General features: G+C 39.8%; 5 protein-coding genes across 8 annotated transcripts; 3 read left to right on the forward strand and 2 right to left on the reverse strand.

The window, feature by feature from the left end:
• Positions 1–1,680: 1,680 nt before the first annotated feature.
• Positions 1,681–8,957, reverse strand: rgra (retinal G protein coupled receptor a). Its single transcript, XM_026191105.2, has 7 exons — positions 8,563–8,957; positions 8,149–8,305; positions 7,667–7,788; positions 6,998–7,151; positions 6,782–6,899; positions 2,132–2,245; positions 1,681–1,843 (listed from the first exon to the last, which is right to left on the reverse strand). The coding sequence occupies exons 1-7, from the start codon at positions 8,639–8,641 to the stop codon at positions 1,700–1,702; spliced, it is 888 nt and encodes a 295-aa protein (XP_026046890.1). The 5' UTR covers positions 8,642–8,957; the 3' UTR covers positions 1,681–1,699.
• A 2,206-nt stretch (positions 8,958–11,163) lies between these two features.
• On the forward strand, positions 11,164–15,970 carry lrit1a (leucine-rich repeat, immunoglobulin-like and transmembrane domains 1a). Its single transcript, XM_026190245.2, has 4 exons — positions 11,164–11,538; positions 11,971–12,431; positions 13,291–13,596; positions 13,892–15,970. The coding sequence occupies exons 1-4, from the start codon at positions 11,417–11,419 to the stop codon at positions 14,956–14,958; spliced, it is 1,956 nt and encodes a 651-aa protein (XP_026046030.1). The 5' UTR covers positions 11,164–11,416; the 3' UTR covers positions 14,959–15,970.
• Positions 15,971–16,110: 140 nt separating this feature from the next.
• Positions 16,111–23,773, forward strand: lrit2 (leucine-rich repeat, immunoglobulin-like and transmembrane domains 2). 2 transcript variants are annotated; one of them, XM_080288217.1, is made up of 4 exons: positions 16,111–16,491; positions 16,715–17,505; positions 18,409–19,159; positions 20,149–23,773. In XM_080288217.1, the coding sequence occupies exons 1-4, from the start codon at positions 16,382–16,384 to the stop codon at positions 20,210–20,212; spliced, it is 1,716 nt and encodes a 571-aa protein (XP_080144343.1). In that variant the 5' UTR covers positions 16,111–16,381; the 3' UTR covers positions 20,213–23,773. The 2 variants fall into 2 exon arrangements, with proteins under 2 accessions (XP_080144343.1, XP_026044791.2); XM_026189006.2 differs by having other exon boundaries at positions 18,409–19,148.
• A 1,396-nt stretch (positions 23,774–25,169) lies between these two features.
• cdhr1a (cadherin-related family member 1a) lies at positions 25,170–40,477 on the reverse strand. Of its 2 annotated transcripts, none has more exons than XM_026191016.2 (17): positions 39,761–40,477; positions 39,019–39,114; positions 38,447–38,592; positions 38,307–38,357; positions 38,124–38,213; positions 37,944–38,030; positions 37,199–37,315; positions 36,913–37,056; positions 35,963–36,041; positions 35,770–35,870; positions 35,197–35,400; positions 34,387–34,539; positions 34,119–34,283; positions 32,736–32,803; positions 27,533–27,761; positions 27,204–27,461; positions 25,170–26,906 (listed from the first exon to the last, which is right to left on the reverse strand). In XM_026191016.2, the coding sequence occupies exons 1-17, from the start codon at positions 39,837–39,839 to the stop codon at positions 26,706–26,708; spliced, it is 2,268 nt and encodes a 755-aa protein (XP_026046801.1). In that variant the 5' UTR covers positions 39,840–40,477; the 3' UTR covers positions 25,170–26,705. The 2 variants fall into 2 exon arrangements, with proteins under 2 accessions (XP_026046801.1, XP_026046799.1); XM_026191014.2 differs by having other exon boundaries at positions 25,170–26,052; positions 39,761–39,930.
• Positions 40,478–45,730: 5,253 nt separating this feature from the next.
• On the forward strand, positions 45,731–52,453 carry chst3a (carbohydrate (chondroitin 6) sulfotransferase 3a). Of its 2 annotated transcripts, XM_080288218.1 has the most exons (4): positions 45,731–46,177; positions 48,121–48,277; positions 49,953–50,489; positions 50,757–52,453. In XM_080288218.1, exons 2-4 carry the CDS (start codon positions 48,135–48,137, stop codon positions 51,451–51,453), a joined length of 1,377 nt encoding a protein of 458 aa, XP_080144344.1. In that variant the 5' UTR covers positions 45,731–46,177; positions 48,121–48,134; the 3' UTR covers positions 51,454–52,453. The 2 variants fall into 2 exon arrangements, with proteins under 2 accessions (XP_080144344.1, XP_080144345.1); XM_080288219.1 differs by lacking the exon at positions 45,731–46,177 and having other exon boundaries at positions 48,002–48,277.
• Positions 52,454–144,179: the final 91,726 nt, after the last annotated feature.

Below are 144,179 nucleotides of genomic sequence, written 5' to 3' on the forward strand. Positions count from 1 at the left end.
ACATTTGTGGACTGTGCATAAAATCCATTCGTGCCAGGAACCCAACTAATTAAAATGAACTCTACCAATTCTGCCAAGAAGAGTGATCAAATATTAAACCACAATTATACAGAAGCTTGTTTATGGCTGCTAAAAGCATCTGGTTGAGGTGCAACTTGCTAAAGGACCAAATAGTAGTCGGGGTGTGTGTATGCGGATTGGAGAAAAATAAAAGTACTTTGAAACGTGGGCACCAAATTCTTGTTTTCTGACTCCAATGACTCCATCTGGGAAAATGAACAGTTCTAAGAAATAATTAAAAGCCCAGAATTATCATGGCATTCATGTCCATGATGAGTGTGAATGATTTGTGACCACAAATGTATTTTATGTTGTAACATAAAACAGAAAAATGATTTGTTAAAGTAGTCCTCATCTTTAAAAACATATCCTTTTTAAAACAACTTTTATATTAAATTCTGAAGCACTCTGCTGTTTTCCAAAAGTTTACGTGTGTTATACATTTTAGCATTTCATATTACGAGTATCAACAGTTGGTAAAAGAAAACCATAAGAATGTGGTACGTGGTTTCTGAAACCTACTTAAAAAAAATAGTCATTTTATAATAACCAGTATGGTACTGTGTATTGTTCAATGTTGTGCTTAAACAATGGTGTATTTTACATAAACATCAAAGTAAAAACAAATTTCATGATATGCAGAAGTCAAATGGATGAAGTGAAATGTTCCTTGAACATTAATTCATAGAGCACTCTGGACCAGACATGAATTCGCCTCAGTAAATAACACTGATTTATTCAGTTCTTGGTGATATTGTATTGTTATAGCAAACTTTAGATGCTGGCGTGGAGGAAAGAAGCATGTTTAGTCGATCTACAGGCAGAGTGTTGTGGGGGCTGTGAATTCAAGAATGGTCCTCTTTTTTTAGAGGATTAATGCACTTCCATCCTGGTGAGAGAGATCACTCACAACCCTGCAACACATGATGGGATATCAGTGGCCTGAATGCGCTTTCATATTTCATTAACAGGCACCATAAAGATTAAGAAACTGAATGTCAGACTGTGATGTCTCTTTTTTAGCTGAATTAATCTATTTAAGAGCCTTTCATCTTCAACCAGATAGCAAAATAGGCAACTAGTAAGGAGAAAATGCTCTGATTGCTGTCTGCAAGGACATTTGCACTATAAGCAAAGTGAAAAATGATTAAAATATCCCAGGCTGCTGTAGCAGAGTCTGTAAAAGAATAAATAGTCATATTTGCTCTGTGCATCACTTGCTCTGCAGGAGTGTTTGCATTAAAACTAACTGGATTAACATGAATGGATGGATATGTTTAATTCTGAACTCAAAATTAAAACAAATCACATTTGAATTGAGTGACAGAGAAATTCATGTGGTTACAGAAGTAGCCAAGCCCAAAGTTTCTGCTGTTGTGTATGGAACTGTATATTATTAAACAGCACAATAAACTAATGCTGATCTCCCAAAGTCCATTAGGAGGTACTTGTTATTTCATATGTTTATTTTGTAATGTGACAATCATTTTAGAAATACAACTGCAGACACAACGGGGAGCAGAACAGGTGCAATGGCTACCACTGCTCAAGACACACAAAATGCACAGACACTCACAAACATCTATGTACCTGCGAGAAACCACAAGGACAGAATGCATGTAATTATTGCATGCTCAGTTTATTTGGACTTGTTCTCAATTTGAGGCACATCAATCTTTTCCCCGGTGATTAACTGCCAAATGCCGCCTCTGTAGTTCTCATTTCCCAGTGCGTACAGGAGGGCATTGAAGGTGGGAGTAGTCTTAGCCAGGATAGGCGCGATCTGCAGAGACAGGACCCAAATATTATGGTCAATTAGATTTTTCTTAGCAGAAATATTAGGAAATAATTTGTGTTGTTTATTCATGTTTTGGACTCTACATGGCGCTTTGCATGTCTTCTGTAACAAAGGGCAGAATTCTTTAAATTCAAGGAACAAATGTTTTATATTAAATATGTACATTTGAACTACATGCAAAAACAAGCAGCTAAGCTAAGCTGTATTTCTTTAATGCATTACTAAGTGGAGTCAGAAAAACTTTGTGCCAAAGTATGTAATGATAGTTGTTACCATTCTGAGCTTAGGTGAGACAAGGTTTGCATTCTCCACAGCAGCATAGAAAGCCAGGATCCCATAGGGCCCCCAGCAGAACAGCATAGTCTTCAGAGGAGTGTTGGGGTTGAACTGTGGAGGGGAAACAATAGGTAGTGGAGGGAGGATTAATGTGCAAAGGAATGAAAAGTGGGAAAAAGAGAGGATAAGAACAAAAATGATTAGCAAACCACAAAGAGTGAAGGTGAGAAAAAGGCTTTGTGTCATGAGGTTGTCTGCTTGGAGGCAAGTCACATGCCCTGGTGAAAACGAGTTTGTGCTAAGATCATCAATGCTAAGCTACAAAACAAAAACACTGAGTGGGTGAATGAGAGGGCAGGTCTGTGTAATCCAAGGCTGAAAGCAGACATTATTCAGTTCACACATACAAAGCAGCACTGACAAATTTACATATAGTTTTCACAATTCCTACCTATAAGTAGCTTTAGTTTTCTTAACATCGTTTCACTGACACTATATTACCTTAAAAAAAAAAGATTTTTGACCTCACAGAACTGAACACTTTTGCTTACTGTGCATACAAATGTCTATTTGTCACTTTTTGGTCATTTAATTGTATAGTAACTTTTTGGGTTACTGTGTGCACAGATTGAGTTTAGATTTACTCTGTTCACAGAGCTCCACAAATGTATGCTACACATAAGAAATGATGAAAAACCGGGGTTTATGTTTGATTTAAAAGTGGGATGAAAAACATATGATTTCATTGTGAAGCACTTTGTGATATTTATCTTGAAGGATGTTTTATAAATAAATATTTACTTACTTATTTAATAGGCTATTATTACACACTCAGTTTGTACTGCCTGGGAAACAGACCGTCCATAGGGAAACCAGACAGTGAGTCCTTAAAGACCCATTGTAAAAGGAAAGTCCGAACACTTTTTTTCTAAAAAATTTAATTTGATAGCTGGGGTCGAGATAAAAAAAAAGTGTTAAATTTCAGTAAAACACATTTCTGTATGCACCAAAGCAGCTTTAAAAAATTCTCCATAATGATTTCACACATTTCAAGCAGCACCCAACTAACTGGGCTACCATCACAACCAGCTGCCTCTTATAAAGACATATAAGTTCTTGTTTTGCTCCTGATTTGTGATATAGTAATCTTTTGAAAACAGGTGCCAAGCAATCAGAGTACATTAGTGATTTTCAAATATTTTGTGGGCTTTCATTTTTTGTATGAAAGCAGGTTTAAACTTTAGGCTCTATGAGGACGATGTTGGCAGTGCAATCTAGGTGAACTGCTACCAATTTGGTAGAATTGAATGAACTGACTTTCAAATGGGAACATTACATTAGCTAAACCTCTATAAACAATTTGTTTTTGAGGCCATTTTATCAAATGTGTGTTTGTGAAAGACCGTCCTACACTGAGTGTTAATGTTATCTCAGTAAAATGAGCTTGCTTCTAGGTTCATGAGGTAAATAAAATAGTTTTGTTTATAGAGGATTGTTTAATTTATCCCCAGAGAAAGATGAAGACTCCAAAATGCTCGAAATAAAGAAGTGATAACAATCAGACCAAGTCAGACAAGAATAGACAAAATTCTCTGTGTTTAATGATACTTTATCAAAATAAAGCCATATGCACTGTAGTGCTTTTGCTGGACATTAGCCTGATTTAAGCTTATAAAAATCCCATCCGTCCATCTATTTTCTGTATCACCCCTGACAGTGGGTGAGCCGGTGAGACACACAATACACACTAGGCAGGCTGCCAGACAAATTACAGGGCTAACACAGAGCCAGCCATTCATGCTCACATCCACACCTACATCAAATTTAGACTCACCAATTAACTTAACATTCGTCTCTTTGGCCCATGGGAGGGAATCAGAGTACCCAGAGAGAACCCACAAAAGCACAGGGAGAACATGTAAACACTGCACAGTACCACAAAGTCTCTATTATTAAAGCTAAAAAGACGGAAAAAATATTGCTGACTTAAACAGGCTGTACTTTAAATAACAGCAAATATACTAAGCTTACAAAAAACTAAATAAAATTGTCCCAACAGCTATAATGGAACTATAGCTAAGAAACTGTGATCTGTCTGAGCTGTGGAAGAGTACACAAAGTCACTGTCTGTTAAATCCTGATCAGGCACTTACTGCTGTTGTGCCTGGCAGATAAATCTGTGGCTCACAAACTACTGTTTTCTGTGTTTTTCTAATACAAACAAACCAAAAGAAAAAAAACCCCTCAATGACATACGAGTCCACTTAAAGTCAAAATGTCCAAGTGTTCTAGCACAGAGCGTTGTCTAGCACCATGGTGAATCTGTGTGGTGCTGAGACTGTGAAAAGAATCTCCGAACTCCATCCACATATATCGGGGATTCCCTACATACTTATATTTAATCATCTGTAAGTAGCTGAAAAGAAACACTGACATTTGCTTATGCTTGAACCTTTCCAGAAGGGATAATGATCAGCTCTGTAAAACTGATTACACATTTACAAGATGGAGTTTTCTTTTAGATAACCCCAAATTATTTGTGACCATTTTCTCTCCTTAATTTAGGTTGTGTCACATTCCTAGGCGTTGTTCTGCTTCCAAGTTTTAATGCAGACTTTCCCCCTTTTCTAATAATTTGACTGTAAACTGTTTGATTATTACATAATTACTGTTCTCTGGTAGAAATGGACCGATCCAAATATTAGTATCGGTATTGGTCAGATACTGACGTAAATTGGATCGGATATCGGAGAGAAATAAAAAATGTAATCGATCCATTAAATATAAAAAAAAGCACCTCACAAAACTTGCGACAAGGCATAACTTGGATCATTAACCGTGGCAGCAGTATGCCTCAGGTGATAGAGCGGCTGTGTGTATAGCCTACCAATCTGGCATTTCATCTCCGAGGAAGTTATCCCAGAGAGAAGTAAAGCAAGTGTGTAAGTTCATCTCTGAATGTTTGTAAAGCATTCCCGCGTTAAGCTTTACAGCCGATATATGGAGCGACTGTCTCTTCTCTCTCCCTCCCTCTCCTGCTGCTACTTCAATCATGAAATCATGAAACTGATCAATGATCAGCTGATCGGCTTTTCTGTCGCGAGTCCATCTCTCTTGCTTGTCTATCGCTCACTTCGCGCCAGAAAGAGGAAACCAGCGGCTGAACAACAGCAGCACGTTTAAGCTTGATAAGCTGTTGTTAGAATTTATTTAATATTACTTTCTACACCAGGATCCTTTTCTACGCAGCTGACGGCTGGTAACTGTGCAGGGGCGGATCTAGCAAAGTTTAGCCAGGGGGGCCGATAGGGCATGAACAGGGAAAGGGGGCACAAAGACATACTTTTCTTTCTTATTCTCATTTAAAATGTCCAGCTTTTAATAAATAATTATCTGAATCTTACAACCAAAGTTTTAATCTGATGTAAAATTTATAGAAGTCCATTACTGTACATAGTAACTATTAAGTCTAATATACCCTAGTAAGCTATAGTACTTTTTCCTTTGGGAAGGTACCATCTGTGCAGTCTGCAGTTCTGTTGAAGAAAGATGTTGAATCTATTTAATTATTCTTGAAAAATAATTGATTTCTGTGCATTTTTCCCCCACATTGCATCAAATTAAAGTTGATTACATCAATTAAGGATCATGAGGTGGAGGGTGGGTGGTTCCCTATTTTTTTTTTTTTTTTGCTGGGAGTTTTAGAGCCCTATTAGTTAGGTTGCTTACTCTTTAAAATACCAGAATAGCAAGGATGGAGTAGGTTTAAGTTTATTAGATTGATCAGTATTGCTGAACTATGAAATATTTTGGGTGTAGTGTATTTTTTGCATACAGGTATAACAGAATAGCTTTAGTTTTTGTTTGTTTTTAAACTTGAGTATGAACTTATACAAAAAGCAGCAAGATATTTAAAAAAACAGTTTTATTGATTAAAAAACACACTATATCAGATTCATATCGGTATCAGCAGATATCCAAATTTATGATATCGGTATTGGACATGAAAAAGTGGTATCGTGCCATCTCTATTCTCTGGTGGAGTACTGGGTGTATCTACTGGGCAGTTTGTGTTTGTAATCAAAGTGTCCCTCCAGCCAGCTCGGATGACTGTAAGTAATGAGCTTATGCAACACAAAGCGGGTCACCTGATTCAACCCCTCCAGAACTCCCCTAATGAACATTGTTCTTCTCACTGCACACCAGTACCCACATTCCCAGCTAAAGCCACTGATCTTCACCCTGTGGTAATGACCTACATATATCCCAGCGTAAATGCTCTTCATTCACACACTGTTTTGTGTCTCTGAATAAAGGCCACATGAGGCTATTGTGCTTATGCTAGGTTGAGGAGAATCCCTCTGATTTCTTTCAGTGGGCAACTTCAAAGCATAGAGAGCCTTTACAAGGACTACATATTTTAGAGGATTTATGCATCTGTTCTTATAAATGTCAGATTCTTTGATTTTGGAGTAATTCCCAAAATTCAGTTAAACTTGTTTGGATTTGTTCTGTATGCGTTTCTTGCTACTCCAAAGTGAATCTGGATATCAGTGCAATCTACAACACCTTTTTCCCCAGCAAAAGACATCTTCTTCTAATCTTATGTTGCTAAAGTTTGTGCATAATTTAATTTACTGAACTTACTCTGGGGTTTCCTGTCTTCTTGAATTTCTGTGCAATGGATTGGTAAGAAGACATGACGACAAACACCTGGATACCCATGTTGAAGATGCTCATTGGAACCAAGTAGGACACGTAGTTTCTATGGACAGAGACACACACAGCAGGTTAAAAAAAAAGTGAAAATAACATATATTTATCTTGCAAGCACTGTGCAGAAATTATGTTTGTATATGGTACCTGTCTCCCTTGCTGTAGTCCAGTGTGCAGCAAGTCCTGAGGGGCTCGTAGTCGTACTCTCCCCAGCCAATGAGGGGCATGGCGGACCAGAAGGCAGTGAACAGCCACACAAACACAGCCAGAGTGATGGCACTGCTCCACTGCAGCTTTGTCCCTGGGAAGAACAATATTCTTTATGACTAGTCTAAACACCAGCAACACAATGAATGCATACTCAAGTAGGCTACTGATTTTGTTTCTGTTTTAAATGTCACACTGCTGCTAAGAAACAAATGTGCATTCTTAGCTAAACTAATATCTTAACTAGAGCTGCTTGTTTGCAACAGTTATAACAGAGTTAACAACAGTGTAATAAACCCTGCACTAACCAAGGGACATTTGAGTTGAGTCATTTCCTCTTGCCCATGTACCCTGGTAATGATGTTTAAAAATAAGGTGTAGGACTTATTGTTAACACTCAAGCCTTCCAGGTTGCAGTTTTAGTACAGAGGTGTCAGCCTGTGTTATAGCAACTGTTCAGGTTGCTATTTATTTGCATATTGTCTCATTATTTTGTCTGTAGAAAATTTAAAGACAGCAGTGTACTTGGCTGATTTATGTGCACATTTGTGCAACATAGGAGAGGAAAAGTTGACTGCATTTGGTATCATCAGCCAGATATTGACTTACTGGTGCAGTACTGGTGATATCTGTCCCAGGCAACAGCAGCTACAAAGTGGATGCTGGCAAGAGCTGTCATGAAGCCCTGGAAACCATGAGTCTGGCATCCATCAGAGCCATAAGGCCAATACCTAAAGACAGAGGATGTATTCAAAGTTGACTGACACAAGAAACCCCTTAAGCACCAATTTTAGTAAAATACATAAACAAATCACTAGTATAACATTTAATCCATGAACTGGTGAACACTGAGAGCAACGTGTCTCATTTCCTGATTGCAGTTTGAATATGCTCTGTACTGACCCTCTTCACTGTACAGCCTTAATTGGACCACTCTACATCGATTATACAGCTCTGTACAGATGATTCGTCACAACAGGTGGCCAGCAGTAGCCTATTGTCACCGGCATTATTTTCTCATTACATTTCATCCCACCCACATGCGGATGGACCTCGATGTCCATTATGAAAGGGGTGGTTACATCACTCACCTCAGAAAGCTGGAGAAAGCGGCGATCGTGGCGTTCATGGAGATGCCAATATCAGCCATTGCTAAACTGAATACTAGGAAATTGCTGGGAGTCCTCAGTTCTCTCACTTTGAGGAAAGCAAGCATTGTGACCGCATTTAGAAAGAAGCCCAGCAGACCTTTGGGGAAGGGGAACAAAAAACGCACACAATGCAAATCAGTGCGAAATAGCTCACACCTCAGGCGAAATTCGTCGCATTCATTTTTATTTTATTTTATTTTATTTTTAGACCATAAGTAAGCATTATTTTGCAAGTTTACAGAGAAACGGGTCCGTGTCAGTGACCGGGAGGAGACATGTCCTGGCGTAGGTTAATGGCAAACACAGCAGGCAAAGTCCTCGTAGTATTTGGCTGAATTCCAAGACATAACTTACCCTCCACAAGCAGACAAGATCCCAGGGAAAACACATCAAACTCGGAGAAGCCCTCCGGTAAAGGGTACGAAGAAACCATCCTGAAGCCTGGTTTGACACACCAAAGTGCAGCTGTCACAGACTCCTCTCGTTCCGCTTGTTTACGATGCCCCTCGGTGTGACCGAAGAGAGCCGGCTTTTAAAGGGGCATTTCACGTGAATGCTTGCAGTTTATTATGTAAAGCCTCTCTGTCGCCCCAATCCGCGCAGGAATGTCTTAATGAACGCGGAACATAACCCTTAATGCGCATTTACGCGCCGCAACAATAAAGCCTTCTATTAATTGCACAACAAGCCTTTGTGTTGTGGTGTCCCGGTGAGGATGCAGCGGCTGCTGAAGTTAAACGACGAGACTCGGGTTTGACCGAGTCCACAGCCGTGTATATACACAGGTTTGCTTCATGGAGGCACAACAAGTGTTTGCAAAACAATGCCCCTGCCAATCAGAACCACACCTGCATTCCCCATGCATCAGTGTTTAGATTTAAAACTGAAAAGCCTAAAAAGTACAACTGAAGCCATAATACTAAAAATACACAGTGATAAATGTCTGTGGGCATTTGCTATTATCTGCATTCATACACATTATTCAAAATTAAGATTAAGATTAAGACTACCGTTTTCACACCAGTGCTTTGCAGCCTGTGTGTGCAATGTGTTGCAATTCAGTAAAGCTATCTTAACCAATTATTTATTGGAAGCACTCTACAGCGGAGCCATGCCAGTGCTGCTGTTCTGTATCTCTGTTTATAATTTTTTGTTCTTGTGTGCAAAGAATCAAAGATTTTGATCAACAGACTGACATCAAGTGGTTAAATCAGCTGCGCAAGGTGCCTAAAATGATAGAGGATAAAAACAAAAACTGGACCAGCATAAAAAACAAACAAACAATATAGCACACAGTGGGTTTGTGTGCTTCAAGACAAAAACTTGTGAACACTAACAGTCAAGTTCAGATTTTTCTTTATTGATCAACATTTGTGGAAATTACATGAAATCATGCTATTGTCCCTAGACTTCTGTGGATTCCTCAGGTTTCAATATAGGGAGAGGGGACAGAGATCTCTCCAAGTCTCATAAGGATCAAGAATCTGGATAAATTCAGATGGTAATGTAAAAAAAACGTGCTACTTACTGAAAAAACTCATAATGAAGTCCAAATGTGCAAGAGGTGTTATTTGCAAATGACACTTTCTGTGTAGCTATATAATGTATTAGATATATAGATTCCTTTTTAATCCTTTCACAATTGAGGGTGTTTATACATTACTTCTTTTGACGTTGATAATAGTGTATAATAAAGCAAATGCTTTTTGCACACTAAGTATGAGATTGCATCTTAAAGAATGTCTCTGGTTCATACATGTAAAGACGGCTTTACTGGCTTCTGGAAATGAGATTACTTGCCTGCCATACAATATGGAATATTTCTCCTTTCAGCACAGGGGAACGTGATCACTCTGGTTGCTTAACAACTTTCACAGCCACAGAACAGACCTCTGCAATTCTTAAACCATAACCTGCGAATTGAAGAGATTTTAATTCAAAAGGTCTCAGAGGACAATGAACAAAGAAAAACACTATAGTAATGGATGGATTCACAAATACTCTAAATTCTCACCCATATGCTTTTGCCCTGATTTGTGTGCATCCATTTAGAGTGTATTTATGTATTTTGTGTGTCCCATAATGAAAAATTATTTTTTATTTGATCTTATGCACACACTCTTTGTCTATCTATTTTCAATCTATAGGGTTTGTTGCTCTATCAAACCTTTAAAATCTAACTGCTCTGACCTGGCTATGACATAAAATGTGGATTAAATTTGAAAAGGATGGTTGCCAAACACTCTAAAGACTTGTAATGCTTAGTTTCCAGTGTGATGAAAGCTTAGGGAATGCAGGGCAGGTGCCAACCAATGTGTAGTATTTACCTACAATGGAAAACAATTGGAGGTATTTACCTACTAGTGTGGGAATGAGTCCAAATAGGTCACTGAGGTGAAATCTAAAGGCCAGGAGGAGTCTCTTTCACTCAAACTTCCTTGGAAACACAGTATTTTTCTTCTATTCTTTTATTATGTCAAATATGTTGATACTACTTGGATCCATGTTGATAGTTAGTTTATATATATATAAAAGTAGCTACATTGATGACATCACTGATGTGAGGGAAGTGATATATTCTGATGCGAATTTGTAGGAATTTATTTACCTAAACATGCATTTGAAAACCCCCGTTATTGCTTCAATTTGCTTGTAAATAGAAGCAATAAAAGATCTTTGTGCTAATTTTAATTCTCCAGGTGAAAAAGATGCATAAATAATAGAACTTTGAATGAGGACTTTCCCTGCGCACAGGTCCCGACGTAGGAGCAATAGGGTATGATATAGGGGCCACCTTGTGGCAAAACACGGTCCACTCCACTCCCAGATTAACAGTCACGGCAGGGCTCAAATAAACATGCTACATTTGAGGCAAAGAAAAAAAAGCAAACATCACAGTGGATTATGACCATTTCGGAAGTGTTTTTCTGTGGTAATAAATAGGGACGTCTCTGCGCAGCCTATCCGATTCCGGGAGGCAATACGCATCCAGATGAAACGAACGCCAGCCTTTTCACTAATCCTTGTCTATCCTTTTTTATCTCGGGACTCATAGTAGTCTGATCACTATGGGGCAGCGAAGCGGTGGGACAGCGCCGTACGGATGACATTCCTGTAAATGAAAGAGAAAAAAAATAGTCTGATTGACTTCAGTGGGCGCAAAGTGGGCGCATGTAGGCAAATTGCGTATGCATAAAAGTTGGCCAAAATGTTCCTCGTCCTGCTGCTGGGGCTCTACGTGGCCACGGGTCAACTTTTTTCCCCAGTGAGCGCCTGCCCTTCGCAGTGCAGCTGCTTTTACCACAACCTGAGTGATGGATCAAAGGCGAGGTAAGTTGGATGCCCAAAGTGAAATGAATGTATCTTGTGTGGTATTTTTTGTGTGTTTGTTTCTTTGTTTTGTTTTATTTGTTTTTTTGCACAGTGATGCATTTTGTCATCATATGAGGACAGATGTTTGCACAGAGGTGAACACGTGTACAAAAAATAATTCAGGGAGTGCATGCCGCTCCAATTTTATTTAATGCGGGATTATCTTTCAAAGGCACTTTCAGGCTTTCATCTATGCTTTTTTGTGTTTTGGTAGGACGGGGAATAAGTTTTTTAAAAAAAAATCATTATCCACATAACTTTTGCTGCTTGTGAACTTTTGAATACACATTTGTTGTCATTAATTGTCGATTTAGTTTAAAGTTTTAGTGATTCGTAAACTATGCACAAATGCAATTTGTGAAGTTAACTCAAATATTTTCCGACTTTTAGGAGCGTGATTTGCAATGATCCCGATATATCTCTCGTGCCTGTCGGGTTTCCTATTGACACCTCCAAGCTGCGGATTGAGAAGACATCCATCCAGCAGATACCCAGCGAAGCCTTCAACTACCTCTCCAGTTTGGAATTCTTGTGGATGTCTTTTAACACGCTGTCCGCCTTGAACCCGGACAGTTTCCGGGGGCTTTATAACCTGGAAGAGCTTCGGCTGGACGGGAATGCCCTTACCGCCTTTCCTTGGGAATCTCTCATGGATATGCCCAGCCTCAGACTTCTCGATTTGCACAACAACCAGCTCACTTCCCTGCCCGCGGAGGCCACCACGTACATCAAGAACCTCACCTACTTGGATCTGTCCAGCAACAGTCTGGTGACCCTACCTGCAGAAGTGCTGTCCAATTGGCTGGCTGCAAAGCCTGCACAAGGGCCAGACAGCTCCAAGATGATACTCGGTGAGAGGCAGTGCTCATCCTAACATCAAGTCTCCATTTAAATCCTTTAAAGTGCATTTTAGGTGCATTGTTTTCTTCTGAGCTTAATGAAAGTGTGCTAACTTTTTGCAAAGCAACTTTTTTTTTAATTTTTTTAAAAAGCATCTTAAGCTTACATAAGCAATATATAATTTGACAACAACAGCTGTTTCTGGTGAGTAAAAACATATTGTATAAAAAGTAACATTGGAAAAAAGTAACATCTTGTCTTTAATATGAAGGTAACAATTTCAATAATAATTTCTGAAGCTCTTATAATATTTGATATTTCATCTTTAGATTCCATATTTAATAACTAATATTAACAGGCTGTATATTGACATCTATTACATGCTTTTAGAGTGTAACATAGCAGATTTAAGATGCTTTTGTTTAAAACATTATCTCTTATAATGGGTGGATTTAAGTTACATTTTATTAAAGAAAAGAAAAAAGAAAAACACAGTTCAAATTGTATATATATAAAAATACACACAACTCTATGCACTCTGTTGGTGGAGGTGTTGTGATCAACAACGAGTCTTCTTATAATCTTCTTGTAGGGAGTGTGAAATGACAGCAAAGTTTGATCTTGATCTCTAGTCAATTTTCACCATCATCATCATCATCATCATCATCATCATCATCATCATCATCATCATCATCATCATCATCATTGCCATAGTCATGGCCATGATGTAGTTTATGAATTAAATATTAATCCTCTTACAGGATTAACATCCCTACATCCACACCAACCATCTGTAGGCTGGTCTATCACTTCGTCCACAGCTGGACACTTGTCTTCCTCCTGTAGCCTCACTTGTACCCTTGCCCTTAGGTCTCCATGACAACCCCTGGGTGTGTGACTGCCGGCTCTATGACCTGGTCCAGTTCCAGAAGTCTCCGACTCTTTCAGTGGCTTTCATCGACACGAGACTTCGATGTTCAGCTCCGGAGAGCGTGTCGGGGGTCCTGTTCAGCGACGCAGAGCTTCGCCGCTGTCAGCTTCCACGTATCCACACAGCTGTGGCACGAGTAAGGAGCGCTGTTGGAAACAATGTGCTGCTCCGGTGTGGGACCATTGGCGTCCCCATCCCAGACTTGACATGGCGCAGGGCAGATGGACGAGCCCTCAATGGAACAGGTGAGTCAGCAGCTATTTGGATAGATGAGATAAGATGACTTTGTGTGCTCTGTATTGCTGCTGTTAATTAAATAGAGAGCCACGAGTGGAGTTAGTAAGTCTGAGTGACATCTATTGCCAACACAGTGAGTTACGCAACACTGATCATCAATGCAACATTGTGTAATCACCAGCTTGTTGTCTCTTTTCACATTTGTCAAAGGGGACGTCTCCGGTGTCAAATTACTTTATTTTTTTTAAAATCGTTCTTCTGTTGTTATTTTATAACTGTGTTATTCCATCTCTGCCACTACAGTCCAGCAGGAAACCTCAAAGGAAGGAATCACCTGGTCAATCCTCAGTGTACCAGCAGTGTCCTACCGTGATTCAGGTAAATTCATCTGCAAGGCCACTAACTACGCAGGGAATGCAGAGGCTGTCATTTCCCTTGTTGTCTCCAACTCGCCAAAACCAGAGGGGAACCAAACCAACAATGACAAGAAGCCCAAAATCAAAAAACCAAACCAAATGGGCAAAGCTGCCTACCAGGAGAAACTGGTGGCCAGATATGTGGCTCCAACCTCTGCTCCTTCATCCTTGCCGGCCCTGGATCCTGGCCTCCTGCCTGGTGTTGGGCCTGATCCTGGACTATCCAGTTACAGCCTGACTGAAGGAGCCACCCCAGGGCCTGCCACCTCCCCCAACTCAGATGCACTGCTGGATCTGGAAAAGACTAATCTAAGTAACTTGGCAGCTAACGCCTCATCGTTACAGCAGGACCCGGACAGAGTGGTCCGCTCAGTAAAAGTTGTAGGGGACACAGACAATACAATTTCTCTAAACTGGAGAGCCCCTAAAGCCAAAAACACAACAGCATTTAGTGTGCTCTATGCAGTGTTTGGAGAGAGGGACATGAGAAAGATCAATGTTGGAGCTGGGCAGAACCGTGTAACCATCGATGGTTTGGTGCCCAGGACCAAGTACATTGCTTGTGTGTGTGTGAAGGGTCTGATCCCCAAGAAGGAGCAGTGTGTCATATTCTCCACTGATGAAGCAGCTAGTGCTACTGGTACCCAGAAGCTGATTAATGTTATTGTGATCACAGTGGCCTGTATCATTGCAGTCCCGCTCACTGTTATTGTATGCTGCGGGGCGCTGAAGAGACGCATTCAGAAGTACTGGGGAAAGAAATCAAAAGACATCCAAGATTCATATGTTACATTTGAAACACTCTCACCCGGCACAAAGGCCAAAGGGCTCGAGGGTGAGTATTTGAACAGACTGAATCCCGAGGAGTCCAACCGGCTGCTGTCAGCCCGCTCCAGCCTGGACTCCGAGGCCACAGCTAAAATAGAGGGACAGCCTAATGAGTACTTCTGCTGACGTCATGCTCCAGCTCCGGCTCCTGCTCCACGTCATCTTCCCCGCACTCACCCACACTCACGTCACAGTCCAAACCCCAAAACTCGTTCACATGCCCACCGGCACCCTCATCCCCATCTCAACCCACATCCGTATCCCCAGCATTACCCATATTCTTCCCCTCAGCAGCATCCTGACGTCAGTCCCCCTGTAACGCGCTCCCATACACCCCCTCCCATCCCTCCTCGCTGGATAATGCCACCAACTCCACCGCCACAGAGAGCCAACTTCTATCAACGGACTTTTGCACGCTGCACAATAATGGAAATATCAGTTTAAAGAATTTGGGAAACTGCGTAGATCTGGAAAATTTCATGTTTCTTGCAGATGTAGTGAAACTCACTGGACTGTTACACGCATATTCATCCATTAATATTAAACTGCAAGCGCGCTCATGCTTTTATGTCTAAAAGAATGTTTTTTATCACTAAGCCTGTAAGAAGAAAACATGATGCATGAAGTGAAAGAGCACAGCAAACACTAAAGTTTTATTCCACCTCACGTGCACGGCCCAGCGAAGAAACCTCTCCAATCCAATTTAATTTAAAGGGAAGTCAATGGTAGACAATCCATTGTTTATATCATATATGTATGTGTATGATTTGTAAATACTTTATCAGATTATGTACACATATACATATGCAGTTAATTCTGTGCCTCTGTATATATCTGTCATATGTTCTGAGAGAAGATATACACATAGGCATGGTTCATTTCTCTGGTGAATGGAGAGAAGCTGGAGCTGGAGAGAAGTACTGAAGGACTGAACTATGACACAATGTAAATAGGGTGGAGATGGTGCAAAAAGGAAATGTTAAATCATTTATATTCCCCCAATGAGGCACATACTTAAAATCTTTCCATGTGACTATTTTGTGCCACCTAGAGGCATCATTACCCCATTAAAAGTGGATCTGTTCGTTCCAATGATACTTACCTATTTGAATATAGTTAAATAAACTTTTATACTGCATGTACTTGAGTGATATTGTGTGTTCTTATAACTCTACTTCACCTCACAATAATAATCAGTCTCCATACTTTGGTTCTGAGATACTATGGGTCTCTGTAATCTTCACTTACAAAGTTCATTAAAAAATATTTTGTTTATATATCTGCATATTTAATCTCTTGGACAATATCAAACTTTGAACTATTTATAGTTTACTAATCAGAATATAGAGCTATCTAAAAGGCACAGTGGGTCAGACCTAGTGACACTAAGTGTTAATCGTGCGTGTCTTGCCCAAGATTTAAATGTCACTTCTTCCTGCACTGTACGTCAGGGATTAAGCTTAATAGGCTTCTCTGGTCTGCCGCACTCGGCATGTCTGGAGCACGAATGTAGCCCTCAAATTCAGGATCTTTTTTTTTTTTGTGGACTATGGACATAATTTGTTACCTGCTTGTTATAGCTTTAATAAACATTCAGGCTTGTGAAACTTTTTCTCAGTGTTTACGCGGGTGCAGCTGTGTAGAAGACAGACATGGAAGGTAAGAACTGGTTTCAAGTAGTTCAGTCCTCCTGGCGATTTCTGTTTTATTTATATGTCTGTGGGTGTATACGAGTCAGTGATACAGAATATAGTTATAATACATAGTTATATAGTTATTTGCCTCCAGAAGGTAACATTTGTTTTTTGACGGATCCTAGCAGTCAGTCAGATATTACAATAAATAATAACATCATCATATAAACTCTTTCTTTTAATCTTAGGTCATTAATATGTATGGAGGAGAGAGCATTTGGGGCTATACCACAAGACCTTCCACATGAGTTGACAAAAATACGAATTGAAAAGTCTCAGTTTACTGAAATACCCAGAGGGGCTTTCTCAAAAACGTTGACATTGGAGAACTTGTGGTTGAACTTTAATGAAATCACACTGATAAACTCAAAGGGTCTGGAGGGTTTGAGGAACTTAACCGAGCTCCGTTTGCAAGGCAATAAGCTACGTTCAGTACCATGGACAGCATTCGAGGACACGCCGGCTCTCAAGATCCTGGATCTGAAGCACAACCAGCTGGACGTCCTACCGGAGCATGCGTTAAGGTTTTTGCCAGGTCTGACTTACTTAGACTTATCCTTCAATCGTCTTACGGTGATATCGAAGGAGGTCTTCCAAAACTGGCCTCTCTACCAAAAATTACAGAACATGGAGGAGCGGGAGGCGACAACATCTGGGCCAAACGTCGTCCTGGCACTCCACGACAATGCCTGGCTCTGCGATTGTCGCCTAAAGGGCTTCGTGGAGTTCATAAGGTCTCTGAGCCCTCCGATTATATTGATGAACTCCTACTTGACTTGCTCAGGGCCGGACTTTAGGGCGGGCAAGTTCTTCCATGAGATAGAGCTACAGGCATGCATGAAGCCCGAAGTCAGCACCCAATCAGCCAACATCAGCCTGCCACAGGGCGCCAACGTCACCCTGCAATGTATCGCCAAAGCAAGGCCTGACCCTTCAGTGTGGTGGACATATGGTCTGAAGATAATCAGAGGATTTCATGGTAAGAGTGTGGTGACCATAGTGTGTAATAAACTACTGCACATCTGATACTTAAACACACATTTCAATGGTGGTGCAGCAAACCTTTATTAAGATCAAGAGGATTAAAACTCAATGTATGCACATGGTGATGTAAGCACCACCAATCTCCCAATCTGCACAACACTGTCAGTGTTGATTAAGAGTCTACACTGCTGTCCATCTTGTTTGGCCACCTTGTAATTAAATAAACCGGCATGTCATTAGACTTAACTTGCTGAGAGGAGTGCTTACTGCAGATCAATCAAACAACATGCAAACTCATAATAATCACACTACTGCCCCCATTGCTATTCCACCACTATTTCTGCTGCTGACATTCATCTGTCTTAGCTCATAAGAAATATTCTCAAACATTATAACAATATTGAGCCATGCAAGTATAATAACTACAGTCTACAATGTGAGATCACAGGAGAATAATTATTATTTTAAACCTTCGATTTTGTGGATGAAGCAAAACAAACCATCCTCTATTTTGACTTGAGAACAACAAAATTGTTCAAGTTGCAAAATTCTTGGGATTTGTTATAGATGGAAATATAGTGCAGGTTACAGTAAATTGAACTTTTTAGCTCCTATCAGGGTAATGATCACTTCAGCTTAGGTTTGCACAATATATAATGAACATTAGTTGTTATTTTACTGTTTAACTGTTTAAAACAAAAAACAGACAATGTGTATCTATGACTGTCTAATAAAGTACAGGACTCTTTAATTCTATGTATGTTTGTGGAAGATCAGTTGCAGGACACTTTTGTTTAGTCTTTTTATTTAATTTTATTTAATGTTCTTTAATTTTTAAAAATATTTTACTCTGTAAGCTTGTTGTTCCCATAAAATAACAGCCCTAATGTCATCCCAGAATCTCAAGAAAGAGTGGATGATGACACCATCAGATCCCTCCTGGTGATCCCCTCTGTCCATGCAGCTGATCATGGTGTCTACACTTGCATCGCTGTCAACTTCATTGGAAACTCCTCCGTCAGCATCTTTCTAGAGGTGCGCTCTGCAGGAAGCTCCCAGTCTTCACTCCTCCCAGCTGTACCGCGGGCTGGTGATGAAAATGTCTACATCGACATCCGCATCGCCAAGCAAACAATACGGGGTATCTCCATTGAGTGGTTCGCTGCCCTAGAACGTCCCACTGAAACCTGGTTCACGATCCACTTTGGTCGTGCAGATGCTGATAAAAAAGAAATAATCTACATTGGACCTGGGATTAATTCTTACTCCATCTCGGACCTGATGCCTGCAACTAAATATGAAATTTGTGTAACCCTCAAGAATCACGCACCACGCCCAGAACAGTGCATCATCTTTGTAACAGGAAGTGACATCACTGAGATGGAACAGAGGGAGAAGCTGATACATATAGTAGTGATAGTTTTAGCCATGGTGCTGGCAGTGCCTGTAGGCATGTATGCATGCACCACTGACACCAGGTTGGCCTGTTTGGATGGTATAATGGAGAGCTGGAAGAACCGAAGGAGAGACAGAGGCTCAGCAGGAGGCATGGAAAGGGAGAGGCAGGGTACCTTCGACAGTCTGCAGGCCGCCAGTGATGAGGGCCTGGTTAATAAAGGTTCCAGTGAAGACAGGAAGGTGAGGAGGAGGTCAGAGGACAGACTGAATAAGGCCAAAGCTGACCACAGCAGACTCACAGCTGAACTATATTAAAAAACCCTCAGTTAAAACAACAACAGAAAACATGGCAGTGACATTGTTATAGAACAATGTCTTACTTTCTATTTTTGGAATAAATAATAGAAATACTAGCTCTACTATACTGTGAAAAAGTCTTGAGCCACCCGTTATTTCTCGATATTTGGCTTGTTTTTTCAATGTTTTTTTTTGTGTGTTAAGCCACCTAACACTGACCTGAATCAGACATACATAATAAAGACACTTGTGCCTACACATAACAAACAACTTAGTAACAAACCTATTTTAAATTCTATCTTTAGGCACTTTGTTTCGAACAGCCTGTTGCAAAAACAGATCATTTCCCCCCATTTCTTTAGTCTATGAAAAAAGCCAAAGCTAACACAGTTGGATAGACATAAAAAATATGTTTGCTTCAACAAGGTGAGTTTCAAAGTGCTATTAGTTGAAAACGTCTAGGCATGCTGTGCAGTATATGCTTTAAAAGAAAAGAAAAGACCTGACACATGCCCTGAGTGAGGCATTGGGCCCTTCAGTCGATCATTCGATGGATCAGCAGATCTAGAGCCCAGACCTCAAATTTTTGAAGAGAACAGAGAACAGAACAAAAGGCAGCCAACATCCAAAGAAGACTGCTAAATTAAATTACAAGAAAGCTTGTCTCATAGAGTTAAAGATGCGTTGAAAAGTATAGGTTTTTATTGACTTTAAAGCTTGTTAGAACTCTACAAACTCTGTTTTTGTCTTATATACTATAATTCTAAAAATTTGGGCACGTTTTAAAAGAATTGTTGCACTTTTTTCCCTTTATCCTAGCAAAACATGCAGAAATGAGGAGTGGCTCAAGATCCAGTGCTGTTAGGCTTATATTACTACAATATTCAGGGGAATGATCATATTTTCTGCCTTGCTTTAAATCTCATCTCTTCCTCTGTTCTAGGCCGAGGAGGTTGTTGCAAAGATGTGAACGATGGCCGTTATGTCAAGGATTTGCACCAGGGTAGAGGCTGTGCTGAAGTTGATTTTTTTCAGACTGAAGTATAATGCATCTCTCTTGTTATCACAATGCAGCATTTTTAACTATCAGTAATAATTCATTTTATAAATATTTGAAACAGAAAAGAAAAAGCCTTTGCCATTGATTTCAATCAGAACGATATCAAATGACTTTCTAAAGAAGACTTTTTTCCAGCTTCTCCAATGATGGATATTAGCTTCTTTATCAACTATTATGTGTTAGCACTTAAGCATTATTCTATGGATTTACATGCGTGTTAATTTTACCTCATTTTCTTCTTGTCATGTCAAAAGTGTAAGTTAGGATGGATTTTTAATTAGAAAAACAGATGGTTATTATATGAAAAAACCTCACACCTTGTAAATCGAAAATGTTCTAGTTACATTTTTTGTGTGGTAGTGCATATATACCTCAACATGTTTCATGTGTGCAGACTAAAGTGGTTGTTTTACTACATTTTCTATAAATTCTACAAAGGTTTTACATAAAGCAAGCACATATGCAGAATTAGTGTCAGTTACTATAGATTCTTACAAATACCCAGCAGAAAATATATTTTGCTTTAAAACACACTGTCTGTTGTCAGTGTCTGTTTAGCCCTTTTTATAGCTCTGCTAAAGCAGGATTATAAGGGGAAAATCTCAAAGTAGGGAGAAAACCTTTGAGTCTGGTTTTATGTAGTTTGCGGCTACCAGAAAACACAAGTTTATTTGAATCTCATTGTTTTATTATTTAAGTTGTGTGTTCCATATTTGAAGATAGGCATAGCCTTAAAGATCAAATTGCAAAAATTGCGCTTGATTGCATCTGAGTGAAATTCATTCATAGGATTAGGTTATGCAGAGAGGAAGTTTCCTTTTTGTGGATAATGTGCTGAAAGGCATTCAGTTTAGTTTTATTCATTGATTTCTTTAAATCCTATCTCAGTCACTGTACATGTACGTCACAGTTCCCGTTTTTTTTCTGTGTACACACGCAACACAGCAGCGATGTATCACACATGATCTGCACTGACCAACCCGCACAGATGGCACATCAGATATCCTTTGGCCAATGGCATTGTTCATTTGACATAATACCCAAACACTGGCATCCTCTCCAATATCCCCTCCTGCCGTCACTTTATGATCAGATCACACAAACCCTCTCCTCCAACTCCATGTGTTGTCCCCTGTGACGCAAGAAGATCAGTTCATCTCTGACGGGGTTTGCATGTATTCACTTAAGATCAGGGTTTTAAATGACTGGCTGAGATTGGCAGCTCTCATTTTCTGGAGCACAGATACATCTGCTTTCTTTCTTGTTCTGATGTCTTTATATGATTTGTGGGTGGGGGATTGATGCTGCTTTTTGTTGTAATCCTTTTCCACTGCCCATGACACAATGCAATGTAGAATTCTATAAACACACAATTTCAGCTACTTCAGCACAGAACAGCACAAGATTTTATCTTATTTTTTCCCCACTTGCCCTAATGTTGCCTAAAGCAGTGCATTATTATTACTGACCTCCGCAGTAGCAACATAAATAAAAGAAACGTTAACCCTCTACACAAAAGCCTTTTTTTCTTTTTAGTAAGGAAAACTCACATTTCATTTACCTTTTAAAACTTTTGTTGCTGCAAACATATTGTGGGTGCTTTGAACCTTTCATGCTTTCTTTCACTCTAAAGCATCAATGCTCTTTGCAACTTTCCACTCTGTAATCCTCTGTCAAATAGCCCAGTAATCCTGGCTGCCTCTTACATGTCATAATGCATGATCATTTGGGCTTTTCCTCATATTCCCCCATTTCACTCCAGAGCATTAACAGCTTGCAACACTGGAAAAAAAAACGGGGGAAAAAATGTGAGTTTGGATCCTCAAAAAACTTTAAACTTTAAGTGTCCTGACCTGCAACAAAAGTGAAACCGTTTTTGTATGTGGATTTTCTTTTATTATAGTTTTGTCTCCATCGTACTGGAGGCATAAGCACGTCAAATGTGTCAGGTGAGGCTGCAAAATGTTCAGTTTCAGTCACACACATCTTGCCGGTTCAAACTAGATCAGGGCAGATGGACTTTGCGTTTTAGGCCACTATGCAATATTGTGCAAAGATGAACAAGTTGTTTTTTTGGATTAGAGAGGGTAATCTGCAAATTTCATGTTTTATGTAACTCTGAAATAGTGTGCATGTTTGCCTGATGTCTACACAAATACCCAGAGATTGGTTTAGTGTAACTTCATAATTAGTAGTGCTGACATTGACATTGAATCTGAGCAGAGCAAAAGGGCTTGTATCAGCATAATAAAGTATATTACATATTTGCAGAGTACAAATACTTTGTTACTGCACTTAAGTAGAATTTATCTGAGTAGTTTTTTAATGGAAACGTTTTTACTTTCAGCCCTACGTTTTAAACAAATATCTGCACTTTCTACTTCTAACATTTTAACTTGTTACTTTTGATTTAACATTTGAGGGGACTTATAATTTCATGTCATTGTGGGCCTTCAAACATCAAACTCATTTGAGCCTAAGCAGTAACACATTAAAGGCAATCCTGTGTATTAATCACCAGGAGATGCTGGGTAAAAAGAGATGAAAGATGCAAAAAAAACTGTGTGCCACAGTTTGGGGTTAAAGTGAGTCAGTGATTTTTTTAAAAAATTGTTTGTTTTCTGGGCGTTTTGGTGTCGGAACGACTGCAGGTGTCCACAGGTAAGCTGTGGTAGCGGTACTTCAGCATCTAGCTAGCCCTACAGAAGAAGAGTGACCATAAAGGGAGTTATATTTCGTGGCAGGTAATTTCAAATGCAGCATTTCCACCAGCTTAACAAACATCAGCAAACATACAAACTGTTTGTGTGTGACATTATTAATTTTTATATTATGCAAAATAAAATGAGGTGGGCTGACGGTGTTACTTAAAGGTTGCATGAAAATAGTCTGCAGTTTAGTCCAGGATAAACTGGTTAGTTTCCTGTACTGTGATGGATTTAAAGTGTGTGTGACTGGTGCACAGTGAGTGTGGTGCTCATGGTCAAGTTAAGTTACATAAAGAGTACTAGAGATTAATATGAACTTTAGCTGATAATGCCTAGATTCATTCATCAAATTCTATCTGCATACCAGCTGCATAGGGTGTAATATAAAGACAGCATAAACAGTGTACTGTCAGTGTAGACGATGGAAATGAGCCAGGACAACTCATGAAACACCTGCTCACATCTGGTTGAATTCAGTTGTGTACATCCTCAAAGAGCAGCAGGTCAGCTAATCACAGCCTGTACATTGAGAAAATCTACTGAAGCACTCAGAAATTATTGTGAGTTGTGATTCTTTTTCCTCATACTGAGCCGTTACAGCTGATTTTAGGGTTCCCCCACCTGCTGAATCCCACTTTAAACCCTGACTGTGTTCATTTGATCATCATGTGATTAACAGAAAATAGAGCTATTTTTTATTATTTTCCTTTTTTTTTCCTGCTCATGTTCAGCTTAACGGATTCAAGCAGAGTATGTTTATTAGAATTAATATTTAGACTGAAATAAAGTTTGTATTCATATCTACTAATTTAATTTAATTATTACATGAATAAGGCACGAGGTCCAGTTAGCTTTCCATAAAAACAGGTCTAGGAGTTACTTTCTAACTTTGAGTATATTTCTGAGGCAGTACTTTTTTTTTTTACTTTTAATTGAGTATAGAAGTTGAATCAGTACTTCAACTTTTACTGGAGTATTTTTCAACACTAGTGTCTGTACTAGTGTCTGCACAGGATGTCTGTGCTTTTGCCACCTCTGCATATTTGCAGAACATCTGGTTTAATAAAAAAAAACAAAAAAAAAAAACAGCGCATGTGTAATATTGTTGTGTAAGGCCTTCTTCAAGCATCTCATTTTAATTCCTGTTGTTCATATTTTCATCGTGCTCCAAGACTATTAGTGCTCGAACTATGGCAATATCACAACAAATGCTGCAACATGAACATTTGCAAAGTTGAGAATAGCATTTTGAAGTATTTTTAAACACCTTCTTTGTGTTTCACCTCAGGGACAGTAGTTTAAGCAGCTTCTACTGTTACCAGAAAGTGGCAGTAGAGTACGGTTTGCAAGCTCATTAAGACGGCATTTGTCTTAAATTAATGACATCAAAGCTGTGTTTAAGTTTGTGTCAGTGCCTTCAAGGCTACTTTGGACAGGCACACCCGGTAGTGATGATACATGTCACATTAACTATGTTGCAGTCTGGATGCCTGAACAGTTAAATCAGCACGTTTATAAATACTTCAATAAGTGCCTTTTCAAATTTTACAGTTCATTGAAAAGTTAAATTTGCTGGTGAAGAAGGGGAAATACTCTACTCTAAAGTAACTCTAAATAATTGTAACCTAAATAAAGTAATCTCATCTTGCAAACTAACAAGTTAATAGAGCTGTATCTATAACATACAGCTTATAATTTGATAATATAGTTTAGGGAGAACTTTAATGTTGCTACGTGTGTTATTACTTTATTTAACTAACACTGCCTTTATTTGGAAAAACAATGTGCTTTTATTAGTAGAAAATTCCCCAAATCTGCCACATAGAAAACAGAAGAACCCAGAAAATAAACATATGGCAGCTGCTACAAAACAGTGATCCAAACAGTACAGCACACCTGCAGAGTCGGATTAAAGGCCCTTCTTATGTGATCACTTGGTCTCCTTCACCTGGGCTGATCTTGTCATAGAGTTCAAGTGTCATGAAATCTCTTGTAAGGAGCTTGGATAGATCCTAAACAAACAGTCTCATTTGTTGAATTCTGAATGACTTCATTTCCAAAACCAGGTTTGCGTTCAGGAATTTTAAATTTGGTGTGTCACCACATAAATAAGGGGGATCTAATTGTTTCAGAGTCATACAAAAGCCAAAGGGTGTGAACTGAAAACATGGTTTGAATAATGACAAACATGCCAGGAATGTTTTTCTGTTTTAATAAAAATTGTGTTGTTGATTTACAAGGAGTGAAGCTCTTTTTTGTTTCAGTATATTTCAACACACACACACACACACACACACACACACACACACACACACACACACACACACACACACACACACAAAGCACTGTTCATGTAGGTTATGAAAGCATCAGTCTACCGAACAATCCCACCTTCAGGTTCATTTGCTGGCTGCTCTGGAGCTTTTTATCATCACACAGGACTTAACGAAACTCTGTCTGATTGTCTGTCCTTTCTAAGTTCTTGAGATGGCCTCAGGTCTGAGAGTAAAAATAGAACCTTGATTAAATAGTGTTAATGATCTGGCTTTCTCTTCTGCTCCAGCCTCATCTTGAGCTCTGAAACCAGCGCTTTGCTCACAGAGTCCTGCCTGGTCACCACTGCCTTCTTTAGAGGTTTGGGTGCCACGGTTGCTGAGACTGTGGGAATGACCCACTGCCTCTCCACCGGGAGGCAAAAAGCTGGTGGAGGTGCACAGGGTGGCGGTGGCGGTGGCCACTGTCTCAAAATCCTGCCAGCATTGTTGTTGTGGTTGACATTCTCCACGATTACCTCTGGTTCCCGCTCTTCCTCTTTAACCTTAAATTTCTGTTCGTTCCTTTCGGGTCTCTTTAAGGGGTTTTTAAAAAGCCAGGTGTGCTGTGTCTTCGGCCTTCTCTTCACACGGCGATTGGGCAGGATCCGGTTGGACTTTTTGTTGCGCATGAATGTTGCGGTGGAGATGAGGACTGTCACTATGATCATGAGACTAATGATACCAGCAAGCATACCTAGGATTTGCAAAGGCTTGTTTCTATTCTGCATTAAAAATGATCCCAAAGGCCCCCCTTTGAGTTGAGTCTGTAAAAGAGCACAGGGAGAATTCACATCCATGGGAGTGAAGTCATACTCTGTCACACAAAAATATGTCCTGTGTATGTTTTGTTGCACTTTGTGCGTTCATCATTTGGTAAAAGATGTGTTAAATAAGTCTTTAGTGCCATTATAATTTACACAGACATAAAGAAAAACAAAGTCGCTTATTTATTAAATGTAGTTTCCTTGATGGACGATTGATTTTGTTGCCTGCTTCACTAATTTTTTATTAAATTAGTATTCTGCTCTTCTTATATTTTGTCAAGACAAGATCAGAGAGGTTGTCTGGGAAACTAGCGGAGACCATTCAGCATCAGAATCATAATCAGCTTTATTGACCAAGTATGTGCACACATACAACGAACTGGGCTCCGGCTATTTCTCTGAAAATGAGAATTTATGTGTGACCCAAACACAAACGTAAATAATTTGTTTAATTTGGTCGTAGCGTCATATTAAACCAGAAATACAGGTAAAACAAATTGTATAGGATCATTTATATTGTGCTCCTGTACTCTTTTACAGACACAGCCTTGTTCTGAAATAAAATCCTCTGGACACGGATTGCTACAAATTCTTGGTACCACATACTAATAACAATAGTATTGCTGTGTTGATGAGCTCAAGGCGAGCTTCCTTTATGGCACAGGCCTCCTTATAATCTTTCTGATCTTGCCCTGAGGTTGCACACGTGTCTTTTTCAAAGAGCTGCAGTACATAACAGTTGAAATGAAGACTGTCAGTGAAATGGCAAAGCTGACAATGGTCAAACAAATCCCAAACACTGTCCCTGGACGTTTCCTTAGGCCCATGAAGTATGAGAAAAATCTGGATTTGATCTGTAAACATGACAATTGCATTTGTGTGAGATTCAGTTTTGTATTTCACTATACATTCTCAAATTAAAATATTATGGTATAGTACTTTGTATAGTGTTTCAAATTTGATGAATGTGCATAAAAATAATAATAAACTGTGGATCTTCTGTTTGATATCATGCTGTTAACATCGCAACTGTGCAGGATGATTTATACAATGTCGATGCATAAAAAACTGGTATCTTAGTGGGTTTATCGTGAAGGCCTCACATAGATTTCATTGTCATATTGCTGGTCTTTTGCTTTGTTTCAACTTACAGCTTCAGTGATGTCAATCTTGACGACGGCGGTGGTGGTGAGGGATGGATGGCCTCGGTCACGGGCCTGCACCACCAGCGACCAGGTGCAGTCTCTCTTCTTGGTGATGTTCTGAATGATGGCCATTGACTTGATGTAGGACTTCAGCATTATCTCGCCTGTGTCAGCGTTAATGTCAAAGATATTGTTTTCTGGCTCAGCTTTCATGATGGCATACTCGATAACGTTGTTGGGGACCTCTGCATCATCATCCACAGCCTGCAGACAGTAAGGGTACTGAAAATATTCACTTTTACCAAGTTTCATTTTGTTTAAAGAGAGCTGCATACCTCTATTTTCACTGGAGCTCCAATCACCATGGTCTTCTCAAGGAAGTTATCATAGAAAGCAGGAGAGTGGTCATTCAAGTCCAACACAGTCACAAAGACTTCAGCCAGGTTGTATTTCCCCTCTGTGTCCTCTGCCTTCACATAGAAGTTATACTTGGACCTGACCTCAGCATCCAGGCTTGCCCACGGCTGTGTGTAGATGATCCCAGAGTCAGGTTTGATCAGGAACCTGTGTACAGTGATGAGTCTTCTGTAAACTGACTTCTTTGGACAATGAATATCAAGACACCATGCACCATGAACATTTTATACGTATTTGTTATTGTAGATTATATGATACTTTTCCCCCCTAAACAATTAGTCATCTGTTTTAAGCACTTGGATTGCACTTCTTGCTAAATCTTGGCACTGATTTTGTCACACAGACTGTGAGTTTTGGAGCTTTGAAATATAATTGTGATGTAGGCTGCTAATACCCCAACCCCAAATCTTTAGAGTGTCATTTAGGTCCAGAAAAAACCTACCTCATTTTTAAATGAGCTAACACAAAATCAATCTTATTACTTCTAGAAGCCAGATTGTTTTTGTCAGCTGGTCCTGTGACCTTATAAACACATACATTTGGTGCATTATGAAGTGATTGTTATTCAATGGAATGATTTTGTGATTAAGAGTATAGAGTAGGGGATATTAGGTGGGTATCCTAATATCCCCTCGGCTTGCTGCCGGTACGTTGGGGTTTTTCCCGGTGGACGAGAGGGTTTGTTCCCTGCGCCTTAGGGTCGGGGAACGGGTCCTGACTGTCATCTGCGCTTATGCGCCGAGTGGCAGTTCAGAGTACCCAGCCTTCTTAGAGTCCCTGGGGGGGGGGGGGGGGGGGGGGGGTGCTGGAGGGTGCTCCACCTGGAGACTCTGTTGTCCTGCTGGGAGACTTCAATGCTCACGTGGGTAACGACAGCGAGACCTGGAGGGGCGTGATTGGGAGGAACGGCCTCCCTGATCTGAACCCGAGCGGTGCTCTGTTATTGGACTTCTGTGCTAATCACAGTTTGGCCATAACGAACACCCTGTTCGAACATAAGAGTGTCCATAAGTGCACGTGGCACCAGGACGCTCTAGGCCGTAGGTCGATGATCGATTTTGTAATCGTATCAGCAGACCTGCGACCATATGTTCTGGACACTCGGGTAAAGAGAGGGGCTGAGCTGTCAACTGATCACCACCTGGTGGTGAGTTGGATCAGGTGGCGGGGGAAGACGCTGGACAGACCTGGTGCACCTAAACGCGTAGTGAGGGTGTGCTGGGAACGTCTAGCAGAAGCCCCAGTCCGCGAGATCTTCAACGCACACCTCCGGCAGAGCTTCAACAGCATTCCGAGGGAGACTGGGGACATTGAGTCCAAATGGACCATGTTCAGCGTCTCCATTGCCGAAGCTGCTGCATTGAGCTGCGGCCGCAAGGTGGTTGGTGCCTGCCGTGGTGGTAATCCCCGAACCAAATGGTGGACACCAGAGGTGAAAGGAGCCACTAGGCTGAAGAAGGAGTCCTATCGGGCTTGGTTAGCCTGTGGGACTCCGGAGGCAGCCGACAGGTATCGACAGGCCAAGCGGAATGCGGCTCGGGCAGTGGCTGAAGCAAAAACTCGGGTGTGGGAGGAGTTCGGAGAGGCCATGGAAAAAGACTTTCGGACTGCCTCGAAGAGATTCTGGCAAACCGTCAGACGTCTCAGGAGGGGAAAGCGGTGCTCTACCTGCACTGTGTATAGTGCTGGCGGAGCGCTGCTGACGTCGACTGAGAAAATTGTCAGGCGGTGGAAGGAATACTTCGAGGACCTCCTTAATCCCACTGACACGTCTTCCGAGGAGGAAGCAGAGTCTGGGGATGAGGGGAATGACCCGCCAATTTCCGGGGGCGAGGTCACTGAGGCAGTTAAACAACTCCTTGGTGGCAGAGCCCCTGGTGTTGATGAGGTCCGCCCCGAGTTCCTGAAGGCTCTGGACGTTGTAGGGCTGTCCTGGTTGACACGCCTCTGCAATGTTGCGTGGAGATCAGGGGCAGTACCTGTGGACTGGCAGACCGGGGTGGTGGTCCCCATCTTTAAGAAAGGGGACCGGAGGGTGTGTTCCAACTACAGGGGGATCACACTCCTCAGCCTCCCTGGGAAAGTCTATGCCAGGGTGCTGGAAAGGAGAGTTCGTCCGTTAGTCGAACCTCGGATACAGGAGGAACAATGCGGTTTTCGTCCTGGTCGCGGAACACTGGACCAGCTCTTTATCCTCTCCAGGATACTTGAGGGTGCATGGGAGTTTGCCCAACCAGTCTACATGTGTTTTGTGGACTTGGAGAAGGCATTCGACCGTGTCCCTCGGGGTGTCCTGTGGGAGGTGTTGCGGGAATATGGGGTGTCTGGCCCATTGCTACGGGCCATTCGATCCCTATACAACTGTTGCAAGAGCTTGGTTCGCATTGCCGGCAATAAGTCGGACTCGTTCCCGGTGGGTGATGGGCTCCGCCAGGGCTGCCCTTTGTCTCCGGTTCTGTTCATAATTTTTATGGACAGGATTTCTAGGCACAGCCAAGTGGCGGAGGGCTTTCGCTTTGGTGGCCTCAGAATCTCATCTCTGATTTTTGCAGATGATGTGGTTCTGTTGGCTTCATCGGGTGAGGCCCTCCAGCTCGCACTGGAACGGTTCGCAGCCGAGTGTGAAGCAGCGGGAATGAGGATCAGCACCTCCAAATCTGAGGCCATGGTTCTCAGCCGGAAAAGGGTGGAGTGCCCACTCCGGGTCGGGGATGAGTTCCTGCCCCAAGTGGAGGAGTTCAAGTATCTCGGGGTCTTGTTCGCGAGTGATGGGAGAAGGGAGCCGGAGATCGACAGACGGATTGGGGCTGCAGCTGCAGTAATGCGGACGCTGCACCGGTCCGTCGTGGTGAAGAGGGAGCTGAGTGTAAAAGTGAAGCTCTCAATTTACCGGTCAATCTACGTCCCTACCCTCACCTATGGCCACGAGCTGTGGGTAGTGACCGAAAGAACGAGATCGCGGATACAAGCGGGAGAAATGAGCTTCCTCCGAAGGGTGGCTGGCCTCTCCCTTAGAGATAGGGTGAGAAGTTCGGCCATCCGGGAGGGGCTCAGAGTAGAGCAGCTGCTGCTCCACATCGAAAGGAGCCAGCTGAGGTGGTTCGGGCATCTGACAAGGATGCCCCCTGGGCGCCTCCTGGGTGAGGTGTTCCAGGCATGTCCCACCGGGAGGAGGCCCCGGGGCAGACCCAGGACACGCTGGAGAGATTATATCTCTCGGCTGGCCTGGGAATGCCTTGGTATTCCCCCGGATAAGCTGGAGGAGGTGGCTGGGGAGAGGGAGGTCTGGGCCTCTTTGCTTAGGCTGCTGCCCCCGCGACCCGGCCCCGGACAAAGCGGATGAGGATGGATGGAGTGGAGTATAGAGTATGCAGCAACAGCAAGTCTTAGCATGGCTAGCTTAACGTTGTATAAAGACTGGAACTAGTTGAAGTCGTGCAGATGCTTTTCGGAGTCTTGTCTCACTGAAAGGTTGCCCTAACTTCTCGTAAAGCCAAAAATTTTCATTAAATTGAACGGACAAGATAAAACAAGTTTGAAAGGTGACTTCAGAGGTGTTAGTGAGCGAGGTCAAACTCTGGTTCTCAAACTCTCGGGGTAGGCTCAACTGATGGAGCACAGAACCACTCCTGATGAGGTGAGGACAACCAGGAGAAAAATATGAAATTGAAATAAGAAGAATACTTTTTGGGGGAAACAAACAAGCAGGATGCTGTTATGGAGACCTCATATTACTAAACTTCAACCTATAGTGCCAGATTTTCTTTAATTATGCGATGCTGGAGAGATAAGATACAGTAAAAGATACAGATTGTTTCACAAACTGACTTGTTTAGCTGTCCTACAAGGTTCCAGCACAAGTTAGTCAGAAGCAAAGAGCAGTCTATTTTCTCCTCCAATCCCATTAAAGGATTATCGCAGACCGAGGGCGGGCAGGCAAAAGGACTGTCTACTCTTGTGTACACTTAAGCGCTCAACCACAAAGTGTAAAACAGTGTAAAGTCTGCAATATGAACTGCTTTATTCTTTCAGATGCAGAGCCCAAGCATGTGGTCATGCATTGCTTCATAACCATTTTAAAATCAAAGCAGCAATTTCGAGAATAATCTGAGGTGACACAGTTTCAAAATCAGTTTGACTAAACAAGCACACACTAAGCTAAATCTCTCTCCTCTGCTTATTTTGGAAATCCTTGTCCTTGATGCCTTGATGTGACATCACATATCTCTTCTAATTTATTGCTACAGAGGGGTGTAAAAATACTTTCCCCTTGCATTTGAACAACCAAAGTAGATGGTAACCTCATTCCTACCAGCATGTGCCTGTGGGTTTGTGTTGCAGCTGAACAGACAGTGAACATAAATATAAACCCAAAAAATAAAGGATCCCAATGGCAAGATGTGTCTGCATTTTAAGTGTGAGTAAATGCACGCTGTGGATATACAGTACTCTGTAATATCAGAAAGAACTGTGTAGTCTTGGATCTGGAGAATGGATTTCTGCTGGGAAACTAATAAAAAGTGAAAAACACTAGTAAATCCTCTGGGCTACGGTGCTTAGGGGAAATAAAAAGAATCAAGTCGTGATATGAAAAACTAGTGTGCTCTTACATATCTGTCCAGCTTTCAGGCAGATGTGTTTTTGCTACAGTGTATGCTTACAGTGTAGTGCATTATTTGAAGAGATATACTTTATTTGAGCTTCTTGACACAGTTGTACATTAGATATAATGTTTATTCTATAAAATTTGGTTTCACTACTGGAAAAAAACCCACATGTCAGGTGTTGATTACTATATTTTACTATAGTATAGTAAAATATATTCTTTTTTCTTTGTACTATAAACATTAAAAATATTCTTCTGTGATCACTATCCAAAGACTGATGAATAGACACAGTGAAGGCGACAAAGTTATTTAGTTATTCTCTGAACATTTAAAAGATATATTCTAAAATCAAATTAATGCTTTTTCTACACCAATGCATGTGAATATGTGGAGGTCTTGTGGAGATGTTGCAGAGATGTTACATCTGAATATGTGAATGGAACAACAGCATTTAAAAGGACTCATTTTTACTGTGTCCTACTGGCAAAACATAAAGCTCATTTATTGCACTTACAGCTCAGCCCCTGATCCATAGATAGAGTACTTAACTTCACCCCAAGGTCCTGAGTCTGGGTCAAATGCCTGTAGACAGGTATCAATGAATCAATCAGTCAATAAAATCTTTATTTTGAACATAAAGTAAAGACAAAATCAGCAAAAGCCATCATATTCACATGGGAAAAACAAAAACAAAATTCACGTTCACACAGATTCATGTTAGTGTAATATGTTTATGCACTGAGTAATTATACTTTCATTAATTATTTGTAATTATTTAATAATTATTTAACTACTCTAGTATTGTAACAGTATTATTTTTAATATGTCATTAGATACAAATATCCATCCATCCATCTATCCGAGCAACCACAGGCGAGAAGGAGGGTCCATGCAATTATCAATATTTAATGCACAACCTAATAGACATTTAGCACCCTGTCTCATCCATATAGTGCCGTGTAAGTGAATGACAGAGCTATGATAGATCATAGAGAATAAAATGTCATGTTTGGCTGTAGATTAAACACCTGAGTTCAACGCAAGTTTTACAGCAGTGAGTTTAATATGTTGCAGCACCTATCCTACACTAAACTGTCATTCAAGCACAGCCAATGACCAGTACTGTGTTGACTTGCCTTTTCTCTTTCCTCTTTCTTTTTAGTTTGCATCTGTTTTCGTCATGAATGAAGAAAAATCTGCACTTTCGTGTTGTCTGCCAGCATGGACTCAGTAAACTGAATGAAAATGTGCTCAACTGGAACATGATGTTTCAGGGGTCAGCTATAAAAAGACAGATTTTTGATGTCATAGGAACATCATCATCATCATCGGCTAATCTTTGTGTCTGTAGCTGCTGGGATGCCTGTTCACTGTCTCTATGCGTCCAAGGTCAGTTGTTGGCTGCTCTTCTATCTGATTGAAATTGCCTGGGATCAAGGCAACAAACCCCTGTGGTGTTCACGCAAGGTCAGGATTTAATAATGAGCCTCCCTGTTGCTTTGAGCCCCTGTGGGGCTGACAGGAACAGACAAGGGCAAAAGACGATGTGAGCCAAGTATCAATCAAATCGTCATGTCCTTAAGTGTTCCTTTTACTTCAGTACATATTTTGATGCTGTAGAGGCATGTGCTGCTAAGCATCAGAGAAAAAAAACATGTCTGTGAATTTGGTGTTACACAACAAAATGAAAGTGATAGCCATCTGGCAGCTTACGTCGCCTAGCTTTTATCTACATGTTTTCACATATTATCCCAACCCTCCCCGCTCAAAAAGTCTACATTTAGGGGATTAATAGCCCTGTTGGGCATTTTGTTAAAATCAGCATTCCTCTTTAGCTCTGAGTGACGTACATTGGTGATGGCATGTATTTTTAGACAGGATGAAGAGACTGGCTCACCGTGACTGTGACCACATTGGAGCCACCGGGTGAATTTTCTGGAATTCTGGCAATGTAGTAATCTGAAGAGAATTTGGGAGCGTTGTCATTGGTGTCCAGGAGATGAATGACGATGTCCGCTGTAGCGCTGAATTTCTCTGGTGTGTCGATCTCAACCGCAAGGAGCTGAGGAAGAAAAAAATATTAGAAATATACATGCATTTTTCAAACCTAATTTTAATCTACTGTAGTGCATGTATATTTTGGCATGCTAGTGTAAATAATTTACCTTGTATGTTAGAAAGTGGTATTTCTCATAGTCCATGGCAGCAGAGTCTTCTACTAAGATTGTGACTTGGGCCTCATTGAGTACAGTCTGAGGGACAACTCGCAGCATTCTTCCTGGTCCAATCAGTCTCAGGTTGAATTTAGCATTTGCACCCTGCAAAAGCAAAAACACATAATTATCATATCAGATCTATGCTTCATATGCATAGATCTGTAATACATAATAATCTGCATTATTTTCAGAGCTAAAAAAAAGCAGGCATGTAGTAAAGTCTCTTATAAAAGTGATGAGTAGCAGCAATAATATTCTGGCTCACACAGAAAGATACTGTCTGACGCTGCAACATTATTATCAGAAAATATATTTAGTGAAAATCAGTCATATGGCTCGTAAAGTACACAGAGCTGAAAACACAAAGACACTTGCGTAAGCTGGCAAATGGCACAGAAAGCACCTTTTAATTGTGTTGGATTCCTTTCAAACTCATGCAATTTTAGAAGGATTGACTGTGATAATGGCAGGATTAAAGTCATTATGAGGACAGAAACACAGACTCTGTCCTGAACACTATGCTGTGCTATGATGCTATGATTGATGTTGACTAAACCAGTTACTCATTAGATAACATTATAATTATTACAGAAAACAAATGCTATTACATAAAAACCAGTCATTGTTACTCTTGGCTGGCTAAGGCACCTTTGAAAGACAACCATGAGTGGTACGAGTGTTGAAAAATACCTGCAAAAAAGGAAAACTTGAAGCTTGTCATAGTCAGTGTAGAGAAAATAAGACAACAAAGGTGTTCACCTGATCAGAGTCATTGACGGTGATTTTCAGCCCCCGGAGGATCTCTCCCTCGGGTGGATGCTCATACATGGTCAACTCAAACGTGCTCTGTGGGCCGTTCTCTCCGTAGAAAGTAGGCGGATTGTTATTTAGGTCCACAACACGGATCACCACTGTGGTGACCTCATAGTCCATGAGTCTGCCTTCGGGACTTACTTCTGAAGCCTGAACAGATGGAGTAAAAGTCAAGGTATATTTATCACTCTTAGAATCAGAGACATGGGCCGATTGGGTATTTTATCTACCAATTTTACTATCGTGTTTTTCCCCCTAATTTTCCTTGTAGATTCATTGAGCCACTGTTCAGCTAATCAATGCACTTTGATTAGGTCTATAAACATTTTTGTGTGGACACAAGCACTTGTAAATAAAATCAGAAGTACAAAAAAATCCCAAAGTGTTTGTTTACATGCAAGTCTTTAGAAAATAGCTGTCTGAGAAGATCAGGCTTTGATTTATAAAGCAGTTATTATATTAAAATAATATAGGAGAGAATGTATGCAAAACAGAGTTGGTGACTGAACAGCAACTTACCCTGACTTTAATGTTGAAGATTTCTCTCTTCAGATAAATGGGGAGAGTCAACAGGGTGATGCAACCGCTTGTTTTATTGATACTAAAAACACCGTCATCACCTGGTGAAAAATATTAGATGGATGAACCTTTATATAAATATTTCTCCCTTCATTTTAAGATGATTGTAGCTTCCTTTGACAAAATGGCTCACCATCATCGAATGAATAACGGACTGGATTTGGGTTCCCCACATCACCATCTCGGGCCTCAACAGTGAATATTTCAGATCCCTAGAGAGAGTAAAGTAGAAAGATTTTGCATTTAATAAATTGGTGGTGGCATGCATCTATAAAAAATAGATCTTCAAAAGCCTCTTTTTGAACCACCATGTGTCTGGTGCAGTTAGTCACAACAAATCGCCAAAATCTAACCTTCTCTCTGTTTTCAAAGGCTCATTTAAATGTCACACTCCTAATTATTCTCATTTGGATGAAAGTCAGACTGTGTAAACTTGCTGTGATGAGCTACTGCTGTGACATTTTGCAATAGTGATAAAGCAGTGAAATGCCAGTAATTAAAGCTATGTGATGTGATGTGCCTTGGGTTTTGGGCTCTTTTGTTAGTTATTATTTATACTGCCAATATAAAACCTAATCATTCCACATGATGCCGCTTTATGACAGCAGTGTAACTAAGTTGTCCTAAACGAAAAAGAAAATGACAAAAATGTAGCCATTGTGCTAACTGTGGGGTGGCTGTAGCTCAGGTGGCAGAGCAGGTCAGCCACTAATCAGAAGGTCGGTGGTTCAATCCCAGGCTGCCTCCTGGCTGCATGCCAAATATCCTTGGGCAAGATACTAACCCCATGTTTGCCTACTGGTGGTGGTCAGAGGGCCCGGTGGCGCCTGTGTCCGGCAGCCTCGCCTCTGTCAGTGCGCCCCAGGGCAGCTGTGGCTACAATGTAGCTTGTCATCGCCAGTGTGTGAATGTGTGTGTGAATGGGTGAATGACTGAATGTAGTGTAAAGCGCTTTGGGGTCCTATGGACTAGAAAAGCGCTATACAAATGCAGGCCATTTACCATTTACCATAACTGCCACGTATTTCAACTCTAGACTAAAATCAGTGCATAAAATCACCGGGGGAGCGTTTTCATACTCACTGGCACTGAGATTTCGTAAACATAGCCAAAGTAGGGAGTCCCAATGAAAGATGGCAGAGTGTCTTGAGCATCAATCACATTAATTGTCAGGGTAGCAGAGGAGGACATAAACTGCTCCTTCCCATTAAAGCTACCACCACCATCCTAGAACAAAAGTAATAACAGTTTAAATCTGCATTTTTAAATGTAAGTCTCCTAGATCAAGAAATTGCTAATTTACATGTTCCTCTGCTATAATCATGTTTCATGATTTTATGTTCATCTTTGAGTATAATACACCAAGCACCTTTGCAATAACAATGACAAAGTGTGTCTTTGCTTTCTCATAGTCCAGCATTTCTCCAGATTTGACACGAAGGACTCCACTGTGTCTGTCGATGGCAAACAGAGTGGACTGAGCACTCTGCAAAGAAAATGGAACAAATGCATGATTTTAAAAGCACACGCAGAAACACAAATAAGGGGTTACATGAGCAAAAGCCTGTCACTGGCACTCTTAAAACCCTTTAACAAACACTCACATGAAAAGTGGTCAGGTGGCAGAATAAAACCATACAAAAGCTCCTTGAAATAAGCCAATTCCAATATCCAGTCTTTGCCCATCTGGATGTAAAGTACCCATATGCTCAAGGACATAGCAGGCAGGTGAAAGCTGTTGTGTCCAGATGTGGACTGCCTGTCTCCTACTTCCAAGCCAGCTGTTCTTTGTTCTTAATAGTCCAAAGTGCAAACTAACATTGTGTCGCTGAGCCACCCCTCGCCGACACAAATGTAACTGCCATTTAATCCCCATCTTCATAACTACACCAACATATTCAGGCACAAATACACAGTAACACAGGAAAATATATGTAACCCCTGCTTAGTACAACTATACGTCATCAGTGTTGAAAGCAGATTATTGAAAAAACTTAGCGGTTTACAATTTTACCTAACAAGTAAAAGAGCCCCGGGAGGTGACACAAATCCCTTTGGGGTTGTGCAAGGAAGGGCGTGTGAGTGGGCAATATTTTCCCACTGCAAAGTGATACCTGTAGGTAGTAGGTGACCGAGCCCCCTGAGCCTGTGTCTCTGTCCACTGCCTCAACTTTGTAGATACTGATTCCAGACTCTGTTGTCTACAATGTACAAGAAAGAAAAGGTAACATTTAGAGCTTAACAAGACCTTTTTCACTTGGAGAAACAGATACTGTTGTCTCGGCTTAACTTACTTCCAGTACATCAATGATCGCAGGCATGTTTTGGAATTCAGGCTTTTCATCATTTGCATCCATTACAAATATTGTCACTCTTTCCACAACCTAAAAGCAAGAACCGACAGTAGGATAAAACCACAAAGCATGTTGAAGTTTAGTATTTTGACTTTTTTTTTAAAAGGAGCTAAAAGTTGATACCTTGCTTTGCCCATCAGTGATGCTGACAAGAACATCAATAGAGTCTTGTTTCTAAGTAAATAATAGTAGTAGGTTAATACAGCAACCAAGTTGTTATAAAAACACTGAATTGTCGATCTGTACATCTTTGTAAAGTTTACCTCTCTGTCCAGCTTTTCTACTAATGTAATGTTTCCAGATTTGGAGTCGACGCTGAAGTACTCTTTGGACCCTGGATCAAAGGAAAGGCCGTACCTCACCTCTTGGCCTTCAGGATCTGTGCCATTAAGACGATAAATTTGTGTACCTATAGAGAGATATCATTATTAAGAGTAAATATCCCCTCACAGAAACAAATTGTGGAAAGGTACACAGTTTCTAACCATTTACTATGAGGTGTACGTTTCTTTTGGTAACAACTGCTGTGGAACAAACCAGGCTGAAACACTAAGTACCATTTGGAGTATCCAGACTGATGCAAGGTGTAGAGGGACAGCTGCACTGCATTCGCAGCCAGCAAACTGTCCCTGACATCAACAGGTGGCAGCAGCAGATGAGCATGTTAGTGTGAGTGCATACACGCCACACAACATCTGTTCATCTATCAAAGACTACTTAACATCCTGGACTCTCACATATTGGCCACCACAACACACCATTTTGATGATTGGTTGTTCTACAGTCCTATTAGCTGTTCACACTAAATGTTCCCCAGTACAGAGGTCAATCTCACCAACAGCAGTGTCCTCTGAGAGGCTGAACAAGGCCAGGTTTCCATTGTAACTGTAGGGTCCATTGTCGTAGAAATATGGAGCAAAATCTGCTTGTGCTGCCGGCAGACACATAAATCAGAGAAAAGAATATTTAAATGTCACAGGTTTACTTGGCATAATCTTTGAAAGAAGAAATTGTGCTCCCTGAACTATCGGTGAGTGGAGGCAATAAAGCACAACCTTAATCTATGACTGAATCAGTCTGAGTGTTTTGTACACATACTACTGATATGAATTTGTAATTTTAACTGGTTCTGTCTCTATAGATGCTAAAATGGCAGAAGAAATGCTATGTAAACTGTATACACAACCTCCTCTTTCTTTGCACTTTGTCTGGGATTAAAGGTGCATTACATCAACCTCCTAAAATACTCTTTCTATACATAGACCTGCGATCTCTGCTGCTTTTACCTGTAATACGATTCCCGTTATTTAAAACAGTTTTAACCTACTATTGCATATCAGCTTTAAAACTCATTTCATAAAACAAGCAAATAATTTTGTGTATCTTAAAAAAATACTTATATTTCCATTTGGAAAACCCAGGACATAAATAAACTGAAAACTGAGCGGAGGTTCTTTATAACAGTGACAGAATTACAAAATTAATACATAAAATAGCCCAGAGTCTGAATATCATTCACAATCTGATCGCATCAGGATTAGTAAACAGTAAACAGACAAACAATAAGGTAAACTTACCAAAGCAGGCATGCACAAACACAAACAGTAGTAGCAAATGTGGTATCCTTACATGCTTCATCCTAAAGAATAAAGTCATGAAATCGCACCATGAAGACGGCTTCGTCAAGAGACCTCTACATGAGCTACACTTCTCAAGGTGTTCTCTGGCAACTGGAGAAGGCTAAACGCAGATGCTCACATACTAATCCAATGACACATCTTAAGAGCTGATTCAGGGCCCCCGTAGTCTCCAACTGGGCCTTAGCAACCAAAAGGCCAAAGGAGATGACTCTGTCTGCAAAAGCTGTACATCTACAACTTTGCAGTAGATGTACAGCTATATTCTTCACATTTTCAACTTTTAATGTAAATTGTGTTATTACTAGCCAGAAATATACAGAAATCTGTTTTATTCTGATGTTGTCTAAATGATAATTCATAAAAGTTAAGCTATTATCGCACTTTTTACAATCACTGGTCACAGTGAAACATAACGATCAGGATGTTAATTTTGTTTTTTAGTTTTAAAGCTTTGATTTATGATCTGCTCTGAATGACCGCAGTCTCAGCTATGTAACCACCCCGTACTAAATATAATGACCATTTTACATAAAATATTGTGACCAACTATGTTTGATGTAAATTCTATACTGTAACTGTAGTCAGTGATTTGTTTATATTGGACAAGGGTACCATCTGCCATGCAGACTTTACAACCATATGTTTCAGTAACATAAAAAACCCTCACTACCTATGCAAGTAGCTTTTATGTTGAACTTTTATAACTAAAAACATCACATGTAGTACTAAAGCGGGCTAATCTTCTTGATTGATAATCTCATTTTCCAGCAGGTGGAAATCTCCTGTAAACAAATGTTATATAATACTTAGCCAGAGGTCCTCTTTTTACCAAGGTAGTTATTTTTTTTTTTTTTTACAAATATTTACAAACAAAACATAAATGTTTCCAAATTTGATAGTTTTAAATTCATTTTTTCACTAATCCAAATAGTCAGTCATCATCACTTAAAGTGACTCAAATAATCTAATAATTCTTTCTCAGTTCTCTAGAGTGCAGTAATGTTTAAAAATCCAAGTAAAGACCTCAAACTCGCTGTCTCTATCCTGCTGAAAGAGGCCTAATATAATGTACGAGGGTGTACATGGTCTGCAATGGGGCTTAAGTAGGTGGTACATGTGAATGTAATGTCAACATGGATGGCAGGAGCCCAAATCATCACACTGTCTACTAGTTTACCTTATTCCTGGTGCCAGGTGTTCTCCAGGTAAGTGATTTACACACAGTGGGCAATCCACGTGATGTAAAGGAAAACATGATTTCTCAAACCAGGCCACCTTCTTCCATTATCGTGGCAAGTTCTCATGGTGAAGTGTCCATCGTTGATGCTTTTGGTGGTGGACAGGGGCCACTACAGGGGCCTCACTAGTCTGCAGGTATATATACACAAAAAACCGTATTGCACTGTGTATTCTGACACTTTTCTATCAGAACCAGCATGAAAGTTTTTTGCATTTTGAACTACAGTAGCTCATCTGTTGGATCGGACCACACAGCCCAGCCTTCACATGGCTGCCCATGACCCTGTTGCTCTTTCACCACTGCAATAGATATTGACCACTGCAGACTAGGAACACCCTGCAAGAGATGTAGTTTTCAACATGCTCGGACCCAATCATCCAGCCATCAAACTCAAATCCTTACACTTGCCCATTTTTCCTGCTTGTAGCACATCAACTTTTAGGACAAAATGTTCTGTTGCTCCTTAATATGGGATGGAACAGTATCCCTAACAAGCGAAGAGATAGTCAGTGTTATGCCTGATGTATGTTTATAGATAGCCTTTTATATCCACATTTCTATTGCATAGCTATCTACCATCTACTTTATAAGCTCAAATTGCAGACCAAAAAACAAGAAGGAAAAAAAATCCCATTTGTTTTTCATTGGCAGATGTTATATGTTTCTTCCCCACTTGGAAAAATAGGTCAAGTATACAAATGCATTGTTTAATTTCTATGCATACCATTAAAACACTTTGCATGAAAGAGGATTTACACACGTGAATAAAGCATTTCAGCATCCAGTCTCGTGCTGATATTAAATCTACTATATATAATCTGAGCTTTTGTCCTAGAACTTATAGTGGATAACATGTTCTAAGTGTGTGCGTAATTCACGAATGTTTTCACTCAGAAAAACACAACACACAGATGCAGAACATCAGGAGCATCAGTACAGTTTAATATCACTGACCTCTGACAGCAGTTAAATTCTCAGCATATATGATGAAAGCTTTCAGACTGGGCATGTAAATATCCAGCATTCAAAGAGATCAATCATTTTCATGCCTTTTGAAACTCTTACACAATATACTTACTGAAAATGGTCACATGTCAAGTTACTTCTGTGTTGGTACTTAGGGTCATGCCTCCAGCTTTAATTTTTGTAATACTGACGGATGGCATGCATTAAACCACTGTTCTCTAATCTGTACACATGTGATGCATGGAGCCTAACTCTGGTAATATAAACTACATCAGATGTAAATATGAAGCACAGTTAGCACTTACATTGTGGTTGTAAAAAAGCCCAACTGAGTTATGGCACGTAACATTATGTAGGTTCAAAAACAAGTACTTTATATGTGTGCTTATATTTAATAATAGTCATATGAATGCTATGAAGGTTTTTATATCTTCCCAATGATGAGTGTAAAAAGTATGGCTAAAAGTTCACTCTTTTATAGTTTCTAGTATTGTGATTTCAATTATTGTGACATATGTGATAAGCTTCTGATTGTTGGTGACAGACCATAAGGATGCCCAAAGGAATTTAGGGCCATGCCTAATCACTAAGACTAAACCTGCCTCAGTGTAACCTGAACCATTTGTACTAGCTGCCAACAAATGACAATGATAAGCTTCCAGATGGGTCACATTTGTCATACCACATTTTTGAATGGGTTTGTGTTAACATAAAAGATTTAGCATCAAGATGAAACCATAAAAAAGATACATTTAAGGAATAAAGAGCAGCAGAAGACGAACATGTTGTATCACAAAACAATCAGGGAAGCAAACACAGCAAGAGAGTTCTTTCCAAAATAAAGGTCAAACATGGATTCAATCACTTATAGCTTCTGAATATGTGAAAAACACCTGCATGAAGAATCGTTCAAACCAAGTATTAAAAAGGGGAAGCTCTTTAAGTTTCATTATTTCTCCATAAAGTGTTACAGTTACACTGGATTTTTCTTTTCACATAGTGCAGCTACTGTCTAGTGACAAAAAATAAACCCTAAATTATAAAATGCCAAATGAAAACACTGATTATTTATTTACACAAAAGAAAGTAAGCAAACTAAAACTATAGCCGACTATTTTACAAAATTAAAATGATAGCTGAAGCATTTAAATACATTTTATTTCAGATTCCATGTAATGATGATCATATGACTGAATGTTTCTGCCATGAACATTTCAGCTTGTTGTACAGGATTAGAGTACATAGCTCATATTTAGAACACGTTTTTGGCCATTTATCAAGATGCGATGTTGACAGAGAGAGCTACATGTAGAACTAGTTTGGCTCTGTTTCTGTACATGTCTCTGAAACGTGAGAGTCTGGAAAAAGGACTAGTGAACATGTAGATATGTTTATCACTAAGACGAAGAATATTTTGGATTAATCTTGTTGGGTTTGAAAGAATCTCAAGCATACCAAAGATACACTCAAATCATATATTTTTATTCCCTGAAAACAAACTTGTGGGTTTATACGGTATCTGGAGAGCTTGATATGTTTAACATAAATTGATAAAATTCCAGTTAAAACAAGCTGCCCTTTCCCCCCTGCTTAAAAAAAATAAATGAAAGGAAAGTCATGTATTTACCTGGGCGGAAAAGGAGATTTACCAAAAATAGAAAGGGAAACTTTGAATAAACTGAACAGTACTTGTATCACTACAAGAGCACCTGTTCTCAAGCTCCCCACTTCAGCTTTGGCCCTTTGGATTATTATTGATAATCTCTAGTGTGGTTTGCCAAGGCCAAAGGTTTGCTTTCAGTCCTGGTCCACTCTAAAACTGGGTCATGCCTTTAATCTCTCCATCTACAGTATACTGTAGGTTAGCAGCCTTTCATTTTCATAAACTGCAGAATGAATACACGGCACATTTTTTTCTGCTGGAGTAACTGTGGACTAAAATGATCATTAGCATCTGCACAATAAGCAGTTTATATATAATCTATTAACATTTTATTTCCATATTATGGATGAGTCCTGACTACATTAAAAATAAATAAATAAAAGAATTTTTAAATTAAAATGAGGGTTTAGCAGTGAAAAAATATCTAGGAAAACAGCATCAGTAAAAAAAAAAAAAGTAGTATTCACAACAGTATTAAACTAAAACCTAAAGTAATGTTAATATATGCAGAAAAATGCACAAAATATGGGTATGGTGTGCTTACCTAGTTTGTTGTTTTCAGGGAATGAAAATATATGATTCTTTGGTATGCTTGAGATCCTTTTAAACCCAAAATGTTTAATGAGGATAACAATGCAATCTGACAAAAAAAAAAAATCACAATGAATTAAACACTTTAAGCCCTGACAGGAGCCTACGGAGGAGTTCAAACTAAGCATTTGCTCTCTGATGCACTGCTCCATACTCTGCTTTTACTTTGCTGCCCCCAAGTGGTACAAATCAGATGGTAAACACTACATGTAAAAATAAACAGGTCTGTTTATTTGGCGTGCGTTTGCTTGGATACAGTTTAGAGACAAGACAAAACAAAAACAAAACAAAACACAAGCATCTATCTCAAACAGTGGGTCAACTGTAGTAGTGAGTATCCAGCTGTTATATACTTATACAACCACATCTGTAGATGTGTTCTGGACCTTTTTGCCAGCATACACGTAACAATAATAAGAATAGCAATGTTTACCAGCACCCCACAGACAATGTGAAAGTACATTGTACACAGTACTGCATTATGATTCCATGCAAGTTCTTTGAAAATCGACCGGCTCTGTGAAATTGAGGCAATACTAACTAAATACACACACCTGCTTTTGTGACATGCTTGAATAACAGGAAATAAATAGCTTATGAAAGCTACAGCATCTGCAAAAAGCCTTTTTTGCTGTGCTCTGTTGTTTCTTGCAGTGTAAAGGTCAGCACTGCTCTTCAAAGTAGCAAGATAGGATGCTAATAAAACGAGCTGCTTAACCTACCCCTACCAAATATAGCTATACAGTAATCAAACCAGTGCAGCAGGATATACACAGGAGTACATCTGCAAAGTCTCACCTGTAAGAAATGAATTATTTTACACTGCAACAATCGAAAGCAAAGAGTGCTTTCTCGTTTTTCTTTGTTTGAATTATTTTCTTGTGGTCTACAGCAGAAGAATAGGCTCAGCTCATTCATTGGGAGTGACTGGGACAAGGACAAGATTAGAAATGAATATATCACAGGGACAGTTCAGGTTGAGTGGTATGAAGACAAAGAGAAGGGATGCTGTGATGGTTTGGACATGTACAGAGAAGGGATAAAGGATACGTTGGACAAAGGATGTTAAAAATGGAGCTGTCAGGCAGGAGGAAATGAGGAAGACCACAGAGAAGATTCATGCATACTGAAGGAGGACATGAAGGAGACTGGTGTCACAGAGGAGGATAAGATAGGGTGAAATGGTGGCAGATGATCCGGTGTGGTGAGCAGCTTAGTCATGTCATGACCACATTGACTGCAACTTAAAGACAAACATCAACAAAGTACATTTATTTATACATTAAATTTTTTAGGAGCTATTTCAGTACACAATAAGTTTTACTATAGCCCACTTTAGCATGAATGATTCGCGCAGCGCCACGAGGCTTTACCTCTGACAGGAGGTTATGTTAATAGGAAAGGTTCGTTGGAATCACGTGACCTTGCCAACCAACACAGGCTGTCCGGGCGAGAGTTAGGGGTGCTGTGAAGCGTGGCCAGCTCGCTCTTCGTGTCGTGGTGTCCAGCACGAGAGAAAAGTTGGAGAAAAAGTTTTGTAAGAGGAAATACTACGCTTTAACTATATTTAGGCAACACCGTGCTTAATTACTTTTATGCGGTTTATCGTTTCCTCTCTTTTTGCTTTACTTTTTTAAATCAGTCAGATTTCATTTAAAAAAGGATATATATACATATGCTTTCGCACTGGTCACTCTTTTTAGTCTTCGTATATCAATGTTTCTGTACGAAGCCTCTGTGCTACATCTGGTGGAGGAGAGCAGCCCGAAACCGGGGATAGTACAATGAAGCCGTGCGTCCATCTCCGAGACAAAGCAGCAGGATGCTACGAAAGGACGGTATTTCTCACAAATCAGGGACATTTCACTTGAACTCACCAAGAGGCCAAACAAAGGTTTGTAAGACACACCATCTGAACATCCCCGCTTCTCATTTTAGTGGCTGCAAATCGCGAAATGGTTAAACAGCGCATATGCAGAGCCGTCGAATCGCACGGGCTTGTAAACATCCTCTTCCTTTTGCTAAAAAGGATGTTGAATTGAGTTTGCTAACCTATTGTTTCAACCTCAAATGCGCGGTTTGTTTTCTGTGATGACAGCAGAAATATGCTGCAATAAGCTGCATTTCCGTTTAGCCCACTTTCCATTACACATATCAATTTCTTATTTAAATAAATCGAATATATGAAGGAATAATGCTTTGATTCCTGCTCATTATATACTGTATTAATACTGTGCAGAAGTATGCAGTAGTCTGTATTTATTCTGGATCAGTAGATGGTACAAATTACACTGAATTAAAATCCCCCTCCCCCATGAACGACTGCCAGTGCCATAGTGTTGAGCACACCACACATAGAGGGGTGCAAGTGTGAAACAGTGGTAAACAGTGAAATTAAAGTCAGTCAGTTACATAGAAATAATAACACCTGTGCAAACTATAATGGCTCTCAGTATTTGCCTATAGCACCTTATTGTTTACACTTGCACTCCTGCAGGAACAGCAAATCTTTCAGTGAGACTTTTTGGCTTTTAACATCTCCATGAGATGCTGCTCGGAGGCTTTGAAGGCAGCCATTAATGTAATTTGTAGTGAGATGATAAACAGAGTGATGTGTGTTTCTGCCTGAGCAGATAGTCAGATTTGCCAAACGCTCCAGTGACTCTTGAATATGTAAAAGTGCTCATCTCAAGCGCTTCAGCCTGACAGTTTGACGGCTTTGCCGTATTAAACTAAGATAATTGGGGGATATTTACTCACGGAGCACACAATCATTTCACAAACTACTTGAAAATTGTATTTTTTCCTTTAATTATATGCTTTGTAGAAATTATTCACTCTCCTGACAGGACCAAATGGCATGTGCGTGCGTGTCTACATTTCTTTCTCAGCAACACGGAAACGGCATTATTCAGAGTTAAGAAATTTGTTGTGCTGAATGATTTCAATTAAAATTCATTGTCAATATGGTTAACTTGTTTTCAGAGGAGCACTATGACACCAGTGTGGTATGTCTTCCTAACTGGTTTTCCTTGTTATCCATGCCAGCACAGCTCAATATTCCCAAAGCATGGAAGGATTACTACTTTAGCTAATGACACTGAATAGAATTGGAAAATATCATGCTCCGACTTACCCAGCTGTCTATGCTGATAAATTAAAAAAAAAATTGAGAGTTAGAATTGAAGATTACTGAACTGAAAACCTGCTGAGGCTTGTGTCTTAAAGGTTACTCCACGGCATGGGAAAGCTTTTGGTTTCTAAGAATGACATGCTGGTGATAAGATGATGATAAGATGACCCAATTCATCAACAGAGACAGTTATAATATGTGTAAAGCTCTACTCAGTTTCCCACGATGTCTTGTATTTGGCTTAATGCTGAATTAAGTGTTAAAGGACTACTTTGCAGTCAGACTGTTTTAGCCCCTGTACCTCCTGTTTTTGTCCCCCCCCCCCCCCTTTTTTTTTAGCCTTTATTTGACACATGCAGAGTGAGACAGATTTGAACCCAGGCCTCGGCTGTAGGTCTCTGTTGCCTGTTCCAACATTTGTCTTTGAACTTATGCCATTCTCCAATCCTGGTGAAAACCAATAGTGTCATTTTCTGTTGCTCTAAGAAATAAGACAAACAAATTTGTAAAAGCTGTTGCTGTTGCACAAGCACCTCAATATAGTTGAAATGTCAGAGCAGCACAAATGCAACCACATATTGGTTAGAGATTAAAAATAGACTGGTTATGTTTCGGTTTGTCTTTAAGCACTAAGGAAGCTCTGTGACAAATAGCACAAGAACTAAGATCCTATTTTTATTTGTCTTTTTTTTTTCTTTCTTTAGAATGAAGCCTCTGCATGACAAGCTATGACCCAAAGAACAGCACTGTAGAGCTCACATTGCAAAGGGAAGACTTAAGAATGAAGACCAAGTATGCAATCGTCTTTATCTGTATTGTGGCCCTGGTCATCATTGAAAAGGAAAGCAACATCCTCTCTAGGTAAGAGTATGGAGAAGAGTGTGTAATAATCTGCTAAATTTTATATTATATTTGTGCAAATCTGAGGAAAGCTAAAGGGATCTTGTACTTTTTGGGAGGTGTGTTTCCTTTCTTACCAATAAAAATACATATTAAGACCCAGCAGTCTACCTTAGCTTAGCTTGCCTTGATGTAAAGACTTCAGATGTGGTGTTGCCCTGCCCAGATGTGCTTTCCAAGATGTTTCTGTGCTTCAGATGAATGCACCTTCTTGATTTAACAATCATAAGAACAATAATCTTAACCCTAAAGCAGCATAAAGCCGGGGAGGATATAATTCTCAGGTGTGAGTTGTCTCACAGGGAGAGTTTCAAGCCTTTATCATATTAAGCTTTTGTTTCCATGCTGAAGGTTTTTTTGAGAAAACTGTGTTAAGATAATTATGAAAAGATAGATAAGATAGATAAGAAACCCTATCTAAAAAAGATAAAATGGTACAGTGTCAAGATGTGTAGAGAGTAAGGAGCCAAAAGCAGGACTCAAGGTTGTCAAAATAAAAAAAATGAAACATTTTTTAGGTCAAAGGGAAGAAAACTGAATTCAAACAGGGATCACGCCAGAGTAGATGCAGGGACACTTTCAGCTGGAATCAAACCAGTGATCTGAGGCTTGCCAAGAAAATGTATTAGCCACTTCACTGTGAAGGCACACACACAAAAGAAGGACAAATAGACAGAAATATAAAAATATACACTGTAAGCGCTGGTAGGCCAGAGGAGGCAGACTTGAGGACAAGACACTGCTGAACATAATTAACTCAGATTGAATGTCGTGATGCATGCTCAATCATCCAGGTAAGTAAATTCCAAAAGGTTGAGTCTGTTCATCTGGACGTAGCGTTTTCAGTGGGAGAAACGTTTTGGCACTCATCCAAGTGACTTCTTTAGTCTCAGCGGACTGCAGGTGTCCCCAACCTTATAAACAATACATTTGCACAATGACTGAAACCAGCACCACTGACGAACAGTGGGCTGTGAGGTTAGTTCATTGATCATTAATATGCAAACTGTCATGACCATTGATCAACAACCCCATTGATCAGCGGCCATTGATCAATGGCCATGAGTACCATTCACAGATAGTTGGGGAATGGCTGCAATCACAGCATTGTAAGATGGTGAAAGATCTATCCTTAGGCCGCCTCCTCGATTCAGAGATGGTCTTCTCTGAATCGGTCATCTATGAATCAAGTTGGGGGCCAAAGGGTAGATCTTTAGGTAGGTTTGCTTGGATTAGCAGTTGTAAATATTTTGTGTTATTGTACTGTTGTGTGTTTTAGTCATGTTTTTGTGAAGGAAATTTATAATTTCTTTTGTTTTAATTTGTTATGTACTTTTATTTTGAAAGGACTGGGTTGTAGTTGTACCATGCTTTGGAAGGTGGCCTCATGTGTCAGTGTCACTGATAACTGATCGGGGTTCTGCCTTCCTGTAGGCTATATACAGATATATATCTTTTTACCTTATAAAAATCCTCTGTGCCTCAAAAGTGCTTTCACCCTTGCTGGTTGTTTTAGTTATAACTCAGACATAAATGCAACTATCAGCTAAATAAAATATATAAAAAAAAGAATAAAATGTAACACCTTATGGTTTGCCAATGGATATTTTATAATGAAGTCTATTTATCTTGTCAGGGTCTCTGACAGATTGATCCAGAGGCAGATTCCGCAGCAGCAGGATTTCAGCAACATAACACAAAAGGGCTCCCTGATGGCACTCAAAATGCTGCTGTCGCGACTCTCTGGTACAAAGAGGGATAACTCAAATTTCTCAGAGGAAGAAGAGGAGGAAGAACTAGATGATTTGGGGACATACAGCTACGCCGGTGGCCGTAAGCACGTATTACTCTTGGCCACCACACGGACAGGTTCCTCATTTGTGGGGGAATTTTTTAACCAGCACGGGGAGAACATGTTCTATCTGTTTGAGCCACTGTGGCATGTCGAGCGCATGCTGACCCCGGCTGCAGAGGCAAACAATGGGACAGTGTTGTCGGGAATTTACCGAGATGTACTCCAGGGGCTTTTCCTGTGTGATTTCTCACCTCTTGAGAAGTTCATCTCTCCCCCACCTCAGGACCATGTCACCCCATCTCTTTTCCGCAGAGAGTCTAGTTTATCACTCTGTGAAGAACGGGTCTGCAGTCCTGTAATCAGAGATGTTTTTGAGAGGTATTGTATAAGTTACAAATCCCTGTGCTGCTAATCAAGCCTGTAATCTTTATTTATGCAGCTGCAAAAGGAAGGCCTGATGGTCATGACACTACTTTAACACTAAGCTATCGTCTGTGTGCCTTATTAATAATATTCCCAATGTTCTTCTGCATGACAACAGAGAAAAAAATATTAATTTAGTATATGCATGAAATATTAATATTCCCACTATTCAGTTTTGTAAAATGCTTTTTATCATTTAAAAACGTTATGGTCTTGTTTTAGGTATCACTGTAAGAGTCGTCGCTGTGGGCCACTGAACCTAACTCTTGCATCTGAATCCTGCCTTTCCAAACAACACCATGCCATTAAGACTGTTCGTGTGCATCAGCTGGACACACTGCAGCCTTTGGTAGAGGACCCTCGCTTGGATATCAAAGTTATCCAGCTAGTTCGAGATCCAAGAGCTATCTTAGCATCGCGCATGGTGGCGTTCTCTTCAAAATATCACACGTGGAAGGCCTGGGCGCAGAACGGCCAGGTGCCCGAAGATGATGAGGAGGTGAAGAGGCTCAAAGGAAACTGTGATCACATTAGGATGTCTGCAGAGGTTGGACTGAGCCAACCTCACTGGCTCAGGAACCGCTACATGCTGGTCCGCTATGAGGATATCGCCCTCTACCCTATGCAAAAGGCAGAGGAGATGTACAAGTTTGCAGGGATACCATTTAGTTCCCTGGCCAGGGAGTGGATACTGAGGAACACCCAGACCACACAGAAAGCCAGCGGGATTTACTCCACTCAGAAGAACTCATCACAGCAGGCAGAGAAATGGAGATTTACAATTCCCTTTACATTGGCTCAGGTAGTTCAGAGAGTGTGTGGACCCACCATGAAGCTGTTCGGGTACAGATTTGTGAATGATGAAACGACACTGACCAACAAGTCCATTAGTTTGCTTGAGGATAGATTATTTAATTAATCAGGAGGTCAACATACAGCTGTGAAACTGCACAATACTGCATGGCATGCAGTGCATGTGAGCCAGCAGAAGCAATTACTGTTCAGATCAAAACTGTTAAACAAAGGTGCCATAAAAATACAAACAAAGGTGCCTCACATGTAGGCCATACAGTAAGATGCTCGCCAATGATGTGCCTCATTGAAATAATGAAAAACTACTTGATAAAGGGAAGTATTTATTTGCATACTGTGTTCACTGAGTAGCCTGAAGATTAAACTTTGTTTCATTCTCTTTATTTCATTTAGAAATGAAACAAGCATTGATATCAAGGCCAAATGTGACAGATTATTGTGTAGGATTTTTGTTAAATCTTCATGGTTGAATTTCATGTTACAAACTTAAAGTGAAAGTTATGTGCATATGTTATCTAAGGGAAATTTTGTCTTAGAGGATCCTAAGACCTTTTCTTAATAACACCCAGTTTGGCTGGTTTCATGTTTTTATACATCAGCATTAGTCTAGGCATTTGCTAGAGTTATGTTCGAGTAGACATGATGTGCTGTGATAGAGTTTTACAAATCTTACTCAGGAAAAGTATGTTGTGTCTCGATGACAAGCATTGATATTTTCTCAACAGTGTGCCGTGTAAGAGAATAGGTTCTTCTTTTGAAAACTCTGAGATTAGAGAAGATAAATTAAGATTTATTTATCAATTTAAAGATGATATATGAGAAGTAGTAACACTCATATATCTATATGAAATATCTACTCAACTATTTTTTATTTTATTTTTTTTATTTCTAGCCAGCAGCCTTAACTGCATCTGTATTAAAGTATTTCTCACTTCTCTAAATGTCCAAGTAGGTTTTGTTTAATTTTGTTGCTTGCGTGAGAGCTGATCTGTTCTTATGTTGGTCATTAAATGTAAGGTTTTTTTTGTTTTCTTTTAAATCACACAACAACTCAAAGTAATAAAATCACCCAAAAATATTAAGACCTGCAGAATCCACCCTGTAAAGATGTGTTGTGTTTTGATATGACCTGTGTAGGTTCACTCACTGGCCAATTCATTTGGCACACTTGTTCAGCTGCTTGTTAACACAAATATCTAATCGACCATTCACATGGCAGCAACTTGATGCATTTAGTTATGTATGCTGAAGTTCAAATTGAGCATCTGAATGGGGAAGAACGGTGATTTAAGTGACTTTCATGCTGTTGGTGCTGATATGCTGGTCTAAGTATTTCAGAAACTGATCTGGGATTTTTCCAATAACCATCTCTAGGATTGAGGGGAAATGATCTGAAAAAGAGAAAATATCCAGTAAGCTGCAGTTCTCTGGAAGAAAATTCCTTGTTGATGCCAGAGGCCAGAGGGGAATGGCTGACAGGCAGATAGGAAAGCAGTAGTAACTCAAACACTCATTGAAGCCAAGCTATGCAGAAGAGCATGTGGAAAACCCATCGAATCTTTAAGCAGATGGGTCAAAACAGTGGAAAACCACATCTGATGCCAATCCTGTCAGCTACAAACAGGAAACTCAGGCTATGGGGCAAAAAATATTTTAATCTTATGAATCTAAATTTGTGCTGTGACATTTGGGTGGTAGGGTCAGAATTTGGCATAAACAACCTGAAAGCATAAATTCATTCTGCCTCATGTCAGTGGGTCAGCCTGGTGGTGGCAGTTTAATGGTGTGGGGGATAGTGTTTTAGCATGCTTTAGACCTGTTAGTACCAGCTGAGTATTGTTTAAACACCACAGGCTTCCTTGAATATTGTTGCTGATCACGAGCATTATTGATAACCATCTTCCATGTGTCCATCCTCTGATGGCTGTTTCCAGCACAGAAGGACCATGTAATAAAGTTCAAATCATCTTAAAACTGGTTTCTTTAACATGTCACTGTCCTCAAATGGCTTCTAAAGCCACCAGATTTCAATCCACTGCTTTTGGTATGCTGTGGAATGTGAGAGTCACATCACAGATGTGAAATCTGCAACAACTATGAGATGCTATCAGTGCAATATGAATCATAATTTCTGAGGAATGCTTTCAGCATCCGGTTGAATCTATAACACATTGAACTAAAGCAGTTTCAAGTAGGGCTGTGCGATATGACCAAAATCTCATATCCCAATATAAGAATTCTATCGTCCCAATAACGATATAAATCACAAAAATGTAACATTTTCTGTAAATTCTGTGACTCTCGGGCAGCTGGACTTGCGTGAAGTGTTTCCAGCTGCGCGTCGCGTACCTGGAGTCGAGTGTTTTAACTGATGCATGAAACGATACATTTTTAGACATAAGTTGTAACGGCCGCCGTTTTCTTTGTGAGTATTTATTACACAACGTGCTGCGGGGAAAAGCCTGTTCTAACGTTTGAGTCTAAGGTTTGTTTTTTTTTTTAGCACCTGGCGGCTCTTTCTTACTTCTCATCCGTAAATAATCTGCTCTTTCACGTGATTCAGTTTTGAAAAGTCTTAACAGGATCTTGAGCTCTATTGTGAAAGGTTTATGTGGAACATAAACAAGCGGACACGCGATGGCGTTACCGTCGTTGTTGCTAACGACAGGCGCTTGTCCGTCTGTAGTGTGGTTATAGTAAATATAAGAAAAAGAGAGAACTTTAAGAAATGAATATAGCCACTACAGTGACCATCAAAACGATGAAAAAATATTGCCGTAAACAGTTTATTTTGTGACACCACGAAACAAACGATAGCATAAATTGAAACGATAGACGTTTTTATATCGTCATCCGATATATATCGTTATATCGAACAGCCCTAGTTTCAAGTAATAGCAAGATATACCTAATGAAGTGGCTGATGAGTGTATACAGCCTATGACTTTAAGTGAAACCCAGGTGGTGCTGGCTTAACTGTCAGTCTTGATAAAATATGAAGTTAAGCACTGTGACTTCAGATAAATGGCAATATTGTGCTCAGTTTCACTGTGGCTTCATTGAAGCAGCTGTGAAAGGCATATGTTTCAGAATTTCACGGAGCTTCACTTACCTTCATTTTAAAAACATATGAATTCATATATATGTGTGACATACTGAAGCCAGAACAACCAATTTTGTAGCTCAAACAGTGGGTGTAGTCACAGTGCAACATAGTATGCATTTAACTAATGCAGCTATTCGGAGTGGGAATACATGCAGTTCCTTTTTTTTGGTGGGGAGGAATACAGATGTGCAGTTTCTCCCTGTTTATGGATGATTGCAAAAAGGTTAATAAGGAACAGAGGCTATTGCCAACATAACTTCAAAGTTTTTGTTGTGGCAAAAAAAAAAACAAAGAAAATCAGAAAAAGTTTGAGTCTAAGTCAATTCACCAAAGGAAATCTGTTCTTAAGCCTTACTTTGGCTAATTTAGTTAGTTGCACATTTTAGTTCTTTGAATACTGAAATACTAAAATTGTTCTTTTTTACAGCTCAGATGTAGTTCTTTCAAATGCACAGTCTGCCATTGAAGTGCTAATTTAAGGGGGCATATAAATATTTGAATTTCAAGAAATGATTTGGTGCTCAGGGGAATCAGGTATTAAGTTGGCATTTTTGTAAATTAAATCTGACTTAAGCACAAACCTCTGGTTATCAGCAATGTAACAAAGTAAAATAACGTCTGCGTTCTATTTAGATACATTTTACTGAATTAACCAAACAGTGGAAAACTTGACAAACCTTGACTTGACAGAACGATAGAGCAGTAAGTTGTACAGAATGCAATTGGTAAGCAAACACTGGCACTATGTTTACTATAGTCATTGCTTTGATATCCAACTATCCGATCAGCTTATTTTGCTTGGAATGGAAGCAGTTTGAGAATGAAATGGCCAAAATGCAAATTTCTGTGGAATTGTTGATGTAGTTCAGCTGCATATTAAAATACACACTGCTGCTGCCTGTGATCCTCTAAAGGCTTAGTGTGAGTAAAGCAGAAACAGGGAACCCATTCAGGCCTGCATTCCGTCTATCTGCCTCACATCTCAACTGAGAGAGAGCACTTTAGAGTGCACAGCTGTTGGTCAAGCTGATTTTCTCCCAGATCATTTCCCTGATGTTATTTCCACAGCAGAGCAGCAGCTGTTTCTTCCCTGCAAATGAGAAAAGGTTTCCACAATGGGTCATTGAAGAGTTGAACCTGGCAATGTGTCAGGTTTTCTCAAGGTATCCAGTGTTTTTGACCAGAACTCAGACCAACTTAGTTACACTCACTGAGCTGAAATACAACCTTGTCTTTTCACTTTGCCATGTGTTTATAATTGCTAATATTTTGAAAGTTTTCCTGACTTTGGTTTCAAGTGTTTTTAACTGACACACTCGACTTGTTGGGCCTGGTTTAAGCCCCTGGCTATCACTCAGGTCTTAGATTCACTATTATGTTCAGAGGATGAATCACTGAACATGCACCATTCCCTCACAAGATGTGAGACGGTTTTCAGCCACCCATTTTTCATCTCGCAGATTTCACCATGAATCACCCACTCGAATCATGTTCATTCACATGGTTGCACTCACTCACTCACTCACTCACTCACTCACTCACTCACTCACTCACTCACTCACTCACTCACTCACTCGGTGAAATGACCAAAATAATAAATAATTGAGTGATTTAAGTTATTGACTATAACTGAGTGCAAGTTCTGAAAATAAATGGATTGTTTCCAAAAGCAATTTGTTTGCTTGGTTTTGTCCACCTACCCTGGAAAGTTTACTCGTGGTTGTTGGTGCGACAACTGGAGACTAACACAGATTTGAGGAGGAGCAAGTAACTCATACTATAAGGCTGTATTTTGGGTTATTATTATTTTTATTATTATTTGGGTTATTATTGTTGATGATCTGGGATCTGAACTTCTGTTTGTAAAATTACACAATTAGGTTCTCTTAACTGTAATTTGCAATGCATTCAATCACATTGCTCAAAGTGAGCACAGAAAAGAAATTCTTTGGATTTCTTCAGCATTTGCATGTGGGGAAATGTTGAGATAGCAGGCCACATGCATTAATGGCATTAAATAAAATCATAAATATAATGTTTTGAATGTAAAAATATAAGCATTTTCTGTTGTGTAATCGATACTGTTGACTATAATATTCTATAAGGAAAAATTAGAGCATGCTGCAGGTATTACAGGTACTGAACTGCAATGGTTTGTTCCATATCTATTTATTAGACTCCAATTTGTTCATATAAATGGCAAGTCCTTTTCACACACTAAGGTTATTTATGGACGTCGACAGGCTCTGTGCTATGACCAGTTCTGTTTGCATTATAGGTGTATCATTAGAAGGCATAGCATACATATTCACTGTTATTTATCTATCCATGAAGCCAGATAACAAACACAAATTAGTTAAACTGCAGGAATGTCTTAAAGATACAAAGACCTGGAGGACATCTAACGTCCTGCTTCTAAATTCAGATAAAACTGAAGTTATTGGCCCTAGAAATCTTGGAAATATGTTATCTAACCAGATACTTACTGTAGATGGCATTACCTTGGCCTCCAGTAACACTGTGAGGAACCTTGGAGTCATTTTTGATCAGGATATGTCATTCAATGCACATATTAAACAAATATGTAGGACTGCGTTCTTCCATTTGCGCAACACCTTTAAAATTAGAAATATCCTGTCTAAGAATGACGCTGAAAAACTAGCTCATGCATTTATTACTTCTAGTGTGGACTACTGTAATTCATTATTATCAAGATGTCCTAAAAACTTCCTGAAAGGCCTTCAGTTAATCCAAAATGCTGCAGCAAGAGTCCTGACAGGGACTAGAAAGAGAGCCTTTCTCTCCTATATTGGCTTCCCTTCATTGGCTGTTAAATCCAGAGTTGATTTCAAAATGCTCCTCACATACAAGGTCTTGAATAATCAGGCCCCATCTTATCTTAATGACCTGACTCCTTTCCACAGCATGTCTTTTGTCTTGTCTTCCTCCCCTCCCCTCAACCGGTCATCGAGGTTGAGCCCTGAGCTCGGTTCAGCCGGAGGTTTCTTCCTGTTAAAAGGGAGTTTTCCCTTCCCACTATTGCCACTACTTCCTCATAGGGGGGCCATATGATTATTGGGGTTTTCTCTATATGGATTATTGTACGGTCTACCTTACAATATAACATGCAATTGTGATAATGATATTATTATTATTACTGAGTTTCTGTTTTGGTAGCTTGTAAAGATGCACTTATTTTTATTTTTTAGATATTTGTAATTCATAACAACCTTAATGTTCACCTTATTACTACCACACTTAATTGCTAACATTTGAAATTTCAAGCGTGACACTTGCTTCAGACTGTCATGCCATTACTGTACCAGCATTTCACACAGTGGCTTTTATTCACACACAGATTCAATGAGTCAGCTTGTGCTCGAGAACGAAGGGGTGGAGAGCGAGCTAATGCAACAGGAAACACACCCCCACCTTATCAACTTTTTCGAACTCTTATCCATGTTCCTCCTCTTTCAGACATCTCCTTTGAGAATTGTTCTTCTTTCAGCAGATAGGGGAGTTTACTTGACTCATATCGCAATTGAAATCACATGGTTTTGTTTCTGTTCCTATGTTGAGTTTTCTTTTTCTTAAGGATTATGACACATAGTTTTTTAGCGTTTTAATTCTGTGTCACACAATCCTTATGCTTCCTCCCAGCCCCTCCACCCCTCATGCACACACTTTCTTCACCCCTACTTTTCTTTAAGCACACTCAGGCTCCTCTTTCTGGCTGCCTGTCGTTGGAAGGTAAATAAATCCCGTGGTTGGGGTGGAACACTGAGTGCCCTCATATGGCTCTGGAGGTACTGTGCCTGAAAGAAGCCTTGTGTTTGATTCAGCAAGGTAGATTCACTCAACCATTCCCTGCCCACAAACAGAAATGGTGCTCTGTTGGACCACCTCTAAATAGAAATAGAGTCCTTATGAATATGATTTCAGTCTAAACATAAACTTGGCCTATTCTAAAATATATTCTCCTGTTTTAGCTACATGCAATAATAATTTTAGATATGTAATGTTGAATAAAAGCTTTGATATATCTATGTTGGCTACATATTGTGAGATTATAATATTATTTTATGCCATGGTAGACCCCTAATTAAAGTTTGTGAATTATTATGTAGTTTTAGTTTGCATTATTCTCCTGAATTAGAAGAAGGTGATAATTATTGCATTTGTTAAACTGATTTGCATTACATTAGACTGCTGATTTATTGTGAATGAATGATATTGTTTTATGATGCATTATACTGCTGAGTTATAAGAAATACTGTTCGCAGAAAGTCATCGCCTTGTTTGTCTGATTAGAAGAGAACAGAACATACTGGAGTTTTCTGCCCCATCTCAGTAGGAGCAGATAAACAGGGAGCCAAGGTCGTAGCTTAGGCGCCGTGTGAGAGAAAGCATATGAATGTTTAGGCTTGTATGATAAGGTGGGGGCCACTAAAGGCTATAAGAGTTTGATCAATGCTCCACCATTTTGAGATCTGATGCTGTCTGCGTACGGTGTCCATCTCCCACGCGTGTGATCATTAAAATCATCGTTTGACTCAACCCGGCCGGACCAGTGTTGTTATTTTGGTTTTTCCTCTTGTATCCATCCCCAATATTTGAATCCGTAACAGTTTGGGGGCTCGTCCTGTGGTATTGGGGTGGAAGTTGGAGGTTTGGACGGTCCGAGGTTGTTGAACGGACAGGCACAAGCCAGTGGTCTGACGGGAGTGGGCATAAGCCGGCTTATACAAAGGTAAGGCACTACCTGTTGAATCTATTTCCAAAGTGTGCCAAATTGGACATGATAAAATTAAAGTCTACTCACTGAAATTACTGGTGAAGGCCTGTTTTGATTTTGATGAAAAAATCTCATGAGAACTGAAGCTGAAGTAATGATAATGAAACGTTGAAAGTGACAGTACTGAGTATTTAAAGCAGTTGGACTGCTGATTGAAGTTAAAGCAGTTGGACTGCTGAGTGAATTTAGTTTGATAGGGAATTGGTCATTTTGTGGGTTAGAGTCCCCATTGGTCAGACAGGTTGGACCTGCGTCAGTCATACACTTGTTTTGGGGTGTTGACTGTTGTTTCAAAGTATTATAAATTATTATAGAATGGCGGTTGGACCGCTAAGAAGCGCAGTGCTCAGAGGTAATGCTTGCCAAGGCCGCGGACGCCTAGGCCCTGTCCTCTTTGAGGGATAGTCAGTTGGTCACTGTGGAGCTTGGGGTACTCCAGAATAACTAGTGGTTGGACCACTTTACCGTTTGGAACGGTATCTGCGCTTTTTTGGGCAGCAAAGGTTGGACCTTGGGTGTTGGACACTTTTAAATTAAGTTAGGGACTTTAGAGATGAGGCCAGAAACTGTTGGACAGATACTGGTTAATTGATCACAAAAAAGTTGGACTTTCTTCGATTGGACCCGTTAACTTAAATTTGTCAAAATTGTGTAGGCGCTAAATCTGTCAGGCCTGAGAGTAATTGTAAATATAAGACGTCTTTGTCCCCACCCGGAAAAGAAGCTTAAAGGACATCTTCTCCTCCAGTTATCGGTTACCATCACGGGAAATTTTCAGGCAAGTTTTTGGCTGAATTGTTATTGGCACCATGTGTCCCTGAATCTCACAAGCAAGCTCTAACTCCTGGCTGTAGACATGGAATGCTGTTATTTAAGGTGGGAAATCAAAATTTGGGAAACAAAATAAAAACACACACACACAACCAAAGAAACATATAAGAAAGGCACGTGTTAGAGAAATGCCTTGTTTGAGAAAAAAGTTAAAATAACCCACCTACCAACACACACACACATGCAATGAAGAAACAGCTTACATTCATGAACACGTGAAGATTTTCCAGCAAGGTTAAAGCAGCGAAACTTAACATACACCTGTTGTTGAATGATAAAGTTTATCCACTACTAACAAATAAACTCTCTGGGTTGCAGGACAACAACTTAACTTTAAAAAAAAAAGGGACACTGGTCTGACCAACCAGTGATGACACGACAGATTTAGTGGTTAAAAGATTCAAATTGTGAGATGTTTTCTGCTGATTGATTAATACAAGTGATTACTGAATGAAAGAAAATTCCTTGTTTGAGCTTTTAAACATGATCTTAAGAATTTTAACATGTACCTGTGTTGTCCTGTCAACTTGGTGGGTTATGAGTTGATTATAAGGTCAGAAAAAACAAAAAAAGGGGGAGAGAAGGCTGACACAGGGCCTGGCCCCGTTGTTTCTCCCCTCTCTGAATAACACAGCCAACACAACATCATTTTCCTGTTCGTCTGTTTTTGTTTTGTTTTTGTTTTTTCTCTTTATGCTTGATTACAGGCTGCTTTGTCGGCCCGGAAAGCCGAGGCTGACCTGGACTCCTGCTCTCCCCTACCATCTTTGCTCTCTCCTCTACCATCTTTGATGTGACCCTGACCAAATGCTACAGCAGCTGGACCCACAACAACAACCTGAAAATGTCAACACTGCTGCAGGAAAACGATCTCATGCAGCGGAGACGGAGAGCATTAAACCCAAGGCCTGTTTCACTACACGGGGGAGATTTCCAGACAGCTTCAGCTGACAGAGCTGTGACGAGACGCCCATTAAGCCCAGATGAAAAGTGAGGCCGAGCAAAAGAATGCTGACCTTAGCAACTCTGCATTAAAACTGTACAGGACAGTGACAGATCAACACGGATGATCGGGCGGCAAAAAGGGCGTGCCAGAGACAGGAGGAGTAACTGAGGTCAGGAGGCACCTCAGAATGGACAAAAGCACCAGAAGAAAATAAGCTGAAGGCACAGGTGTCGGGGCTCGGCCAGGAGCTGACCTCTGAGAAGAGCCGAACAGCAGAGCTGCAGAAGGCCGTGGAAGCAAAGCAAGGGAAACATCAATGGACTTCAATCTGACTTGTACGGAAAAGACTCTGAGGTTTCTGCCCTCAGTAAGAGCTCAAGGCATCAGAGCAGAAACTGAGCATGGCTCAGGAGGAGCTGGCTGATAATCAAACCCATCAGTCAGGCTTGGAGTCCCAGACACAGGACTTGATATCAGGCCGGAGCTTGCTGGAGCAGGAGGTCGCCAAACCTGACGAAAAAGCTCCAACAGCAGGAGCAAACCCTGAAGGAGCTACAGAAGCAAAAGGGTCAAGTTAAGGAGGAGCGGAACAAGGAGAAGATGCAGGACACTGGAGAAAAGGACTGCCTCAATTGGGGCCAGAACCAGTATGGACAGAACTTTGAGCAGCAGCACCAATGGATGCAAACAGACTGAAATGGAGGAGGGCAGGACCCCAGGGCACGCTTCAGGCCATGGTTTACCCAGAACGCCAGAACAGGAAAGTGATGAACACAAACACACAAACACACACATCTACATACACTGACTCAGAATGAAGAGAAACACACATATGAACACATATGCACTCGTTGATTGAGTGAGAAATGACACACACACGTGCACAAATCGAAATGCTGATTCAATTCACTGAGAAGTGATCCACACACACACACACACACACACACACACACACACACACACACACACACGCACATGCTTGTGCAATGAAGAGTGATACACACACACGCTGATGCAATGAAGAATGCTTTACTAACAAATGCTTATGCTGACACGCAAAATGCTGCACACAAACATCCAAATACAGAATCTGTTGCAACAACACGAAGCCATTGATTGTTTATTGGTTAAATACATTTCATATCACCCAGAGGGCATTTGTGTAGATTTAGGGCACAAGGTCTAAGGCAGTTTGGTTATGAAAACAATGTGTGTGCGTGATGTCTGTTTATGGCTTGAGGCCTCCACTGAATTGTTTACTGTGCTTCACACAGCCTGATAAGGAGCAGTGGTACAGAGGGAAAATGATGAATTAACGGTGTGAGCCTTATTTCGGAGCGCCACATTTTTGTGATTGAGATTTAATTGAAGGAGGAACACACTGAAAAAAAAAAAAAAAAGGGGGCCAGCCCTTGGATTTACGTAAGCATCTCGCGTGTATTTAACACAACTGCCTCAGGCTTTAAAGATCTGTACGAAATCCAACAACTCAATTTGTTCTCATTGAGATGACACGATATAATCTAATAAGAGTGGTTAGTTGCTGAACTCACAGAATTCACAACACCGCATAAGATTTCAAACTACAGGAAAATCAGTGGAGTTATAAGAGGCAGACAACGACACACACACCCCATGCATGCTATTGCTATTTATTGTGGATTAACCTGTCAAGGGCAAGAACAAAAGAATTCTGCCTCAAATACAGGAAATCATAGCTTTCCTGTATTTCCTACATTGTTGGCATACATGCATAAAAGTTATTGAATAGTGTTGAAATAAACTGACAGAATTGTGAAGGATTAAAATATTCCAAGAGCTCAACTTACTCCATCTGAACATGTTTCAATCGTGTTTTATGAACACAACATGCACAGGTTTACTGAATATGAAAAGGTTGTGTTGATTTAACACTAGGAAGGCCCAGAGCCCAGCCATTTGGCTTTTCTACCTTTAACACTGGAATTCCCAGCTTCTACCGTTCTACCTTTAAAAGCCGGAGAGCAGTCAAGTCAAGAAGGCTTCTACCTGAGACCCCCGCGGAGTCATCATTTTGCGTTTCTACCTTTAAAAGCCGGAGAGCAGTCAAATGCTGGAAGTGGAAGCTAAATTGGCTAGTCATTCATATGTATATTGGGTCGTTACCTAGGAATTCTGGAGGGAGGGGATTGGGGGAGAAATCAACACACATGAGTCTAGGTCCTTTGTTGCTGACATTTATTGATAAAAACAGTAGTTTCATTTCATGTTATTTCCTTTTTCATTTCAAGCAAGGAAGTGGATGTAGTTAGTAAGTAAGATATTTCAGACATTATTCTGACACAGAGGAGGAGATACTGGAATTATAATTAGTATCTATGCATGCATTTGTGATTTTGTTTGACCTTCCCATTGCTCACAATTTGAATTTGTTCACACTGCAGATGAGTGTCTCAGTCCCCAAACAAGCTCTCTTTTTCGGTGGAGAAGCAGTCTCCTCATCCGCAGTGAGTGTGGAGAAATCAACACACATGAGTCTAGGTCCTTTGTTGCTGACATTTATTGATAAAAACAGTAGTTTCATTTCATGTTATTTCCTTTTTCATTTCAAGCAAGGAAGTGGATGTAGTTAGTAAGTAAGATATTTCAGACATTATTCTGACACAGAGGAGGAGATACTGGAATTATAATTAGTATCTATGCATGCATTTGTGATTTTGTTTGACCTTCCCATTGCTTACAGTACAAAAAACCAACCATTTGTACACATATGTACTAATAATAATAAAAAGTGAGTGCAACACTGCAACCCATCACCCCGTCGTTCAGTGGTCGTTGATCAGTGGTCCATTGTGGCACCATTCAGAGCACTGGTACAATAGTACCAGCAAGATATGGGAAGACATTGCAAATGTACTTGGATTTTAGGTTGCAAGCCACCCAAAACTTGATCCCAAACTTGTCAGGCTTACTTGCAATATACTGCAGGAAACCCGTCACCCCGTCGTTCTGTGGTCCATTGTGGCACCACTGATCAACGACCACTGAACGACGGGGTGACGGGTTGCATTGTTATGTGGTCACACCCCCGTCGTTGATCAGTGGTCCATTGTGGCACCATTCAGAGCACTGGTACAATAGTACCAGCAAGATATGGGAAGACATTGCAAATGTACTTGGATTTTAGGTTGCAAGCCACCCAAAACTTGATCCCAAACTTGTCAGGCTTACTTGCAATATACTGCAGGAAACCCGTCACCCCGTCGTTCTGTGGTCCATTGTGGCACCACTGATCAACGACCACTGAACGACGGGGTGACGGGTTGCATTGTTATGTGGTCACACCCCCGTCGTTGATCAGTGGTCCATTGTGGCACCATTCAGAGCACTGGTACAATAGTACCAGCAAGATATGGGAAGACATTGCAAATGTACTTGGATTTTAGGTTGCAAGCCACCCAAAACTTGATCCCAAACTTGTCAGGCTTACTTGCAATATACTGCAGGAAACCCGTCACCCCGTCGTTCTGTGGTCCATTGTGGCACCACTGATCAACGACCACTGAACGACGGGGGTGTGACCCCGCTGATCAGTGTGACCTGACCCCACTGATCAATTGTGATCAAGGGTATATATATGATACAATCTCACTGCACTTAGCCTAACCCTTCATTGCCCTGAAGAATCCTGTGGTGTACGGACCTCCTCTCCAAGGAAAGAAAATGCAGAGAAGACTCACCACCCAGCAGGCGTTGGAAATGATCCTGGCGGAAGTCGACCCTTGTGACTCGGATGGAGAAGACCTAGAAGTTCAGCCGGATTCGGACTCAGAGCTGTCTGATCAGTCTTCCGGTTAGTTTCATTTCATGTTATTTCCTTTTTCATTTCAAGCAAGGAAGTGGATGTAGTTAGTAAGTAAGATATTTCAGACATTATTCTGACACAGAGGAGGAGATACTGGAATTATAATTAGTATCTATGCATGCATTTGTGATTTTGTTTGACCTTCCCATTGCTCACAATTTGAATTTGTTCACACTGCAGATGAGGAGACTGCTTCTCCACCGAAAAAGAGAGCTTGTTTGGGGACTGAGACAGCGAAAGATGGCACAGTGTGGCGTGAAGAACATGTGGGGACCCGTCTCCCTTTCACCCCTATAGAACCGTACGCTGCAGATGGAGAGCCAACGGCTAAGGCCAGGAGAAGTATCTTGAGTCGCCTTCAGAGCTTCCTGTGTTTCATCACTCTTGACATGCTTCGTAGCATTCAAGAATGGACTATTCAACATGCACAGCAAACGGAGCATGTTTGTTGGTTCATGGACCTCCCTGAACTAATGGCATTTATTGCTATTGTCATCTTGCGGGGGGTTTACAGGGTTCCATCTGTAAATGACTGCTGGTCAGCAAACCTGGGAAACCCACAGATAATTGGAACTATGGCACGAAACCGCTTCCAAGACATCATGCAACACCTACGCTTTGATGACAAGTCCACCCGCTGTGATCGAGCAAAGACTGATAAGTTCGCAGCAATTTCCAGTGTGTGGGGATCATTTGTCACCAACTGCATCACGTGCTACAACCCTGGTCTACATATCACCATTGATGAACAGCTTTTCCCATCAAAAACTCGGTGCAGTTTCCTGCAGTATATTGCCAGTAAACCGGACAAGTTTGGGATCAAGTTTTGGGTGGCTTGCGACCTAAAATCCAAGTACATTTGCAATGTCTTCCCATATCTTGGCAAGGACCCCAATCGTCCCACTGGGGAGAGACTTTCCGAAAATGTAGTTATGAGGCTGATGGAACCATTCCTGGACAAGGGCAGAAATGTTACCACTGACAATTTTTTCACATCGCTTTCACTTGCGCAAAAACTTCTTAGACGGAAAACCACCATCCTCGGCACAGTCAACAAGATTCGCAGGGAAATTCCTCAATCCACTAGACAGACAGATCGCAATGAATTCACCACTCAGGTATGTTGCAGGTCTTTTGTGGTTCTATGTTTATGTGTTTCATTGTGTGTAAAAGGGCTATGGAATTAACAATTTATCTTATTTCTTAGGTGTTTTCAACCTCTGCTGCCACGCTGACGGCGTATGCGGCCAAACGGAAGAAGACAGTATATATTCTTAGCAGCATGCACAGCGTGGTTCAGACCGAAAACACTACCAAAAGGAAGCCAAACACTGTCACCCTTTACAACAAGACAAAGTGTGGCGTGGATGTGATGGACCAGATGGTTCGGGAGTACACTGTCCGCAAAGGAACACGGCGCTGGCCAGTTGCCGTGTTTTATAACATGATTGACATGGCAGCACTGAATGCACATGTGCTGTATCAAGAATGCACCGGGACGAAGGAAAGACGGGTGGACTTCCTGGTAGCCCTTGCAACCGAATTGGCTCACTCTCATGTAGCTGCGAAGAAGGAAAGAAAAGAACAGTTGCTTCGGACACAACCCTCCACACCGAGCCCTGGAAAAAGGGCCACGTGTCAGGTCAAACACAGATGCAAAAAAAATCAGGCCACTGTGCGATGTGTTCACTGCTACAGGTACACATGTGGTAAATGCAGGCGACAGATACCGTGGCAGTGCCAGGATTGTGAGTGATTGCTGAAAATGTTGTAATGTACTCACTCAATTTTTGTTATTATTTGTAAACATGTGTACAAACGGTTGGTTTTTTTTCTATTTTCATCAATAAATGTCAGCAACAAAGGACCTACATGTGTGTTGAGTTCTCCCTAAGATGGCATACTGAAACACTCCAAGTGTTTGCAAGTAAACCTGACAAGTTTGGGATCAAGTTTTGGGTGGCTTGCAACCTAAAATCCAAGTACATTTGCAATGTCTTCCCATATCTTGCTGGTACTATTGTACCAGTGCTCTGAATGGTGCCACAATGGACCACTGATCAACGACCACTGAACGACGGGGTGATGGGTTGCAGTGTTGCACTCACTTTTTATTATTATTAGTACATATGTGTACAAATGGTTGGTTTTTTGTACTGTAAGCAATGGGAAGGTCAAACAAAATCACAAATGCATGCATAGATACTAATTATAATTCCAGTATCTCCTCCTCTGTGTCAGAATAATGTCTGAAATATCTTACTTACTAACTACATCCACTTCCTTGCTTGAAATGAAAAAGGAAATAACATGAAATGAAACTACTGTTTTTATCAATAAATGTCAGCAACAAAGGACCTAGACTCATGTGTGTTGATTTCTCCACACTCACTGCGGATGAGGAGACTGCTTCTCCACCGAAAAAGAGAGCTTGTTTGGGGACTGAGACACTCATCTGCAGTGTGAACAAATTCAAATTGTGAGCAATGGGAAGGTCAAACAAAATCACAAATGCATGCATAGATACTAATTATAATTCCAGTATCTCCTCCTCTGTGTCAGAATAATGTCTGAAATATCTTACTTACTAACTACATCCACTTCCTTGCTTGAAATGAAAAAGGAAATAACATGAAATGAAACTACTGTTTTTATCAATAAATGTCAGCAACAAAGGACCTAGACTCATGTGTGTTGATTTCTCCCCCAATCCCCTCCCTCCAGAATTCCTAGGTAACGACCCAATATACATATGAATGACTAGCCAATTTAGCTTCCACTTCCAGCATTTGACTGCTCTCCGGCTTTTAAAGGTAGAAACGCAAAATGATGACTCCGCGGGGGTCTAAGGTACTACCCCGAAATGACTGCTCTCCGGGGGTGTAAGTGTTAAAACCCGGAGAGCAGCCAAATGGCTGGTAGGCTTTTAGCTAAGCTTTAGCTTCAGGCAAGTGGAAGCTAAATTGGCTAGTCATTCATATGTAAATTGGGTTGTTACCTGGGAATTCTGGAGGGAGGGGAGTGGGGGTGTGTGGATGAGGGGGTGGGGGAGCTGCTAAAAGCGGTGAGCTTCCTTTTGTTTCATCTTGATGCATTCTCAATCATCCAGGGAAACAAATCTCCAAAAGTCACCAACTTGGAGTGTTTCAGTTTGCCATCTTAGGGAGAAATCAACACACATGGGTGTATGTCCTTTGTTGCTGAGATTTATTGATAAAAACAGTACAAAAAAATCAACCATTTGTACACATTTTTACAAATAATTATAAAAAGTGAGTGAGTACATTTCAACATTTTCAGCAATCACTCACAATCCTGGCACTGCCATGGTATCTGTAGTCTGCATTTACCACATGTGTATCTGTTGCAGTGAACACATCGCACAGTGGCATGATTGTTCTTGCAATTGTGTTTGACCTGACACATGGCTCTTTTTCCAGGGCTCGGTGTGGAGGGTTGTGTCAAAGGCAACTGTTCTTTTCTTGCCTTCTTCGCAGCTACATGAGAGTGAGCTAACTCCCTTGCAAGCTCCACCAGGAAGTCCACCCGTCTTTCCTTCGTCCCGGAGCATGCTTGATACAGCACATGTGCATTCAGTGCTGCCATGTCAATCATGTTATAAAACACGGCAACTGGCCAGCGCCGTGTTCCTCTGCGGACAGTGTACTCCCGAACCATCTGGTCCATCTGGACCATCTGGGTTTTGTGCCTCGCCCCGCGCTGAAACACAAAAACGTGCTCCCCAGGATGGAAGCTGGCTCCAGCAGGTTTGTGAGGACCTCAGAGCTCAGCTTCAGGGCCTGCAGGGGGATGTCTGATCACAGCTACAGCTGCAGTTATTATATGATATAGCTGTTTACAACTAACATTTAAACTCTCCATTCCTTCAACCTCTGCTGCCACGCTGACGGCGTATGCGGCCAAACGGAAGAAGACAGTCTATATTCTTAGCAGCATGCACGGCGTGGTTCAGACTGATAACACTACCAAAAGGAAGCCAAACACTGTCACCCTTTACAACAAAACAAAGTGTGGCGTGGATGTGATGGACCAGATGGTTCGGGAGTACACTGTCCGCAGAGGAACACGGCGCTGGCCAGTTGCCGTGTTTTATAACATGATTGACATGGCAGCACTGAATGCACATGTGCTGTATCAAGCATGCTCCGGGACGAAGGAAAGACGGGTGGACTTCCTGGTGGAGCTTGCAAGGGAGTTAGCTCACTCTCATGTAGCTGCGAAGAAGGCAAGAAAAGAACAGTTGCCTTTGACACAACCCTCCACACCGAGCCCTGGAAAAAGAGCCATGTGTCAGGTCAAACACAATTGCAAGAACAATCATGCCACTGTGCGATGTGTTCACTGCAACAGATACACATGTGGTAAATGCAGACTACAGATACCATGGCAGTGCCAGGATTGTGAGTGATTGCTGAAAATGTTGAAATGTACTCACTCACTTTTTATAATTATTTGTAAAAATGTGTACAAATGGTTGATTTTTTGTACTGTTTTTATCAATAAATCTCAGCAACAAAGGACATACACCCATGTGTGTTGATTTCTCCCTAAGATGGCAAACTGAAACACTCCAAGTTGGTGACTTTTGGAGATTTGTTTCCCTGGATGATTGAGAATGCATCAAGATGAAACAAAAGGAAGCTCACCGCTTTTAGCAGCTCCCCCACCCCCTCATCCACACACCCCCACTCCCCTCCCTCCAGAATTCCCAGGTAACAACCCAATTTACATATGAATGACTAGCCAATTTAGCTTCCACTTGCCTGAAGCTAAAGCTTAGCTAAAAGCCTACCAGCCATTTGGCTGGTGGCGGGTTTTAAAGGTAGAAAGGTAGAAGCCTGGGACTGCCAGTGTTAACTCAGGTGTTTAAGTTTCTGCCAAAGCAAAACATCTGTGTGCAACCAGTGTCCACTATTGAATCAAGTAAATCCAACATGTTTTTTTTAGTGCAAAAACGAGTTACGGTACCTGTATTCCTACACAATATTGTCCCGGGAGGGAGAAAAACCTTCTGGTGAAGTTTTGGTTGATTTTTGGGTTTTGCTTAACACTAGGTTGATTTTATCAGTGAGGTTTGGATTGTTTTCTTTCTCTAAGAGAGAGAAAGATGGTTTTATGCTTGGACATGCAATGGGCCCCAGTATTTGTTATTATATGAGTATTTTATTGGTTACGTTTGTTTTTGCTTTTGTTACAGTGCACTGAAATAAGAACATCTGAGAGGTGTGATCCACCGGTGGTGATATTTTGGTATTTTGTGAGTTCCTGATTTAACAAATCAGCTCTTTAATCCAGGCCTGAGAGATAGAACTTTAAAGCGCTATAAAATATTCTTACTGGAAACAGTCGCAAAGTATTTTTCTCCATGATTATAATGGGCTTGGAAGAGATTCACTTATATGGGACATTGATCACATGAGAAGTCCTGAGCCTAAAAGGATTGCAGCGAGTCAATCCAGTCCAAAAAACGAGGAACTGTTTTCCTTTAAAATGATGACGTCATCTTGCTGGTGATGGAGGCTCAACTAGGTTGCGCGTGAGACTCCATTATCAGCAACTTCTGGTATGAATGTGTGTGGATGTATGCATGTAACTGGACTGTGATGGACTGACGACTAAAAGTTTTAACTGACTTGATACTGAGACAAAAAAAACGGTACTGACTTTAGGATTAGTAAATGTCCACAAACAATTCACCCAGCCTGTAAAAGAAGGGTGGATGTTTTGTCTTGCTTTGTTTTGTTTTTGCAAGAACAGAAGGATGACAGGAGTGTGAACTGCAGACTTAACCCTTTGGTTGCTAATTTTGAGTTACTGATGTTTGCATTAAGAATATTGTGTTTTAGTAGCTTTGTTTCGATTAATGTATCACAGTATATTGTTGGGAATGTTAAATGCTAAAGGGAAGAAGAGGGTTGATTTCACTCATGACTGAACATGTTATTATTAACCATAGCAGGCCACTGTAAAGAGTCAATTAACTTTTATAGAGGGAAAAAAAAGGCCAAAAAACTCTATTAAAATCTATGGATAACAGGGAAATGGTAGGCTTGTCACATTCAAAATGGAGATATGTAATAATAAACACTGGTCCCCGTCTTTTGGGTGCTTTCATTGAAATAGTCAATAATTCAGAAAAGTAGAGATATAACCGACAGGGGCATGTGATAGGAGGTGGTGCTGCACAAGAACAAGAGCAAAACAAAGAAAAATTATTGTGTTTAGCTTTGATAAATTCAAATTAAAATGTACCATTACACTCAGAGGATCAATATGAAATTCAATATATGCTAATTTTGTATGTAAGTACATGACTGATAACTGTTCTGTCCTGAGCTTTTGTTTTTACAGCACCCACTTGACCACACCAACAGTTTCTCGCCACCAAAAGGGGGCACTTGCAAAGAATAGGGAGGAATATCATCAAAACTGGGAAAAGTAAGCCCCGAAGGGGGTGATAACACAATAAATTTCACGTATGGTCAAATTCTTAAAATTTGACCCCAAATATGAAAAATTCTACAAACATTTAGAGACAGAGTGGAGTTCTAGATAAACATAATGTCGCAAACCAAATAAGGATGGAGCATTGTACGGAGCCCCGCAGGGGACATGGGAGAAAAAAAAATTAAGACGGACTTTTGCGAGATCTCGCAAAACTAACTCGGGATCTCGCAAAAGAGACTGAATCTACACATGTTCGCTCTTTTTCTTCAAATCGCTTAGAAACGCGCTATTTAACATCATTAAAGTCCTGGTTAAGGTTAGGTTTAGGGCTGGAATACAGGGCTGGAACGTCTATTACCGCGGGAGCGTGATTGCACTGGATTCCAGCCATAACCTGCCGCGTACCATAAGAACGCCGAAGGTCTCCTTTCACGTTCCTCAGGAACGCCGCGGGACGAGACAAAACGTCGACATGTTACGCCTCGGGAGTGAGAACGCTCTGGAGTGAGAAGAAATGAACCAGGCCACACTGGATTACAGGGTGTAGGTGAGCTCTTTATTCTAAAGAGCTCAACAGGGGGAGTGTGAGATTATAATATTATTTTATGCCATGGTAGACCCCTAATTAAAGATTGTGAATTATTATGTAGTTTTAGTTTGCATTATTCTCCTGAATTAGAAGAAGGTGATAACTATTGCATTTGTTAAACTGATTTGCATTACATTAGACTGCTGATTTATTGTGAATGAATGATATTGTTTTATGATGCATTATACTGCTGAGTTATAAGAAATACTGTTCGCAGAAAGTCATCGCCTTGTTTGTCTGATTAGAAGAGAACAGAACATACTGGAGTTTTCTGCCCCATCTCAGCAGGAGCAGATAAACAGGGAGCCAAGGTCGTAGCTTGTGAGAGAAAGAATGTGAATGTTTAGGCTTGTATGATTAGGTGGGGGCCACTAGAGGCTATAAGAGTTTGATCAATGCTCCACCATTTTGAGATCTGATGCTGTCTGCGTACAGTGTCCATCTCCCATGCGTGTGATCATTAAAATCATCGTTTGACTCAACCCGGCCGGACCAGTGTGGTTATTTTGGTTTTTCCTCTTGTATCCATCCCCAAAATTTGAATCCATAACAATATTATAAAATTCTGCTGTTTTGCTTTAGTCCTGCAGAGGGCAGTAGACCCCAAAGGATCAACGTGCGTCTCCTGTATGGGACTCTGTGTGTGTGTGTGTCGGTGTCATACGACTGTACAATATGTGTGTGAGCAGTGTGGAAATGCATATATGTATGCGTTATTATGCATGTGGGCATATTTGCATTTGCATGTCTGTGGGGCCTCTTTCTGGTGACTGCTCATCCGTACAGCTGTAATTGTTGTGACGCATTATCTTCCTCATTAGACGGAAGTTTTCCTGCTGCTTCGAAACAAGCAGAAGAAGGCTCCTGCTTATGCCTGCTTCTCTTTCTCAATCCATTGTTGGGCTTTCTGTTCCCTTCACCTTATCCCTGGAGCTCAGTGGCATGGAAGTGTGAAACATGTCCACATCAAAGAGGGTGCAGGCCAGCACTAATCCGCAAATAATGACGGGCAGGCATGGTTGAGTTTAACACACATGTCCCCTTATAATCTGGGACGGTATAGAGCAGTCCCTCATGAGGTTGTCGTTGTACAGCACTTCTACTTCTGATAAAGATGAGTTAGAACCGTCACTGGAGTCACAGAAGGGAAACGGATTTCAAGACACCTTTAAAAAGTCGGGTCTTATGTTTTGTTATTTTGTTGAGGCTGCTGAGTGTGAAGGCTCACACACACACACACACACACACACACACACACACACACACACACACACACACACACACACACACACACACACACACACACACACACACACACACCTCTACCTTTTAACTGTCAGGTGGACAGGCCCTCAGGGGGAATTCTTCCAGACTCACCTGTATTGTTTCTTCTGCTCTTCCTGTGTGAGGAGTCTGTGTTGTTTGAATACAATGGGGTCAGGGAAATCACAGCACCTGTCAGACAGGCACTCCATCATTGTGACAGGGAGGACTGGCAACAAATGGCACAAATGCTCACAACCAAATAACCCCATTTTCTTCCATTAGAGAGCAAAAATGTATATAGAACCTTGATTAGCAGAGTACGCTTGATTCATATTTTGCACTTGTCCCATTCTCTTCATTACAGGTTTTCATTTTTGCAGCTTAACAAACCACCTTGTCTTTATCCTGTCTTTGTGTTGTACAGAGACAAACCTGTAACAGCACATAATTGGATAATAAGTTGTCAGCGCCATATTTACGATTTTAAATCCCCAGTACAGGTTTTTCGGGGTTTTGGTAACAGCTGGTAATGTTTCTAATTAAGCCAAAAACAAATAAATTAAGAAATAAGTCCAGCCACTTGGGGGCAGGGGAAACAAGTTGCAAACAAAACATTGACAAATCATCATCTTTTCAACTGATATAACAAATTCTTTTCAAAGATTTGGTAATTTACACAAGGAGAAGTGACAGAGCAATGCTGACGGTCATGTGGCTGTCATTTGCCACATCTTGAAGTACAATGTTTACTCTTTTAGCCTTTCTTTTGGTCTCTTTATGACCTCCCAAGGGGAAATCTCTGGCTCTTTAATTGCTGAAAGCACCACAGTGTTCACCAGCTTTGTTGTTAAGCATGCTTCCCTGCAATTTGATACTTAGCAAATAAAGTAGACTATGTTGTATTTATTAACTTATCGAGGCTGAATAAGATGCAAAGGCACGGAGTTACTGGCAGAACAGCTAACAAACTAGGCATAGTTTAAAACTATCATAAAGCTCAGCAAAGCAGATCCAGGTGATAAATTTGTCATTTTTAGTTATTACAACTATTCTGCAAGACAAGATGACATCATGACATCAAATCACAAGTTTGAAGAAATTTAAAATTAAATATATGATATTTTTCTATCCCATCAGTCATTTTAAGTCCTCTTTAAGTCTCAAGTCTCCCATTTGTCCAAACCCCAAGTGCCATCATTGTTTAGTACTACTCAGCACACCCTGAGTGATGGGTCTTCCCCATCAAGGCTAGCCCAAAGCAAATCCATTCTGGAGATTCTCACTGTTACCTTATCCTGTACCATCTCCTTTGCACCCCTCTGTCAATCAGCCTGCCAGTCCAACCTTCTTGAGTTGCATACGTTATGATTAGCAATTTCTGCCATTATGTATCCTTCCTACATAATTCATACTCTTGGTTCTTTCCAACTGTGGGATGGAGAGAACATGAGAGGGGAATCCCACCCTTCTTTAACAATCCTAGAGGCCTTGTCTCAAGTGAAAAAAATAATGTTGCATTTTTAATTATCCAACTACTAGATGATTTATAATTGATGAGGGTATGATTGGGGGCTTGCAGGTTTGCCCCTCCACTGTCAAGGAAATGAAATGGTGCGGGTCAGCTGCGTATGACAATTCACCATCACTGGCTAAAACAGGGCCAGCATTTTCCCTTCCCTCAATTGAGTCTGCTCATTCAGTCGTGTTGTTTTACCCTATTCACTGTTGAATGTTAGTGTCAACCTGACCTTTCTGGGGCTGGTTTAAGAGAAATGTCCTACCTGTGTAACCACACTTAGTACTTCTAATGAGTTATTGGCTTTGGTTGATTCAAATGTTCTATCTATCTATCTATCTATCTATCTATCTATCTATCTATCTATCTATCTATCTATCTATCTATCTATCTATCTATCTATCTATCTATCTATCTATCTATCTATCTATCTATCTATCTATCTATCTATCTATCTATCTATCTATCTATCTTCATGTGCAGCTTATACACCCAACTATATTATTTGACTAAAGAACTGCCAAGAAAACAGGTCAAAGGAACCTAACATTGTTCTTGTCTTTGAGGGGGATGTTTAGAAATGGGCAAGTAATTCTTAATCGCTGTGTTTTCATCTCCAAGCAGGACAGTAATGACCAATTCTGAGTGACTGACCATGGGAATGAGCACAGCTTAAATCCCCTTCATCCTAGTCACTCTGTGTGCTTTAGTTTGATTCCCAAACTCTACACACACACACACAGAGACACACACACACAGGGTTACAGAGTTGAATCTGCTTTATGGCGTAGCCACCCTTTGATTCACCGCTCAATGAAACTTGTGACTGTTTTAATTAAGGGGAAAGTACACTGACAGTGTAGCACACGGAAATCCGCCACCATGCACATAAAGGGCGCTAATGCTTTTCTTCCTGTCAACGCAAGGCTGGCCCCCTTTTGTCGCACTGACCATTCACTTCTCATTGATTTTCTTGCCCTCTTTCTTCTGTTCTTAAGTATGGCATTGCATGAGGTCTGTTGCTAATGACGGGAAAAACATATTCAGGGCCCAGCCAGGTGAAAGACTTTCATGTGACCAGTCGGGACTGACATTTAGTGAAAACACACATTTCCTGCTTTGTTTTGTGTTCTGTTTGGGACAGTACTGCCACAGGGGATTCTTTATGGCAGCTGAAATGAACAACACAGGAAATGTGTCATGCTCTTCTGTTGTTTTGTGTGCCTAAGGGCAAGAAGAGGTTTCCCCTATTATTCTGCAGGATAAAATTAGAAAGTATCCTCACTCTCTATTTGTCTAATTCTGCATGTGAGGTATTAAAAAAATACAACTCTCTAATCAGAATAATGTTTGGGGTATAGTGAGGAGTTATACTTTTTGGTCATCAACCAGCATCCCAAACAGCTGACAGCATCCGTGGGTTCTCATGTTAGTCACACAGGTACAGTTCTCTGTCGTCCTCGTTGTGGTATTTTGACAGATGTTTGACAGAGGTTTGTGTATGCTGATGTGTGACAAGTCCTCTCTTCCTCTGGGGATCAATGTCTGTCCTGTTCTCTCAGTGATCTGATGTTTATCTGCTGGTGATCAATCACACTGCTGACAGCATGAGGGTTAGTGTTACCATCCCTGCTGCCTCAGAGTGGGCATTTAGATTCAATACACAGGACAGGCAACAACTAATAAGAATCAGTCTACATGTGTTAATCAAATATATGCCAGTATGTGTTTGAAAGCTGCACAGTGTATGCACGAGTGTGGTAAATGACATACAAACTTAACACTACCTGGCATCTATCAACAAAAATCTGCTTTATTATATGAATTTTAACCTATGAATTAATCTACTTTGAATAAATGCTTACAATCAAGCTGAGATTTTAAATAATCTTCAATAACATGTTTATTGCAGTGTTTTGACAGTAAAAGGAATCCTGCAAAAACTCTTTAAAAAGATTTATTAATTGCCTTGCGGACTCCACCATGCCAGCCCAAAATAAAGCCTCTACAGTGGAAATGGCCTCTCCACACTTAAAATAAATGATTGATGATGACTGCCTACTCAAAGCCAATGGGCCAAATTTTTGTTCTAAATGCAGGTGTCAGTAATCCTCCTCTGCCTCTCCAAATGAAGGTTTTAGCCCGAGGAAATGCTTGACCAGATTCTTCCCTTGCTGCATAGAAATGGTGTAATCTCTCAATTTTTGACACAGCAAATAAACACTGCACAGAAAGAAAGCCTTGCAACTTTATCTCTTACTTCCCTCTACATTGTCTTCTTGACAAGTTTCATGGGAACCTCTCTGAGGAGAGAAAAGAGGAGACATATTTCTTAGGTAACAAGCCCAAAGGGGCTATGCCCAGGGATTGAAGGTTAAGTGCATGTACTAATACTCACAAAAAGCAACTTAAAACCAGAATATAATGACCCTGCATATACTTCCTCTTGACCTTCCATTTGGTCACCATCCCCGGCGTTAAATAGCACAACTACCGTGTTATCATCTTACATAATTTGGAAAGGCAAAATGAAAGGCCCATTGATCACCTATGTCCATTATGTCATTCATAATACTGTAACTACAGCACCTAATTGGAGGTTAATGTCTTTTAAGCTCTCTCATAAATTATTCCTTCAGAAATCCAAAGTCACACTAGTAGGCCAACCTTTCAGCTGTAAACCTTTTCTGTGGTCCTGTCGGCACACTGTGCATGAGAACACATGTGAGATCCCAAACAGCACAGACATTGTCTAAACACTAGCATATTGGACCCAGGTTTAGGAGACTCATATGCTAATACTCAGAGGGCTGCTGTTGCTAACATACAAGAAAAGTGTGTGCAGTACTGGTTTCACCAATCCATTCTCTCCAAAAAGATAGTTCCACTTTGTTGCAGATCTCATCCAGACCCACAAAAAACAGAAAGCAAAACCCTTGTGGTTGCCTTAGTATCTGAAATCCAGTTGGGTGTTCTGTGACATTCAGGCATTCAACACTGTCATCTTTTCATAGTTAAAATTAGAACTACATGAGCTCCTTTCAGTCCTGCCAAGAACAATTTCTGATGAGCAGCCATTGATTCAGTCTATGATCGCAGACTCTTCTATTATGTGTTTGGTTTGATATGCACAGTTGTGACGATGCACTATTTGAGTCTGATCTCCAGGGCCTCTCAGTTGTTACGAAAATCAGTGTGTGCATACACAGGATGAGAAATATAATAATTTTGTTGTTGTACATCAGAGACTACTTTGTCCACTAAGGGAAATTGCAACAATTACAGCACTTCCTATGTCAGACATCTCCTTTTACTGGATTATGTTAGAAATGCTTTGCCCCTAGCCCTGACATGGTTTGGTAGAGAGACAGCAAACTAAAGCCGAGGTTCAGCAGCATCAACGTGATTAGACCTGCCATGCTCACACCCAACACCTCACTCACCCGAGCGAAAAGATCTGAAGTTTACTCAAAGTGAAATTTAATCAGCGTAGCAACATAAAAACAATTTTGGTTCTGCGCTTCCCTGGTTGTTAATCGAAGTCCTTAAATTCTCTTTTTGCCTTCCACCCCTAAGGGGCAGCAGAGACCTGTGTTAACTCAAGGTAGCTCATCTTTGAGCAAAGACTGTCAAGTAGGGCCCTCTGTGTTTTTTTTTCATGATCATGAATACAACAAAAAGGAACAAAGGACCAAAGTTCAATCGGTTCAACTATTAAAGTCAAAGTATTTATTCATTAGTCATCATAGTGAGTTTATTTATATGTATTTATCTCTATATTCTGGTCTCCAGCTAAGAACTAAACTGAGGTTTACAGGAAGAACAAGTAAGGTAAGTTTAAATGGAAAACAAATCTTCTTTTTTCTGTCATACACACACAAGCTTCATTCAGAGGGCTCATTGTCCTTTCAGTAAACAGGTTGATATGGTGACACAGCTGCTGGGTGGGCTCTCTTCTGTAGAACTGGAGGGTCCTTGGTTCAAGGCTATCAAATTAAGCATCTTTGTGAAGTATTTTGTTTTATAGACTATATATAGTCTGTATATATATTTACAAAGCTTTGTTGATAAACAGAATGTGGCAGTATTTTGGGTCAGGCTGTGGGATGCGACATAGATTAATAAAGAGGTCTGCAAAGGGAGAGGGTGACGGTGAGGTTAGCTAGAGGGCCAGCGCTAGATGAAAGTGGGAACTCTCTCCCCCAGCTGTCAGCAGTTTTTAATGTGAACTTTGCTATTGATTGGCAAAGTTGTCCAGCCAGGTTCTAATGCCAAACTTTTCTGGTTTGGGGCTTCTGCTTTTTCCAGTGTTGGGTGGATTGTATGGTGAGTGTTAAGAGTGTCAGGTTTGTCGTCGTCAAAATGTTCGGACTTATGGTCCATTCTATCATCACGCTTTAATGTCAGTGGCTGAGCCATGTGTTGGATTTATTTATGGGTGAAAAAACTGTGTTGTTTCATTTTTCCCCCCTAGCTGTGGAGTGGGAGTATATACTGTAATTTAAAACTTCTAGACTTCAAAGTAGCTCCAAAGAGCAAGAGTGTTCACTTAACCTATTTTACTCCACTGCATGTGTGTGAAATCGGCATCTATATTTATCTCAGATACAAGTGAGGTTCCATGTAGAATACAGTAATCTTTAGCCTTTACAAAGCACTGTAATTGAATCAAGCCACGATCTTTCATCCCTGTAGTTATTTTAAGACATGAATGACACAACAAAAATTGAAATGCGCTCCCTCTCTCCCCCTTTCCATTTCAACAAAAGGTCAGAAATTCAATCACCACTGCTGCTATTGCTATAATAATATATGTATGGGAAACAGCTACAGTTACTGACCGCCAAATTCTTTGGCTGCCTGTGGTCATTTTGCCTTGCCTAAGAACAGAGGCGTTTCTTACTGAGGTTATTCATTAATCCCAGCAGGCTGAGAGTACGAGCACACGACACCAACAGATTCTTTCATTCTTAATTCAGTAACTGTGTTTATCCTTGTTAGCAGAGTTTGTGCATTTGAAGAAATCTCTTATTGTTGAGACATTTATTTTGAATGCTTTTTACTTTTAGCTTCTTAGTTATTATAATCTTTAAAACATATGACATTGATAGATAGTAGCACGTGACATTATTAAATGTACTTGTTTCAAGTGTTTTAAGGCAGCATTTAGACAACATCTAATCAAACACTCTGAATATAATGTTAATATAAATGCATGATACACACCTTTTGTTTCTCCACTAGTGTGTGTGTACAGTATACTGAGAAAGATGGAACAATGGCAATCCTCCCTTTGTAATAGTCAATGATATATTAATATAGCACATAGTGCACATTATATAAACGGTAAGCCAGAAGACACATAGATGATCAGAAATCTCATTGTGAGCATCTTAAACACTGACAGCTATTTTCATTACATTATTCAGCATCATATTTATTTATGTTGCTAACACTATTAGTGAGATTGTTTCATGTTATAGAATGCAACATGAGTCAGAGGCAGTAAATGTGGAGATTATTCAGGAAGATATGAAATAAAAATGTAAAGAAGTGGCAACAGCATGACACAGAGTATGCATGAGCTGCAAAGGAAATGTGGACTGGGAGAATGAGGTGAAGGAGGTAAATGGAGGAAGTGGAATACAGTTGAAATAAGCAGCCTCATTAATGCACCGTCACAGCTTTCATTAACTCCCAGGAACAAGGTGCACAAATATAAACCAGAAAGAAAGAGATGTAAAAGAAAAAAAAATTACAACAAACCAACTAAATCACAATCAACAGATTAGGAAAAACTTAACTATTGAGATGATGTGTTTCACTTTACGTGTGGCAGTGTATTAGCTTGTTTGTCAAAGAGAACCACAGAGCAGCTTGCGATAAAAAAAAAAACACTGAGCATTTCTCTATGTAGAGTCTTCTTCCCTTATAGGACACAATAGATACTGTCTATTCTATACTGTCAGATACTGAATTTAAATAAAACAGTGCACACTTTTGTAAATGTCATAAAATGTGAAAAAAATAAAATCAATTGAAATTAGAAGGGGGAAAAAGCAAAACAAAGCTTTGTGCAAGTATTTTATATGATGTTCTTCTTTCTTTGCTTTTGTAATATAATTTTTTTTAAAGTCGTCTTTTGCAAATAGACTGTTGCAAAGGAAAGACAAATGCTTCCTGTTGTGATATTTTTTGCCATTGTGCCTGCTGTTTCTTGCATCAGGCATTTTTAAACCCTTGCATCTATTACCTTTCACCGGGTAAATACCTAATGCTGGAAACATTTGTCAATGTATGCAGCTGGCTGAACAGAATAGATTATTAGGAAGTGAGGGGAAAAACACACTGCTTCTCCAAACAGCACAATGCTTACCATACAAAGTGTGTTTCTTTGCCTCAGACATAAAGAAGCTGTGGCGATACCAGCATTGTCCATTTGCTGGCATAAATCGTAACTCATATTCACTAACAAGAATATTAAACATTTAATTATCTAAATACATTTGGACCTACTGTGTATTAGTCAAGACAAATGAATTATTTACAGTTTTTAAAGAGCAGGTTGAAAACACGGTAATTACATGGGAGACCATAAACATTCAATAAACATCTTAATTGTAACCATTGGACCAGAGGTTGTTTTGTGTCTGTTTGTAAAAGGTGGAAATGCTTGATTGTAGCGTAAAGAATTTATGTGGTTTGTATTGTCTTGTTTACATTGAGTCTCATTAGAGATTTATAGCTGACTCAGTGTAGCTCATTCATTCAGAATGCGGGGTCAACATAATAGGAAGGAATGAACATATTTACTGTAAGTTACTAATGAAGAGTACACAAATACATGTTACTGAATGGCAAATGGGCTCAGAATCAGAAAAAGAAACCTTGTGGCTCCGTATACCTGTACACTGGCTTTTTCACTGTTTTCCTGGGTTGCCTTAAAAAGTTAAAGGTATAAGTTTCAAAGATGTTTGTTCTTCAGTCACTGGAAAAATAAGTTTAGCAAATGTTATTTAAACTGTACAGTTTGAAAGTTACACAATACTTTTCTTGATATTTAGCACAATTTCAGTTTAATGTTACTAGTGTATGAAACAGAAAGCAAGTAGAGTCATGACCATCTTGCAACAGCATCACATCAGCTGCAACCATACACCTGTATTTACTTCAAAAATAAAAAAGTGTCATTTGTGTGATTTTGTACTGATGCAGTTACTTGTAAAGTCTGTGTAAAGTCTGTAGTCCGCAATGTTTCTATAACCTATGCTGCTATAATCCAAAAATATACACCTGCCAAACCTCCCTCTATGGTGGATGTCTCTCACTTTCTGCCATGATAACAAACATATACACTCACAAAATGAAAACAGTAACGCCAGTGTTGTAGTTCTGTGATCAGCTGGGTCCACTCGAGTCTAAGTGACGTAAAGTTCATCATCAGACGGCGGGCGCAAGGCGCTGAGCAGACATTTGCATGCCTGCCCTTTGTTGTGTGTGTGTGGGACTGTGCAGACTCATCCACAGAGGCTCTATATTACAATGCACCAGCTACACATGAGCCCTTCAGGTGTGCTTCAAAGACGTATAACAGGAATGACTACTTGGCCGTGGTGTCTCTAGCTGTCCGTGTCTGCAACAGAGTTTAATCACTGCTTAACAGCTTCACTATTGTGCCTGGTAAACATGTTTCCTGTTACAGACAACAAGAGCAGCATATGCAGCCCTGTCCCCATGAAAATACATCCCAACATTCTCCGCTAAGGTTCCAGGGTAGCTTACTTATTTTTTCAACACACAAAGACATTCTGATTAAAAACAGACAAGCTTCACTTAAGGTGGTTGCTGTGGCAGGAAAGGCAAATGCTACAACACTTTAACTCAGAAGACTAGACTTGAACTTTCCTTTTTTTTTTCTTTTTTTTTTTGCCTGTCCTGTTTGGCTCTTTTGCCATCAGAATTGTTGTCTAAAGGCAAAGAAAGATGCCCAACGGGACAGGCAAAAAAAAAAAAAAAAAAAAATGGACCATCCCAGCCTTGCCGTATTGGTCTATTTGATTCACCTTTCCTTTTATTGTTTATTTATTTTCATTTGCTGAACATGGGACAGACTTGACTGGGGAAAAGAAAAGGGAGAAAGAAAGAAGGAAAGAAAAAGAGCGGGGAAGACTTGGACTTTCCTGAATTTTTCCACATACTTTTTGGTTTTGGCCCTTCGATTCACTGGCCTGCATTGAAGGGCCATTTTGTATTTTGCCTTTTGCCCTTTGACCGTTGGGATAGGCTCCAATCCCTCTCCCAACCTTGACCTGGAAACGTGAAAGAACATTTTTTTTATTTGTTGTTTGGTTAGGTTTAGAAAAAGAGGATTTAGGATTAAATTACACTCTTTCCCAATCTACTGCAAGTTAGAAGCTTGATTAGAAAATTGACATTAACTATTATTAGAAGTGCAGTTTATTTGGATGGGAATGCAATTTTTAGGAGAAACAGCCGGTACATAACATTATTTGACATGTGAAACACTTTAAAGCAGCTGAAATTTTCACAGCGTCTCAGCTACTGGCGATCGTCCTCTATAGCAGCCCAACTAAAAAAAGAGCTTGGCACTAGTAAAGAAAAACTAAAAACATCAATAGTATACTGGCCTCCTGTTGGGTCCTGTGGCCAGTGTTGTGCAAACAGCAGAAAGTTGCAGCGTGTGAAGGGTAATGGGACATCCAACGCCAGGGGACAGCAGGCGGCAGAGTCACACACTGCTGCCGAAAGAAAGATGAAGTAATCTCAGGAAACAAGTAGACACACTCCACTTCGAATTTCGCCCCAAACAAGATTAAAGTGACATTATTCTATGAGAGTGTGGCAAGAGTATTAATCTTACACATAGAGGCCGAGGCTACACAAACACGGGTTGGCTGCAGCGGTATGGGAGCACATTCTTTATTTTGTCAGTATATAGTGAAGTTCAGAAATAGCAGTGAGAGCATCATCATCTTATTTTACAATGCACTGATGAGGCCAAAACCTACTTTAGAGTATTTCAGCACCACCCCTTGTGCGTAACTGTTATAGAATTGAACTGTAGTGGATGTTACTGATGTTACATATTTAATTTACTATTCTTGTTAACACAGGACAGATTTTAGAGAGAGCTGAAAGCTGGGCTGACATAGAAAATAAAAGCTTCAGGCCACAGTGTAAACGGCTTCTAAAGTTTGGATAGATATTGCTAAACAAACAAAGACTAAAAACCATGTTCAGAAAAAACACCAAATTATAATGAGAGTGTAGATAAGTGTGTTTAGTACATTTGCTGTATATACTGGTTTCTGTATAACTACTGCTTGAAAAAGGGGATAAATTGAAAAAGTTATGCAATATTTGCAATTTTTGTTCTTGTTGTTGTTTAAACCATTACGTTCTGCGTGCATTTAAATTGTTTATTGTGAGTTGCCACCTGTATGAATATAGGCCGTGTAAGTACAGAAGCTATGTCAACAAGCAAAGAATCCCCACCCATGCCATTTAGGAATTCAGCACTTTCAAATCTAGTAAATGAGCGTTACATTGGGGTTGTGTTTAGAACCTGTTGCATAAATAAGTCAGTCTCTAAAACCCCACTGAGAAAGACAGAGCTTTAATGAGTGGGGTTTAAGCCCCTCCACCTCTCTGCTCCTCCACCCTCAGCTTGGACTCCTAATGAGCCATCATCATGCAAAACTGCCAGCTTGATACACATTAATTGGATTTTCACTTTTCACCAATTAATTGACCAGCATTGTCATGTTGGCCAACCTCCAAGGGCTTCCAAGAAAATGGGGAAGCTTCCCCTTTTTACTCTCACTGACTCTAATAGCCACTGACTGGAGAGGGGAAACATTTTTCTTTTCTTTTCTTCTTTACTACCGAGATCAGCTATCTCATTATAGGCTTATGACATTTGTTGGAGCCAATCCCTTTGTGGAGAGAAAACAGTTTGTGTGCTGCTCAGTTGAAGCTTTTACAGTTTGTTAACCTGCCTCTGCCAGTGCTAGGGCCCCTGGGGGAAAAGCCTGATGTGCAGTGAGTGACTTATATTCCTTGCGTCCTAGAGGACAGACCACAGGGTGAGGGAGAGCAATCCCACGCCACCATGTTCAACAAGCACCAAAACAAGGAATGAATACAGCCATGGCATTTCACAATGGTTATTTGATATGTTGACACATCAGTGGTGTTTCGAATTCTGCCAGGGGGATTTTTGTTCACACAAATCCTTGCTGTTCTAAACCATTTGGGGTTGGTGCAGTAGAACTAATATTTTAGTCACCCTGGTGGATATGATCTAAAATAAAATTTTAAAAAAGCAGATACATGTGACCTTTAGTAAACCATCTACCCAAAAGTTGATATTTGGACGGCCAAATCTAGTTACGTTTTGAGTTTGTGTCATGACTTTGGTTGTTTAAATATTAACATGTTCGTGCTGTTTACAGTTGGATCTCATGGTGATAATGAATAATTACACTTAGTTCAGAGAAACATGCATGTGACTAATATAAATGGAAGTTCATCACATATGAGGTTTATTTTAATTATACACTCCTGCTGAGCTCATTTAATGCTTGTGTATCACATTTTGATTTAAAGGATGTGTGAACAAACCCAGATCAGGTTATTGATTCAACCTCAGTGTTTCCATGAAACTGACAATCTGCGGCTGACCATATCTTGACCAAGCTTATTATGCCTCACTGAGTCGCGAGCGGCCTCATGTCAGGATGATGTGAAGAACAGATTTTTTTTTATGTGTATAAAATTGTAATTGCAGTTACAAACATCAGATGTGTTATTAGCTACTAAACTGGCACAAAGCAATACAGTGGACATACTATAAAAGCAATGCAAAACACAGAGTAAAATAAACCAAACTTATTTATTAAATTAAAACACCAGGTATTATTTTGTTGGAAACACAGGATTGGTACTTTTTGCATCAATGACTTTTAGAAAAGAGTGCCTGTTATTGATCCCTCACTTCGTTTTGACAATAATTTAATGTAATAGTTGTCTAAATGGGTGCAGTTGATGTTTCGGCCATTCATTCAACCTTAGTACAAAAACAATAGCCACAACAGTTCTCGGAAGTCAATGAAAAGAAAGTCTGCCAGCTATTCTTTTTAAAGTCATTCTTGTTCCAGTAGCTGAAAATAAACCATTCACCTCAATCAATAGTCTTCCAGTCAGGGAAGGTTGAAGGTTAGAGGTCAAACCTTTATGAATCCTGTGATTGGATAATCAAGGGCAATAGCTTTAATTAATCGATTGAGTGTTCAGGAGGAGGAGTGGTTTATAACATATAATGGGTTAGTTTCCATAACCATGAAGGATTCCATTATTTATGTAAGAGTGTCCATTATGTCACATTGGGGAGACAAAATAGGCGTTTTTTATGCCATTGACATTTAATCAAGCAGAACTTCATTAATCCCCATAATTAATTGAGCAGGCTTTGCTATGTTCCTTTTGCTACCTTTACTTTCTGGTCGGACGGGCATGTTTCACCATTATTGTTGTCCCATCCCTCCAAGGGTTGTGAGTTAATCTGCATGACCCAGCACCTGTCACATACTAATAAACACAGAACTAATTGACTTTGTTGCCCTACTTATAAGCATCCACACCAGCAAAGCCACCTTTGACTGTTTACAGCAGGACTACTATGTTTATCGCATGATATATATATATCTAGATATATAAATAAAATGCATTATTGTGTAAAATTCAGTTAAATATCGGCTTTTTTATGAGGACAGGTGAAAAGGAACACAGCTGGAAGGTTCAGATTTTGGTTCACATTTGCAAATGAATTAATAGATGCTGTTTTATTTATGTCCTGCTGCACTTTATAGCTAGTTAGTGATGTTTTTTATTGTGTCATGCACAGTCGAATGACAGACCCACTGGGACTCATAAGAAATATGCTGTTGCAGTGTTGGAAAATATGTCAGACATAAACATAACTTGTAACATACCCTTCATCCTTACACACACACACACACACACACACACACACACACACACACACACACACACACACACACACACACACATATATCTATATCCTATTTGGGGGGGATGAAGGATAAACTAACCTTTTCACTTTTCTGGGTTTATCACTGTTTTATGCAAGTCAGTACACTACCTGTCAGTTTATGCTCAATTGCTTAATGAACACTTAATCTTGTGTTGTGTAGTTTGAATAATTTAAGCATCCAAAGAGATTATCACAATAATATATCAAACATTAGAAAATATCACATGGTGATTTTTTTTTTTTTTGTCTTGTAGCTGCTCAGATTTATCATTAAGACCTTCATGTGATCCCAACCTACATAAATTCAAGCTTGGTATATATGCATAAAAACATAGTAACAAATGTATTACAAAATGTAAAGATAATAGTTGTATAGTTGTATAAGTAATATATATCAAAAAGTAAGTCACAGAAAAAAATGCAGTCTATAAATGCCCTGTAGATACTTCTTGAGGTCTTGCGTACAATCAAATGAAGTGCTATCAAGCTGAAGGGATGGAGGTGTCCATAACCTGGCAACACACACAGATACAGACAACAAAAAGAAAGAAAGAAAGAAAAAAGACTGATGTGTCCTACTTATCCAGTAAAACAGCAGTGAGAGAATTTGCCAGCTACGCCCACAGTTAGCACATGCCACACTGTGCTCGGCTCTCTCTCCTTCTCTGTTGCTCTCTCTTCCTTTTTTACACACTTAAATACACACACGCATATGCACAATGGCTGTTCAAAGTTTTTCCAGGGTATTTCTCGGTTAATTAACAGATTAGTGGTGTGGGGCAGCTCTGAAGTTCAGAGGTCAAGACTAAACCCTCTAACTCGGAGGATAATCAGTGGCAGGTGGGTCCACACTTCTCCTATTTTCCTCCCCTCCCCTCTTGACTTGTGGTAAAATAAGCCTGTCCTCTGCATAGGCTACGTTGCTCTTAACTCTAACCGCGGTTAATGCACCTGACAGAGAGAGTGTGAGAAAGGGTGAGGAGGGGATGGAGCAGTATTTGAAAGAGGCCTACACTGGACTGCCAGGACCCATATTTACAAAACTGACCAGTGGGAATCTCTGGACACAGTTTCAGTGAATAGAACTTGGACTATAGGACCTTAGGCCTGGGGCTAATGCTATAAAATAGAAATACAATAAGAGAGACGAGTGCTTTAGTCTCTTTCTCTTTTTTTTCTGCCCTGTTTCCATTCACTCCTCCCATATTCCATTCCAGGTTCTGCTTGGTGGAGAAGTCCATTGTGAGTCTGTGAATGGGAGACTTTGGGAGTGTCTCTCCTTCTGTTAATTAGGACTGGCCAGCGTTTCCGCTCCCCTGTGTGCCCCTCCATTATTTTTTCTTCGCATTCTTTTGCAAAAATTAACCCCATTCCTTCATTCTCACTTCAAAGACCAGTGGCAAATACAAAGTACAGAAAAAAGCAGGAAATTAATGCTTGAATTTGAAAGCATTTAAAAAACTATTTCATTCCAAAGTAATGATGTTCACTGAAAGCAACGGCAAAATAAAGAAGAATAACTGAATCTTTTGGCAAAGTAAACATAAAAATAACATGTAAATAGACAAGCATGACTTAGATAACCACAGACTTCAGAGAGATTTACTAATATGCATTATTGAAATACACTGATACACGCCCACTTACTGAAATAACAACCTAAAATATACCTCCCCTATGTCTATGGTGAACATCAGCTAGCAAAGAAGTCCTGGGGTACATTCTACTGCTACCCAGCAGGCATCCATTTGCTGCAAAAAAAATCACTTTGCCTCATTAGCTACACACACTCTTAGTTTGTCACAATGCCTTTGCTTGAGTCCTGCTAACAGTGCCCCCCTCTTCTCTGTCTCTAGGTGGAGACTTCAGGGGCCAGAGGCACAGTTTTGGTGAGTGAGGCCTTTTCTTCTACCCCTCTCCTAGCTGGTTTAAGGGTTGTAATTATCTTTTGCTGGGGGAGGCTGTAAATTGGATTAAAGTGGAGGGTCTCGGCTGAGCGGATCACCCCCCCCCCCCGCACCTCACTCGCTCCCCCCTCAGTCCTTCACTTCCCCCGCCATCTCACCACTTGGTGGGCCACACGCTGATAACGTGCGGAAAACCGGATTTGGATTCAGCCTCAGCATTCATGGCTTCCTGCCGGAAAAAATGAAATTTTACAACAGAAGGGGCCAGTATGCCTGTGGTATCTGTCCGTGTGGTGTGTTTCATCTGGCCTCACTCTTCCAGAAACACCATTACCTACGTTATCAGTGTGAGCCGACTCAGCCTGACTGGACTGGGAAGCTTGGCCAACTGCTATCCATACACTTTCTGACCATCTCAGTATTGTAGCTCTCTTCACTGCTGGTGGGCACCTGAAGTATAGTTTGCTTAATTGATCTGGTAGTTATTTACTGATTTGCAGAAGATATGTGACATTTTTACTTACAGTAAAGGAGAAAGGATGCTCACACTCCTGAGTATGGTATATACTGATAAAACATTATGTGCTAGAAATAGCATATAGGCAGTTAAAATCAAAATTTGGAGGACAAAGTAAGAAAAGCAGATAGGGAAAGGATGACTTTTTGGCTCTGAAGTCATTTTCCTGGCGATCGTAAAATTTTAATCCTGTCGAGGAATGTCTCCAGGTATTTACGGATTTCTGGGATACTGGTGCGTGAAATGGCAAGTCTACCTTTCCAAATGATGAGAACCCTGTTTTCACTGAAATCGCAAAAGCTTTACCAACTCATGGCAGGTGCAGCATTTGCATTGAATGGACTTGTCTATTCAGATTGGTGCCTGTGACTATATCTAAACCCTGCTTGATTAAACTTTGCCGTAACTTTTCTTTTTTACACACCTGCCAAATTCAGCTATAAAGAATGAGGACATTGACACCTATAAAATGTACTATAACACAGTAACTACATTTAAAAAAAGACTTGTGTAGCTGTTTATAATTTTTATTTTTTATGATAAATTTGTCAAATCAGTGCATTATGATGCTGAATACATATAAGATTTAAAAAACTCATTACCACAATTACTAATATATTAACATAAAGCCTTGTCTAAGGGGCCAGTCCACATAATATGCACTTTTACATTTACATTATTACACGGCACTCGGCCTCCAGCAAAATTTTAATCTACTTTAATCTACCTATAATCAAATATATTTTTACATTTATAATTTTTAATATTTTATACATAAACTTTTTTTAAAAAAATATTTTTGTTGTTTTCGACCCTTATTTAAAAAAGTGTGTCTTTTATGAATTTTGCTGTTTTCCCCACTCTTCTTAGCACATATCCAGGTATAAACGCACATGAATTCTTTCCCAGTATTTGCACATATATAGTTGCCTAAAGCCACTGACAAATATGATAGAAAGTTTTTTTCTTTTTTGTTTTACAGTAGGTGATGCCCATCTTTTATGATCTTGCGAAATATTCACTGATGCTTACACTAAACAAACACCTTTACATGTTCGGGTCAAAGGTTTACATCTCTCACTTCCAAACTAAATTTGTGAATAGAGTAAGTGAACTAGCATAAGGGTTTTCTCTGAGGTAATACCAAACTAGGTTGAGTGGTCCCCTATTGCGGGTATAATGACCTGAAACCTGAAGAGCAATGAAAGAGAGTCTATTGAGGAGGGTTTTTCCATTCATGTAAAATGTCAATGCATTTTCCAACAGACACTTACAAGGGATCAGTGGACCCTCAAGTGTTCATGAAGAAAATAACCTTTCAGCACTACACAAGGATGCTGCTCGACTGAGCCATTCTGCGACCATAACACCTCTAATGATTTTACCAAATAGCTTTGGCATTTTAGATAGATAAAATGAACACTAACGGAGATTCAGAAAAAAAAATAAAAATAAAAATGCAAGAAAACATCTGCAGCCATTCAGGGTTTACTTTTGCCTTCAAGCAATCTGCATGAAATCATCAAACAAAAGGCCACACAGAGTGCAAACGAATAAGCTATCTAGCTTCTTGGGTTTTAGTTACCAGCATAGAAGTGTTTTTCATTAGGTGCTAGAAAAACAGAGCTACAGTTATCAGGGATGCTCTTCTTTTGATGTTTCCTCAGCTCCCAGCCCACGCTCTTTTTTTCCTTCTCTCAGCCACTGAGATAAATGGGAGGGAGTGCTGTTAGTGGGAGATTCCTCAACACAGTGGGAGCTCAGGGCCGTCAGTATGACTGTTTGTCTAAGACACGGACTATTTGTAGTACTCCCCACAACTAATTCATTTATTATTACACACAAGAGATATGGCAGCGTAAAAAAAATATATACGTGTTTCTGTTTTTGTTATACATCAGGGCATCACCTCCCTTTAACTATTGGAGTCAGTAACATAAATTAGATATGACATTTTTTGATACAAATCATTGTATCTCTTAAATATGCTCATAAAATATTTTCAGTGATGAATTAAACACAGCCACTGTATCTAATGACTGAAAAATACCATTTAGTGTGCCTTGCTATGAAAAGACTGTCGCAATGAGTCAGAAAAACAATAAATGTTGGCACGGACAGTTTTCATTTGTAACTTTTTACTGAATGCAAAAACAAAGCGGTAATGATAAAGTTACATTCTTAAAGTTGATATTGCGCAAAGAGTTTGCTCTCTTGAGAACACTGTGTTCAGGACAGCTTGGCTAATACAGGTCTATGGTTGAATCACCCATGTATCCAGTTATATAGACCGGATATGTGGCAGAAAATAAGGGTATTCTGTCTGTGTGTTTATTAGACAGTAGTCCGAACCTCCTTTCTTCTTCAGTTTCCTGCTGTGTCATCAGAAGACAAAGATCAAACGGGGGACAAAGAGACCCTCCACGCTCTAGACACCTCTGGGTAGACTGAAGAGCCCCCACTGTTCACTCAGCCTGACCATATCTCTCTCCACTTCCTCTTCGCTTTTCTCCAAGCTAGACCTGAAAAGATAAAACTTATCAAAGCTATTTGTCTGCAACGAGCCTGTTCATCCTGCCTTACTGATTAGTGATTGACTCCGGAGCCATTAGTATGTATTTGATTCTGTCGTTGACAAATACCATGTCGCTCTGTGAGATTTACTGTTTTGCGCATTCATCTGTGACTCTGCTTTTAATTTGGATTTTGACTTCTTGTGCATCTCCTTCATGAAATGACCGTTCAGTGAGCCTCTCCTTTCTCATCTGAAAACTTTGATTGCCAATCTGTGTGATCTTTGTCAATCAAACATCTGTTCAGTGTTTTGTCCACTGCTGCACCTGCTGACCTCTAGGTGACCTGCAAAATAAGCAGTGAGGCGGGAAGCTACAGGAAGCAATTTACTCTCCCAAAGCTACCTTGGAATGGCAGAGCCTATCAGGGCTCTGCCTGAGTGTCCATTTTTTGATTAAATGTGCTCTAGACCTGGCTTCTTGTGTTTGATTTTCTTTCTTTTTAACTGCACCCACAGTGTTACATAGGCAAAGGGGAGGTGAAATTTCTCCCTTCCAAATGGATTGCAATTTCCCCCCATTTAGCACCTGAAGGTAATTAGCTTGAAGAGATTGCAGAGTGAGAAACACGTTCATGGAACATTAACTCTCGCACATTCTCCAGTTGCAGGGAATTAATAGGAAAGATTAAAGTTTAAAGAGAGCAAATGCCATTAGCTCACAAACCCCTTCTCCAGGGCTGCAACCAAACCATGCTAAACCAATTCTGATTTTAAAATGGCCTTTTTATTAAAAAAAAAAAAGTATTCACCATATTACATGCAAAGTTTCGTGGGTGTAGTAGCGTGTGCTCTTTAAAGCATGTATGTGCTGCGTGTTGCACAGGCAAAGTCGCCTGAAGCTTTATGTTGTCCTCTTTAATGAGTTTCCATGTGTCCTCTCAACTGCCCCGCGTTATGTTAATGACTAGCCTGGCATGTACTAAATAAGGCGGCAAGCTAGAGAAAATGTAAACACATAAAATAATAAGCACCGATGCAGATTTTGATACCCTTTTAGAGAGATTTTTCTTTAGCTTATCGCATCTTCTTTTTTGCACCTTCTGGGATTTTTTAAGTATCTATATGTGTATCTAATCATTTATTTCCATCATACATTGAGTTTTCATTCGGTTATACTTTTCTCCACTTATTTGCCCATTTAGCCATTCATCCATCAATCTATCTACCTTAAGGGGATAGAGGAGGAGACGGCAATTGGCAATGAATTTTTAGAGGCCATCCCACTCACAGATTCCATCACAGCCTGAAAAATTCTGTGAGGTAAAAAAAATGAAATTGAGACATGGTAGAATTTATTGCCCAGAAAATTCCATTCTACTATCTGATTTGAAAAGTCCAGTCCTCCTAGCTTCAGAAAATCTATTTCCCCACATTTTAATACCCCCGCGTAGCACTCCTCATAATTCATTCAAGTGTGTTAAGCTCAGTTTTATTAGATCTGAAACAAATTTTGGTGGGATCCTATAGGTCATTAACCATGGAGTAATTTTATCCTTGTTTCCCTAATGATGCCATAATGGTGAGTGAATTTCTTAACTAAAGACCAAAGAACATTGTGAAGGTCAGCTTCATCTGCAGGCTCCTTCAAGCGCTTCTCAGAGAGATTGGAAAAGTCGCACATTTTTGAGGAGTCATTAATAACCTTAAAGCTGAGAGCCTATTTGCGATCTCGCTCTCTACCTTTTAATTTCCCTGCTTTTTCACACCCTCTGTCTTTTTTCTGTTCTTTGGTTGCCCTCATGCAGAAAGAAAGGAATGCACTGTGTATGTGTGTGTGAACAGGTTAAAGAGAGTCCGAGAAAAAGAAGTAGAGAGCAGAATGGGTAGTGCAGTGACATACAGATCCCAGATGTGATGCTGCCATAATTTGAATTTTATGCCTTTGTTATCGCTTTAATCATTTTCTTTATTCGTTTTGTTTCAGTGGTCTGGGAGAGACACCTGATTGGGTAAACCACCTAGGGACCCATTTTTATTTGGAATGTGGTGCAAGGTCTAATTAGAATTAGAATTTTGCTGAGCCTTGAAATGGCTGGTACTTTATCCTGATCGCCTTAGATATTGTTCCAAGTCAATCATTTGTCATCGCAAAGCATGCCGGGAAGGTTCTGCTAATGAAGCCTCGCGTTTGTTCGCCATTTTTTGCTGCCCTGGCATTTTTGTCCATTTAGGCAGCCTGATGTACGGACGGGAGTGGTTATATATCCAGTGTTACGACACTAGCAGGAGCACAGTGTGGTTGGACTGCTGGTGTCACATCCATCTGAGGTCTGTCACCATTCAGCACTCGGGGGATCTGGGACTGTATATTAAACTGTGCTTCTTCTTTTTAACAAAGAAACTACAGAGTGAATAAGCTCTTTTTGCACATTCCATATAAAATAACATAATATTACTACTTACATACCTAAATTTAAAAGTATTGCAACTAAGAACTTGTCTCTTCCACTCTATTAATGTTGCGTTTTAATTCTCTACATTACATTTGAAATTTTGTAGCCTTTAGCATATAGAATTTATTCTGAATAATTTATAAGATTTAAAGGCAAAAAAAGTCAGAAAACATAAAGCATTGGTACAAATCAAGCCCACTGGGTGATATTAGTCCATACCTGTACTTTTATACAATTTTAACACCTTCTATTTTATCACATCTCTTTCACATTCACACAACACGTAAATTAGCTTCACCCTGACAAGCTACAACATTAAAGTTCTTAAATACAATAATTCTGCATAAGATTGTTTACTTTAAAAATATTTTCATTCTAATAAATCTGTTTAGAGAAACTTTGGAATTTAAAACTATATCTGTAATGTCTTGTTGTTATGGTAGTGTATCTCAAGTAAATTACCCAAAACCTCTTCTGAAAGTTCAAAATCTAAAGTAGCAAATTATAAAAGTGCATATAAATACGCAACAACACAATTTCTCTATTGCAAGTACTTTTTTATATATCTTCAGTACTTTTTAATGGCACTTTTCCCATTTTAGTTTTGGTGCAAAATCTGAATACTACTGTACTTCCACCAGTATGAGACTTACATATGAGTGAAAATCTCAAATTAAAAACAATACAAAAAGAAACAAAAACCCAACTGAAAAGATATTGAGAAGTAGTTACAGATACTATTATATATATTTTATATATATATATATATATATATATATATATATATATATATATATATATATATATATATACAGGATGGATCTTTTTTTTTACAATATGGTATACATGAACGTGTGTGCATGATTGTGTGTGTTGTCTCTCATTTAGATGGATTCCTCTCAGGGACAGGGGACTACTAGCTGTCCTGTATGTTGCTGTGTGAACAGGAGAGGGTAATGGTGTTTTGTCACAGCTTATCTGGGTTAACGTGTGTCCTACTCTCAGGTCCCCTCCGATGTATTTTATTTCCCCGAGTGCCTCCTTCGGAGAGATTGGAGTTGACAGGCGTTAACATTTAGAAATGTACCAATAAATGGCATTCATGGGTGCTGATATGCAGTTTGCTGGTAGTACATGAAGAGTAGTGCAGTAGCTTCCTGTGCAAAACTGTCATATCTAACTTGAAGGTAGTAATAATCTATTAATTATATTATAGTTTCATTGTGCTGGTGGATAATTTATATATTTATTTTTACGTTCTTGTTTATGCTGAATGTTTGGCACTCAGTTGTACTATAGGTTGTTTTCCCCCGGATCTGCTTGAGTAAACAGGTATCTGTTGAATGCACTCATGGGACTTTTCTGTTAATTGGGTTTAAATCTAATTGAAACTGAACTAAAAAGTCTGGAAAGCCTGCTTTGAACTCCTTTGAAATAAAATAAAATTATACTGACAAGATGATGGATCACCTGTAAGTCTACCTGACACTGAAATTAGGGTTTTTAATGACATGCTGCCTCCTCCTAGATGTGAAATTCAAATTCCCTCCCTGGTCTCCCTCCTTGTCGTCACCTGTCCCTTTGACTCGCATACGCCAAACACAGGCACTTTGTCTTTGTCACTGGGAGCAGGACAATGTTTTTCACCACCAAGCTTTTGTATTAACCAATCTCATATGGAACTGAGGACATAGCTCATTGAGCACCATGTTGTTGTTACGTGAGCGTATTTTTCCTTTCATAGGGAGCAGCCACAGATTTTTTCTACCTCTCATTTTATCCCTACTGTAGCAGCCCCCTTTATTGTTCTATATATCATAGACACTATTCAAATTTCTCACACTTTATAGATCAGACAGGGAAAATAACTTGCATCAAAGTTTACATTTTAAAAGTTTAAAATGTGCATTATATATTGTATCATATACTATATTCATATATTTTGCAGACCATTTTGTTGGTCTATGCTGATACAGGGTAAACTGATCATGATATCTGAAGTCCTGGTATGCCACATGACAATGGTATGAAGTCATCTGTAATCAGGTATGGCACCTTTCATGAACACCCACTCTGGCTCTTGTGTCACCCCACGATCCTCTGTTTTGATGGGGGCCACAGTAATTCATTCTGAAGCTGGTAGGAAAGGCCCGGGTTGGCTCTGGGACTGAGGGCAGCAAGTAGTAAATGAAAAATCAATGGTACTGTGACACATTAACTTATCCCCCAATTTCATAACTGGCATTAGGTGTCAGGAGAAATCTGTGTTGTGGAGGTGGCTGGTCGGGCCTTATTGGCTTTCATGGCCAATGTGTGTTGTCAGCTGGTGGAGGGAGTAGTTGAAAGTGGAGCGCTACAGAAAAATAATAAAAGACAATGGAATCTCAAGGACTTCATCATGCTGCTCCTGGTTGGCTAAACAGCTAACATTAGCACTCATTCCCTTCTGTAACATTAATAGAGAGTGTAACTTTAACAGTATAAGAAAAATTATTTGTGTCTAAAACTTGTCATGTTTTTGCTAAAGTCCCATACTGAAGCAGAGAAAAGTCTGCTAGCAACTAGACATAAACAGTGGCTACCTATTTTAGCAACTCTGTTTGATCAGCAATGAAAAGACGGTACCAAGTCAACAGAGACATGACACTACTTCAAATGGAGCTGACAGCTGGACAGCAGCTGGATAGTGTAGTGGGAAGACCACACACCTTTGGAGCGGAAATCACAAGTTCGATTCTCTCCCAGTAGCCAGTAAGGGTCCTGGCTAGGCCCCCCATGCCAAACATCAAGCCCTGGAACGGCATGGCTATGTCTGCAGCCTGAACGCAGCTCGGACACAACACATTTCACTGCATATTGTACTCTGTATGATTGTGTATGTGACCAATAAAGCTTTCTTTCTTTCTAAATGGTTTAAGTACTTCTTGTATTTTTTGTGTTTTTAAAATTCTAGTATCATGGCATCCCTATGAGATATCAGGGGTGTATCCAATATATTCTGTGGTTTTACCAAATCCAACACTGTAGATTTGCTTTAAATTATTTTGGTTCAATTGACACAGGGTCACATAATTGATACCAAAAGGTTTAATACTATAACATCAATCACTGGGCTTTTAAGCTTAGAAAAAAATTATTACATTTATTATTACATTACAAGTCATGAACTTTTTGAGTGTTTAAGCACAACTACCACTTTTCCTAAATTTTATAGATTTATTAATTGTTTCGAGTGCTTGAACGTTACTAAAGTTTATTATACTGTATTTGATATGGGCAGGTACATAGTAAAAAAATACATTGTGCATAAATTAATACATACATAAATTAATACATACATTAATACAATAATGAAATGAACTGGAGCCATTATAATCAATTGGCAGTATGACAGGTATAGGTCACCGAGACACCTAGCAATAGTATATGCAAAAAGCTTGTACCTTTTAGTTAAAACAAAAATAAATAAGGAATTTAAAGGTGAATTAATGAAAATTACCTAATAAAAAGGGCAGGTTTCAATGTTCTCTTTGCCTTTGGAGTTCCTCTTAATTCAAAATAGTCTTGGCATTCATCTGTCACATCATAACAATAATAATCTACAGCAAGTCAGAGAGAAAAATAGCCTTCACTTTGGAGAGCCAGTCTAATCAGTACTTTCTCTCAACTGTTAAATGTATTTAAACACTAAATTAACAACCCATAAAGGGCCTCTGGTACACTACATTCAAATTAGAGCCAGATCTTATTTACTGCCACAGAACTGCAAAAGTGACACTTTCCTTGATCACATTAAGAAATGCAACGGAGTGACCTTGGCGTTATGGAGGTAGATGACATACGACTGCCACCACCCACATCCTCAAAAACACACAGATTCACTGTATCTTCAGCCAGGAGGCAAGGGTGGAAAAAAAAGAATGATAGAAAGAGGATGACTGTCCTCATCTACAGTGTCATTAAATCATCAGCTAATGGTGTTAGCATCAGTTCAGCTACTAATGCTGAGGCGAACCACTAAGATTTATGGGAATGACATCTGAGAATTAGAAAACAGGATAAACACTCCGCGAGCTTGGGTCTTAGTTTTAGAAAAAGCCCAGCTAGCTTATGGTTCACCTCTAAGTTCTGTGTCGGGGGTGTCATCTTGTTTAGTGGGAGTCGATCGTTCACATATTTAATGCTTTAATTACACCTCAACAGCTGTGCACAGTGATTTAAGTTTATGGATGTGAAAGCTCTTAATTATGAAGCAAAATGCATAAAGCCATTTCTGATGGTGGATGCAGACAATTAAATTTATTTAAAGATTTTCTGCAGAGGCAGAGTAAACGGCTTTCTGAAAATGACCCTTCCTGAAATGCACAATATGCTGTAATGTGTTCTATAATGTGTGATCAGTGTGAACAGAAGGCATCAATCAGTAGGGCGTCATTGGAAAGTAGAGAAGAAATTTTAGCTTTTTAAATGATGTAATAAAAGAAAAAGTCAATTTTAAAAAACAGGACAAGAGAGATAAATGTACGTTGCTATCTAATTTCTGTGAAAGCAAACTATTAACTGTGAGGATGTGGTTTAAAGTTTGAAAAAAGGTAATGAGTAGACCTTGATTTAAGATTTAGTAAAATGCAAACATTTTAGGCACGTTTTTCAGCTTATTTATGCTTTTATTTTGTGATTTTGTAAATAAGGTAGAAATCTGATTCCCTCCAAGTTAATTTAGAAACATGACTGCAACCTCACACATCTATTCCAACAATCCTTTGTTAAGTATATACATGCAGTCAGCTATGCAGCACATGAATAACTGCATGTGTTGTGTTCAGAAAAGGAGAGTAAACCATAACAAGCATAATAATGTAGACAGACATTAACAGGCTCTGTATTCCATTTAGCCAAAACTGAAAGGCCACAAATGACTGTAAACTCTTTTAATTCTGTTAGTCTGATGAAATATACTTGTAGTTTGCTGATCTCTCACAACCTCACGTGTTAAGGTAACACTCTAGATGTATGATGTGGGGAATTGACTCATGCCTTCCTTTTGGTACCAGAAAGTTAACGTGACACATTTTTCTTTCTTTTGTCCTCTCTCAGCACTCTTTATTCCCTCTTTGTGGCTCTCTTTCTGTCTCTCTTGCAACCTTTAAAGACTCTGTCCTTTTTCCAGCTGACTGGTTGAGGCCTGGGCTTGGGCCGATGATTTTAAATAAAGTAATTCCCTTAAATGTTTTTTAAAAGCTGCAAGAGCCATGATATCGTGGCCATTATTGATGACATCATTACTATGTATAAGATCTCTCAGTGAATAATAACCCATGATCTGTCATTTTTCCTGTTATTGGCACTGCAAATTGTAAAGGTTAGGTGATTTATTTTAATGTTTCATGTGTCATCTGGTGTTTCCGTGCACTGCTGTCCCGATATATTCCACACTTAAAAGCATTATTGTTCCATTTTACTCCAGCTCACAATCCTGGAAAAGTACTTGTCATGAATAAACCTCAGCCTTATTTAATTGTCTATAGGCATTTTTTAAAAACTGAAATCCAGTAATATACTAAATCAATATAACATATATTTTTATAAAATGGCTAAATGCATAACCTCTATAAAATATTTCTTATAACAGAAACTCATTTTCAGGTAGTCATTTAAACTTATCTTGCTGAAATCACCTCTCAAATTTGAGAAATAAAAGTATAATCTTGTTCGATATATTTTATTTTGTTTCTTATTTAAGTTTTTTTTTTGTTATATTAAACCATGAAATCTAGGTGGACAGATTCTGCATTATTAAACATGGAACGGAGAAACAGAAAAAAACAAGCCCACATACAAAGACATTTCTGTACAGCATATTCCCCAAAGATGAATAGCTGTTTGGTGGTATGGTCGTGCAGAACAATGAGAGGGATTTCAGGAAAATGGGCTTTGGGGTGGCATTGTACGCATACATTGTGGAGGGGGGGGGGGAATCAGCACGCTTGAGCGCATTTAAATTTACACAAACTCTCTAGGAATGACAGTGATAAATGTTACACTCTATTCTACAATATGTTTAATGCATAGGTCTGAGGAGTTAAGTTTTCCCCTCTGGTACGAGGCTGCTGTTGTAGTTACCACTATATGTTACATCAGATTCCCTTCCATTAAAATGCCAAGTGGCACAGTGAAGACAGCAGGAGAATATGACATTGAATTTGTTTACCTGTCACCTTCCTCCATCCTTCATCCCCCCCACACACACACTTTTGTGTGTGTGTGAGTGTGTATGACTTTGTGTGAGGTCAGGCTTGACACTCTTAAATTAGACCAGATAAAATCAAAATCAAAATTTAAATTTGTAACAAAAAAAAGAAGCCACTCCTGACTTTAGTAACTTTAGAATATGTGTAACATTTTCTGGTGTATTTTGCTTTACTGATCAAACCTCAGAAAAATGCATTATGGTACTGTAAGGATGAACTGTCAGGCCTCTGAGGGGGAAAAAAATCTGTCCTTATCACTGAAGAAATTCAACTGTGACTGGCCACATCGTGGTACATTTCCTGTGCTCTGCCTATGACTGTCACAAAACGACCAGACCGCTGCTGTTGACACACACGAAAAAAAGTGCTCCAGCTCTCTTACTACCTTTTTTCCCCTTTTCTCGCGCTTTCTCTTTCCCTATCACACAAACACATACAATTATACACATACATAAGACGACACACCAGTGTGGATTATAAGCAGGAGTATGCTGGGAGTCTCTGACCTGCGTTTGATCTTCTGTAAGCAGGGTCTGCATGAGCAGCTGAGTGTAGTTCTACTGTACTTGTACCACTGTAAGCACTGATAAGATAGCGTGCAAGCTTGATCTCTCTTAAGGATAAGTGCTTTGGCTCACAGTGCACCTGGAAAGACATGGTAACACCTGAGTGGATGTTTTTAAAACATACTGTATACCATGGTACAGCCGTATATATATCAGTGAACCAACTAGGGATTACACCCCCTTTCACACACACATTTATAATACTTTCCCCTGTTCTGTATGGTTTTTGAGAGATTTTTCCTGACTTCTAAGAAACTGTCTAAAGAAAGTGCTTGAAAAGTTTTGACAAATTATGCATTTTTGTTTAGCCCAAATTAGAAAAAAGAAGGGTTTTATTGTTATTACTTAAATAACGATTAATTATTACCAGCACTAAAAAAACAAAGATGACTTGTTAACAAAATATCAGCTGTTTAGTTCATTTATGTATTTTTGGAGTAGTTGTGTTGTTTTATTCCAGTTTGTAACTAATCAATCTGAGCATTTGTGGAAGAAAAAAATCCTACCCAGGCAGCTAATAGAATCCCTTGTTGCTATTTTTTGTTGTTTATTCTTGTAACACAAGTTTTTCCCAATCTGAACAAAACCCTATTACAAGTGAACAAGTGCAGGAGTGGGTGGTTTAAACTGCCATTATGTTCTTTAGTTTTATGACCCATACAATAGCCTGGGCCAAGCATAGCTCCTTGTGTACTGTAGTGGGCCCACTGTAAAGCCTGAAATATGTAAACAAACAAGCCCAAACTTTCTCTGATTTACAACATTAGCAGGTCTTGGCTGGGAATCCTTTACCACCTCCAACAGGCCTTAGCCAGCCAGCAATTCCAGTCGCAGACAGCTTGAGCACTTTCGATTTTATACCTCAGCAATTTTTATAGCATCTTTAGCTCTGCACGCACAGACCTCACTATATTCTCCGGAAAGAGAGAGGCTGCAAGCGGCAGGGTGAAAGAGGCAAATAACAATATTGCCAGTGCAAAAAAAGAAAATGGGTGCTCGTGGAGGATGCTAAGTAGCTATAGGTCACGTGACTTAAAATGCTTTGTGCTATGATTGGTCCCTGATGCACTCCTAGCTTCTGATTGAACTGGCTGATGGTACAGCACTGTCTCGTTGCGTCTCGCTCAGATTAAGTGAGGTAGAGTAGCCAAGCCTCTGACGGTTTTAGCATCTGCGCAAGTTGCTGTAACTGATACTGTGAAGTTATAATTAAAGGTTCCAACTGAGAGACCCTGGCTTGATGCAGTTCACACCTTTCCTCTCTTCTGCAGGATAACTAAACGAGTAATGTGAAATGCAGGATTGAAGCAGAGGTTGTTTCTTCCTGTGCCAATATGAATATAGCATTGAAAGAAAAAGAAAGGATAAAGCTGCAAGAGGTTAATATCACTTAGTTTCTAAATGCGATCTGTTCTTATTTATTAGTTAGTTTTTTCCTGGTATTCCTGCAAATGCTACAGCTGTAAAACACACAGTACACTACACAGCAATACTGTAGAATGGGTAAGTGCCACTTAGTCCCTATAATTGTATTTCAAATCATATTATTTTTCTATTATCTTGTTTCAGACTCGAAGTAGTGATATGCAGCTCTGAGTCCAAATTTTTCACCTAGTGAACAAGGTTACAGCTTTTGATTGTGACACACTGTCTCCCATTTTTCATTTACCTGGCAGAAAATCAGTTGCGACAGTTAAATTTTGACAGTAGAGAAAATCTACTCGTTGCCATTAGAGCTAATGTCATGTTTCTGTGCTAATCCCTCATCATTTTTGGGCCTCATTGCCTATTTTTCTCTATGATATTAAGTATTCAAAGCTCATTTACATTCTTATTTTTCAATTTGCTGCTGCAGTAGTTTAATTTATTCCATATAATTTCTTTTTCTGAGAGGGACATTAATCATTGACTGTACGTTTTAGTGCCTCTGGGATTTTTTTTAATCAATAAAATAAAGGAATAAGAGCCTCTGCACTGAGCTAGGTTACAGATTCTGTGTAGAGGACTTGTTTCAATCGCTTGTGTTTTAAAAGATCTTTATATTTGTTTAAATTGAATTACCAGTCGTAGCACACTTTACTGTTCCATCTTGTTGATGAATGTTTCTAAGTTCGTTATCTCTTTTTCCCTTCCAATATTACATATTTCTAAATCTTTTGGCCCCTGGAGAACTTTCCCAAAAAGTTATTTCTATTAGTGTTTCTTGGTATTGTTTGTAAAGCAGCGACAAAAGCATGTCTCAGAAATAACACTCATATCAATAAGGGCCTCCCTGTAATGCTTCTGGTAGTTCTATATTTCTGGTCTGTTAAGCTGGAGGCCTAACCACTTTCATCCTCTTTCTTCCTGCCTTTTCTTGTTGTTTCTTCATCCTTTCACATTCATTTTATGCTTGGCTATTCCGTAGGCTATCAGTGTATTAATGCCATGGCTTAAGCCAAACAGCCTCTGTGAGATAAGCCTCTGGGTCGTCATGTGGCTGTTCACAGTTCATACTCCACTTTCCCCCCTTAGTTGGAAACTCCAAATCATTTAATAATATTAATCTGTTTTTTAATGTGTGTGTGTGTGTGTGTGTGTGTGTGTGTGTGTGTGTGTGTGTGTGTGTGTGTGTGTGTGTGTGTGTGTGTGTGTGTCTATGTGAGGGCTTGTGCGTGCCTTTCCCATGTGCCTGTAATTTTTTTGTTTCAATTTTTTTTCTTTTTTTTGCTGTTTCTCGCCGTGTATTATAGACATTGCACATCTTCATTAGTTATTGACTTGTTTGAAAGCCTTGACCTTCCAAAGGTGTGAGTGAAGGTGGGGGTTTGATCACTGGTTGATGAAGGGGGTCTGTAGAGATGGAGGGGGTCTGTAAACTCTGATACATAATGCTGTGAGCTATAATACTTTTTGCATGGCTGGTCGCAGGCCTGCTAATCACAAGGAAAAGACCCAGCTGTCTCACTCCATAAACCAGGCCCAGTAAGAAGACAGCCATGGGGGCACAATGTCACTTGTAAATCCCAAATTAAACTCAACTGCCCAAAGCTTCACAGCATAAAAACACCCTTACCTCAATCCCACCTCCCCATGTCTTCCTCTCAGCTCCACGGGGTGTAAATGGACAGACAGAGCCCCGATAGGTGTCCAGGTGTCAACAGTGTCAAGGTTGTGGAATGGTCAATTTGTCTGCTTGTTGGCTTGCTTTATGCATTTATTTCATGCCACAAAGTTTCTCCTGCAGCCGGGCATGCCCACAATCCCTGCACCACCACCCCAATCCATTTATTCCAGGCTCTGCATGAAGAATTTGTAAAGGTTTAGGTTTTCAAAAGGTAAATTATGCTAGGGGGAGGGAAAAGTTTCTCTGTATCTTTTCCCCCAAATCCTCTTCTTCCTTGTGTCATAGATTCTAAAAGAAATGTCTTTATATGCGTAGGGGCTAGTTTGAGCTTGCTATAGGGGAGGGGAAATGGTCTCCTTGAAGGCAATCTGTTCATTAAGATAATGTGTTAGTTCCAATTAAACTAACATTAAAATGGTCCCCATACAGAGTTGGAGTCAGCGTTTTTCCTAACTTGCTCTTTTAATTACATCGTTCCTCTCCTGTCATTAAGGATATTAAAAATTCATTAACAAGAATAGTACTGCGTCACAGCAACAAATCAGTGAGACTTTCATCTCATGTTGTCAAAAGATTATTGCCATTAGTGATTTCATCTGAAAGGCGTTAAATTCTCCTCAAGCGATATTTCAGGACTTGAGTGTCAACAGGTTACTTTACTGGTGAAATGTCAACTTGTTAAAACCTCACATTTATTTGCAAGGTGTTTTAATATAGGATTTAATGGAAAAAGAAGGAGATATTTAAATGATGAATGAGTTTTGGCAACATAGGGCTTTATGTGTTGTATTTATCCATTTATTAAATGTACATTTATTTGCAGCGGCATCTAGAGTCCCCTCTAATGTGATTCCATTGCCGGCTGTTATGTTTTCCGTCAGTTATATTTCTCGCTCCTAATTTGTTTTCATCAAATGTGTTTATGGCTAGCTGAAACTGTTTTACAGCTTTACTATTGAACCGTGCTGCTGCTGCTGCAGGAAATGAGTCTGTCCATGAATAACACAAGCTCTGGCAGTGTCTTCCTTGCCAGAGAGGAGTAAGGGAAATATAATCTGCATCTCTTTCATATCATAAGTACAAGTTTATCCTTTGCAGAGCAGTTTCCAGCATAAAGTATATGTATCTGACTTTCTAGCTTATTAAATATCAGTGCATAGCCAAAGCTAACCCACCTAATGATGAAGATTAAAGAGATAGAGCATACACACATGGGAAATGCAGCAGGTGTTAATGTGAAAATAATTAGGGGTTTGGCAAGAAAGTGAGGAATAATTAAATGAATAAATGTAAAACAACAGCTTTGAAATGTTTTGTTGGCACAGAAAAGATTTTTGTGTCCCAAAAATTTCCCCTGTGGTATCTGTGAACACCTTCATGCGAATCTTAGTCAGTATTAAAAAAATTAAGTTGAACTACATAAAAGGTATCTGAGGTGACTAAAGATGAAAATATTACTAAAGTAGTTTTTACTTGATGATACTTAAAAGTACTATGGGATTCATCTGAGTAATTTTTGTACACTTCTGTAGCATTGGTATTAAATTAAATTGAGTTCAATTCAATTTTATTTGCAGCAGTAGTGTCAAGGCGCTTTATATTATAAAGGTAATGTAAATACCTCCACCACTACCGCTAGCTTAGCCACCACGTCCTGCAGCTCCGCATTTGTAGCTGTGGCCGTGGTTTTCAAAGACGTAATCCGTTGGTCATGGGTGTTAAGAGTCGTTTGGATGCTGTCCAGCTTGTTTTCAAATCGTTGAACGGATGTTTTGAAATTTCCCGGAAAGCGAGGCTTTGTGCTCCTCCAACGTGGTTTTTAGCATAGCCATGATAGCCCCATTAGCCGCGCCGAGCTCATCTCTCTTTTGCTCCTGGTTCCTGGTGTTTCTGCTGGTCATCTTGGCAGATTATGACGCCAGACAAACAATACCACCAATATAAGTCCCCACTTTGTGGCTGATAAAAGTAGGAGCTCTGTGAAGATCGACTATTCCAACATGCCGTCACCCAGAAGTCCTTCCTAAGGTAATGTAAATACAATAATCAATAAAAAACAGAGAAAACCCATGATCAAGGGCTTTGGCGATAGTGGGAAGGAAAAACTCCCTTTTAACAGGAAAAAATTTCCAGCAGAACGAGGCGCAGGGAAAAGCAGCCATCTTTTGTAAATTATGAGCACCCAGCTTGTTTTAAAGTAGTGATTAACTTAAAAACTTAAGAAATGTCCTAGCAGCCAACTATGTAAACTGTTCCATGTAGAATCGCATGATACAACACATGGCAAAAAGAGAAAAGATTAAAAAGAGAGAGATTAAAGAACTAAAAAAGCATCATCATCAATTTGACAGAATGTTCAAAGCATTCAGTTAAATATAGTTTTATATTTATTATTTGTAATAATAGTATTAGCTATACTATAATGCACAATCCTCTGTCTGTTTGTTTGCCTCCTGCATGAGGAGTTGAGCAAGCAAAATTATTACAGCAAGCTTCAAATTGATGCGTTACAATTTAAAGGTTATCTATATCAGATCTTATGCTGTCATCATGTTCTGGTATCAACTGGCTAAAATGAGGCATTTACAGCATTTATGTGCCTATAATACTTTATAAATTCATTGCGTCATTTTCATATCACAGAAATCACATTGATATCCCAAAAAGTTACGTTTTGCATATTACAAAGTCATCATGTTGCCTAGCAACCACCCAACAACAGACTAAATGACCAGACAGTAATGTACCATGGACATGTGCTAGTATATACTTTCATCCATGTATTCTCTTACTTTTAAGCGTTGCAGGAATGATGGAGCATATCACCCTGTACAAGTTGCCATTGTTATTAATGATACACCATGCACTTGTATTGGCATAAGTTGCAATATACAATGAACATCGAAAAGTAAGGAAAATGGCGAATGATGCATAAATATCTACTGCTAGCTGATAAATTTGGAGTCCAAATGTGATCATGTGGCTCAGAAGAATAACAAAAGTTACAGTATAGTGGCTACATCCATATTTTATACTTATGAACTTACTAAAGTCAACTATACTGCTGCCAAATATGCTTAAAAATAAAAGCTTCTTTTGTTTGTTTAAACAATATCTACAGCTCATGCAGAAGCTTTTCAGTGGTTTTAACTCTTTTAACTTTTTCTGCACTTGAAGCCTTTTTTTTGTATTTGGCTGATGACTCTCTACCAAGGAGTGACCAGTGTATGAACCCTTTCCACTCACGCACCTTCACTGAAAGCTGAGAAAAAGAAGAGCATAACGTCACCACATTATTAATATTCCATTAGGAGCTGTTGTGAATTCTATCTCGGTGCAGCCACCAGTGTATCATAGAGCACTGAAATATTCATATCCTCCTAATTAATTGGCATCAGAGGGGTGCCTTGTTTTGTTTTTCAAGTAGTACAACAGAAAAATAAGCAGCAGGTGATGGCATTTTTAAATGAAGTTATAGAATAGAAATAAACATCTTTATATATTCATTTCTATTTGGGATTTTACAGATAAGCATGGATGAAAACAAAACCAAAGAAACCAAAAACCACCCTATAAAATGAAGCTTTTGTCATGTTTCTTGAAATCTGTCCAGGTTAACATGTTTTCCCCAGACCAAAAACATCATCACTGCTGTACCAACCACAACCCCTCCCACAAGTGCAGTCATCGAATTGCATTATATTGCTCTGTGGGACTCCCATTACTCACTGGGGCTAATCTGTAATGACTGGCTATCATCAACCGGCCGAGCTAAAATGGGCTGTTTTATTGATTATACTCAAACAGAAAAAATAATTCCAGGGGTCCAACACAAAATACTGATTATGAGAAACTATCCTCTCAGCCTCCTTCACTTCTAGCCAATGTCATTCACTCTAATCCTTGTTATGAATTAAAGCACACCCTGCCCTCCCTCACAAAAATATGCTATTGATCAGGCCTCTGCGTGTGTGTATGTCACAGATTAGACACACATGTGTGTGTATATAACACTGTGAGTAGCAGATAGACAGCTCCAAGCTGAAGTTTTTACATACCGGTGCTGCTCTTATTGGTTTCGGTGTGGGGATCTATGTCCCAGCTGTGTTGGAGATCTATCAACCCTGACAGGTCTATTGTACCAGCACCCTTCAAAAGCTGTGACCAACAATTCGCACCAAGATATCACTTTCAATTAGAAAAACATTCAAGGACAGGGATGCGGGCAATTTTGAAGTGACGGCAGCAGCCACCAGGCCGCTAGTCTGGGTTTTTTGCAAGCAAAAACAGTCATTTTAATTCTAAGTAAAAAAATTTCTGTTAAGAAATTGCATTTAAACCCTTAAAAACTTGCTTAACGTGTAAACTTCTGATATTGCCCTTCGTATCTAAGAATCAAAAACACAAGGCTGCACAGAAACTAAACAAATAAGTAGCTCCTTGATGGTCTTTAGAAGCCTGAGGATTCGGAATTCCAGAAATGAATGGGTATTTGAATGATTGCTGCTGTGACAGGCTTGCTGTGATAGAATAACACATTCTGTTGAACAAATAGACCCTTGAGTGCCGGCTGGTCCCAGGGGTCTGTCTATAGCCCCGAGGCTAAGGCTTTCATAGGGATAGGCTGCTCACAGCATGGCTATTCCCTGACAAACACACTGTCTGAAACTGTAATGCTCCCCGTGTAAATGCATGTATATTGTTAGCACGCTGTACTTTTATGTACACGCAGGCACATAAAACCATGTTGGTTTTTGCTGTATATGGTGATTGAATAAATATTGTGGGGAGTGATTATGCAAAATAATAATTTTCCGCAGCCGCACATAAAAAGCAGCTGTTTTAGAGTCTGAGTCATAATCCGAACTCTGTGTTACCTTGTTGTAAGACTATGTAAGAAAAGCCTCCAGTGGGGCTAAAAGCACTGGGGCTCAACTTTGTTCACTGGTGCCTTAAGAGACATGTTGCTGCTGTTGTAATGCATGAATCCTACACTGCAGCCCGGCAGCCCCACGCAGCACGCTTTTTGATGATGTCACAGGGTTAGATAGGCGCCATTGTAGATATGGGCTTCCAGAGAACCACTACACACTGTTCTAGCATCTGCTGAAAAAGAAACACCCTCCCAAGTCCCTTTGACACAGCCTTTTTTAAAGGAGAGCTGGACAAAAGCCACAATTTCTTCTGTGATATCCTGTTAAGGCTGTTCTGGAGCCAGCCAAGCATGGCCTTCCTTCAGAGAGCTGGGGCAACATCATTCAGTTTCCTTCGTGTGATTCAAGGCACACAACAAACCCTGTGGTCCACAGCTCAGTGGCCAAGGAAAAAGACCGGTCACACATTGTCTTTTACCCATATGCACATTCAGAGGCAAGCATATTATGCATCACCCCCGTTCGGGCATGTACTACACAGCACAGATGCACACATACTAAAGAAAAGGTAGGTTTCTGTTTTATAACTTTGGTGTATTTCTGGTTTTTTTTAATGATATGTGATAAATTAACTCACAGTGTTTATTTAATCTACTGTAACTTACCTGAGTCTGACTTATCTTCAGTGGCCCATTACCATTGACCATTTACCTTCAGAGATTGCCCTGTAACAACAGGAAAACACAACATCGCAAGTATGGGCTGAGGAGCGGTTCTAACAAAGGTCTATTTTGCAGTATGCTAAGAGGGAGCATATATGTTGCCACTCCAATAGACCCTCTGTTTCCTCTGAGCTCAATTAGACCACTGTTAACTCTGTATAATTAACAACCCCAACAGTGTAATCAAACAGAATCTGAATTAATGGTGATGAATTGAAAAAAGGGGTTTAAGTGGTGGGGGTAGACAAAATACAGAAAGAATATCTCAGGGGCAAACATGATAGAATTACAAAATGAGCAGCTTGCAAATTGTCTCAGCTTTGACGAAGAAACGTTTGATTATCCTGTGATGGAAAAGGTCCCCTATTGTCTAAAGCTAATTTGTCCCTTTTGGCTACTTCCCTACCCCAGAGGCCTGTCTGTCTCAAGTTACCCCCTCCTCCTCCTTACCAGCCCACTGCCACCCTGGGTATCAGCATCTCCCAGCTCCAAAGACATCCACAACCAAGAGTTAGGTCCAGACAGTATTTTGTTTGTTAAGTGTAGCACAAAGATCTGGGCCCTTGGGAAAAGATGAAAGGAGGAGAGCCGCCTCCCTCTCAAGGAAAGGATCAAGCAGGTCAATTTCCTCTGACTTTGTCCTGTCTTAGAGTTTGTATTCCCTCGGTCCACAAAGGCCACCATTGGACTGAACCGGAGGCTCACTCTCTCTCAGCTGCCCTGTTGCTGCCCTCATTTGATTCACAGAATAATAGATGGCAATACATGCTTCCTAAGCACAACTCCTTTTTAAAATGTGAAACAAGAGATAACACTCCCTTGAAAGGAAAGGACATCCAAACAGAAACGGATACAGTATAATTCTCTCTAGTTTCAAACACAGACTTCTTGTGGGACATGTGAAAACAAGATTATTGCAGGAGAAAACATTATATGTTTCTGAGGCATAACAATTAAAATACTCAAATGTTCTGAAACATTTTTCTATTTCATTTCAAATACTGGTAAATCATCAGCAGTCTTCTTTTTTTCCATTATTATGCCTTGAACCATTTCTCATGCTTTCCAGATAATAAAATTAAATACATTCACATTAGGCCTGACAGTGGATCCAGTTCACATTTAAATGCAATTTAAAAGGGGCATATATTTGCATAGTGAATTAAAATTAAGACCTAATTATGCAAATAAATTATCAAATGCGACAGGGGATGGTTTTCAATTCAGTTAATATCTCATTTTGTGAGACAGTTAGTCCAAACAGCATTGCACCCATTTTGCTGCAGAGCCACAACTATTCAGGTGGTATTTAATTACAAAAAAAACATAACCTAATAAATTACAAGAATTGCTTTTTAAATACTCCTTGACAAATCCCTCTCCCTTAGGAACGAAGTGTCCTCCATACCCCTTATTTTGCATTCGGCCTTTGAAGATAACAGATAGCATTGAGACAGCAAAAAAAAGAAAAAAAGAAAAAGAAAAAGTATGAGCAGCCATTAGAGCTCATGTAAGCTATTTAATAACTGACATATGCAATAAAAAATCACTTGAAAATAATAAAGCTTGGTTGCCATTAATCCACCAGCTGACAAAAAAGGAGAAATATTTGAAATATACACCATAAATTGAGACATAATGTTATATGTAATTCTGACGTTTGCACATCTGAGAGAGTGCTACTTCATGTGATTTAAAAGCAGTATCTGAACAGCTAATTAGCATTTATAAGTAGGGGTTTCAAAGTCTTTTTAAATATTATTTATCTCAGAAAGAGCGAGAAGCAGGAGCACAGTTCCCAAGAGAGCACCGCACTGATGAACATCATCCGAAACAAAATGAGAAACACTGCAGCCAAAATCAACTGAATAAACAAATCCCCGCTGTCATACCCAGAATGAGACAGAGCAAGCACAGAGGGTCAGCGCAGATAAGGAAGATCATACTTTACATGAATATATAATAGGGGAAGATTTGGCAGTCTCCAGCAGGGGTCCCTCCCCTGTGCAGGATGCCTTATGCCAAAAAAACTGAAAAACTTGACTTTCTATCTGACAGCTGCTAAAACCAAAAATCTACTTATGGTAAATTCATCTGTTGGTTGTTCAATTTATGCAAACCACAACAAATAAACATAACGAGAATTTAAAAAAAAAATGTAGCAACAAGACGATAAATAATCTTCGCTGTAGCTAATCCTGCTGATTTTCTCAAGGAAAGTACAGCAGATGAAAAGCAGTGTGTTAATAAACTGGTTAAACATGGATTTTTCGAGGTATATTGATTGACTAGTTTCACCAGTCTCTCTGTTTTCAAGCCTTACATTCTTACATTATGTACAAGTTGCTTAGCATTTGACATTTTCTGAAGCCATACCTCCCCCAATTAGTTTGTTTTCTTTCAGAAATCATTTCTTTATATTAAAGGGGTTCCTCAACTGTTACTTACGTGTGTGTTAAAATCAGATTCTAACTCAGAAGACAAACAAGTAAATAAATAAATCACAGCAAGAATCTCACAGTAAAATGAAAAACCACTCGGGGAAAATAAATAATCTGATTTGATTTGCAGCATAAACACATCAAAACAGTTCATCAAAAATAATAATGTTTCCTAGATGCTCGCATTTTTTTTAAATTTGCGTCACTTCATCATTTTTGCTTAACTGCTATCACATTACAAATAAAAATAGCTATTAATGAAAAAGAAGTCACTAATGTGTTCATCCATGGAGCTTTGAGGCCTTATTTAGGATTTAAGACAATTCTGATCTTAGACACATCCTATCAAAAGAAAGCCCCGGAGAAATGATTTTTAACAATAAAAAACGACTAGCTGGTGGCCAAGTATTAATCTATTCAACTACTCAAATACATTTAAAGTTTCAAAAATTCCTACCTAATTTCAAAGGCCATGTACAACATGTGTATCAGTGTAGACTCTAAACTCTTTTACAGATCCAAATTCCCAAACACAGTGTAAACTGTTTTAATATAAATTGTAATTTCCTGATGCTGCATGTTGTTTTAAACATTTCTTCATGGTGTGGCTAACATTGCATGGCCGGGCGAATCATTGAGAGGATGTGGTGGATGAAACAGGTGGAAGGTAATGAAGAGTATCATAGGGTAATTGATGACCTGTTTTCAGCACTGGGAATATCGTTCCAAGGCTTAATCTTTGTCATCAGAGAAAGACAGAGAGATTGTGCATGTGAGATGGAGGAAGGAGAGCTAAAGGCTTACCGTGTCAACTTTCTCTCGCTCTCTCTCTCTTTCCTCTCTCCTGTGGGTCAAGTAAACAGCCTTTGCGGGGACAGCTCAGGGGTTGGTGTCTGACCAGCCAGGCTGAAAATGGCCCTTGTCCATTCCTGCCATGTAGCATTTCTTTCCCCAGCTGTTTGTCCTTTGTCATGGACACAGCTTGTAATAAGGAGAGCCAACATATTTATGGAGTGGCCGACCTCGCTGATACACAGGTCTTTTATCTGCCGGGCACAAAACAGCTTTGTTACTCTTTAACAATTCACACGGCTGTACGGCTGTACGGCTGTGGAGCGAGCTGGTTATAAGTGTGCACATACTGCAAGTTGGTTTGCATTAGCATTTGGGGTTGTTTAGAATAAAGAAAGGAAAATGATACATTTCTTTCTCCAGAAACAGTAATGTGTTTTTCTCTTTAAACTCGCCTCTGACCTTGAGGCCAATTAGCGTGTTCCTGGCGGGTGATTTGTTTTGCCGTGTGCAGCGGCCGTCCGCTCAGCGACATTTATGAGTGATTAGTTAAGCTTCGCCTGAGTTCTATGAAGATCCTGTGAGGAGCGACAAAGCAACATTCAGATGGCTCTAGTCAGAGAAGTCCAGCGTAGGCTTAGAGGTGAACTTTGGCAGAAAAAGAAATGAATGATAAACAAAGGAGTCCTTTGACAGGTCTAGTGTGTGTGTGTGTCTTTCCCATGTGTGTGTACTGGTTGTTTTCATGAAGCAGGCAGGGGATTCCCATTTAAGTGAGAAGTAGGTTAACAAGATACATTAGGACTGCAAACAGTCTGGAAAGAAGTATTCAGATGCTTTACTCAAGGGAAAATACAACAAAAGCAAAATAAAATACTTTACTTTTTTTGTTACAAGTAAAAGTCCTGCATTAAAACAACCACTCAAGTAAAAGTACAAAATTATTGTAGGAAAAATAAACTTAAAATAAACTTAAAGCAACAACTTAAATTTTTAAATCTCTCCAATTGCTGATATTTCAATGTTGGATATTTTGTTATATGTTATATCCTTACTAGATTTACATTATAATTGCATCAGTATTTATATAAGCAGCATTTTAAAGCCGTATATGATCTAACTGTCAAACCTTCACTGTGGGTTCATCAGGTAAGTCTTGGTGGTCATAATTAAGTGGAAGAGAAAAAATTAAAGATGTTTTTATTATACTTTAGTGATTATTAACATTATTCTTTAAGAAATATTAGACTTTTGTTGGTCCAAGGCGACAAAGAGCTGCACTGCTTTTTTAGTTATCACGAACCCTAAAGAATGAGCACCACTGATAATATTAACATTGCCTAAAACGTATTGTTTTTATAGATCTTATTTTGCAAAGCAACTATTAACTATAGCTTTCAAGTACATTGCAGTGAGGTTGCGTAATGTAATATGCAGTAGATACATCAAGTACTAAAGTAATTTAAAATTGAACTACATAGGGTTTTTTTTAGTAAATCTATCTTAGCTGCCGTAAGGCATCAGTTTAGCAACAACTTTTAAAAGATTTTCTGAGCTTTCAGTGTTTTACTTGAAGTTGTATTCCAATGTTGACGCCTTCCAAGTTGATCTCTTTTTGATTCTGATGTCTCAATCCTGCACCTTTATCAAGGTTAAAGAGTGAGAATGTGACCTCTTTAATCAATTAATAGTTCACATCACATAATGGCAGTTGTATCTAATGAATATTGTTAAATAGCCTAAATGCATTTTAATCCTTTCCATCAAATCATGATTACAACGGACGGGTTTATCAAGTGGTCCTTTCATTTGGTTAACATGATCAAATTGACTCCTGTGTCATGAGAGATGACACCAGTGGTAATTAATTTCTCCATTAAGGGTGGCCGATGTGACAGCCATGCAAACAGAGCGCAGTGACAGGGAGGACACAATAACTTCAGCAAACTGAGACGATCCAACTGCCGAGGAGGAGCAACGGGTAATCACATTATCCGTCTGCAGGGAAAGCATTGTTCATTAAAAGAAAACAACACGGGCTACATTGTCTGTCGTGGCATCATCAGCATATTTGCAGATCTGGCAGATTTCATCGTGGCTATGCATTTACATATAGTAATGAACTTTTTAAAATTCATTCCAAATTAGTCAAGTGAGCTATTAGAGCCTGTGGGTATTTCCACCAGGGGCCTCACTCACTTGTAAGTTTTACACTTTCTGTTTTTCCCTTTAGTTTTTTCTTTTTCCCCCCTTTTTAATCAAGTACGCGCAAATGAAACAAAGTGATTTATTACATGAAGACAGAAGTGGTGTAATGATGTTTATTTAGATGTTCATCAGAGGAAGGGAAAGTCTCAGATCAAATTTGTAAGCCTATGAACTGATTGAATTGAACTCAAATATCTCCTTATTGGATTACTACAAATAGAAATAGATTAGATTTTTTGTAGGAAACACCATTTGTATGTATATTTGATTTCTTTTAATTCTTTTAATATGGAGTGAAAACATTTAACGCTCACTTTCGCGGCACTGTTCTGTCACCTTCATAACTTTTCTCTCCTTTAATGCAAATTATTTGTCTTTATGACGAATGCATATCTGCCAATGATTGTTTGCAATTGTGAGCATGACTGTGTGCGTTTGTGTGTGTGTGTGTATGCCTGCAGGCTGTCTCAGCACTATGGGGGTTTTGATAAAAAGTGAAACCAACAGTTTCATTTCCAGCAGCGAGACCCAGAGGCTTCTCCCAGGAAGGGGGCGATTGTCCAGCATTTTCACCACAATGCTGCCATATGGGGAACAGAAGGATCAGCCACTGGCTCCCTGCCAGAGCAAAGGCAAACACCAATCCACATATGCATAGAAGTGGTCATTTAGAGCCACCACTTTTTACCATAACAACAGATGAAACACAGGAGTCATTTTGCTTCCACTAAGAACTATTGTTCCCAGGGCTCACCGCCTCCTTTAAGCTGTCTCCATATGAGGCAGGATAAACTTAGAGGCCCTGGCCCTGGTATAAATAACAAAGAAAAACCTCACTTACATGGTTCCTAAATCCTATCGAAAGATTAAAAGGAAGAAAAAGAAAAATCCACTCCGTTTCCTCATCTTGTGGAAATAAGCTTAACATAGGACAAATGAATTCATTTTAGTTGCTTCCTTTACTTTTGGTGCTGTGTGCTGTGTATATATTTATGTCTGATTTTGTAAATATTGATAGCTCATCTCTCTGAGGTATTTTCTTTTTTAAATAAACTGTGGACAGCCACATAAGTGTTAATAATATCCCTTTTTTACATAATTTGCAAACTGTTACCACATGCGTTTTGTACACGAACCATGAGGGTGATGTTAATTGTTGGAGTTTGTTTGTGGCATTGCATCAGTTTCAGAATTATATCAACAAATGCTGCTTCAATTTATTAACAATTTTACTGTAGTTCCACAAAATAATGTAAGCTTGTAAATTTACAAAATAAGATCCTGCAGCAATTATGCTAACTAAAAGAAGCTTTTATTGTGCACAAATTGAATTTAACTGACCAATATTGTCCCAACAGTTTTGTTTGGAGAAAATTAGGATCCTCACCCAAGATGTGAACTGAGCTGATCTGTTAATACTATGGTGACTAATACTTTCTACATACAAATATGTGAATATGCATACCACCCTGCACTCTACTGTCCAAACAAAATAGAAGCTCTACTGTTATGCAATTTACTGAGTAGCACATTTTAAAGGGTTTATTTCAAAATGCCTCGGGTCTGAGCTGACAAACAACTTTGTGTTAGCAGGTGTCAGTGTTCTCCTTGTTGTGAGTTTCTTCATTTTATTCCTGAAAGCAATGAGCCGACTGGCCATTTTGTTCAGACTTGCAAGTGGTTTAGTGTGTATTTCAAAGCTGGTCAGCCAGTCAGTGAGCTACTTAAGAGCAGCAATATTGTAATAATGACTTACTGATGGGAGGGTAGCAATGGAGCTGAACTTCTTACATTCCTCTGATGCTGCCTGATTATGACTTTAAAGGAATAAATTACTGCTGCAAACAACCTCAGAATCTTAAATCCCTGCAGGGCTTTATTTTGCTCAAAAGAAAAAAAAATAGATCTCTTTTCAAGGTAAGGGAAAAAATAATGCAGTAACTGCAAACATAATATTTAGCTTATTTTGTAATCTTAATTTACTGATGATTGGGATGACTGATATAAAGTGCAGGATGTCATCATACATATATGCACCTATGCTTTTGCAAATGTGCATCTGCACCAAATGCTGTAAATGTTTACTATTCTTTTCAAAGAATACTTGCAGAGGACTAGATTTAGTGGGCTTGAGTATATCTTTATAATTATTTTTTATATTCTTTTTCCTAAGATTTTATTATTTAAAATAAGACTGCTTTGGTAAAAAGCAAAAATAAATAAATAAATAAAGCAAGAGGTCATGTCTTCTATAAGTTCATCCTTGATTCGTAATGTCTGGAGATAGCTGTAAATCACAGGCAGAGTCAGACAAGTTTATTGGACAGTTGAGATGTAAGGCAGCAAATTTGGAGGTATTTATCAGGGGCACGCTAAATACAGTGTTTAAGCCACATCAGATCTCTGTGAAATATTATACAGAGCTTTAATATCCAGAGGGTGTCGGGCTGAAGCGAGAAGCACTCAGCTGCTTCAGTTTAACCAAATGTTACAGTATAAAACAGCATGTCGCGCTACTATTTGACATGGTGGAATGAGATTAGATGGAATTCATTTCTAAGTGAGGGGAAATTACAAGCCTATTGGCAACCATGCCTCCCCCAAACCCTCATGACAGCAGCCTCTGCTCAACCCCACTAGTGGCCCAACAACAGAGGGGTAGTCGGGCATGAACAGTGACATGAACAGGGAATGACCCCGCAAACCACATCTGTAGCCACCTTCTGTATGGCAGGAGAAGGCTATGTTGTTTTAAAGGTCAGATCGGTGTGAGGTGCAGAAGCATATGTCTGCTGCTTGGATACACCGCCACACTGCAGCTGAATTAAAATAATAGACTTTTTTTTTTTTTTAAAGAAAAGCATTTCTGATTTGCTTAATGCCAAAACATCAAACCGGAGGACAATACACATGTAAATGTTAAATCATTTGGAATGAAGACCTCTCCATAAAGCAGCCTTCCAGACAACGCTAATGCCTTTTATTGAAGGCCCTGGACTTTTCTGCTCATTGTTCCTATGGTGCCGTGACCAGACAGAGGCCCTTGACATTCTGATCCTTTAACGCATGTCTCCGAGTTTCCAGCACATCAGGATGACACCTCATAAAAAGGGAACTCCACCTTTGGCTTCACTTGGAGAACAACACGTGTCAGCGGCCTCCTGTGGGCCCTGTCAGGGGGTGAAGAGGTTAGGCGCTCTGTGCGGCCGCACAGATCCCAGCCTTCTTGAAGACCACCATAATGACTGCTAATTATGCTGCCATCTGTGAGGTGGGCTGTGTTATGTAGACACCTGTTCATTAAGTAGGAGAAAGAAACTTTTCTCACTGCAGTGTATTTTATACAAAATAGCAGATTCAATGGCTTTCCTGCACTCACAAGACAAACAGTATGAATTTATCCTACAGTAAAGAATTGCAGGCTTTCAAAAAACTTTCTAGTTCCACGTTAATCCAGATACAAATATCAATGAACTTCAGAGCATGCAGAATTGAACCCCTCTGCTTTACTAATGACTCAGTGAACTTTGTGTGAAACCTTTCCAGCTTCCGAGCCATCACCAAGGTTAACCAGGCCATCGGGCAGCATTAGTGGGAGCGAGTTAGGAGGGGAAGCCAATAAAAAGCTCTCAGATATCTACAGAGGGAGACCAGAGCCTGTCAATCCCGTGACCCTAAAAGGTGATCTGCCATTACTGACTCACGGAAGACTAATGAGACTCATTCTTTTTCCAGCACCAAGAATAATATGTCAATACTCGTTCAGGCTATGTTGAACGCTACCTGCTTTACTGTCATTTGATGTGTTACAGATTCTTTCTTTGAGGCATATTTCCAGCAGTTGACAAACTGTCCAGGAAGCTAATATTGCAATAATAATTTAAAATTCCTGTAATGTAGAAGCTCAGCGGCAACATTTGATAAACTCTGAAGGGCTTTAAAGCTGCCTCCTCCTCCTACTCTTCCTTGAACATCAACAGACACACTCATCTAAACCCGATCTTTCAGTTTAAGATTTATATAAACAGATGATGGCTAAGCATCGCATATTTCAACATTTTATCTTTGAGCTTATGACTCCATTTAGTTTTAGATCCTCAGAGAGTGAGCCAACACAGCAATCATAAAGTGAGGGCCAATTAGGATGTTGACGGATTGATTTTGGAAGATAAATTTGGGATGTAAAAGGTTGACATAGCTGCTGTGTCTCTTTCACTGTGTGTGTGGCTTCCAATTAAGTGAGGAGAGGCAGCTTTTTTTCCTCCCCAGGATCAGAGTGTCTCCCTGACAGATGAGCCGCTAATGAGAGCAAATCTCACAAAATCCTCAAGAAACGTGATGAATTGAATCATGTTCACCCTGTTCATTTGTCGTGTTCACAGATGAGACAAAATACAACATTTATCTAGTCAACAAATAGCAAATGAGTAGGTGGATCCCTCATTGTTCATGCATTGTCTGTTTTTAAAAAAAAAAATCATATTAAATTGAGGATACTATAGCACTGATTTACTCTCTTTTATCCTCCTTGTCTTACTTGAAACATAGGATGGAGGTTGAAGGCAGACATATGTTATGTCCTGAGGCCTCAATCTGCCTCCATCCCTAATATTTATCAGACAAATTAAGGAGGCTATTTCTCTCATTATCACTCTCCAAACCCACACCATATGTATCCCTATTATTAGACAACCAGCAGAAGATGTTCTGTTTTCAAATTTAAATTACCAAGTCTAACCTTAATTGGTCTGAAACGTTGTTTAGTGGATGGTATCAAAGTCGGGCTTGGGAGAGAATCCAACAGATGGCTTAGTCTTATGACTTGTATTAACATCTTCGAAGTTTAATGAACTGTTAATTGCTTTTCTAATACATAATGGGGCCATTGGAATAACAGCGGTAATGCAAACAGATTAGTTTGAAGACAACAGATAAACACCCGTCCTGTTCAATGTCACCTTTAAGTGCCTTGGAAAACAAAAGCAAGCTCAAGGACAAAAAGAGAAAAACACAGCTTGTCTTCATGGCAATAGGCGTTTTAAAGGTATACTGTCACTCTAATATTTTTGACCTAAATAAAATTGAAATAATAATTTTGGTTCTTTGCAAATGCAAATTATCTTGTTCTACAAACCCTACGCATATAAATCAGATAAAGGAAAGTCATAAAAGAAGGCAGTGAAAACAGATATTAATACTCTGCACTGACTTTTGGTGATGGTTTGAATTTGTGATTTTAGTACTGCGGTCACACTTGGGAAAACAATGGTTGGAGACCACAGAACGGTCAAATTACAATGAATGTTGCCTTTAAAATGGTCGCTTTGAAGACGGAGAACAGCCCAGACCCACAATTATTTGCTATCTTCAACTACAACTTGCAGCACGTAGTGGCTGCAGGATGGCAACTGGTTAAGTTGTATCCCCTCTCACAAAGACGTGTTACAGATGAGCTTCACTCATCGGCGGAGACTGACTCAGATTGATTGCAAAATGTTGGCAAGCTGTCTGTGTTTATAAATAAGACAGCAGTTATTTGCAAACCTTTGCCAGTCTGTGCAATCTGAGAGTGATTGCACTCAGTCTGCGTTTTACTGCTACTGTTTGGAGACAAGTTGCCTCTCACTAGGCAACAGCAGAAGTAAAGAAGAGCCACAAGGTTAGAGAACAAACACAGTGACGCTATGTAGTACATTTATCTCAAGTTTAATAATGAGATCTGTCTTCTGGTCTTATCAGTGTAAAAAGAATGAGCTCTTTTTGCTTTATAATTTGACACAGTCACCCATTAAGCCATTTGTAGAACCGAAATTGTATACCATTGTTTGATATGTATTTTGGTGGTACATTACAGTTTGTTTACCCAATTTAAACAATTCAGCAGTACAACAGACATCAGCATTTAATGTTGTCACTTGGCCATAAAGTTAATGTACTGTATGCCACATTTAATTTTTTTTTTATTCTGATAGCCCACACTCTTGTTCTCTAGGCTGTATTTAGACAGCAAACTATCTCCGATAAAAAAGCACCTCTCTAAATTCACTACAGTAGTTCATCTATCTGTTTTAGCTGCGCTTGTATGACAGTGTGTGCATTGTACTCGAGCAACCATAAATGCGCTCCTACCTTTGGAGGTAGTACTTTATTAAATTAAGCCATCTTTAAGGTCAATATACTTCTGTAATGAGTTGTCTCTTTTGATCATCAAAGGTTAGATTGCACCTTGATCCTGACTCCCTTTAATGGTGCTGGCATAACAACCAAGCTCGCATCAACACTGATGTTTTTCATATTTCAGCTTAAAGTCAATGCAAGTAATGCTTTGCATGCTTAAAATCCATTTCCATAACTAAGTGCAATTTCCCCTCAGTTTGTTCCTGTTTAATGAGGTGAAGTCTTGTTTGTATGCCTCCCAATGTCACTGGAAAAGTCATTCATGCGGCTGTGTCAGAATTAAATCAAATTAACATTATTATACTTTATTATGCTGCCATTTTACATCAAACCGTTCAAGTAAAAACAGTTTGATTCAGTCAATTTTACTTAAAATTTGCTTTCCCCCCCCTTTTTTTTCCTTGTTGTTTTGCAGTTTCATTAAAAATTTGTGGATGGACCTTAATGATAAATTGTGTAAATGACTCTGGGTGGGTGCACTGAGCCAGGGGGCGGAGGAGAGAAAATGACCAACATTGATTTATCCTGGCTGTTCTCTTGTCTGGTTGGTGCCTTCAGAACACCTCGCTGCATCCCATTCCCTCCCATTATCTCTCAGCGATCACCGCAGTCCAACGAGTTTCCTGCGGGGTCATAAATACTTCCCCCAGACCCCATGCTGCTTCCACATCATCCTCCAGACGCCGCCTAATGACAGCAAAAGACAGACAATGCATCCTTTCTCTTCCGTGCTTCTCTCTGTTCATACACATTTTACATTGGCTAAAAAACATGTACCTACACCATGATAGGACAGCAGCGGCATGCCCCTCAGACTTTGCATTTAAAATGGTACATTAAAGCAATATGTCTGAAAATATTATAGATGATTGATGTTGGTAATGACAGTGTTTCTTCACCATGTTAGTCATCTATGTGGTTTTTCTCCACATTTAAAGCCCCCAAGAAAAGAAAATATCAGATCCCTGACATCAACAAAAGATGACAAAGAAACGAAACAGAGGGATAACAATGATGTCAGCTGTGAAGTATTTGAAACATGTAGTTAAATTCTCAGAACATCTTGATGGGAGACAAGCTATCAGAGACAATGAATCATATTAATTATTTTGACGTGCTGGTCTTCCGAATCAATTAGGAGTACCACACAATGAGGCAGTAGCATAAACAAAGTCTTTGCTTCAAAAGCATCCCCAGCCCTATTAGTGAGAAAACCACAATTATAAACCACTTACATATGAGTCTCAAAAAATAGGCCCACTTGATTTGCCACATCTATGACGCCAGGTCAAGTGGGTGGTCAATTATGGCATTGTCTCTCTGGTCGATTGTGTGTACAGTAAATAGCAAACAAGTTGCTTTTCATTTAGCAGCTTACAGGAGGAAGCTGCATTCCAGACAAAACCAATGAACTCTGACTAAAAATTTGGCAAGCTATGGATCTGAAAGTGGCTCACGTAGCCATATTTTCTCCTCCAGTTATGGTACTTTACTTTGGAAGGAGTCTTGCAAAGAGTGGCAGTTCAATTTTTATCCAAAAACTGGGTAACTGTAGTTATTTTAAGAAATCAGTATACTATATATCTGTATTGTTCGTTATAATTTGTGTGTTCACCATGGTTGCCATTGTAATATATTAAATTTCATCAAATTTCTCATCATGATCACATGCCAAGGAAAGTTCATTGCTTTAAATGTCCAGGTGGATGTTCAATAGAAGTACAAAAGTTATATTTTATATAACATTTTAATTGTTACAATTATACAAAATTATAACACAGGTATGTGCTAACTTTGTTTGGGTAGGTTGAGGTTAAATAAAATTAATTTAAAAAAGGCCAAACTTGGTTGGGTGTGTGGAATGGGTTTGGGTTAAAATAGAAGAATCTTGTCATTATGGTGACAATAATGAATGAGTAGACAAAGGCATGTTTCTATTTTAGTTTAAAATAGAGAAAAAGAATAGTCATCTCAGTGTAAACCCTTCCTCTGACCTCCTTGTTCTATATGACACTCACTTTCCTTGGTTTCCACTATAATAAATAAAGCCATGAAAGGGTGCTGTCACAATGAAACATAGCTATTGGTTATAATAAACTACTCAAAGAATGACCTGTGGGGTGGGGGTATATATACATATGGGTGGCCTGGTTCTGCTGGAGGTTTTTTCCTGTTAAAAGGAAAACAGAGTATTTTGTTCCCACTATTGTCTTGCCTAACGCTCGCTCATAAGCAGAGAGGCAGCAACGCGTTACGCGTTACAAGTAACACGTTACTGTTACTATTGCAAAAAAAGGTAATTAGATTACTGTTACGTTCCCGTGAGCACGCTGCGTTACTAAAACCGTGATTTTTTTTTTTGCGAGAGCGTCTCATGACAATGACGTAAGCGAGTGCGACGTTCGTGGCAACAGCTGTGTGCAGATCAACAATGGATAATATATCGAGTGTGGGAGAGAGTATGACGTGCAGCGTTTAAAGCGTGGAAGTACTGACCTTACTTTGAGTTTGATTCTGTAAAAAGTGACAAAAACATAAGCATCCGCTGTTCGAAGAAAACTTCTTTTTACAGCGAAAAAAAACCTTAAACTTCCACGCAAGCAACGAGTAGGCTACGCTGCCATGGGAATGTGAAATTCACAGGGAAACTCCCAGATTCTTCCACTGACATGACGGCTGCAACACAACCTGCACCATGGCACACCTCCGCCTGCCTCACTCCTGCTAAACAGGTGAAAATAGAGCAACAGGACCGCTGCTTCTTTGATTTTATTTATTTTCTGCTGTGTTTTACTTGCATCTATTTGAAAGAGTGAGTGTAAACACAAAAAACTATTTTATTTTATGTGCTGGAATGTGCAGAAAATAGGTTTAAATGTTAAAGAAATTTCTTCCAGTCAGAGAATGTTGCATATAATTTAATTTTTGCTTGATGCATAAAGTTAAAAGATTAAAACTAATAAAATAAGTTTTAAAAAGAGACTTTTTCATTTGATTACATTTTATATGATGGATTATGCAGAAAAAGTAGAATTGGGATTGAAACGAGTGAAGATCTATCGCTCCATTACCTATTCAGGGTGTAAAATGTTTTTAAAAAGTAAAAAAAACAGAGCCCCTCTGACAGCCAAAGCCATCTGTTCTCTGATTGGATAGTTACATTTGTGATTGACATGACATTGGCCAATCAGATGAAGGAAGAAAAACAGGGTCAGAATTCGTACTTGTAACTTGAAACTTGAGTTTCACACGTATTTTGTTGGCTAAGTCCAAACACAAATCTTTTTTACACACACACAAATTCTTTTTACACATACAAATTCCGATTTACAAGTACAAAACTGATTTACAAGTACAAAATATTTATGACCACAATTTGAGCCCATATTATTTAAACAAAAATAAAATCTGTGTTGAAAACCAAAGTACAGTTGCTACATGCAAAATATAGCAAAGTACATAAAGTTACATTAAACTTCAGTAAAATACTTGAGTGAGTGTACTCCATGTACTCTAGCCATGCCCTCATTTTATAGTGTTGGGACTGTACTCTACTCCAATGGCTTTGGTGGGGAGGGCACCAGGGGGACCAATCATTTTCAGGTGGTGGTGGGGGGGTGGGGGGAAGACACCTCTTCTGGACACACCTGTGATTATGTATTTATAATTTTTGAATGTCATAAATAAACAAAGAACAACCTAAACAACATGCTTATTGAAGGGCAGGGGCATCCACATGCTGTTAAATCCATCTGTCACTGCAACTACCATAAAGCCTGTTGTTGGATTTTAACATTTAAAAGGTCAGAGACTGTTTTCATGTTTCAAAACCTTGTTTTAAAAAAAACCTTTTTACAGTAGCAAAGTGCATATATGAATGAACTAAGTATAAGTTAAACTGTCACTTTATTCACACAAACCAGACTGTGTTTGGCAGACTATATTTAGAGATAGTCAGCTTGCAGAATGAATTGGCCACCCACAGATCCCTTGCATTGTAAAGCTGCTACATGCTCTATTAGTCCCCACTGTTCAAATGTATACATTAAAGTTAGCAGAACAAAATCAGACACCAAGGCCTACTCTGCGCCATGAAATCAGGACATCATCACCCTTTGGTCTAAACATGCACATTCACCCCATGCTTCGGTTTACATCGTTAGGAGCCGTCGCATGCGTGCCAATCTGCGCTTTGATGTCATGCTTTGAGTGAATCTCCACTGTTATGGAGACCAAGCATTTATTGTAAACTGTAGTATATGACCTCGCGTTGCACACATTCTTTGTGGAGTCTTGCAGACATACCATGCACTTGAGAGGGATGCGAATGACTGAACATTGCTCTGTTGAGCAAACCTCCTAATAGAATGCCATGTTTAGGCCTGTCATTCACAGCAAAGGACTGTTGTGTGATAAGAAGGCTTCGTAAATGAGTATTTTAACAGTCGTAGCCAGTGTCTACAAACCTCCAATGTTTATTTTGCTGTTAAGGATGGCATTAACAGAGGCACAGACCCAAGGATGCTGATCAACCCTGAGGTCCTAACACGTGTGATGGTGTTTCTGGCTCATTTCCTCCACCATAATCAAGGCTTATGCACCTTTATGTGAAGTTGGATAGACGTGTGAGTGTTTAGACATGAAAAATTCCTTTTGTGCAACATGAGCTCAGCACAGATGCCAGTACTATCTGTATATGTCAGTGTTGCTCTGTCTTGTTGTCTGTCTGTTTTTTTTGTCCATCTTCTACTGAAAGCGGGAGAGAATCAGCTAATTAAGGATGTAAATGGAACTGAAGAGTGACAAAGAGCCTGTTTGTAATTCGCATCTAAATTGTCTCTTACCTCAGCAGAAAATTTATCACAGGAGACAATGTCAACTTTTACATGGGGAGAGCCATTTGCATTTTTTGAATTCATTACATGGGTGGTGCTGCAATCATAAGCCGTAATACAGACCCCTACCCTCCCTCCATTCTGCTACACCCACCCTACCCATCGCTACCGGGTAGAGGATAATCTGATGGGTTCCTCTTCAGTGGTCGCTCAGCAGTAGTAAGGATACAGGGAGGAAACAAGGAGAGGAGAGGAGAGGATTTGCTGGATGGGAAGCATAAAGTGGTCCACCCACTTGTTTATGTGTGTGTGTTTATGAGCGTGCATGTGTGCAGCAAAGCCACACCACTCTCCCGAGCGACAGAAACCTTGTTGTGATTTATGCAGCCTGAGATATGAGTGCTGGTTACGCAGTAGCAAGACATCGATCTGACAAAGCAAACCAAACAATAAAGAGGCGAGGAAGATGATGTGCCCAGTGGAGTGGAGAAATGGAGAGTGTACCTATAAGAGCTAATTATCTGAGCACATAATTCTTCAGGTTAAGACAGGGGGAGCTGAAAGCCAGCCAAGCCACAGCTGTCTGAGAAAAGGCTCCGGTATACAATTGGCCTAAGGTCGCAGACCCTGGTCAATAACAATTCCAAATAGAAACGCATATGAATGCAACTCGGCTTAGCTAAAATGGGTAGGAATTCATCTGTGTGCACCAAACTGTCTGATATATCATGTTCAGTGAAGCACAAAAAACTACAAATAAGTTGTTGGTCTTGGTGTCGTAAATTGTGTCTTAGTTTCAGCTCCAAACATCCCCGACAATCAGTTGATATATTAAAGTGGTAGAAATAACTACCCTTTGTTTTCACCATTCGGAGAAGTTCTGTTGACCAATTTCTTAAGAACTGCCACAATACTAAAGCAACCAGTGCAAAAAGTCTTACCAAGGAAATGAACTGCCCTTTTTTTCTTTTTCACACATAAGGCTTTGGTCAGCTATTACAACCTAACCTTAGCAACCTACTATGATTGCTGCGCAAGTTCACAATTCAGTTTAAATACAGCCTTCTGATCTCGTGTCAGTTCTCTATAAGCCATGAAAATAATAATGATAATATTTGCAATTATTATTTCCTATCTTGCAAACCCATTCTCTGCTTCTGTAAGCAGGGGTCCTTTAATTAGACACAAGCATTCATATACAAAGACTGGGGCGGTGGGTGCTCATTGCCATTAATAACACTATATAAAAGATAAGCCAGACAGCATCTGACACTTTTAGTAGTTTGGGAAACAAGATGTAATCTGCTTTTGGTGCCAGGAGCGGACTGAGGCTGCGTGCATGTGGGAGAGAGAGGGAGTGTGGCCTGTAAGTCAATGCAAACATAGCACTGCAAGTACATCACTGATGAAGACATTACACGTGAGTTATATTCGCTCAGAAAATGGAAGTGAGGAGTGCATAGGAACCACAAGACAAAGTGACAGATGAAGTGGGCATTTGCTGTTACCAAGGCTAGCCACTGATGTGTGCATTATCAGTCTTTCAATAGCACTAATTCTTTGAGTTGGATTAATAAAAAAGCAGAATCGATACATTGTGCAGTTCTTTTTGTTTGGGTGCTTTGTGCTTCCACTGTGTCTGCTGCATAGTTTTAGTTTTTATATGGCATTGTGTTATATTGTAGCGTTTTGTGCTGGGAGAGATGAGAGGAGAGAACAGAAGATGAGATTCCGTTTAGTGGCACCCTTGGCACTCATCTAACCTTGGCACACAGCTGGGTATGCTCCACTGGTTCTGAACATGCTGAGGTTTGAATCTAGAAATGCCTTTGTGCAGCACAGGCCAACAGTGGAGAGGTGGGAGGCCCCATTAATATCCTGAACTGTATCACATCCGTCATGACTCCCCAGCTAAACCCACAGATCAAATGTCTAGTATATCTACAAACATATATAAAAGCTTATATCTGACAATGTGATTTATCATCCGGAAGTAAGAGGACATAATGTTAAACATCCATATTTTGCTTAATGTTCAATTTATTTGTTATTTTAGCAATTTAGAGAATCACTTACTGTATTTCACGTCATACAAGGTCAATTTGTGTCATTGTTTTCTTGTTTGTGCATTTGTTTGTTTAATATAATCCATGAATTCTAATTCTGGCAGCCCAGAGTGGCCACATTAACCAGGCATGGCAGCCTGGGACAGGGTCCAGCTGGAAGCATGCATGGGATGCTGCTTTCCCGCGACAAAACTGGCTTCACAGGCAATAGCTAAATAGTTCCTCATTTCCAAATCACTGGGAAAAAAAAAAAAGGGGGGGGGGGTGCAAAATCAAACTATAACCTCAGACTCAAATGTTCATATTTACGATGTGATTTGTAGACTGGCTTTTTAACATCTTATCTCACCTGTGCCAGAAGTCACTGATAAGATGGGAGGAGTATATCTCACTGGAATGTAAGAGACATGATCACTTCCAAATCTTACCTCACTATTCTTCACTATTCATCTTCTCCTCCCTCCTGAGTTTTTTTTTCAGCCTGGTTGGCTGGTTAGTTTGTTGGATGGGTGTCTGGCCTGTGTTGTCTGCAGGAGTAAATGTCTGGGTGAGGGCTGAGTTCAGGAAAAGTGCATCAGAGGGTGTGTATGAGTGTGTGGTCAAGGTATTACTCATGTTGCGGGGACCTAAATCTGTTTAGACAGGCGCATTATGGGAATGTGTCTTCCCCACTGAATTTTACGGGAATATGTGTTTTAAGTTTAGGATGAGGTCGGGGTTATGTTAAAGTTTAACTTGGCAGACAGCCAACTTTGCCACGACTGATTCGGGTCACATGTAATACAGAACTAGAATAAACATGAAAGATAAAGATGAAAAACTGCAGTAATTATAGACAAACACAGATGTTTGTGCAGAAAACACGACGCGTGACTCCCCTTCCTTTTGTTTGTTAATTCTTTTGGTATATTTATATTGGCACAAACATTTTTGAAAGTGTGAATGAGGTTTGGTTCATGAGCCATCATCAGTAAAAAGCTGTTCAGAACCTAAATGAACACAAAAACATGGACGGGGATACTTTCACATGTGTGCGGTGCTATTTATATCTCCCTCCTGCCTGCCTTTCCCGACATACTGCAGAAGAACGGCGCTAATCTTCGGTCCTCTTGCCCTCATTGGCCTTTACTGTGTACAGCCGCCTTTCTCTTACACTTTCATCAGAATCCCATTTCCCCCCACAGCCCAGAAGCCCCCACCCCCACCCCCTCTGAAACTCTACCCCTCACTCTTCCATTCTCGCCTGCATATGATGGATGGCCGCACCTCAGGTCCTCTCAGCCTGTCCATCAAGCCCCGCGATTAAAACACTTGGAATGACCAACATTCCCCTCTCCTCACCCTTACCCCACTCCACATCCCCTTGTCCCACATGCCACCCCTTTACTCTCAGGCCACCACCACTGCAGCCCTCTGGCCCCTCACCTTTCTAACCCTCCCTTCCTCCAACGCTCCTCTCCCACTTCAACTGCCCCCAGAACCCCACAATCCATCTTGTGGAGAAAAAACATCATTTATTCTGTACTTCCCAGATAATTTACTTTTTCTCTCCCTCTTTCGTGCCTCTTTTCTTTTTACTTTCCTTTCTACAGGAATTCTCCATTTCCCTATAAAATGAAAATTCATCTGGAATTACATCTTATGTCATCATTATGTTTATTAAGCGTGGATGATGTATATGAGGAGCTGCGGCGTGCCGCTGAGTGCTTAATGATGCATAAGATTAAGCCGAGCCTCTCAGCTGTGCTGAGACTCCCCTCTGCTTCCCAGGCTGCAGACACACGCTGGGGGAACAGGCTCCAAACGGCCATCAGGTGAACAGGGGAAAAGGGAAAGCCTGCATCCTCTTTGTGTGTCAGCAGAGGAGGAAAAGTGTGCAGTTGGTGCAAAAGAGTTGCTGATAGGGGAGGATCAGAGAGTTGGAACTTCAGAGAAAAAGAATGAAGTGGTTTTTGTATCAGTTTGCTGGATGTAGTCAAAGTGAATATCTGCAATTCTGTCAACACGTAGTAACTACTGCAGTGATAATCATAAAATGTGCCCTCCTCCTTTCTCTAATGTCTCTAAGTAAAAAAAAAAAAACTCCTGGCGCATCCGCCTTTCTTTTCTCTGATCTAGTCATACTTTTGATCTCAGTTCACACACAAGCACCCACACAAATAGAAGATTTGCTCCGGGCCTCCCTCTAGTCTGACAGCAGAAGCACCAGCAGTCTATGACAAAAACATTATCCTTCTGGTGCTAAACAATCCAATAAACCTCTCCACAGGGAAGAACTTAACCTCTCCACTCCTCCGATGCTGGCTTCCAGACCACGTGATTGCTGCCACAGTAAATTCAAATCATTAGTCTTCTCACTCTGCCATCACACAGGGAAAGAAAAAAATCCGCCTATTAGTAATGGAGACCTCGTCAGAGACCTTCCTCCGAGAGCCCTGCCTTCCCAATTCCCACAGGAAAAATCCCCAGCAAAAAACTAATTCTACTTTTAATAATCTGTCATCAGGACCAGAGGCAGTCATAAATTATGTGGGGAGCATGTGCAGGAGCGGGCCACAAGAGGGAACTCAGGGGGAGAAATCAAAGCCTGAGTTTGACAAACTTTGCCGAAGATAAATAATAACTTACAAACAGGATTAGTTGTAAAGTCAAGGTTGAGTGCCCTGCCAAGCAGTTTCCCTAGCAGTCTATGCAGGATGAAGAATTTACAGACACACCTATCATTAGCACCCCCCCTCCTTTCCCCCACACAGCCTCCATCCTGTCTTTTCATTCTCACTCCTCCAGTCTTTCTTTGCACTGTCTTCACAGTCCTGACAGACCGCCTTTGCTTTTTCCCCCCAAAGCAAACACTGTTTGTGTTTCATCATTAACCCTCTTGGATCCCAGGGACAGGTGCAGAAGCACTGTGATTCTGTGGAGATAAAAGAGAGACAGCAAGGTGGTTAAGAGACAGTATTAGCGCAGTGTGGCAGGGGAAATGGTCTCTTCCTCCTCCCTCTAAGTAAATAAACATAAATAAACAATAAGCCTCCCACACAAACACCAGGGTAATAAGGCTAACACCACTGACTGGAATGATGGGTTTGTGTGCACACAGTGTAAGCAACTGTATAATTGTGAAAATATCTGTAAGGTGTATGTGCTGGTGCCTCGTGTTTTGAGAGCGTACATCTGCGTGATACTTGGCCAGTGAAGAAGCCAATATTGGAAGAAAGGGCTATGAGCCGTGGGGTTGTTCTTTCACTGTTTCCATGTCAATATTTGCTGGAGCTATCGACATGCATCATAATCGACTTGCTCAGTCTAAACCCGTACGAAGGCCCTTCTCCATCAGGTGACAGAGACGCATCCAACAGCCAGCCGCAGAAAGAGGTGCTGCTGGAAATAAGACAGCCGTGTTCCCACAAGTCTGCTTTATACTTGTATTGATTTACTCATCAACAGAAAGGTTGAGTCACCTGATGCACTGCAATGGCTTACATTTTAACCTTAACACCTCTGTATTGTTGTTCTCTTGCTACAACCAAGTCACACGTGCGTCTACGATCAGATCATTTGTACTGATAATCCACACGCCGAATGGCATGTATTCATTTCAGAATAGAGAATTTTTTATCTGATTTTATCTAATTTAAAGATAATCACTGCATAACTTTTTATGTTTTTATTAACAACTTTAATATCCATGCATAGCAAAGGTTAGAGTTAATCACAACTTTACGCTGGGTTCTTTTCAGTAAAATGTTTTCTTTAAATCCCACATCATATATTTTTTAGGCTGCTTAGCTTTCAGTATGAATCATAGCATAAAGATGAAAGAAAACATGAGAAACTCACACATTGTTTTCTTTCTTCTGTTTTCTGGACTAATGTGAGCTTTAAGTTTGAAGTAAAATTGGTTTTCTTACCTTTTCATATTTCTTAGTTAAATTTTTTTTTTCTTTTTTAAACTGCTTTATGCTGTGTTCAAAAACGAAAGCCTAAACTCGGCCTGCTTCTGTCTCATTGAGCACAACTTAAGGAATGCACCTCATGCGTGTCCCATGAAAAACCCTGAGAAAATGCATACATGCAGTACTGGGATTTCAACCCTGCAAAGTCAAGTGCTCAATTTTCCCTCCATTCTTTGGCAATACCAAAGAAGCTCAATCATATTGGGACAGTAATATGAATCAAGGACAGCTCACTCACTCTCAATTGCAGCACAGTCTAACTGGGACCGTGGGTATAACTGAAACTGGGTTCTCAATTCAAATGGGAGAGCGAGTAGGCCAGCCGGACTCTCCAGCATGTCTCGAGACTGATAGATTACCTACTGCGGTAAGGACAAAGGGAATGAAGATGACTACTCTGCCAAAGCTGGCTACAGATGAGACATGCACGGCTGAATGAACATGGTACACCTCACCCATTTGTCTATGTGTTCAAGCTTTGCACTACCTATGACAAAGGAGTCCGTACACTACACTATTGACATATAGTCTCACCTTTATATCTTGGAATATCCTGTAACAACTTTCATTTTGAGTTAGATTCTGAACATGTTAGAGCATCCATCAACTGGATTGGCCACTTAATGTTCCTTACAGGCCGCTATTTATTACGCAAAATGTGCTACGAGGACATAAATCTAACTTAATGTCAGTCAACTTTTTCTCAAAAGTCAAACAATAAATCTAGTGAGAAGTGCATGCAATATTTGCCATCAGTTGAGCTGTGCAAAAACTTACAAAACAATATGTGGACATTTTCATATGTAATACTTGAATACACATTATGCAATACACTCTTTTTGAGGTATTTTATTTGACATTGGAGGCCTTATGGATTGCGTAAAGGCACACAGTTCTCCGAGCCAGCTATTTTTTTTGTACTTAGTACATGATGTGCCATCCCCTGAGATTAACATAGGTGTTCTTGAGGCCAGGTTCACTTGTATCCGAGCCACAGTCGTATATTACAATGCAGCTGAGGTGGCAGTGGCAGTAACTCATTCTTTTCTATTCTATTCTGTCTCTGCATATTCCGCAAAGCCCCTGCTGCTCTGCACTTAGAAGGTCACCTCTTTCATCAGCTATTCTATTTGCATTCCAAATCGTACGTACATGAAAAATCTGCCACTGAGTTTTTGCGGCGGCCCTTCGAAGGCAGATTAGATAGAATTTGCCATACGAACCTTATGCACGCTAACCTTTGCAGATGGCCCCACTATTGTGGAGAAATGGATTGCCTAATAAACCATATCATCCAACATATTTGCCGCTTGGCTGATCAAATAGAGGCTATGTTTTTTGAGCAAATTCCCTTTGTCAAATTTGTCAGTGTTCATGCTGCCGTTGTGGGTTTGGGTCACCGAGAGGAGGAGGCGGGATCCTTAGTGTATCGGGTTAAAGTGCCGACCAATTTGGACTCTTTCTGAAGATGAGACAATTTTTCCACAAGATTTACTTCATCAGAGGGGAATATTTCATATTCCCTCCACTTGTTTGTGTTTGCTATTGTTTTCCCTCTTATATACTGCACAAGGTTGGTGCAGTGTAGCTCAAAAGTAACGGACAGTTGTTAGTCATTTATTTCACCTCATTAATTGAGATGGATATATAAAGTAGATAGTAAATAAAAGTCATTAATAGTGCGCTGCTGCCTTCTTTGATGTCAGAACTACATGCTACACAGATATAGCTTATTTTTCCGCGCCATCTTCTTATCAGATTTTACATGAATCATTAAAATATCCATAAAGCTATTCTGACATTAATCTTTACCATTCATCACTGAATACCCACTTTCAATCTACCATTGGGCTATGTGGTGGTAAAGAAACAATGCTACTTGTAAACCTTGCAAGGTTTTCACCAGAAATCTAATTTCACAGTGGAGCCCTAATTCATCGCTCCCAGAAAAACCTCTTTCATCAAACTTTGCATATGAGCAGCCAAGTGATGCACAAGCTCTTAACGGCATGCTTTGCCTCCTTTGGTGAGTTGGCCAACCAATCCATCTTAGTGACTGTGCTCAGAGCAGAGGAGTGGGCAACCGATGCTCCCGTCACTGGGCTCCTGCGGGAGATGGATTGGGGCTCCATCGCCCACCTCCAGTCCGGTACCAGCCCAGTGGCACAATCTGGACCTCAGTGTTGAGAGCCACGTGGTGGGCCTTGTGGGGCTCTATGAGGGGGCTATGAGAGGCAGGATGGAGGATGCTGTGTCTCAGTCACTCATGTAGAATCCAGATCCTCTGCTCCACAGGAGGTGAAGCTGGACCTCCTGTTTGTGTTCCACAGAACAGAGTGAGGGTGTCCAAGTCATTGCCTGCCTGCACAGTTGCTAATGCAGGCATTTCATCTATGACAAAATGTCACGCAATAATGTGATCATCAGCAAAAGAAAAGAAAACTAACTGACATACATTGACTTGTTTAGCATATTAAAAGGGAGAAATCACAATCTGCTGAGAATATGTGACCTTCATCTTAAGTTATGTCCTTCAGTGGCTATTAGTCACTGAACTGTCTGACGGAACAACAAATACAATAAATGATAGCCCTGATTCCTTTTAATCTAATACATCTTTTAAATGTACATCCACGCTTAAAATAGCTTGTCCTTCAGCAGGAGGAGGAGTTTTGTTTCATCCTTTCATATCGTTCATCATGACTGACTTTAGAACTGAAGTGAAAGCTTCTTTTATTAATCACAAAGAGCTCAAGTCAAGGCTTTGCACTCCGTCGCTTGCATCCAATTTACAGCAGCGATAATTCATGCTATGCTAAACATTTCTTGTAAAATGTCACTTTGTGTTTGTAATTAATTTCTAAATTAATAAGCAAAATTCTGAGTTATGGCATCAAACCCTTTAAAAACCTTGGTCACTAAATAATGCATCAAGGCGCCACCTGGATTGATCGAGACGATAACAAGAATGTGACTTTGGGAAGATGTGAACCCTTCAAGGACTTGGCAGGTTGTTTTGAGTAATGCAACAAAGCTGTGGGCAAATTAAAGATGATCTTTTATTCTTTGAAGAAATCTTTGACAGTAACAAATAGAAAAAAGTGTCTTCACTCCCCTCTCTTGATTATTAGTACTGTCATTCACTCCTTCTGTTCCTAATCTCATCCCTGACCAGGGTGGCCTGTACCATAGGACTGCAATCCATGCTTCCATGGAGGGAGCAATGTTTTAGGTTACCTCCTATATGGAGTATCAAGTGTCCCTCATCTAAAGCAAGCTATGGGCTCTTGATCAAAAGGAGACTAAAGAGTGGGGAGGACACATGGAGTTTTCCTGCAGCACCGAGCTTCAGCCATGAGGGCACATACACCTGTCACATACCAAACAAGTGCATGAATCTCAGCTGATAAATCACATCCGCTCCGTTACCTTAAAACTTTACTAGAAAAGTTGTGCTAGTTCTGCTTTAGGTGGGAAGCATGAGGGATGATAATTAAAGTAACTATTACAATGTAAACTTTAAAAACGTTTCATTAGGAATTTTTCCTTCGGTGCAAGTGACCCATCTCCGTTTCTTTAGTGCCACTGATGGCAACATCCATAACCTGTCCTCTGATATTTCATTCCCATACGGGAGCCATGAACCTAAGATGTAATCGATACACAGACATACAGGCCTCCTGTGTTATAACAAGGGGGACAATGTCTGCTCAGCTTCCCGTGCCGTTACACAGTTCAGGCTTCCAATTAACCTGAGCGGATCCCCATGCCAATCATACAGGGCTTCTATCGACAAGCTGCATGAAAAGAATAATGTTGTTAGGATGATGTAGCTCACGGTAGGAGGGCTGCTTCTCCCCCCTCCCGCTACTGACAGGGATAAGTGTTGTAGTCATTTATCACCTCCTCTGTGGTCACTGAGGGGCCAAACAGGGCTGCATGTCCCTTACACTCTTTTTTCGGTGGACTGCGGTACAAATGTGCCTGATTACAATCGTAAAGCATGGAAATGGGACTGAATTTCAGTGTCAGTACCAAAGGCTTTGCACATTCAGCATTCACATGAATCACTTCATACCGAATAACAGATGAAATAGTCTGATTTTGTAAGCTAGTGAATTTGGCAGATTAAGTAGGATTTTACTGAATCAGTAGCAAAAACTGAGCAAATAAGAAGTTGATTTAAGGGATAATTTTTCAGCTTTTTTAGCCTCCATTTTCTCTTCATGTTTGAACCCTTCGCCAGTCTTTTACCTGACATGTTGATGTAATATATACATTTGTATAAAATGTGCATGTATTGTTTTAAAAAAAAAAGTTCGGATATTATCCAGAACATCTGGAGTTTGGCAGTTTGTTCCAAAGAGAGAACAGCATCCAAACTGTATTACACTATCAAAACCATATAGTCCATAAGTAGTGAACATACCTGCTTATTTGTCAGCAGGAACAATTTTTATAAATCTTGTCTGAAAACAGATGTGCCGTAACTGTTGAAGTGGGACGAGAGATCAATCCATTTATTTTTTCCCCCCGTCTACTGAGAGACAACATACAAATTGAGACTGTATCTAAGTTACAACAGCAGCCAAGTGTGGCCTACTAGGATTTCAGGAGTGATTGAGAGTGTGTTTCGATGCTCAGGGCCAAACTCTAAAAGCATTGTTACATTGACAAGGCCGACGCAAAGGAAGAATGTCTCTCTACATTTACTCCCCTTTTCTTGGACCACGCTGCCACTGGCGACTCTGATATTGATTATTGTGAAACTAAAATCAGCTCAAGGAGCACAATCATTAAGACAAATGCAGTTCCACTCAATGCCAAATGCACAAGGACCTGAAACTCTTACTACAGGACTTCAGAAGGTACACAAAAATCCTCTGTGCACACAAGTACACACAGTGTATTGTGGCATCTAAAAGGACCGGAAAACCCAATTTCCATGGATTTTTTTCTATTAGTTTAAGTTAAACACTAAAAATTAAAAACACACAAGCAAATGAACTGATGTGAATACAAGTATCACAGTGAAGTGAAAATATATAAGAATTTATTTTTATTGTCCTTGTTATAAAATGGATTAAATTTATTTTTCACCTCAAGATTCTACACACAATACCCCATAATGACAAAGTGAAATAAAGTGTGCTTGAAATCTTGAAAATGTATTATGAAGGGCATCTGGTATGAAAATCTACTAAAACACCTTCACCACAATCAATAAGGGAGCAGCTGAAAGTAACTTTATTGGTGCCATAATACTCTTATTTCATGCAAGTATGACTTGGATCAGAAATAAAGATAATGATATGATCTGCAGGAATTTATCAAGTGGTTCCAGTAATCAGCTACCTTTTCTTTCTTTCTTTTTTTCCTAAAGTTGACATAAAACACAAACTGGAATTTTTTTAAGCAGTCTAACACAGTTGACCTCAATCTGAAGATGACTAGAACACAGAAATCTGCATCATCCAGTGTGCTCCCATGTAGTTCCACATTATTGTGTGCCACGGTTTCATCACAGCTCCAGAAAATGTAAAAAGATGCACTATGTAGGATGTACAGTATATTATGCACATTAGTGTGAACAATGATATTCCAAAAGTTTCCTCATAACCACGATCAATTTTTCTTGCTTAGCGCAGACACAGCTCTGAGTTGAGGATGTCAGCGCAGACTTAATGTGGCCCCCGTACCTTTAAAACTTTCCATTTGTTATGTTTGGTCATCCCATTAGTTGCCATTTATTATCATTAGTGTGATAGAAGCCTCTTCCTTGCAGAAGCAGGAAAAAAACTACATTTTCACATTAGACAGAGCTCCACTGGTGCATCAGATTAATGTTCCTTTTCACAAAAACAGAAAAAGCAGGTGTAACATGAACTAGCCATATGACTATTTCATTATGCTGTCTGTTTATTTGCTTCTTCCCTTGATTGTCAGTTAGTTAGTTCCTCTTTGGTGGAAGTGCATTTTAACAATATGTAACTGATGCTTTGATGTTCAAAAGTAGCCTCTATGTTGACTAGTGGGCCAACAACAGGTTAAATTACTTAATGCCTCATATTTGATCTGAACTTATCACTGTGCATGTAACAAAATGATTATTTAAAAGACACCTGACTGATTTGATCAGTACAATAATATGCAATTTGCATAAGAAAACATTGTTCTAAAACTTAGAGAAGTTAAAAAAGCTGGAACATCTGCGAAAGAGAAATAAATGAATGATTGTCCCCATAGATTTTAACTACATTTTAAAACAGTGAAGACTATACTGAATCCATCTTGCTGGAGTGGGCAGGTCTGGATGTGTCGGCCTTAGGTTCATGTCCCTGTCCTGCCCAGTGTGAGTGATCAGCAGCGTGGCCCCTAGCAAGCAGGACAGGTGTGTCGCTGATTCACTCTGTATTACATGGAACGTGATTAATGGTTTTCTTAATGTATTCACGGCAGTAATAGAAGTCCCTCACGACTAACCTTGCATAAAAATGCAAATGAATAGAGACAAACTGCCGAAAAAACACAACGGGCAGGGCTAAGCCCGGAAGCCTTGGGAAGTGGGTGTGCATATTTCTTTATTTCATGGAGAACAACTTAAAATTGTAGATTAACCCTTGTCATGTTGGCATAATTAAAGATCCCAAGGAGCCATAAGAAAAATCCAGGAACAGGCTATTGAAAATACTTTTTATTTTGTTTAACTAACTTAAGGACTTAAGTTAACTTTAATTAACTTAAGGACTTAAGGACTTTGTTATTGTGAGACAGTACAGGATCCTTAATGTGCTTGTTATCTATATATTTGTAAAATGATATGATTACTAATCGTAAAAAGCATCTGTAACAAAAGAATTGTTGTAATCACTTCAGGTGTATAACATGAGTTATGTGCTCTGTTTGTATCCATAGTATGTTTAGTCTTTATGACAATAAGCCACCAAAAAAGGCCATAAAGCATGTCTAATAACTCAACTTAAGTTGATTTCTTGGTAAAGATGAACTTCACAGACTTCAAAAAGTTTATAACTAAGTTCCTTCCTGTCTTTAACTATATCAATATGTATTTAAATATGATTGGAGAAACTTGTATTAATATTCATGATTTTTTAACGCCAACTGCAGGTGCTAACGAGTTAGAAGTGAATGAAAACACGTATAAAATGTCCATACAGTTAACATAGACAAAAACAGGGATGTTGTTAAAGCATTACTCATTATGGAAGGCTTAAATGCTAAAAGTTTTGCACATTAGACATATTTTAGTCTCATAGGGAAAATAAATAAATAAATAAATTAGTCATGTGATCATGAATCCACAGGAGTCCAGTGACAATAACAGTCTTAGTCTGATGGCAACAGCTACACTGGAACGCTAACATTGAATAATAAATATTTCTGAAGTTTTCTTGACAGAGTACATCATGATTGCTGAGGCAGTCTGTTCATCAGTAAGTCCCCCCCCCCCCCCCTCTTTTATCATCATAAATAATGTTGATTAATTAGCAAGTCAAAATCACTGAGGATAATCCATGTAGAATACATCACTGTCAGGAGAACTGTTGAATATTGCATTTAGACCAGGAGCATTTTAATTACAGAAGTCTTAACATATTAATTAGGACTCGGAAGGAGCATAACATTTAGAAAACCTGAAAAATTACTTTTGTACTGAGAGTTTGAAGTATGCCTGTTTTAGTTTGTTTTTTTGTTTTTTTTTTCAATTGTCAGTTCGCTTCTTTGCTATCTCAGTAACGTCTCGAGGGAATTTCCTTAAAATAGGCACCAAGATTCACTTCTGCTTAAAGATAAACAGATTAGATTGGTTGTAAGAGATCATGGTTACTGTAACTCCCAAAACTCTTTTCCCCGTAACTGAAGAATTTAAATGAACACAAATGATGTTAATAAAAAAATATAAGTATCTCAAGTATTTCCAAAAGCCACATTCACTGGGACATCTTAATGTTCTTGTGACAAAACAACACAGTTTACAACACCGTAAAGCCTATTTTATAGTCACTGCAGTGGTTGTGATTGTGATTGTGATGTTTGGGGAAATGCCTGACTTGTATTTCCTGAATGATAGATGTCGCCGGTCAGAAAAAAACATCAGTGTCAACACAGAAGTCGAAGAGTATAAATAGCAGGCAAAGAAGTTTTTTTCAGGTTTTCTCCAGAAAGTCTAATCTTTCCAGCTGTGTAGTCCGGGAATTTTTGAGCTCCTGTGCTGACAACATTATTGAAATGTGGCACCATTATAAAAAAGGATTTAAAAAATGAAGAGGTACACAACAAACTGAAGCAAACACAGCAGCATTTGTGACGTCGATTTTGGTGCACAATTTTGGATGACATTGGCAAACAAAAACTAGGCGGAGATTCTAATCATTTTTATCCTTTGTTTTTTTTTCCCGGCTGCCCACCTTAAAACTGATGTCATTGTCCTGATATGTGTTTGAATCATCTGTAGCTTTACAGTTTATAGCTTCTTTAAAGAAATCATCCATATGTGGAGAAGTTTCTACGTCCATGTATAAACTCTGCAGTATTTTTGTTGTTTTTTTCATGCCCAGCTCATGAGCCATGACCAGCAATGGGAGAGATGCAGATTTAACCAGAACTTTCAAAAAACAAGCTATTAATGAACAGCTGGATGAGTGTTTGTATATCCAAAGTCAAGCAAACTGATAAAATGGTGATCGGTGGACAGACAGAGAGGAATGGCTGAGGCAGCCATTTCTTAAATGCTCCAGGGAGACCAGGTGCTCTCAGTCATTAACTCCTCCTACTAGTAACCTGCAAGACAACACGGAGGGTCAAACACAGGAAACTCTTACAGCAGGTCCTGGGCAAGACAGAGAGCAGTCACAACACACTGATACAGGAGACATGTAACAGGACAAGAACAGCAAAGCTCAATAAAGCCACGTTCAATTAAAGAGAACATGAATGATGAGGTAATACAGTAAAGTATTGTCTTATGATTCCATTTCTGCCAATTACTGCTTAAAAGAAAACAATGTGCGTAAAATTATATCTTATTTAAGCTAAAATATTGACAGTGTTATTGTTTCAATTACAAATTTGGTTTTGCAAAGTGCATTCATGCCCCATGCTTAGCAAAATATATTGTACTGTAGTTAAGCACTTTTAGCCCCTCGCTGCCTGAGTAATTTTCAATTATGCTCTGCATTTTCTGTCAGTATTTAAATATTTCATTTATCTGTATTCTGATGAAGCCCTGTTAACGGCACATTTTTTGGCCAGCTCCAACCTTCTGCTACTTCTACAAACAGTACATGTCTTACAGGCACTTATCTACAGCCAGTGAATTGAATAAATCATTTGAATTCGCCTTTATATGCAGCAGGCTTTCTGCTTGAATGAAAAAAAATAGTTGCGCCCTTCCCAGTCTGTTTCACTCACAATGTTTGAAGGCTGACACATGTCTACACAGAAGGCCAACATGAGAAGTACTTTAACAAATCAACAGCAAAAGGTCATTTGCATTTATTTAAATACTCCAAGCTAAATTAACAATCACTGTAGCGTTGTGCAAAATGCTGGAAATTGTAGGCTGGAAAAGGCTTTTCTTTGTTTTACAGGCACACGAGCCTGAGTGAGACATAAGATGATGCACTGCCTGTGGAGGTAGCTGGATTGATTTAGGTAGGAGCATATCTCCTTTGTCAGATTCACGCGAGGCAGATGACTTTAAACCACAGCTGAAACACCCTCTCTGTAGGCACAGCCTTAAAAAGTAGGAATCGCTTTGTAATAGGTCTGAATTTATTAATCTTTCCAAGCATGTCTCACTGTTTTACGACGCCATGACACATTCATATCAGCATTCATGAATCCAGGAGCCAGCATTTTAACAGTGGAGCCCATCAGAACCAATCTCATCAGATGATGTGGGGCTGAGATGAATATGGCATCATATGGTACTCTGTGTTCCGTAACGTGTTAATGCAGAACAGTACCTCTCTCGTTGGCTGCTAATGTGGAATATACTGGAGGTCCAACAGAAGGGCTGTGACAGCAATAATTGTGATATACATTGAAGAGAAGAGAAGTTTCAGGTGTGATGCCATTGAGAAACATCCTAAAGTTGAAAATAAAGATTGATGTCTTCCACTGCTATTATTAATATATTGATGGTCCTGTCAAAACATTACAAATCAAATTTTTTCCTCCTTATTGATACATTAGCTCAGCTAATTGATGAAAATCCTGCAAAACCCCTTCATTTTCCCCCTACATGCTATTTGTCTACCATCTGCTCCACATCCCTTGGGGATGGTCATGATAGGTTAAAATCACTGCTGACGAGAATCTCGAATGCTCACAAGTTAAGTTTAGTACCACTAAACTTTTGTACCACCAATATCAGTATCTGGTGCAAAGCAATAACGCAACTTCAAAATAAAAGAAATAGAATAGAACTTTTTGCTGTAAGTACATTTCAAAACATGTAATAGACACTTTATTAGGTACACCTTGCTAGTACTGGATGGAGAACTATCTCAGTTCTTTCTGGCATAGAGTCAACTAGGTGCTCTAAACCCTGCTCAGAGAATTCCGTCCAAGCTGACACAATAGTATCACATTTGTCAGCTACACATTCACCACATTCCAAAGGCGCTCCATCAGATTGAGATCTGAGATCATTTGAGTATAGTGAACTAGATTTCGTGTTGAAGGAACCAGTTTGAAGTGATCTGAAATGACATTAAGCATCATCCTGCTGGAAGCGTCCATTAGATGATGGGTACAATGTGGTCAAAATGGTCTAGAACAACACTCAGGTAGGCTGTGGTATTTGAAAGATGCTCAGGTGGTACTAAGGGGATGTAAAAGAAATACCAAAGATGGATCCATGCATTTATATTATGTACATCAAATTTTCACCCTACTGTCTGAATGTTGCAGCAGAAGTGACAGCAGAAAGGCAACATTTTTCCAACCTTCTTTTGTCCCATTTTGGTGAACCTGTGTGAATTTTAGCATCAGTTTCCTGTTCTTAGCCAGTAGAAGTGGGCCTCAGTGTGGTGTTCAGCTGCTGCAGCCCATCTGCTTCACAGTTTGATGTGTTCTGCATTTGACTTTGGATGTAACGAGTGGTGATTTGAGTTTCTGCTGCCTTCCTATCAGCTCAAAGCACTCTGACCTATTTTACTTTTCTTTTTTTTTTTATCATTCTCTGTAAATCCTAGGGATGGTTGTGTGGGAAAATCTCAGCAGATCAACAGTTTCAGAAATATTCAGCCCAGTCTGTCTGGCACCAACAACCATGACACATTCAAAGACACGTAAATCACCTTACTTCCTCATTCTGATGCCGGTTTGAACTTCAGCAGGTCGTCTTGATCATGTCTACACGCTTCATTGCACTGAATTTCAACCATGCGACTGGCTGATTAAATATTTCTGTTAACGAGAAGTTGAACAGGTATACCTATTAAGTGTATTTGTTGCCACATGCTGACATTCAAATTCTGCAATGGCTTTTAATTTGAGTAAATTAACATTGTCAGAAAAAGTCTTTACATAATTGATTGAAGTATTTGTGTAACACTTGGTAAAAAGAGTTGACTTTCTGATAAAATTAATTTTAGGAAATTATGACTCGAAGGTCAACAAGAGACAATATCATATGACTGAAGATATATTATTAATGCCCACATTTAATCTCTCTGTAATCATGACAGGAGCCGATGTGAAATGAACTGTAGCCATTCTCCTTGACCACTTCGTAGTGGTCAGCGGTCCACATCCAGGAGACTAGATTGGATTTATTGCTAGTGGGCCAAAGGTAACAAATACATGCAATATAAAGGTGTAGATGGATGCCATTATCACTGAATGGATTTTGTGCCCATCATGAGGTTCAATCACATGGAATAGATTGATACTGCAAGCAATACTTTCATATTAGGCTTATGTACTCTATTTTAACTGGACAGCTCAGTGACTAGAAGGCAAAACAGGAAGTGTTTGAGC

Source organism: Astatotilapia calliptera, chromosome 13 (genome assembly GCF_964374335.1).
Source record: "Astatotilapia calliptera chromosome 13, fAstCal68.1, whole genome shotgun sequence".
In the NCBI taxonomy this organism is placed as follows: Eukaryota; Metazoa; Chordata; class Actinopteri; order Cichliformes; family Cichlidae; genus Astatotilapia; species Astatotilapia calliptera.

Coding starts and splice junctions, on each gene's coding strand:
- rgra (XM_026191105.2), bottom strand. CDS start 8,641: ATGGTTTCTTCGTACCCTTTACCGGAGGGCTTCTCCGAGTTTGATGTG. Junction 7,789..8,148: donor GCTTTCTCCAGCTTTCTGAG/GTGAGTGATGTA, acceptor CTCTGTCTTTAG/GTATTGGCCTTATGGCTCTG. Junction 7,152..7,666: donor ATATCACCAGTACTGCACCA/GTAAGTCAATAT, acceptor TGTTCTTCCCAG/GGACAAAGCTGCAGTGGAGC.
- lrit1a (XM_026190245.2), top strand. CDS start 11,417: ATGTTCCTCGTCCTGCTGCTGGGGCTCTACGTGGCCACGGGTCAACTT. Junction 11,539..11,970: donor AGTGATGGATCAAAGGCGAG/GTAAGTTGGATG, acceptor TCCGACTTTTAG/GAGCGTGATTTGCAATGATC. Junction 13,597..13,891: donor ACGAGCCCTCAATGGAACAG/GTGAGTCAGCAG, acceptor CTGCCACTACAG/TCCAGCAGGAAACCTCAAAG.
- lrit2 (XM_080288217.1), top strand. CDS start 16,382: ATGGACATAATTTGTTACCTGCTTGTTATAGCTTTAATAAACATTCAG. Junction 16,492..16,714: donor GTAGAAGACAGACATGGAAG/GTAAGAACTGGT, acceptor TTTTAATCTTAG/GTCATTAATATGTATGGAGG. Junction 17,506..18,408: donor GATAATCAGAGGATTTCATG/GTAAGAGTGTGG, acceptor ATGTCATCCCAG/AATCTCAAGAAAGAGTGGAT.
- cdhr1a (XM_026191014.2), bottom strand. CDS start 39,839: ATGACTTTATTCTTTAGGATGAAGCATGTAAGGATACCACATTTGCTA. Junction 38,214..38,306: donor TCACTGATGGGCAAAGCAAG/GTATCAACTTTT, acceptor TCTTGCTTTTAG/GTTGTGGAAAGAGTGACAAT. Junction 27,762..32,735: donor TATGGATCAGGGGCTGAGCT/GTAAGTGCAATA, acceptor CACTGTACACAG/GTTCCTGATCAAACCTGACT.
- chst3a (XM_080288218.1), top strand. CDS start 48,135: ATGACAAGCTATGACCCAAAGAACAGCACTGTAGAGCTCACATTGCAA. Junction 48,278..49,952: donor GAAAGCAACATCCTCTCTAG/GTAAGAGTATGG, acceptor TTATCTTGTCAG/GGTCTCTGACAGATTGATCC. Junction 50,490..50,756: donor ATCAGAGATGTTTTTGAGAG/GTATTGTATAAG, acceptor GTCTTGTTTTAG/GTATCACTGTAAGAGTCGTC.